Source organism: Lepidochelys kempii, chromosome 9 (genome assembly GCF_965140265.1).
Source record: "Lepidochelys kempii isolate rLepKem1 chromosome 9, rLepKem1.hap2, whole genome shotgun sequence".
Taxonomy (NCBI): domain Eukaryota; kingdom Metazoa; phylum Chordata; order Testudines; family Cheloniidae; genus Lepidochelys; species Lepidochelys kempii.
In genome coordinates this window covers 73,859,462-73,964,540 of record NC_133264.1, presented here as the reverse complement: position 1 = coordinate 73,964,540, position 105,079 = coordinate 73,859,462, and the positions used below count along the sequence as shown (strand labels likewise).

The following is a 105,079-nucleotide window of genomic DNA, read 5'->3' as shown; positions in this document are numbered from 1 at the left end:
CTTAAATGTATGACACCCTTGTACTATGGCTTGCACTTTACTTGCATATAAACTGTGAAGTAGGCTGTAGTAATAATGTCTTTGTATATTCAGGGGTTGAAATACCAAATCACTAGAGTATTATAATGCTGGTGTTCAACCTGTACTGTTAATCTAATCTGAACAAGCTCACAAAGTGTATTTTGAAAATCCTGCTAACTTATGATCATTAGCAAATAATGCTATGGAGTCTCCATGGTCTTTCTTTTGTAAATACGAACACTCTTACTATTTCTGTAGCAATAGGAGGTTATAAACCAAACTTTCACTAGGACTGTTTTCAACAACAAAAAATTCTATAGCGCCTTGTATAAAAATCATGGAGACTACATGATTTGTGGGCATTTTTGTTTACAGACAATGTATATATATGTATTAGAGGCAGAACTGTTATTTATCACAAAGCTATGTTGTGGTTGATTATTTCTAAAAGAAAATGTATGTTTTCTGTCATAAAGAGAAAAAAAGTATTTTATGGGAGCCATCCTGAAAAGAAGTTTGAAGATTCAAAGCTTCAAATACCAGTATGTCCACATTACAGATGTTTCAGCCCCACCTGCTGTATGTTTTCATAATTAGCTGTGAAATAAAACTGAGAGGTGATGATAAAATGTCTATCTGAGCCAGGGAAGAATCCTGGATTGTGTTACAGTTTATACATGGTTGGATATTTTGAGACTGCAATATAATAATTACCATCATATTTATATCTGAAGGTCCCTTTTATGAGTAGACACCATTTAGATTCTGTAGTAGATAAAGTCCTTCAGCTCATTGATGCTACAGAGATAGAAAGTGAATTACTCTGGACTCATACAGTTAAAACTAAATTTCAACCCCTGGATAATACAGTACTTTTCCCGTTTCCCAACAGTATACTTAATTTTATACTTGTCCTATGTTGGGAAGTGATCCACTAATTTATATAGGCTATGAATGTTAGTTTATTTTTCTTTTCTCTTTTCAGATTAGTTCTGTGTGAATTATTGTAATTGGCTGCATTTTTTCTATCACAGGTTATCTTTTTGTGTGTCTACAATGAGAATTTATGAATGGAAAATTTCACTGTGTGTTGCTCACTGGGCATATACCTCATGGTACATTGCACAGACGTGTAAGTTGTAAGTTGCACTGCAACATTAAAAAAGGAACATATTGCTCTTTTTTCAAAGATATTAACTTATTTAAAAGATATAGTCTGTACATTATGAAAAGGACATTTATTCCTCCTAAATTCAAAAGTAGCTTTTGTTTTGGGGGAAATAAGTTGTAAATTTCAGTTGTAAATTTGGACTTCAATAAACTGAATTCTCTGCACTTAATTTTGTGCTTCTCTCTTCTTTTATCTTTGTGTCCTATAATGTAATTTAAATGGGTTACTCAACCTAGGTCTCAGTCCTGCAAGAGGATTTGTGCAGGCATAAGGATCCTGTGTGGATTCAGGTGTAGCACTGAGCCTCATTTTGTTAGCTATTATCTGAAACTTTGTGTGGTTACTATTAGGCACCCCTGAGGCAGCTGTTTAAACAAGCTTTTTGGCCAAAGCTATTCTAATTTAATCAGCTTTTCCATTCCTTTCAAGTGAGAGATACTACCCACTTACTGAAATTAGTTCAGAAAAAAAGTCATCAAACGGTCTTATTGCATGCTCCAGAACAGAAGGGAAGAAATTGTATGTGAAAAATACACCTTAATGTTTAATTTGGTGTTATCTAAGGGCCTGATCCTGCAAACACTTATGCACAAGAGTAGTTCACTAAGTACAATGGAACTATTCTGGTGAGTAAAGTTACCCATGATTGTCAGTTGTTCGCAGAATCAAACCCTACAGCTGTTAAAGGAGAAAGAGAGAAGAATTTTTTTAAGTATGAGTGATGGTGGGAAGAGACCATAAAAGCATATTAGGTCTGCCACCTTAAAGGTCATTGGGGAATACTAAAGCATATTTTGGTTTGAGTATTGGCCTGCTAAACCCAGGGTTGTGAGTTCAATCCTTGAGGGGGCCATTTAGGGATCTGGGACAAAAATTGAGGGATTGGTCCTGCTTTGAGCAGGGGGTTGGACTAGATGACCTCCTGAGGTCCCTTCCAACCCTGAGATTCTATGATTATACTATGATTTTCAATTTTACACAAAATTGCATCTCACATTGTCATAAATATAAAGGGAAGGGTAAACCCCTTTGAAATCCCTCCTGGCCAGGGGAAAGCTCCTCTCACCTGTAAAGGGTTAAGAAGCTAAAGGTAACCTCGCTGGCACCTGACCAAAATGACCAATGAGGAGACAAGATACTTTCAAAAGCTGGGAGGAGGGAGAGAAACAAAGGGTCTGTGTGTCTGTCTATATGCTGGTTTCTGCTGGGGATAGACCAGGAATGGAGTCTTAGAACTTTTAGTAAGTAATCTAGCTAGGTATGTGTTAGATTATGATTTCTTTAAATGGCTGAGAAAAGAATTGTGCTGAATAGAATAACTATTTCTGTCTGTGTATCTTTTTTGTAACTTAAGGTTTTGCCTAGAGGGGTTCTCTATGTTTTTGAATCTAATTACCCTGTAAGATATCTACCATCCTGATTTTACAGGGGGGATTTCTTTATTTCTATTTACTTCTATTTTTATTAGTCTTCTTGTAAGAAACTGAATGCTTTTTCATTGTTCTCAGATCCAAGGGTTTGGGTCTGTGGTCACCTATGCAAATTGGTGAGGCTTTTTACCAAACCTTGCCCAGGAAGTGGGGTGCAAGGTTTTGGGAAGTATTTTGGGGGGAAAGACGCGTCCAAACAGCTCTTCCCCAGTAACCAGTATTAGTTTGGTGGTGGTAGCGGCCAATCCAAGGACGATGGGTGGAATATTTTGTACCTTGGGGAAGTTTTGACCTAAGCTGGTAAAGATAAGCTTAGGAGGTTTTTCATGCAGGTCCCCACATCTGTACCCTAGAGTTCAGAGTGGGGGAGGAACCTTGACACACATTAATCAGTTTCCAATTAACTTTGACACTGATTAGCATATGACACCAGATTCCTCTCGTAAACAAGGTGAGTTAGCACTTTATTATTTATTGTTATTTTCTATTTGCATTGCAGTAGCAGCTAGACACCCCAGTCAAGGTTGGAGTCACATTTGGCTATGCCCTGTTCAGAAAGAATGACAGACTCCCTAGATCAGGGATGGGCAAACTTTTTGGACCAAGGGCCACATCTGGATGGGGAAATTGTATGAAGGGCCAGGGCAGGGAGTTGGGGTGCGGGAGGGAGTGCAGGGTATAGGAGGGGGTGCAGTGTGCAGGAATGGGCTCAGGGCAAGGGATTGGGGCAGAGGAGCGGTGCGGGGTGTATGGGAGGCTCAGGGAAGGGGGTTGGGATGCAGGAGGGGTGCGGGGTGTGACAGGGGGCTCAGGGCAGGGAGTTGGGGTGCAGCAGGCGTGTGGGGTGCGGCAGGGGGCTCAGCGCAGGGGGTTGGGGTGCACAGGGGTGCGGCGGTGGCTCAGGGAAGGGGGCTTGGGTGCACGGGGTATGGGGTGGAGCAGGGGGCTCAGGGCAGGGGGTTGGGGTGCACGGGGGTGCAGCAGGGGGCTCAGGGAAGGGGGTTGGGATGCAGGAGGGGTGCGGGGTGTGACGGGGGCTCAGGGCAGGGAGTTGGGGTGCAGCAGGCGTGTGGGGTGCGGCAGGGGGCTCAGCGCAGGGGGTTGGGGTGCACAGGGGTGCGGCGGTGGCTCAGGGAAGGGGGCTTGGGTGCATGGGGTATGGGGTGCGGCAGGGGGCTCAGGGCAGGGGGTTGGGGTGCATGGGGGTGCAGCAGGGGGCTCAGGGAAGGGGGTTGGGATGCAGGAGGGGTGCGGGGTGTGACGGGGGCTCAGGGCAGGGAGTTGGGGTGCAGCAGGCGTGTGGGGTGTGGCGGGGGCTCAGCGCAGGGGGTTGGGGTGCACAGGGGTGCGGCGGTGGCTCAGGGAAGGGGGCTTGGGTGCACGGGGTATGGGGTGGAGCAGGGGGCTCAGGGCAGGGGGTTGGGATGCACGGGGGTGCAGCAGGGGGCTCAGGGAAGGGGGTTGGGATGCAGGAGGGGTGCGGGGTGTGACGGGGGCTCAGGGCAGGGAGTTGGGGTGCAGCAGGCGTGTGGGGTGCAGCAGGGGGCTCAGCGCAGGGGGTTGGGGTGCACAGGGGTGCGGCGGTGGCTCAGGGAAGGGGGCTTGGGTGCACGGGTATGGGGTGCGGCAGGGGGCTCAGGGCAGGGGGTTGGGGTGCATGGGGGTGCAGCAGGGGGCTCAGGGGGTTGGGGTGCAGGAGGGGTGCGGCAGGGGGCTCAGGGCAGAGGTTGGGGTGCAGGGGGGGTGCGAGGTGCAGGCAAGGAGTTGGGGGGCAGGATGCAGGAGGGGTTTGGGCTCCGGCCCAGTGCTGCTTACCTAAAGCGGCTCTGGGGTGGCAGCAGCGCACACCGAGGCCAGGGCAGGCTCCCTGCTGCCCTTGCCGCACCTCCAGGTACCTTCCCCGAAGCTCCTATTGGCCACAGTTCCCCGTTCCCAGCCAATGGGAGCTGCGGGGGGCGGTGCCTGGAGGGAAGAGCAATGCATGGGGCCCTCTGCCCTCCCCCCCACCCCAGGCCGCAGGGACGTGGTGCCAGCCGCTTCTGAGAGTGGCACGGGGCCTGCGGCATCAAGGGGGGCAATCCCACAGGCCGGATCCAATGCCCTGAGGGGCCGGATCTGGGCCGTAGTTTGCCCACCCCTGCCCTAGATACATTAATTCGAAACAAAATGATACACAACTTTTATCGGAGAGAAGGAAGCAATCTCCCAAAGCAGTGCCACCAAAAAACAATGGGAATTAGAACATCTCAAAGGCTAATGAAGCACAGAATACTGTCCTTAAAATGAAGAATGGTCAAAGAATCATAATCTGGGTGAATAATAACTTATAAATGTAGAATTATGAACAAAAAATAACTGCATTCAAAAATAAAACAGTGTACAACTTTAGAGCCTACAAGTCCACTCAGTCCTATTTCTTGTTCAGCCAATCACTCAGGCAAACAAGTTTGTTTACATTTACAGGAGATAATGCTGCCCGCTTCTTGTTTACAGTGTCATCTGAAAGTGAGAACAGGCTTTCACATGGCACTGTTGAAACCAGCTTCGCAAGATATTTATGTGCCAGATGTGCTAAAGATTAATATTTCCCTTCATGCTTCGAGCACCATTCCAAAAGGCATGCGTCCATGCTGAGGATGGGTTCTGCTCAATAATGATCCAAAGCACTGCAGACCGACACATGTTCATTTTCATCATCCGAATCAGATGCCACCAGCAGAAGGTTGATTTTCTTTTTTAGTGGTTCAGATTCTGTAGTTTCCGCATCGGAGTGTTGCTCTTTTAAGAGTTCTGAAAGAATGCTCCACACCTCATCCCTCGCAGATTTTGGAAGGCACTTCAGATTCTTAAACTTTGGATTGAGTGCTGTAGCTAGCTTTAGAAATCTCGCATTGGTACTTTCTTTGCATTTTGTCAAATCTGCAGTGAAAGTGTTCTTAAAATGAACAACATGTGTTGGATCATCATCCGAGATGGCTATAACATGAAATGTATGGCAGAATGCGGGTAAAACAGAACAGGGGACGTACAATTCTCCCCCAAGGAGTTCAGTCACAAATTTAATTAACACATTATTTTTTTACGAGTGTCATCAACATGGAAACATGTCTCTGGAATGGTGACCAAAGCATGATGGGGCATATGAATGTTTAGCATATCTGGCATGTAAATACCTTGCAATGCCGGTTACAAAAGTGCCATGTGAACGCCTGTTCTCACTTTCAGGTGACATTGTAAATAAGAAGTGGGCAGCATTATTTCTTGTAAATGTAAACAAAGTTGTTTGTCTTAGCTATTGGCTGAATTTCTTTTATCTATCATTTTTACAGTGCAAATATTTGTAATAAAAATAATATAAATAAAAAAGTGAACACTGTACATTTTGTATTCTATGTTGTAATTGAAATCAATATATATGAAAATGTAGAAAAACATCCAAAAATATTTAATAAATTTCAGTTGGTATTCTATTGTTTAACAGTACAATTAAAACTGCAATTAATCGTGATTAATTGTTTTGGGTTAATTATGTGAGTTAACTGCAATTAACAGCCCTATTATCAATATTTCAGTTTCAGTCAATACACATTATTGAGAAAAACTATACCAAGAATTGAAGCACATTTTTATAATTTCTAAGAATGCATAAGGGACCATATCTAAAATGTACTCAGTTACTTTTCAGCTGTGTGTGTACATGCAAGCTCACACACAGCTTCAAGTTCATGACCAGCCTCATCATCATTTCTCATTAGTTAATAAAACTCTATTATTCCAACATTCTCTCATTTATGTAAAACAGTTTTATTAGTTTTACTGCATGCTCTTTGGAATGGTATAGTATAAGGTTGCCAACTTGGCATATGCACAAGAAAGACTCCATAGCCTTGTGCTGACAGCACCCACCCAGCATGTGGGAGACCCAGGATCCCATCCCTTGGCTACAATGATTCTCCAATTATTTGTCCAAAGTGGAACAGATTTAACAGCAGAGACTGAGGGCATCATCTTCCCCCTTCAGAATATACCATACCCCAGTCATTAAGGTACTCTCCCGAGAGGCAGCATCTCCCTTCTCCCTCTCAGGCAGAGGAGGGAATTGAAGGGGGGGCGGGAGGGTCTTCCACATCCCAGGTAAATTCCTTAATCACTAAAAGTTATGAGGAAGGTCCTCCTCCCCCATAGCTTACTGCAAGAAACACCTTAGGCACCTGGCTTCGGGTTCACAGCTGCGAATCTTAACCAGAGACAGGCAACTGCTTCCAGCCTAGATTTAGAGACTGAACCCCGTGAGAGCGGTGGGGTTGATCACACACTCCTCCCTTTGGCATCTCATAGCTATTAAGGTCAGAAGGGACCATTATGATCACCTAGTCGGACCTCCTGCACAATGCAGGCCACAGAATCTCACCCACCCACTCCTGCAATAAACCTCTCCCCTATGTCTGAGCTATTGAAGTTTAGGCATGGTGCCCCCTAGCATTTTGGTTTTTATGAATCCCATTCATAGGTGCCTATCTCCGGACATTTATTTTGTAGGAAACCTAACTCAGGTTTTGTGAATAGTATTGATTTTAAAGGTGCCTATAAGTTCGGTATGACAACACTGAGCATTGTTATGGTAGAGGCTGGGAAGGGGAGTGGCATACAAACCAAGTCATTACAGCAATTTTACCCCATCTCAGGATTCCTACACAGATTAAGCTGGTTTCCTGGCTGTTTTGCTTCATTGGCTCAGCACAAAGCAGCCAGCTCAGACTGGAACACCCAGTTTCCTTTTTCTCTGACTAATTTCCTCCAGAAAATCGCCCCCTTTGAAATGATGCATGTCAGTAGCACATAACTTCTAAGAATCCTGAAACAGCTTTATCTACGTTATTCCTTCCCAGAAGCTTGAATTATATTTCCAGCTCTGTTGCTCCCCAGAAACATGAATGATTAAAGTTTCCTATTTCAGTGGGAGAAGACACGCTCATATTAATCAGTCCAGTCACTTTCAGAGCTTCTGCCACCATGTCTCAGGGTCGTGAGGGACTTGGTCGACTGTTCAAAAACGTATCCCTGCTCCGGGTTCCCTTTCACAGAGGACATACGTTTGGTAAATGGATGACCTTTTCTTTCCCACGCCTGGTTTTTTTTGGGCGGGGGGGAGGGGGAGGGGTCAGAAGCTGCCCTTCATTTTCCCGTTAGCTTCTTTACCTCCACTGGAAAATGTTGTAGCAAAACCCCGCTATTTTTAGGTGTCACGCTGAGCCCCTGCAGCTAGTGCATGAGCGTGTTGCGTTGCTACATAATCTTTTGAAGTGGAAACCTGGCGAACTCCAGGCTAGCAGATGGGGAACGGCCAAGCGATTAGAAACGATGATCAAAACCTGATTACAGCCTCTCGAGACGAAGCGCTCAGCTCGCTGCCTTGGGCGCGCTTCACACCCAAGTCTGAGAGGGCGACTCTGGCGAGCGGTGTCTCTAGCCCCGCCCCCGTCTCTCACGCTCAGGGGGAGGGGTGCCAGCCCCGCGGAAGACGAGCACTGGTTTGGCCTCCTCGCGTGCCGTACAAACTCGCTGCTGGGGGACAGGCCAGGAGGAGGAGGGGTCACTAAAATGGCGGCTAAGGTGAGCGTCCGTCCCCGCTCTAACTGCCGAGGGGCGGGGGCAGCTGTTCTTCCCCCGGGACACGTTAGAGGCGAGAGCGGATCGGGCGGGGACAGCAGTGCCCCCCGACTCCCTCCCACAGCCGTTGTCTGCCGCCAGCCCTCCCCTCAGAGCCCGGGGGCGCGGCCTCTCGCCAGGGATCCTAGCCGGCCTGCTGCGCCGACGCTTCCTCTCGGGGTTCCTGGCTGCGCGGGGAGCCGCACGCTCCTTCCTACGGTGCTGCGGAATGGGGCCCCCAGTCGACAGGGGCGTGCGGCTGGGAGAGGCATTGCCATTGCCCTGGCTGGTCTGCACGGCACCGGCCTGGGATGGTCTCTGAGCCTCCAGCACGGGCGGAAGAGGCCCATGGGGGCTAGTTCGTACCGATGGCCCAGGGCCTGTGGCTGGGTGGAGTACCCACCATGGGGACGGTGGGGCCCTGCACCCTAGGGCGCGCAGATGGCATGACGTGGGTCTGTGTAGTCATAGTCACTGCACTTTTTCATTGGCTCTCTCCACGCACCGATTGTGTCTCCGCCTTGGCCACTTGTAGCCCCTGCCTTATGGTGGTTAACGTTGTCTTGATGACAGATGTATGGGGTTCAGTGTTGTAGACTTGTCCTGCTCATTCATGATTAAGGCTACGATTTTGTCATGGATATTTTTAATAAAAGTCATGGGCAATAAATAAATTCTTGGAAGCAGTGACCTGTCCCTGACTTTTACAAAAATGTCCATGACAAAATGGGGAGGGAGGAGGGCCCAGCACCCTGCCCTGCTATGGCTGGGAGTTGCGACCTGTGTCCAGTGGCTGGGAGGGACCCCCTGCTGTGGCTGAGGACATGCCAGGGATCCCCCAGTGCCTGTGGGGACTGGGGAGCTGTGGGGGATTCCTTCCCCCCCCCCCGCAGGCAGCTGGGGACCCGCCACTCCGGGCAGCAGGGGTATCCTGCATCTCCCGACCAACATGGGTAGTGAGGATAACCTAAAGCTCCCAGTGGCTGCAGGCTGAAGTCATGGAGGTCTGCAGAAGACACGGATTCCTTACTCATGATTATCTGTGTATCTCTTAGGGTGTGCCAAAATTATCTGTTGGAGTCACTGAGTCACATTTTTTCTTAACATTTTAAAATGTAACTCTGCTTGTAGGTGTCTTGTATTGAGTTTATATCCGTAGGGAAATATTGGCTTTCCTCTTATGTTCTGTTTAATAATGCATTTAATGCAGCATTTGTGTACACACCAATTTTAAATATTAGTGATTAAAAATAACAGCTGATAGTCATTTCAGATAACCTCCCCCCATTGCCACAAGAAAATAAAAATGAAACTTCACATTTATATTGCATCATTCGACCAAAGCCCAATTAAAGGGCTAGTGGAAACCAATGTTATAGTTTTGTTCCCTATGAAAGCTTGTATACTAACTTTAAAATAAAAAAACCCACCTCTGATCTTGCACACCTCTCTGTTCTATGCTTAAATTGGTTTGTAAGATATTGGGTGCTAAAAGCATGTCACAGAGTGAAGTGTGGGAATTAAGATGGCCTTAAAAATGTTGTTTAAGGTCTAGTGTTTAACGGCTGGTCAGGTGTAAAAGCAATAGGTGTCAAATACAAATGTAAGCCCTAGATCCTGCAGTATATTGAATGGGGATGGACTGCTATGCCCACATGGAGCCCCTTTGACGACAGTGTGGGTTGAATGTGGATGCTGCAGACTCTTCTATTGTCTATGGCTCAGCTCCTAAGGACTAATACTGCTAGATAATTGTTTCTTTAAAAATGCCCTACCAATTGAAACTTCCCCCTTCACAAGTGGGTAAGGAACTGACTCTTGAGTGTGAAGTTTTAATCTACCACTACTGTGCCAAAAAAGCTTGAGGTACTGAGGAAGAATGTAAAACATATTAATTTTTTGATTAAATAGCAGAAAGACTCCTTCACTTTTCAAATTCTCCAAAAAATAATTCTACCGTCCTTTTTAAACATTCCAATTTGCATACTAATCAGTTACTTCTATCAAAACTTAGAGGGCAATGCAAAATAGAGCTTAGAACAATGTCTAAACCTAACCATTAAGTGGAGTTGAGACAGAAGCTTCCATAATGACATCATGGAGCATCACAACAACCTGTAAAGTAGATAAAATATTTCTAATGCTGTTTTTTTAAATTGAGGCATCAGAGACGTAAAGTGACACGACCAAGGTATCACAACAAGATAATGGCATCTCTGGGTATAGACACACGAGTCCTGATTTCTAAAAATTTAACTCAACCAGTATATACACATTCTAAATGGAGGGCAGGAATAAAGTTATCAGTTGATGCACTATTGTATATAATTAGTAATGCTGATGTTCTTGCATCATAGATGTTTAACAGAGTAATATTCCCGATACTCTGAATTTTTTTCTTTTACTAAATTACTTCATGTTTTCTCTGTCCTCAGTTATAGAGCATACGTTGCCTGTCATAATGTTCCCTTGTTACAAGTATACAAAAGATTCTCTTTTGAATTACAAAGGTAAAGTTGAAATAAAGGTTTTAAAAGAGTAATATCAAAGTGATTCTGAAAATTCTTGAGGTTTAGTGCTCATTTCTCTTTAAACACTTTGTATGTTTTAATGTGGAAGAGAACAGGAATTTTAAGAGAGCTTAGAAATACTATTTGCTATTTTGGAATCTGCTCCTTGATAATTTTGACGGGCAGGTTTCGTTTAATGGATTATTATTTTTAAAATTTTGTTGTTGAGAAAATTGAAAAGAAAAAATCCTCTATATTAAAAATATAATACCTACCTCTTGTCAGCCATGTTTCATATAATCGTATCTAGCCGTTAAATGATAATTATTCTTAATAAAACTTGAAGCAAAGTACACTTACTTATTGGAGGAACAGTGGGAGGAAATGAATTTACAATGTGTAGTCTTACTTAAAATGGGAATGTAATCTGACATCTGATTGTAACTGAGGCACTTGCTTCAATGGAGTTATTCCAGATTGACAGCAGTAAACTGTGATTACCCTTCCCCTCTCAAGGGTAGAGTTCCAGCTATTAGCTAGCCCCTCTTATCTGCTCAGTAACATTGGTTTCTGCACTTTGAGGGCTGCTAGCCTTGCTTCTTGACAAAAGTGAAGTGGTGTCTGATTAAAATATGAAAAAAGACTGCAGAGAAAATTAGCTTTGTTAATAATTATTCTTTTACAGTCCTTTTCACCTTAACAACATTTTGCAGATGTTGACTAAATTAATCCCCACAACACCCCTGTGAGATAGGTGAAATCAAAGCAGAGGTTAAGAACTTGATCATGCAAGATGCTGATACTTGCAGTCAAACCCAATATGCCTTGCCCAAAGCTACAGAAGAAATCATTCTAAGAGCCAGGTTTGGCACTCCAAAGTTCCTGGCTCCCACTCGTGTGTTGAAAGGGTGTGTTGCACCCTTTTTACTTTGAAATTAAAACACAGAGTACAGTGATGTATTAAGAAATAAAAACATTATTTTGATAAAATGCTTGATAAGTAAATAACAAATGGACTATCAGCAAATTTAAAACCTGTCCGTATGCAGTTGAGCAAGTATAATCACACACAATTTTACCAGTAAGATTGTCTGTTTCACACCCTGGCCATTCCCAACCTGTTATGCATGCCCTGTGCAGCTTGACTTTTACTTAATTTAAAGTACAGTACCATGGAATAACTACAGCATTTCACATAACATATTCACTTTGCATTCATAAAAGTATACAAACAAGATTAATATTTTTATGAACAGCCTATAAGTACAATAGAAATGGATTCCTTATAAATAGTTGAAGTAATGTTTGGAAGATGCAATTACACATAAGAAAACATGACATTAAAACATGCTATATTATAAGTAATTAAATTAATGTTTTAAATACATACAATATATTGTAGACAACAGATGTTAAATGCTGCATAATTTTACATGAGACATAAACTATACCTAAAGGCCTCAGCTAGGCTTCCATTCAGGTGTGCAAACAAATGTGTGAACACTTTTCAGTACAAGCATGAATCAAACTGTTGCATAGTTCTTGTACCTGCTCACATGCAAGGGTTGTTTGACCCTACAAAATCATTGAAGCAAATGTGTGCATGCATACGTGCACCCTTACTGTGCATATTCATACAGGTTTAGTCAATGGGATGAAAATCAGGTTTGTTACCTAAAATTCAGTTAAGATGCATTTTCTTAAAAAGGATCTGTGTACAGCTAGCCTGTGTACATGGGTCGTGTTGTCTCAACAGTATTTGGTATATGAATATGACTGAGGTGCAAAGTCTGCTTATGAGACTGACAGGTTAGTGGTGTAATGTGGATCCTTCCATAAAGCATCATAAGAATAGCTATAGTGGGTCAGATCAGTGGTCCATCTAGCGTAGTATCCTGTCGTCCTGCAGCGGCTAGTGCCAGATGCTTCAAAGGGAATGAAAAGTCAGGGCAATTATCAACTGATCCATCCCTTGCTAGTACAGTCCCAGCTTATGAGGTTTAGGGATACCCAGAGCATGGGGTTCCATCCCTGACTGTCTTGGCTAATAGCCATTGATGGACCTATCCTCCATAACGTTGGAGCATCAGTGCTCCAAAGTTTGCTCTACTTTCTGATTTGTTTCCATATGGAATTCAAGATGTTGGTTTGAATCACAGAACACTAAATCAGTGGTTCTCAACCAGGGGTCTGGGGCCCCTTGGGGGCCAGAAGCAGGTTTCAGGGGGTCCGCCAAGCAGGGCTAGTGGTTTAGACTTGCTGGGGCCCAGGACAGAAAGCCACAGCCCCACCACGTGGGGCTGAAGCCCAGGGCCGGGGCTGAAGCCTGAGCAATGTAGTTTTGCAGGAATCCCTCTGGCTTGGGGTCCCAAGCAACTGCCCTGCTTGCTACCCCATAACACCAGCCCTGGCTTTTATATGCAGAAAACCAGTTATTGTGACGTAAGTGGGCCATGGAGTTTTTATAGCGTGTGGGGGTGGGAGGGGGGAGCTCAGAAAGAAAATGGTTGAGATCCCCTGCCCTAAATGATCTGTCTGTCCGAGAACCGTGGAAGAGCACAAACTTTCAGTCCCTTGGTTTACCTGGCTAGGATTGTAACTGAAGGTCTTTTTATTTCCGCTTCTCCTGATCCTCTGACTTTCCTGTTATCCCAGGCTATTTAGAAGTGAAAAGGTTACCAGAATGTTTGGGAGTAGCATGTACTACTAATCTGGATGGGTTATTGTTCATGCTAAAGTCTTTCACTTTTTATTAATTTACTTTCTATAATATTTGTAGTAGTTATATTGTACAGACACACACAAAATGTGGATATGCATAGTTTGAGAATCCAAATATGTAAATAGTATGTTGGTGGATGAAAAGATTCATTATAAAGGAAAACGTTTGCTTTGAATTTTATTTGTCAAAGACCCATATAAGAATGATAACTTTTCAGTTTTTGTCAGTGGACGCTGTGCCTCTGACTTAATTTTTCCAACACCGCTTCCAATTTTGCAGGTGTGCTATGGTAATTATGGTAATTAGAATTATCTAACGGCTGTCATGTTCACCTGTAGTTAATTCCAGATGCAAAATTGGAGTCTTTCTGAATATAAAATCCTCTGAGCCAAATTCTGCCTTCATATGTGTGTGTGTGTGTGCGCAGTGCATCTTTCATAGAAGTCAGAGGGTGGTATGTTATTGTGTGTAAAGGCAGAATTTGGCCCAGAGTTCTGTTTTCTTTATTTAAAAGAAAAAGTTAATGTACAGGATGGATTGATTTAAATCAGTTATTTAAATCACTGATTTTAATCTTGTTTAGCATTAGTCAATTTTGCTATTTTTGTAAACAAACTGATTCATAACAATTAAAATACATTGATTTGCAGCTAAATATAGATTTTACACTAAATTTGCTTCTTTTTGCCAACCAGGAGGATACACTATGTGTATGCATATTTATTTAAGCCATTAGATTGCTTATGTTTATTTGGATTCTTAATTTTCACACTTTTATAATGTTTGAAAATGGTGAAGGATGCATTTCTTATTTACTAGCTGATTAATTGTTTTGCTAGTGTTTTGTGTCAAGCTCTGTTTGGATGGAAATTCAATTTAAATGCACAAAAACAGCATTTTAAAATACTTTTATTTTTTTAAAAAAACTCCTTAATACATTAAACAAAAATTATCAAAGCATGTTTTGAATTTAAAACTAACAGATTTATTAAACAAAGAAAGTATCATATGTTAGTGAACTAAACAGTTTGTGGTCACCATGCCCTTCAGGATTTTAGAATTAGCAGATCTCATCCTCTCACACCTTGTTTTTATTCAGAGATTAGAAAACAATCTTTTTTGCTTTTTTTCAACTCCCACTAGTTTCTTAACTTCAACGGAATGAAGAAAATATTCACTCTGCCCCTATAGAAGAGGCTATTGCTGTTAAAAGCTAGTTTAGCACTCCAGCAAATTCTGGTTCAGCTGCTCAGCCAGGGACTTCTACCAGATCAGTGGTTTGGCTTTCTTTAAAACTTGGTAGCAAATGTATTGCTTAATACTATTTGTTTTATTTATTTTATTACAGTATAGTAAGTTTAGGTCTTAAAACAGGTCATAATTTCAAATTTAATTTAAATGGCTTTATTTTTTAAAAGTTAAAAAATCCAATTTTTTTTTTAAAGAATTGATTTTTATCCACCCTGCTAATGTATTTTTGAAGAGCTTGCCACCATAGTTTTTATGCATGTCCTATCTATGGCTTACATGTGTCTGTGTATTTTGTTCATGTAAAGTGTTTGTGGAGCAGGTTGAATGCATAGACTGCAGACGCTCTTAGCACTTAGCTCTTATTTTACTGTCTTAACCAGAAGGCCTCAAGTAGTGTGGTGTGCAAGGACTACTTGAATGCATGGTAAATAAGCTGCCGAACTTTCTAGTTCATTGTTTGTTCTCCTGTCTCTACCACTCCCAATTCCTGTAAAATTTGCTTTCTTCCACATGTACGGCTTGTGTCCATATGCATTGTACGGAGATGGGAACATTCTGAATTGATTTGCCTTCAAAAACACAACTGCTGTTGGTAAAATAATAATAAATCGTATCATTTGTTTTTTTGCACTGTAGTTATTAAGAGAACCAAACAGACCTCATATGGGTGTGGAATAACATCTTCAGTCTGTTCCCTTGAGATACTTTCAAAAGGATAAGGGGTTTTGAAGTGTTAGTGAAAAAAAAAATCTAAGGCCACTACTTTGCAATTGATCAAATTGTATAATCCCTGTTTAAAGCAGTAAGATATCTGCACAGAGTTTGAAGGTAGGATATGGCTATATGTTAGATATAGAAAACTTAAGTGGTCATGGAAGGCATCCGTGCTTGATATAAAGATATGCCGCTTTAAGAAGAGTTCACCTATGTGAAATTACGACCCAAGCAACAGTTGCTAAAATTAGACCTATCTTGATCTGGTTGTTAAGTACTGGTTTTGTGAGAGAGAGCTGCTGAAGGCAACTTTATTAAAGACAGACACTTTTTTAAAAGTAACGTTTAGGATTTCAGTGTGTAACCTGCTTATTTGAGTCTTTTACCTTTTCTCACTTGAGATTTATCCCTACTTGCTGGGTATGTTTCCTTAGCTTTACACCACATTTTTGGAGGGAGAACACCAAGTTTGCAGAGTTTTAATGAGAAGAACGCTCTTCCAGGAGAGTCGCATAAATGTGGAACATAGATTAAAGCATAATGGAGTCCTAAGTCTTTGAGTAGTAAGGCACTGTATGCTTTGTAGTCCTGTAGCTCTTTAATTTTCATACTTTTTTGCAGAATCTGTATTTTTGATCTGATATTATTCCAGCACTTGGAAGTAGATTGTTTGAAATGCAGAGACTTAAAGCCCAAATGTTGTAGGTATATTTTGACAGCTTTATTATTATACTTTGATGTGTTTTACCCCAGGTCTTCTATTGTAGAAATTATGCTTTTAACAGTTTTTTCCCCTGGAAAATATAGCTATGCCAGAATTTTTCCACTTAAGCAAAATATCTGCTATTCATGGTTCTGTGACCAAAAATAACGTCAAGACTGTCAGTCTGTTCTGTTTTATAAAAATAGTTTAGTCCTTTGGAATGAGATGGCTGATCTGCTTTTTATCTATATAAGAGACATCTAGAGCCCCGTGATTTTTTGCAAATGCAAAATAACACAAAATGAAACAAAAACAACCTATAAAAAGGAAAAACTTAGCCTGCAGCAGTAGCTCCTGTCCCACAGGGCTGGGCCTAGTCCCCCATTCCAGGCTTTGTGACCCAGTGCACAGAGTCGCAGTACCACTCACTCAAATTTGGGCCATCTGAACCCTGCTTCATTGGTCATGAAGGAGAGGTGGCTGGGCCAAACTTGAGCAGCGCCGCAACCCTGTGCATCAGGTGGGGATGGTTTTCCTAGCCTATTTTTGCCGGAAGCTGGGAATGGGTGACAGGGAATGGATCACTTGATGATTGCCTGTTCTGTTCGTTCCCTCCTGGGCACCTGGCATTGGCCATTGTTGGAAGACAGGATACTGGCCTAGATGGACCTTTGCTCTGACCCAGTATGGCTGCTCTTATACAATACTCTATGTTCTTATGCAATACCTGGAGCAGGAGGCTAGGCCTAGCCCTGTGGGACAGGAGCCATTGCTACAGGTTGAGTACAAGCAGGCTCACTCTGCAAACCCCTCCTACCCCCTGGGCACAGGACCCAACCACCTCCTCTTCGTGTCCTCCCCCCAAGTCCCCTGGGAGCAGGACTTCATCCCCCAGGGATTCCCCCTATCTCTTCCTAGGGACGGGACCTGCCTCCCAACTCTCCCCCCTCCACACACACCACCACCACCAGGGGAAGGACCCGACCTGATACCTCCTCTGGGCCTCACACACACATCCCCATAGGCATGACCCTTTACCCTCCCCCAGGGTCACCCCTTCGACCCTGGGAGCAGGACCTGATCCCTCGTCCCTCGCACCCACCCGGGGGGTCACCCATTCTCCTTCCCATGGCCTCCCACAGGCCCCCACTCCTAGAGGCAGAACCTACTGCTGCCCCCAGCCCTCCCACAATAAAACAAAATTCCCTGCAAATTAAAAAATTTAAAGAATTTAATGCAGGCTAAGAAGAACACTGTGATGTACTACACAGTACTGAGATCTCCTTTTGCCAGCTTGCTGGATGGCATTGTAGGGAAACACTTTCTGATTGTTTTCAGTGACCAGCTTTCAGTCTAGAATGCCAAAGTCACTGAAAAACTCAGGAACCAAAAACAGTGGCTCTGAATACCCTATAATCCTAGTGAAGTTTGGATCAATACTCACCCCGTATTCATCTCTAGAAAATAGTGTTTGAATTCATTCCTTTTATAAAGTGTTGCTTTAGGAACTATTAGAAGTTGTTCACTGTGAGCAATTGTTCACTAGATGCTGCTTTTCATTTATGGCCTGATTCCATTGAAGCCCGTGGGAAGATTTCCACTGACTTTGTGTTGGATCAGACCCTTAGTAAAAATAAAAAAGAGCACACACAAAAATGCATTGCAAATGTGGAGTAACTGAATTCTTATTTTAGAATTTCATGCTTTTCCATGACAAGGGATATTTTTCAATATAAATGCATTTCTTGCAATTCTTGTGATTAGTTCTTTGAAATAGAACAAGACTGGCATAAAATCAGACACAGGCACTTTACTGCTTTTCTGAAGTCATTCTCCAGATTAACAATGAAATTCCAATTTGATTTTTATGGCCTTGACTTGTGTACAGAAGTTTCCCTCTCTACTGCTTTTAGCAAGTCTGCAAGAGCTGAAGAGACTTCATGATCATACTTTCTTTCTATTTTTAATAACTTATTATAGGAGAAGATGTAAAATCCTAAAGAAGCCAGAAATGTTTTGACTTTACCAGTGTAATATGAAAGTTCTAGGGCTCATTTGCATATCTTACTCCATTTCATCTTAATTGTGTTTTACTTTGTTTAATTATGCTTTGAAATTATCAATAATTTTTATTTTACTATATTTGACCTAATTATTAGGCTTCAAGAGGAGGACAAACTAATCAGTGGATATGGTGAAGTCTCTTAAATATAGCACAAGCATGATGTTTTTTTGCTGTTGTCATTTGATTCAATTATTCTTAATAATAATTATTGGACAGTAAAGTGATTATCAGTTACATTTTGTGAGTAATTATACAGTTGTCTTTAATAGGCATCCAAAGTAAAGCAGTTATTGCCATTCAAGAATTGGATTATTTTCACTATTCACTATATAACACTCTCCTTTTTAATTTACCACAGTAAACACAATGGTATACGTACTGAATTAAACAAAACTAGCTTTATTTAATGAACAGTATCCTCTCTACACCCTTCTCACTTACGTTAATATTTGACTGTGGTTCCCCTTTCCTCTGTATTGCAACCTACTATCACTAGTCCTGGAATAGAATGTCACAATTAAAACAAAAAGAAAAGGAGTACTTGTGGCACCTTAGAGACTAACCAATTTATTTGAGCATAAGTTTTTGTGAGCTACAGCTCACTTCATCGGATGCATCTGTAGCTCACGAAAGCTTATGCTCAAATAAATTGGTTAGTCTCTGAGGTGCAACAAGTACTCCTTTTCTTTTTGCGAATACAGACTAACACGGCTGTTACTCTGAAACAATTAAAACAAATTCTGAAAATGTTCCACTGGTAATAATAAATATAATAATAATTTAAAGAAAGTTTGTTTTAATGTAGCATATCTACAAATGGCTGAATAGAAATATGTATACACTTTTTAGAGGTTCACAACCTTTCATAAACTATCTTCTGTATCTCAGACCATGGCATTTTATTCCAGGACTTGTTATAACAAAGACAGTTATTCATGTGGTGTTTGTTTCATGTTTTGATTGCTGCCACTCTTTCTCTTGATAGTCTCCCTAAATCTTTACTCTCAAAACTTCACAAGGTTTCAGAAAGTGAGACCATATTATTTTCTCCTCCTCCACCACCACCACTGTCTGTCATTGGAACACAACTGAAAAAGGCTTACCTTTTTTTTTTTTTAAAATTTCCTTGAGCTTTTACCATCCTTTAGCTCTCTAGCCTTATATCCTCTTGCCCTCTCTGCTCACTATACACTTTTAACCTTTGCATTCTTCTCTTACATTTGTGCCTGCCTCATCTGCCTAGCAGCTCTTTACCTGTCTTCCAATACAGTGAGTCAGTTCATGTCTTTATCTGTTGGCTTATTACTTTGATTTTTGTTCTGGATATATTGACTCTTTCTAAAGTGGTGGGTGTAGCATACTATACAAAAATAGATTGTGCTGTATTGTAAGCACTGTGTTCTGTATTTGAATAAACAGTTGTCCAAATTAATTAAAATTATTGGCTTTGTGCTCACGATCAACGTGAATTCTTAAACTGTTTTTCCAATAGCAGTTCAAAAAAATGCTGTGGAACAAATCCATGCCATTGAAAATAATTATGTGTTGAATTATGCCATTTGGAATTCAAGACAACAGACGAGGAGTATGTACTATTAATTTATTTTAGGGAATTGAAATCAGACATTCTGCCACTACTCACGGCATCCAAGCATGTATCAAATGTCTTAGTTGCCCACTTCATTTAAGTGGTCTCCTACAGCATGTGTGAATCTCTTATGCTTAATGATCTGTCCCACCTTGTATTTATCTCAGACCCCTTGGTTACCGTCTGCAAACCTAAAGAAGAACTCTGTGTAACTCAAAAGCTTGTTCCTTCCACCAAGAGAAGTTGGTTCAGTAAAAGATATTACCTCACCTGCATTGTCTTTCAAATGTAGATGTCAGGAATACTGTATATTACATTATCATATTTTTCTTCATATTTATAAAGAATCAAATATGCTTTTGGTGAACCCTTTACAGAGTTGGGGAAAGTGACTGGTAGGAGAAAAGGAAATGGAGGAGAAGTAAAAAGATCAGACACAAACAAAAGTATAGTAAATATTATAGCAGACAGTTTACAGTTGGGTGACAATGAAAGGATGCAATAATGAAAAAGAAAGGGAAAGAAAAAATAAGTTAGATTTAGAGTTAAAATTGATTGAATAATGTGTGCTATTACAGTACCATCATGATCTAAAAATGTCAGTTTTAGAATCAGAGTTCTTGCTGTTCCTTATATTTCCTCAGCTATCTTATATTATAAACACCTTGAGACACAGACAGTGTCATTTCATGTTTGTGCAGTGCTTAACACAATGAATCCCGAGTTCTGATTGTATCCTTTACGTGCTATTGCAATACAAATGCTAAATAATAATACTCTTGATTATTAGAATATTCAGCTGTATTTGGACTTAAGCTGAATGCAATATATATTTTTCAGAACAAATTGTCTTGCCATTCTAATCATATCTATGAACAGTATCAATTATATGGTAAGTTTCATAATTTGGAGGGATGAGCATGAAGTTGGAAATCACACAATCCTAAATTCAAATCCTTGCTCTGTCACTCATTTGCTAATAAAAGGCAGCTTCTTTAAACCAACAGTATTGTAGTTCATTGCACAGTGGTGTGAGGAGAAGAAGAAATTTTGGCCAGTGACATGAGAGAAATCTCCTGTTCTTACAAATAATGCTGTGAAAACTTTATTGTTTAAACAGAATAGAGAGGACCTCATGCACTTGAAACATCCATACAATAAATTGCATAGGACATAATTTACCTCACTCAGAAGTCTAAAGGAGAAATCAACCTTGTTTTGATTTGATTATGATTATCTGAGAGCTCTAGATATTTCAACCTGAGCATATGGTTTTCACTGATGTCATTGAAAAGGATACTACAAGCTTTTCCTCTATCTGTGATTTCTAGAGAGATGCTTAGGTCAGAAATATGTATTTACTTGCAAATTATTGTAAAATCAGATTATGGGCTAACTAATCAAAGAACAGTGGAGTGTGAAAAGTTCTATTAAGGCACTAATGACTGTCCCACTTGTAGTATTTTGATGACTAATTGCAGTTTGTCATTGGCTTGTTATATATCAGAAATACATGCTAAATTTTAATTAATGTTAAATTCAGATCTACCTTATGATTAATCTCGTAGCCATGACATTGCTTTTATGTAGTTCAAAATATATGTTTTTCAGGACTATTTTTACAACGACTGTGAGATTTGGGAGTATGGAAGGAACATTTTTCTGATGGTTTTCAGTAGTGACAGCAAAACTCTTGGGCCTTTGGATTGCTCTGCTGGGTGAATGCTTTTAAGCAGAAAACCAGTGATAGGTAGACAGTGTGGAAGTGGTACTAGAAGGTTACAGGCTGCACTATTTTTCAAACTACTTTTTAATGAGTATAATATTGATGGTGCCTTTGGATAGGGTCATGCATTATACCCTCAATTCTGGAAGAAAATTGATACGATTATTAAAAGCAGGGACGGGGGAAGAAAATTAATTTATTTTAAAAAATCAGGAACAAAAAGATAGAGTATTTAATTCACTTCCATGCCAGATTTCTGTTAGGCGTGGGGGGATGGGCATTAAGGAGTTGGTTACAGCTTTCCAATCCTGTGTTGCATGGCCCTTGCCTAATTATACCACTAGCATAAGTGTATGCCTACACAGGGATAAAAGCCCCCAGAGCATGGCTATGGCTGACCGGGGTCAGCTGCAGGTATTTTATCTCCATGTAGACATACTCTAGTGACCTTAAGCCAGTGGAGGATAGGTGTGCTTTGCTATGCTAAGCCCCATTTGTCCGTCTACTCCAGAACTGTGGGAAAGGGTTGGCACAGGAGGTGGCTATGCCAGCAGAGTCTCTTAAATGGGGGAATTAGATTATGCCCCGGCTTCAGGAACCACGTCTTCTGCTATTGCTCCTTTTCAGTCAGCAGTGACACCAGGGCTGCCTGTACTTCCTCAGAAAAGCTCATATCTATGTTAAATTCAGTGTCTGCCTCGCCTTCCCCAGCTGAACATGGCAGGCATAAGAAGGTCAACTTCAAAAGCACCTATGGAACACCATGAGGCCTCACTCAGATCCAGGTTACAGAGATCCCCCCTGTACCTTGGCCTGAGCCCTAGAGGAGTACTCCTCCCAACTTGATGTTTGACTCAGGAATGTAATGACTAGAGTGAAGGACCCTTCATCTGGACTTTCTCATAGGAGTAAGAGACACTCATAAACAGAAGAGCAGATCCTCTGCTAAGAGAAGAGATCCCTCCCTGATCCTGTCCAGGTAAAGCAAGACTTCGTGCCTAGAGCACAAGGATTTAGGTTCTCCTAAGCTTCATGACTGTTGATTAGAAGGTGCACAGGAGGAAGGCTCTATCAGTGCCATTCCTTGCATCGCCACTGATGCTGACCATAGTACCAACTAAAACAAAGCATCGGAGCTGAGGGACCGGGCATGGTTGGTACAGACAAAGACCATGTAGTCAGACACTTCTTTACTGGAGGTACCATCACAGCCCTATAAGGATTACTAAGAGTCCCTTTACACTGACTCTGATGGCACAAGTTGATGTGATGCAGCTTTCAGACGTTCCAGTATCTTGCAGAACTCCAGAGGATATCTTCATCCTTCCAGACCTGCAATCTGCCTTGTTGTTGGGACCAATCGTAGCAGGGAGTTTGTATCAGTAGAGGACATGGATTTAGGGAGAAGCCCATCTCTCATCCCGTCCATGGTACCAGTGTTGATTCCATCCCCACCTAATTCCGAGATATGCTGTGGTGGACACCTAGTACAATTTCCCCATGACTGAAGGGCAATGACTGTGGACAGGTGGATGCTGGATATCATCCATTCCGGCTCTATCATCGAGTTTCCTTCCCCACCGCCTCCAAACCCACTTTCTTGTTCCTCTTCAGGGACCACTCTCATGAGGAGGTCCTCCTTCAGTAGGGAGACTCCTTTCTCCAGTCTCTGCAATGGTGTGAGTACATCTACAGCATCAACGAAAAAAGGATTTTATTCCAAACATGTTCTAGTCCCCAAAATGACCTCTATAGGGTGACCACAGATTCAGTCAGAACAACGGAGTATCTCCTTATGTATAGGTTCCTAGCCATGGGAAACCTGGTAGATCAGGTTATATACAACCTTTGGACATGGGTCTGGATCTACCTTACTGTACTGGGTCACATGGTGTCGTGTGCCTGTGTAATGCCATTTGCCACATTCCACCTGTGCTGCCTGCAGGCTTGGCTTCGAACAGTACACATACTGAGCAAACCCAGCATGAACATTATAGTGGCACTTCCCATCAAGATAAGGGATTCTCTGACTTGGTGGAAAGCTCCTGCACAAGTTCCTTTCCTGTGCTCCATGCCTGACAGCACAGTAATCATGGACTCTTCCTTGTTAGGTTGGGGCACTCATATGGACAGTCACACAGTACAGGGTGATTATATGCATTCTAGTTTCCTAGGGCATCCAAACATCCTGGAATTCAGAGCAGCCCAAGAAAGATTCAGAGCAGTCTTACCATTAATCCAGTCTCATCACATTCTCATAATGTCAGACAATATGACAGTCATATCTGATGTAAACAAACAGGAAGGAGTAAGATCCATTCCTCTGTGTACAGAAGTGGTCAATTTATGGAACTGGTGTATCAAGAACCATATCAGCATTGTACCTCCCAGGAACCCAGAATTTGTTGGTGGACAGCCTCAGCAGGCACTTTGTCACTGACTATGAGTGGAAGTTACACAGTTTAGTAATGAAGAACATCTTCACTCAGTGGAGAACATCTACGTGGGTCCTGTGGTCAGCTACTCACTCAGCTTTTCCCAGCCGCAGCCCTCTCCAGGGCTGCTTTTAACCCCTTCAGGGCCGGAGTGGGGTGACCACCCCGCTACAGTAAATTAAATGTCTGTTTTTCTGTTCTGGAATGCTTTATAACTTTTATGGACAATTTCAATAAAGAAATTGAAATCAAAAGCCTTTTCCTGTTCCTTATATTATGGTCAGTGTAGTGTTTCTTGTATAGAGTAGGTTTCTACTGGTAGAGCTGCACCCATATTTGAGTGTGTGTTTGTATAGTGACATCTGTATTTTTTTCAAACTGATTTTTCAAAGAAAGTACATAGGCTGACTGAACCAGACATCAACAGAGTCATGTGAAGATGAATATCAAATGAAACAAATGCTAAAATGAAAAGGATAGTTAATAAATTAAGCCAGTGGCACTGAGAGTGAACAGGTATTCAAGATGCTATATGCACATTCCTTTTTAAATTCTTTTTTTCTTATTGTAAAACAGTAAACAGACTATACTATTATCTCCCAAGAGTCAGTTGAAAATGTATTGTATTTGAACAGAATTATCTAATATTGTCAACAACATTTGCAAAAAGAAAAATGTTATCTGTTTGCTTATGCCACCTTCCATATTTTACTTAAGCATTAAACAAAACCAGGCCGGTAGGCTACTGGGAGTGGAGATTACAGCAACCCACTTTGAGTTACATAAGTCAGTGTTTAACATGTATCTAAAACATTAAGCAACCCAACACAACCGTGAGACAGGCAAGTATTAACCTTTTACTGTTAGAGATTTAAGGCCAAGATTTTCAAAGTGGCCAGTGACTTTTGGATATCTGTCTTGGATATACTGGGCCTAATTTTCTGAGGTGCCAACCACTTGCAGTTCCCATTGACTTACATTAGAGATGTGGGTGTTCAGCACCTCAGAAAATCAGGCCTAAACTATAAATTTTGGCACAAGTGATGTGCCCATGGTCACACAGCCAGTATATGGCAGAATCTGAAATAGAACTCAAAAAGAAAACGTACCTTCTCCATAAAATTCTTCTTAGTATTTACTTGTGTATGTATTGTAACACTGAGATTTTACTAGTAAAATCCAATATTTGAGAAGCAGAGTTTATTAATATACATGGTATGAGCTGTCTTTAAATAGAAAGCCTTTGCGGTGAGGGAAATATATATTCTTTAGCACTACCTCTTTCTTCTTTGTTTATACAGCGCGTAGCAAAATGAGGCTGAACCATGACTTGGTCTCCTACATGCTACTGCAATACATATTCTTTCTGATGTATTATTGATTTTGTTTGACAAAATCATTCTGTCAATGTTACTTTAAATAAGATGAGTATAGTCAGAAGTACCCAAACACAGCATTATGGTACTGTCCGTAATAATAGCTGTGGGAAACAGTATTGCTGCTTTCTGAAACTGAACTAGCTGATATAACAGTGCAATCTTAAACTGCATCTCAGAGGTAATTCTGATAAATAAAAAACTGCTAAAAAACTAGTAGTAGGGCCATACCGATACAGTGGACTGCACTTTTCAGGCTCTGGATCTCTTTCAAAGTGAATGCTCTTGTACTTTTGTTGTATCAAAAAGGTTTCTGATGTTTTTTGTGTGATAGAAGTGGATTTTAAGGGGTACTTTCTTCGTATGGTTTTTAATTTAAAATCATTTGACATGCTTGGTCTGTTATTAGATCAGTCACATCAGTGTTACTAGAATGACCTCTGGATTTTAGTGAAGAGGAGAAAAGAGTTTCCAAATAAGGATATATAGATATATATTTTAATCTTTGTCTCTCTCCCAGATGGCAAAGCTAGCAGCTATCCCTGCTGGTCTGGCATTTGTGTCTATTAATATATATGCTGCAACAGAAGAAGAATCAAAAGCCCAGTCAGTGAAGCCAAATCAGGTAAGATTCTTGCTATTGTCTCATGCATTTTTTAACAATAAGTGGATGTATACAAACACCAGTGAATCTTTATTGTACACTATATCCTAGAGAAAACATAATAATAATATTTAGAAGATGTTTTGGAATGCTATAGCACTGCTTTATATGCTACTACAAATGATCAAAATATAGCCAGAATTACAGAAAAAATAGTTTTAAAGTTTAATATAATAATAGATTTTACAGATGTAGGCCAAGCAGGCGGGAATACAGTTGTCACAGATCCTAGCAAGTAACCCCTCCTGGCCACTCACTAGGATTGCTATGAGGGGAATCCAAGCCTCTCTGTCCTTGGGTCCCCAAGTTGTGTTAAGCCCCTGGAGTCTGAACAGAGTCCAGCCACTGCCCCAATCTTGGGAACTTTAGTCGCACTGTCAGGGCACAGACCTTTTATGTGGCATCCCTTTCAGAGAACTGGAAGGCGTTGTCCATCTGCCTGGCCCCTTGGGCTAATACTGGCTCTTCCAAACTCCCTTGTACTTAAACACATCCTCTCCCAAAACTCCACCCAAAATGTGTGAAGCTTCTGGTTCGTGGTTAATTCTCAGGGGGATGCAGCAGTTGTGAAGCAGTTAATTTGCACGCACACTTTGCACAGAGTCTAACACATTTGTTTTTTTACTTAATCATATAAAACACAGACGAGTACAGCTCATACAGAACAATAAACATCTTAAACTGCAGTGTCCCTCACTTTCTAGCGGGTCATTGGGGATTCTATGATCACAGATGTTCAGAAAAGCAGGCAGGCAGGAAGTCTCCTGCTTCATAGAGGCGCTCTCCCTCTCGTGAAGTACCTTACTCAGTTTCTGTGACCTTGCTGTTTCCTGCCTCCCTGTTTCCTCTTCTCATTTGGCTCGTTATTAACCTTCCCCGCCCCACTGCCTTTGTTTTGTCTTTTGGGTAACTTTCCACTGCTCCTATCTTCCCTCCCTCCTTCCTCCCCCCCCACCCCCCACCTTCAGAGGAGTCCACTAAACTTGATTTCCAAGGATACAGCTGTGTTTCTCTATAACTTTTTGGTGTGGCTGTAATACTGTCATTAACCTCAAGTATATTCCATTGTCCGTATCTGGTGTGTATAAGCTACAGGACCTGTCAGCATTGATGGAACTACGTACATATAGGCCCCCATTTTTTCATAATACAGCTTCACAATATCAACCAGAAGTTATAAGTTGCACAGATGTAGCCTCAATTCATCACAACAGTATTTACTGAGACTTACATGTTACTATTGCTCTAAAGTTCAATTTTAAGTAATATCACACACTTAGATATATATGTATTAATATTAAAAAGACTGGTTTTCCAATTCTTGCCCCCTCATTTTCTAAAGTAGGGGTGTGTGTGTGTGAGAGAGAGAGACTATATCATACTCAGTAATAAGGCTACTAATTAACGCTTATATAATTCTTCTCATCTCCAAGAACTTTATAAGAATTAATCCGCACCACAGTTTTGTAGGTTTATAGATATAACATGATATGGAGGCTTTGTTGTATTATGGGAACAAAGAGCATTTGCTATTTTCTTTAAAGTTGTTTTTAAAATTTAGTATTTATATCTAATGACTTTTATATGTTTCTGAAACTAGCTCACTAGAATAGATTCTTTTTCCTTTCAGCTTCCCATTTATTGTGTGCCACCTCTGAAATCTAGATACGTTGAAGAAGACCCTGGTCGTTTGCAGGTGGGGTTTTCTACATTAAGAAAGACAACTAGTCATTATGTTGAGTGGTGCAAGGTAAGAAATATAGTTTGATTAATGCTTGAAGACAAAATCTTCTGGAATTCCTGATTTAACACTTGAGTTCAACATTAAAGTACAGCATATTCCATCCAATTTGTTGGGCACTTCATTCAATCAGAATTGCCATGGTATGTAGGGGAAAAGTATGAATGATATGCTTGGCCTAAGCTTAGCAGGGAGCCAAGAAAGGTGTGCAGAGAGTGAGATGACCTATTCAGTCTCCCTGCAGTCCAAACCAAACAGCAGTGACCCCGAACAGGTCCCTTTCCTTCTGCCCCTGGATTTCACAATTATGACAGCATCTAATGGCAGCATTCAGAATCACTACTTGGTTGAAACAAGAGTGGAATATGTTAATATATTGTTTTTCCAATGCTATTACATTTTACTTTTTGTCTCTTTAATCTAAATGACTTTTAAAAATAAAGTATTATGTCCACCGTCACTGAATAGGCATATTCACTGAGGCATAAGTCTTTGCTGGAATGGGGCCCAATTTTGAATTTACATTGTAACTTTACTTTTCCCCAACTGCATTGGTTGAAATGGATTTGTGGAAAAATGGAACGCCTGGGAATATGCAAGTTCTAGGACTTCCAATGGTTTGCTTGATTAAATCATTCAAATAGCGATATTTTACACAATGAACACAGTCATTAAATAGTAATACTAACTCCTAAGACCACATGGTCAGTTCCATATTTTTAAAAGTTCACATCTCAAACTACAGATGTCAGTGTTAAGAAATTTAGAGTAATAAGAGTTACTTCATAAATGATCTGGAGAAAAGGGTAAACGGTGATGTGGCAAAGTTTGCAGATGATACTAAACTGCTCAAGATATAGTCAAGACCAAAGCAGACTGTGAAGAACTTGAAAAAGATCTCACAAAACTAAGTGATGGGGCAACAAAATGCCGAACGAATTTTAATGTGGATAAATATAAAGTAATGCACATTGGAAAAAATAACCCCAACTATACATACAATATGATGGGGGGCTAATTTAGCTACAACTAATCAGGAGAAAGATCTTGGAATCGTTGTGGATAGTTCTCTGAAGACGTCCATGCAGTGTGCAGCGGCAGTCCAAAAAGCAGACGGGATGTTAGGAAAAAACATTTAAAAAAGGGATAGAGAATAAGACGGAGAATATCTTATTGCCCTTATATAAATCCATGGTACGCCCACATCTTGAATACTGCGTACAGATGTGGTCCCCTCGTCTCAAAAAAGATACTAGCATTAGAAAAGGTTCGGAAAAGGGCAACTAAAATGATTAGGGGTTTGGAATGGGTCCCATATGAGGAGAGACTAAAGAGGCTAGGACTTTTCAGCTTGGAAAAGACTAAGGGGAGATATAATGGAGGTATATAAAATCATGAGTGTTGTGGAGGAAGTGAATAAGGAAAAGTTATTTACTTGTTCCCATAATATAAGAAGTAGGGGGCCATCAAATGAAATTAATGGGCAGCAGGTTTAAAACAAATAAAAGGAAGTTCTTCTTCACTCAGCGCACAGTCAACCTGTGGAACTCCTTGCCTGAGGAGGTTGTGAAGGTTAGGATTATAACAGGGTTTAAATAAGAACTGGATAAATTCATGGAGATTAAGTCCATTAATGGCTATTAGCCAGGATGAGCAAGGAATGGTGTCCCTAGCCTCTATTTGTCAAAGAGTGGAGATGGATGGCAGGAGAGAGATCACTTGATCATTACCTGTTCGGTTTACTCCCTCTGTGGCACCTGGCATTGGCCACTGTCTGTAGACAGTTTACTGGGCTGGATGGACCTTTGGTCTGACCCAGTATGGCCGTTCTTATGTTCAGCATTGCAAATTGTTTTAGCTCAATAAAATAAAAGGAATAAAACATTTTCTCTTGTGTTTTTTTTTCATTAGAATAAAGCCTGTTTTACAGTTTAAGAAGCTAATAATTCAGATTTCTAATTGGATCCAAGGAACTATATTTAATACCATTGTTATTTCAGCTGCCATTGTTAGTACAGTTAAGCTGTATGATTTCTTATGATGTCTACCTTGGAGGTCTTGACATTTTAAAATAATTTTTCGTCCATTAACCTCATGACCTCACTATTTAAAGAATCTGTGTTATTACTGTGTCTTTGGTATGGTCCTCATCAAACTACGATATATTTTTTGCACATTCATACACTTTATGTAGAAGATTGCCTTGGCTTTCATTTTCATGCACATTCTAGCCCCATGCTAGATAAAAGTGCAATGTTAGCTAACGAGGAAAAAAAGATTTAAGAAGAGAAGGAAATTCAGTGATGCGGGGATTGGATGAGCTGAATGATCAGTGGGGTAGGTAAGAGTACAGTACAGTAAGACCAAGGGACACACTTGAGGGGTTACTCAGAGTTAGCTAAAATTTCATTACAAGATTTGTTAGTCTACATAATATGGAGTTCTAGCTTTACATTTCCTAAATAGTTTTGTCTTTGTATAGCATCACAGGAGGACTGGTGGTGCAAGTTATATATCTGAGTGCCCCGTTTTCCCACAGTCACTTTTGTTTGTGTGGCGTAGGGATGTTTCTTTGTCTTGTTCTTTTCTATATGTTAGTGTCCTTTGTATGTCTCTTCAAGGGACACTGACTTAAGATTTATACTCTGGCTAATTTTAACATCTCGCTTATAACAACTGAGAGTTAGCAAAGATGTATCTTTTTTGGACTCTGGGGTTGCCAACTTTCTAATCACACAAAACCGAACACCCTTGCCCTGCCCTTTTTCCTAGGCCCCGCCCCGCTCACGCCATCCCCCCTCCCTCCGTTGCTTGCTCTCCCCCACCCTCACGCACTCGCTCATTTTCACTGGACTGTGGAGGGTCCCTTTTTGGCTGGGTGTTCCGATTGAAAACCGAACACCTGGGGGTTGTTTACTTTATGGATTTGACAGCATTTTGTATATAGCCAACTTCACAACTTCCCCCTATATAGTCAATTTGTTTTCCTTTTTGATTGTGTGGACCTTTCATATAGCAAGAGGGAAGAGAAAATATTTACAAACAGGAAAACATGATTATAAAATACAAAAACTGGCAGATTTTAAGGATGAATGTTGTACGTGAAAATATTTCAAACACTTTTAAAATTGATTAGATTTCAAGCTGACTGTCCCTTTAAGAGGCGTGTCATCAGTCACCGTGTAGTGCTTTTTTGTATTAAAAATAAAACAAAAACTTCACCCTTTTGGAAGGAATCTGGAGAAGGCATGTTATTTCAACAGACGGTAACGGTGATACTCAGATTTGACTTGATCACCTTGTCATTTTCATCTTTAACACTTAAGAGCAACTGCATTTCACATACTACTCCTGAATAATTCTCTGTTGCTGCCAGTCAGTATTACACTGGTTTATGTAACTTAAGAAACAGTGACAGAAGGGGTTAAGTTGTTAGAATCCCTGAAACATGTAGTGATTTCCAAAACAAAGTAATAATTTGGTGATAAATACCAGATAGTTACCAGAGCTGCTTAATATTTTAAGTGTAGAGTAAAACTGTAGTATCTTAGCTATGATGGTCTCCCATTAACAAAAATAATAACTCTTAATGGTGAACACTGTTGTTTTGATGTTTGTTCTCATGTTTTACATTTTTTTTTACCTTAATAAGAGGGCTTTCGCTAGCCACTTTGAGATTTGCCTCTGCTGTTTAGAATCTAGATCAAAAAGGAACAGACACTTGTGCAGCAAGATATCATATATATATATATATATATATATATATAACTCTATCAGCTAAAGAATAGCCTGCAGGCATTTCAAGTGAGTGTAGTGCTCATAAAATACATCAGATTGATAGTCCTGGAAGTTAAAGTCCTCTCATCAATTAATCCATATAACAGTTATAGCATGGGAGGTACCTCAGTATGAGTTTCCCCCACGTCCTTGCAACCACTTCTAGAAATGAAGGTGTCAGTGAACCACAAAGGTGACAATTTTTATGGTAGTTTTTCTGAAGTGCACCCTGGTCCTTTAGCAGCTAGACTGAAACCACCAACTGATCTTGGATAAAGATACTGAACAACTATCAGAACTCTTAATATCTTTTCAATAACACTGACCTGAGTTGGATCTAAACTAGTGACCCAGGCCCAGGTGTATATTTAAGGTTTTGCTGCTATAGAAATGTTGCTTGGGTTATTTATTTTTTTTATGACACTTCTGGACTGGAAAAACTCTACTGTAGATGCAGTTATTCTGGCAAAATGTGAATTTGCTGGCATAGTTTATTTTGCTTGGGAAATCAGCATAAGCAATACCATCAGAAGCACTCGTTTGCTGGTATAAGCTGCATCTCCATTAGGAGGTTTGCCAGCATAAAAATGTAATAAAAATAATCACATCCCTAAGCAACATTACTATACTGGCAATAGTTCCTAGTGTACACCAGGTCTAACTCTCAGTGAATCCATGTAATCCTCCATAATTTGTAGTTTTCCCATAGATATAGCTTCAGGATGTTTTGCTGAGCACTTTGTGGAAACCACAGCACTCCTTGCTTTCAAGTTGTGTACAATGCATGCCAAAAGGTAAAAAGCTGCTAAAGCTTTAAATTGGTTCCCTCGTGCCATTTGATATGGGAGTGTGTACTGTGACGGGGTCCCTGGGTTGAAACCTGTATTGTGAGACTACTGAGCCCTGTGTCCCACCAACCTGGGTTGCTTCTCACACTGTGATGCTGATGTCAAGCTACAAGCCTCTGATTTGCACTGCACTTACACAGACATCATAGGCAGGGACACACCCAACTCTGTTACATGAATGATCTCCCAGTCACTCATGAACCATCAATAGAGAGGCTCCAGCCAATTTCTTCCTGTTCCCCAGTCTTGCACCCCAGAATTGTTTTGTCTTGCACTGGTCAGAAGCATGACCAGTGTAGGTTCATTACTTAGTTTGCCACTTCTTCATAGGAAAGTGGACATGCACCAGCCTTTGTAATTTTGAGCTGAAATTTCCCAAGCACTTTAGACAAACTCACTGGTAAGATAAAACTTTAAAATAAGTTTATTAACTGCGGAAAGGTAGATTTTGAATTATTATAAGTAGTAGGCATAAAGGTCAGAGATCATTAACTTAAGAAAATAAAAAGTAAACATGCATTCTAAATCCTAAACTTTCAGTCTAAGGGAGGTCTGAATCAAACAGCTTTTCTCACTCTGACAGATGGTACAAGTAGGTTACAGTTCCTCAATACACAGACTGGGACTCCCTTCCAGCCTAAGACCGAACTTTCCCAGTTCAAAGTCTTTGTCTTCCAGAAGTTGAGTTGGAGGGGGGAGGCCAAGTGATGTCACCGTGTCTCTTTTGTACTTCTAGCTTGCTGAAAAGATTCTTGCTCTGATGTGGGGGTCAGGCAATCCCCATTGGTCAAGCAGTCTCTATTATGTACATGCCGCCTCCAAGAAGCCTCTGGGATAGCAGATTGTGTACTGATGAGCCGTTAACAACTGTCTGGCTATTGATAACTATTCCTTTGTAATTTAAAGGCTGGTTTTGGGTGTTCCCAACCTCATAACAAGAGGAGGAGGACTTGTGGCACCTTAGAGACTAACCAATTTATTAGAGCATGCTCGGGGGTCGCATAACTAGTTATGCGACCCCCGAGCATGCTCTAATAAATTGGTTAGTCTCTAAGGTGCCACAAGTCCTCCTTTTCTTTTTGCGAATACAGACTAACACGGCTGTTACTCTGAAACCAACCTCATAACGTATTTCAATAACACACACAGAAATACTTCATAACTTCACATACAATGATAGTATGTACAATTCAACAGTTTATTATTATTCAACATCTCAAGACTTACAAAATGATACCATACAAGGCATACTTTGTTCAAAACATAGGATAATACTATTACAGCGGTGAATATGGGGGTTCCAGGGTGCTACTTTGAGGTTCAGAGTGTCACAGTGTCCCTTAACCAAATTAACGGTGGATGTTAACTTTGGCAATATGATATGATCTCGTGATCTTCTAGTGTAAATATACATTAAATGCCAATAAATATATTGCTTATTTTATAAAATATGTTCCATTTTCTCATCACCACAGGGCTGTTGTCATGAGGATTTTTAATTAATATTTATAAAGTAGTGCAAGATTATTTTATTTAAGGTATGTAAATTTTGTTTGCATTTATAGCACAACATGAACTACCTCTGATATGCTTTAAGTATGATTCTATTTTAAGACAAAGAAAGATTCCATAATAAGTAAATCAGCCAAAACAATCTTTGATACTAAATAATCAGGTTAAAGGAAGGGAAGTAAATAACCTGAAGAAACTGTGCAAAGTAGAGTTTTCTTACATTTCGTAAGCGTTGTTACTTTTAAGCCCCAGTTGTGTAAACACGTATACCTATGAGTACTACTGAGTATGGTTATTCATGTACGTAGGGATAATTCATAGATTCCAAGGCCAGATTGGACCATTCTAATCATCTAGTCTGACCGCCTGTATAATACATGCCTAGAATGGCCTCAAAAATCGTTCCTAGGGCAGAGATGGGCAAACTACAGCCCATGGGTCCATCGTGCCTGGCCCCTGAGCTCCCGGACTGGGAGGCTAGCTTCTGGCCCCTCCCCTGCTGTCCCCGCTCCCCCGCAGCCTCCACTTGCTGAGCTGCCAGTGCTCTGGCCCACCGCTCTTGCCGGACGACGTGGCTGGCTCTGGCCGGGTGGCAGGGCTGCGAGCTCCTGCCACTCTGAACGGCATGGTAAGGGGGTGGGGAGCGGTGGCATTGGATGGGGGCCAGACATGGGGTGGGGAACGGGGGGGTTGGACAGGCGTGGGAGTCCTGGGGAGGCGGTCAGGGGATGGGGAACAGGGGGGTTGGATATGTGTGGGAGTCCTGGGGGGGGGAGGGCTGTCAGGAGCCGGGGGTTTGGATAGGGGTCGGGACAGTTGGGAGGGGGAGTTGGATAGGCATGGGAGTCCTGGGGGGCCTGTCAGGGGGTGGGGGTGTGGATAGGATTTGGGGCAGTCAGGGGACAGGGAGTAGGGGGGGTTGAATGGGGGGTTGGATAGGGGGTGGGGTCCCAGGGGTGTGGTCAGGGGCAGGGGATCCCAGGAGTGGGTGGTCAGGTGACAAGGAGCAGAGGGGGTTGGATGGGTTGGGGGTTCTGAGGGGGGCAGTCAGGGGTGGGAAGGTGGAGGAGGAGGATAGGGGATGGGGGCCAGGCTGTTTGGGGAGGCACAGCTTTCCCTCCCCGGCGCTCAATACAGTTTTGCAATCGCAATGTGGCCCTCGGGCCAAAAAGTTTGCCCACCCTTGTGCTAGGGCATATCTTTCAGAAAAAAATCCAATCTTGATTTAAAATTTTGTCAGTGATGGATAATCTGCCAAAGCCCTTGGTAAATTGTTCCAGTGGTTAATTACCCTCACTGTTAAAAATGTACGTTTTATTTCCAGTATGAATTTGTTGATCTTCAGCTTCCAGCCACTGGAACATGTTGTACCTTGCTCAGCTAGATTGAAGAGTCCATTATTTAATATTTGTTCTCCATGTAGATATCTATAAACTGTAATCCAGGCACCTGTTAACCTTCTCTTTGTTAAGCTAAATATAATGAGCTCTTTGAGATGGTCTGTCAGGGTTCCTCCACACACACACTCTGAACTCTTGGGGTACAGATTTGGGGACCCCATGAAAGACCCCCTAAACTTATATTCTACCATCTTAGGTTAAAACTTCCCCAAGGCAGAAATTCCTTTCCTTGTCCTTGGACAGTATTGCTGCCACCACCAAGTGGTTCACACAACAATTCAGGGAAGGGTCACTTGGAATCCCTATCCACGCAAGTCCCTTCACCCCTTTTCCTGGGGAGGCTTGAGAATAATATACCAACCAGTTGCCTTAGCAGTGTGAGCACAGACCAGACCCTTTGTCTTCAGGACACTGAAATCAATCAGGTTCTTAAAAGAAGAACTTTATTTATAAAGAAAAAAGTAAAAGAATCACACCTGGAAAATCAGGATGGAAGGTAACTTTACAGAGTAATAAAAAGATTTAAAACACAGAGGATTCCCCTCTGGGCTCAGCTTCACAGTTCCAGAAACAGGAATGAAACTACCTCTGTAGCATAGGAAAATTCACAAGCCAAACAAAAGATAACCTAATGCATTTCCTTGCCCTACTCACAGTTTCTGTGGTTTTACATGGATTATTCCAGGTATATTTTTTCAGGAAACATTGTATCTGCTTGGCTTCTCCCTCTGCCCAGAGAGGGAACAACACACAGAACAAAAACAAATCCTTCCTCCTCAGGTTTGAAAGTGTCTTCTTTTCTCATTGGTCCTTCTGGTCAGGTGCCAGCTAGTTTCTTTGAACTGCTTAACCCTTTACAGGTAAGGCAATCCAGTAAAGCTGCCAAGGATGCATAAAGGTTGCTATCCTTCCCCCTATATCCATGACACTGTAACTGTAAAGCTGGTTTTCTAATCCTTTAATCGTTCTCATGGCTCTTCTCTCAACACTCTCCTATTTATCAACATCCTTCTGGAATTGTGGGTGCCAGACCTGGACTTAGTATTCCAGCAGCAATTGCCAGAGCCAAATAAAGAGGTAAAATAACCTCTCTACTCCTACCTGAGATTCCCCTGTGTATGTATCCCAGGATTGCATTAGCTTTTTTGGCCACAGATTAGCACTGGGAGCTCATGTTGAGCTGATTTTTCACCACAACTCCCAGATGTCGTTCAGAGTCATTGCTTCCCAGGATAGAGTCCCCCATCAAGTAAGTTTGACCTACATTCTTTGTTTAGATGTATACATTATATTTCACCATATTAAAACACAAATTGTTTGGTTGCACCCAGTTTACCAAGCGATCCACATTGCTCTGAGTCAGTGAGCTCTTCTCTTCATTATTTACCACTCTCACAATTTTTCTAATCAGATTTTTTGTGATGATTTTGTTTTCTTCCAGGTCCTTGTTAAAAATGTTTAATAATATAGGGCTAAAAGCCAATCCCCTGCAGGATCCACACTGGAAACAATCCTACTTGATGATGATTTCCTCATTTACAGTTACATTTTGAGACCTATTAGTTAGCCTGTTTTTAATCCATTTAATGTGTGCCATGTTAATTTTACATCATTCTAGTTTGTGAATCAAGATGGTGCATGGTACCAAGTCAAACCTGTAAAAGAAGTGTATTATGACAACACTATTAACTTTATCAACCAAACTTGTAATCTCGTTTAAAAAAAGATATTAAGTAAGTTTGGCAGGTTCTAGTTTTTTTAAACGCATAATGATTTACATTAATCACATTACTCTCCTTTAATTCTTCATTAATCGTGTCCCGTATCAGCCGCTCCGTTATCTTGCCAAAGATCAATGTTAAGCTGACTGTCCGGTAATTACCTGGATCATCCCATTTACTCTTTTTAAAAATGGGTACAACACTGGCTTTCTTCCAGTTTTCTGGAACAACTGTGGTGCTGCAAGACTTATTGAAAATTAGCGTTAATGGTCCAGTGAGCTGCTCAACTATCACTTTTAAAACTCTTGGATGTAAGTTATTTGGACCTGCTGATTTTAAAAAGTCTAACTTTAGTAGGTTCTGTTTAATGTTCTCCAGATATGCTGGTGGAATGGAAAGTATGTTATAACTATATGATGAAACTGTGTCATCTGTGTTTCCCCAAATGCAGAACAAATTTGTACTGAACACTTCTGCGTTTTCTGATTATTATTGATAATTCTACCATTCCCATCTAGTAATGGACTAATGTCATTGTCAGATTCTTTTTGTTCCTAATATATTTTAAAAACTCCTTATTGTCCCTAAGTCTACTGGTAATAAATTTCTTCTTGTGTCCCTTGACTTCCCTTATCAATTTTCTGCAATTCCTAACTTCTGATTTATATTCATTACTATCAACTCCCCCTTTCTTCCATTTGATATATATTATTTTTTTATTTAGATTCTTGGGGCAAAATTTTCAAAAGCATCTACATGACAAGTCCCATGTTCAAAAAGCCTCTAAATCATGTAGGCACTTGGGAAAATGTAACCATAATCGTTGTCTTGAGTACTTACTCAAGGTCAAATCCCCATTCCATTTAAATCAATGGGAGATTTCACTGAAACAAGGATTTGGTCCTAAAACATTCACAATTAAAATATCAAACTTTTTCTCTATATTAGATTAAAAGGTTTCTAAAATGGTTTTTAATATTTCAGCACTTGAATAGCAGTGACCCCCTGTGGTATAAATTCAAAAATTGATTGCAACAAAATTTCTCATAAAAGAAATAGAATTATACCTTACAATCTGAAGTTAATCGATGTTCTGAAGCATGTGCAGTATACTAATTCTTGCTATGCTTAGTAAGTATCACTATGATGATTCAAACTATAGGCTGTCGGACTATATTTTCCTTTATTACTTCAAGAAAAATCTTAAATATGACTTTTGACCAAGCTGAAATTTTGCTGTGGACTAGTACATTTGAATTGTTCTCTTGTTGGATGTCAACAGAATTAACTGGTAAATTACTTTCTGAGGCTAGGTTGCACATCTGACTAGGCTATATCACTGAACACAAATAACTCAATACGAATCACTATTGTACATCATATAATCTTTAAGTTTATAGAGGAGTTAAACATTAGGTATAACTGCACATAGAAAAGTTGGAATTTTTCCCTACCAGCATAATTTTACTATATGGGGAAAAATCAATTTTGAATACTATTATATTGAATAATATTACATATTTCAAATTCAATGAAGAATAACTTTTTACAGTTGGTGCTCTATTTTTTGCTCCCTAGATTTTTTTTTTTTTAATTACTGTACAATTTTTTTTTTTAAAGAATACCTTGGTTGTGGTGAAATTTGGAAAAACTTTCAGTATGTACAAGAGCTATTGTGTGTGTATGTGTGTGGGTATTTTAAAAGGTACTATCTTTCGTGGTTTCAGGGAAAGTGCCTGTGTATCCCCATCTGTGGTCCATTTCATGAGTGCCCAGTCAAGTCTCCTGTTACCTGTCTCTGGGCAGGGATCTTTGTCCCATTCCTTTCTGACTGTGAAGTTTTAAGCTGCACAGCTCCCTGCCTTACACTGCAATATCCCTAGCAAGGCAGTCAGCCTAAAGGCCAGCACTTGTGTGGTGTTTTCTCTCTCAGGGCTATGAACGGGGTATTGCCAGCTGTCACAAGCTACCACACCACTCTTTCTAAGCAAGCCCATTTATTCTTAAGGAGAAAGCATAAAAAACCCAATAAATATGTTTAGTGTGTGATTAAATCTACCAGTAGTCGCCCATCAGCATTTTGGGGCCTGCATCGGCCAAAGTCTTTCTAATCTTACTACAAGGATTAGGGCCCCTATAGGACAGTAGGTCCTATCTGTGGGACTCTGGAAAACCCAGTTGTAACCAGTATGTGGAAGCCTCCCAATGGGTGGTACCTCTCTGGAGGTGTTTATAAACTGTGTGATTCACCTTTAACCCCCCCCCCTCCCACACACACGCACTGTTCTTAGTTAAGAAAATAAGAACGGCCATACTGGGTCAGAGCAAAGGTCCATCTAGCCCAGTATCCTGTCTTCCAATAGTGGCCAATGCCAGGTGCTCTAGAGGGAATGAACAGAACAGGTAATCACCAAGTGTTGAATCCCCTGTCGTCCATTCCCAGCTTCTGGCAAACAGAGGGTAGGGACACCATTCCTGCCCATCCTGGCTAATAGCTGTTGACGGACCTATCCTCCAGGAACTTGTATAGTTCTTTTTTGAACCCAGTTATAGTCTTGGCCTTCACAACATCTTCTGGCAAAGAGTTCCACAGGTTGATTTCCTTTTCTTTGTTTTAGACCTGCTGCCTATTAATTTCATTTGGTGGCCCCTAGTTCTTGTGTTTATGAGAAGGAGTAAATAACACTTCTTTACTTACTTTCTCCACACCAGTCATGATTTTATAGACCTCTATCATATCACACCTTAGTTATCTCTTTTCCAAGCTCAAAAGTCCCAGTCTTATTAATCTCTCCTCATATGGCAGCCGTTCCATACCCCTAATCATTTATGTTACCCTTTTCTGAACTTTTCCAAGTCCAATATATTTTCTTTGAGATGTGACCACATCTGCACGCAGTATTCAAGATGTGGGCATACCATGGATTTATATAGAAGCAAGATGATATTTTCTGTTTTATTATCTATCCCTTTCCTAATAATTCCTAACATTCTGTTCACTTTTTTGACTGCCGCTGCACATTGAGTGGATGTTTTCAGAGAACTATCCACAATGACTCCACGATCTCTTTCTTGAATGGTAACAGCTACTTTAGACCCCATCATTTTATATTATAGGTGGGATTATGTTTTCCAATGTGCATTAATTTGCATTTATCAACATTGAATTTCATGTGCCATTTTATGGTGACAAGTATCAGAGGGTAGCTGTTTTAGTCTGTATCCACAAAAACAACAAGGAGTCCGGTGGCACCTTAAAGACTAACAGATTTATTTGAGCATAAGCTTTCATGGGCATCTGAAGAAGTGGATTTTTACCCACGAAAGCTTATGCTCAAATAAATCTGTTAGTCTTTAAGATGCCACTGGACTCCTTGTTGTTTATGTGCCATTTTGTTGCCCAGTTACCCAGTTTTGAGAGATCCTATTGTAGCTCTTCGCAGTCTGCCTGGGACTTAACTATCTTGAGTAGTTTTGTATCATCTGCAAATTTTGCCACCTCACTGTTTACCCCTTTTTCCAGATCATTTATGAATATGTTAAATAGGACTGGGGCCAGTACAGACCCCTGGGGGACACCACTATTTACCTTTCTCAATTCTGAAAACTGACCATTTATTCCTACCCTTTGTTTCCTAACTTTTAACCAGTTACCAGTCCATGAGAAAACCTTCCCTCTTATCCTATGACTGCTTAAGTGATGATTTGCTTAAGAGGCTTTGGTGAGGACCTTGTCAAAGGCTTTCTGAAAATCTAAATACACTATATCCACTGGATCCCCCTTGTTCACATGCTTGGACATGCTCTGGTCCTGACAGAGCTGTAGCAACCGTTTCCCCCTGGAGCTGAATTCAGTCCCTGGCCCACAGTGATATATATAAACCATTCATATGCTTAATACAATGTGGTCCTCAAAGATATTCCACATGGTTGCAATATCTGTCACACCATCCATATATAATTTAAACATACATTTCTACTTTGCTCCCAGTACAGACAATGTATCTCTGCGTTTTTTTGTTCTAAAAGCTTTTTGAGTGATCTGTTTCTTTTATGTGTTATGTAATTAATCAATTCTCTTTGGCCAGAGTGGAAAAGTATGTAGTCCAGTGTGTTAGTGTTGTATCAATGGCATTGAAGACTTTGACTCAAAAACAGAGTTCACTTTATCTAAATTTTCTTTTGTGTAGGATGCCTATGTCTTTGTTAAAAATGGGATAATGGATTCCATACAGTTTGGAAAAGGTAGGTGAGTCATATAGTCAAAATTTAAAACTAGTCTCTTCTTGCTCATTGTTTGGCTATGAAAGTTACAAAGCTGGTTTATACTGGAGAACAGCAAATTCTATCAAAAATATTGATATTGTACTAGAGCAAACACAAGAATCAATAAAACAGAAGGGGCACACATGCCTTCCCTAGAAGCTGGCTTCATGCTATTTACCATAGTCTCTTGTTTGAAAATGAAAAGGAAGTTCCGAATGTCATTTTGTAATTATGACTCAACCAACTTAGCTTGTCTGTAATTCCTTTGATTTTAATATTAGATGACATTTTGAGGCCAAATGCTACCCAATCCCTCAGTAGGTTCAGAAGCTTCTAAATATCATAGAACTTTCATGATTCTACTGCAGGGTTGGATAAAAGGGGAATGGAGCAAGAAGCTGATGATACAGTGTGTCTCTACGTCCCGAGTGTCTCTATATCCCCAGTGTGCTACATGCTGAAGAACTTTTCTTCTTAGTGCTTTCTCTTAGCAGCACAGAGCATGGTTTGGGGAGTGGCATCACATGTGTAAACCTCCACATAGGTGGTGTATAAGTAGTCCAATTCTTATTACAATCCATAGCTGTGATAGCAGCAGTAGGGTTGCCAACTTCCTAATTGCACAAAACTGAACACCCTTGCCCACTACTTCCCTGAGGTCCCGTCCCCCACTCACTACATTCCCCCTCCCTCAGAGGCTCGCTCTCCCCCACCCTCACTCACTTTCACTGGGCTGGGACAGAGGGTTGGGGTGTGGGAGGGAGTGAAGACTCTAACTGAGGGTGCGGGCTCTCGGGTAGGCCCAGGAATGAGGGGTTCAGGGTGCGGGAGGGGGGTCCAGGGTGGGGTAGGGAGTTGGAGTGTGGGATGGGGTGAGCACTCCGGCTGGGGGTGCAGGCTATGGAGTGGGGCTGGAGATGAGCGGTCTGTGGTGTGGAGGGGGGTGGCGGGCCTCCAGGCTGGGGCGTGGGGCCAAGGGATTTGCAATAGGAGAGGGGGCTGCGGGTTGAAGCAGGGGGTTGGGGTGTAAGAGGGGGTACGGACGGTGGGTGTGGGCTCTGGACTGGGGCCGGGGATGAGGGGGTTGGGGTGCAGGAGAGGGCTCCAGGGTTGGGGCTCAGGGTTGGGGTGCGGGCTTACCTTGGGTGGCTCCCAGTCAGTGGTGCAGTGGGGCTAAGGCAGGCTCCCTGTCTGTCCTGGCTCTATGTTGTGCCCCAGAAGCAGCTAGCAGGTCTGGCTCCTTGGCGGGCAGGCCAGGAGGCTCCCCGCACTGCTCTCGCCCGCAGACACTGCCCCACCAGCTCCTATTGGCCACAATTCCCAGCCAGTGGGATTGCAGAGCTGGTGCTCGGGGCAAGGGCAGCGCGTGGAGCCCCGTGGCCGCCCTGCCTAGGAGCTGGACCTGCTGGCCACTTCCGGGGTGCAGTGCGGTGCCAGGACAGGTACAGACTAGCCTGCCTTAGCCCTGCAGCACTGCCGACTGGACTTTTAATGGCCCAGTCGGTGGTGCTGACTAGACCTACCAGGGTCCCTTTTCGACCACGTGTTCCAGTCAAAAACCGGACACCTGGCAACCGTAAGCAGCAGGGAGGAGGCTACACAGTTGCTGTACACCAAACTGCTGTATAAGTGAGAAGAATTCCTTTCCCTTGCTTCCTTATTTTAGTTCTCATTTACACTTCACAGTTTGGTCCTAATTCTGGCATTGAAGATTAAAAAATACTCTTTGTATTAAAGATGCATTTCTGAAATTACCCGTGGAAAATAAGTTTCATTAAAAAGAAACAAAAGATGGTCCAGTGGTTAGGGCATTATTAGCATACGCGCCAACTTGTGCTGGCGCCGGTGGGTGCTTGACCTTCCCCCGACCCCGTTCCAACCCCTTCCCCAGCGTCCACGCCCCAACTCCGCTTACTCCCTGCCCATATTCCAACCCCTTCCCCAAATCCCCGCCCAGGCCCTGCCTCTTTCCCGCCTCCTCCCCTGAGCGTGCCACATTGCCACTCCTTCCCCCTCCCTCCCAGAGCTTGTTATGTTGTGGAACAGCTGTTTGCGGCGGCAAGCGCTCGGAGGAGAAGCAGGGACGTGGCACGCTCAGGGTAGGAGGCAGAGGCTGAGGTGAGCTGGGGTGGGGAGCTTGGCTGCCAGTGGGTTCAGAGCACCCACCAATTTTTCCCCGTGGGTGCTCTGGCCCCAGAGCACCCACAGAGTCGGCACCTATGGGCACTAGCTTAGGATTTGGACGAGCACAGTTCAGTTCCCTGCTCCACTGGAGACCTCCTGTGTGACCTTGGGCAAGTCTCTCTGGGCTTCAGTTCTGTAAAAATGGGGATAATGAAACTTCCCTATGTCAAAGGGGCATTGCAAGAATCCATACGTTCAAGATTGTGAAAGATTTTGAGATCTACTGATGAAAAGCGCTATATACAAGTAGTAGTATTATTTAAAAAATCAAGAAACACCAGCATAGTGGCATCTCCTTTCACCAATTTTTAAATACATTTTTAACATGCATTGAAAACTAAAAACTTTGTCACTTGCATTAGAAACAAGTGCTAACATTTTAGTAAATACAAAAAGGTATCTAAAGAGCATGACTGTGAACTTTGTAAAATGTATATTTTATGAATGACACATCGGTATCCTGATACTGCAGTGCTGACTCCCATGTGTGCACCTGCAAAATAAGTCAGTGGAGCTTGACACGGATGCACGTATCCGCAGTAGCAGATCCAGTTGTGAGATGGAGCTACCTCAGCATTCGGATTTTCATAGACATGACTTTACTGCTCTCTCTTAAAATGGGGGGGGGGGGGAGAGAACAAATTGACTAATCTTCAATTGTTATATCATAGCTGTTTTGATTCATTTTTTTTTTAAAGATACGTACGTTTATCTGAAGAATCCACCTCCAGAATTTCTTCCAAAAGTTGCTGTAATTACAATTTCAGGTTTAACTGGTTTAGTTCTGGCAAGAAAAGGTATGGTTTTTTGTTTTTTGTTTTTTCAAACACTGTCAGATTGGTAATTGTATGACACGTCTTTAATTTAACAGTACTTTATTTTGTGCTTTCTGAAATTTTCACTTAAGTTTTGGTAACAAACCTTTTGAACACTTGTGAACAGTTACGTAGTTTTAAAAACAAACAAGCCAAGATTTCAGATCTTTATATTATGTAGAGGGGATACCAACAGACTTTTTTTTTCATTTCTTTTTTCAGCTTTGTTTAATTTATTCATTTAAAATAACAATTTTATATTTAATTCTATCATTTAAGAATTATTTTATTGGAAATATAGGATCCTTTGGTGCCATCAGAAATGCCTTAATTTTCTTTGGTAATTTATTATTTGATAATTAATTTAAATCAGCACACAATGTAAATGATGATATTCACAGTTTCTACAGTCAGGGGAAAGGTATGCAAATCTAGAGCCACATGAAAAAGATTCAATACTCTCTGCATCACATAGTACCTCTCCCATTCCTTAAAAGGATCAGTATAAGTTGTAGGTGTCTTCCTGGAGGAAGGAGCACTTCAAACTTCTCAGTGAACCTCCTGGCCAATAGAGAAGTATTTCTAGTGAACACTGAAGAGTCTCTCTCAGTGCTCCTGAACCGGAGTGATGGTAGTTGTGATATGGAATGTTGAAATGGAGCTGTATAAGACAGTGGGGAATTGGGTGCTCTGACACAGGAACAGAGATGTGCTTGAGAAAAGTGATGTATTCCACAATCATTGGATTTAATTTTCATAAAATTATGAAATATATATTCAAAATCACCAGACTTAATTTTTGTAAAATTATGAAATAATATTGTAGGCTTTGTATTTCATTATAGTACTGTAGAATTTACAAATCTTTCCTTCTGAAATTTTCATAAGAATAATGTCAGGGAAAATAATTATGTAAATTGTAGAAATTTACAGCAACGTGATTTTTAGGTAAAGCCACCAACAAATTAAAAGAGAATACTGGGCATAACTGGAACATCACGTTTGCAAATGATCTTTATTTCCTTGGATTTTTAAATAGCCCCAAATCTAAATCATTCCCCACAGTTTGGATTATACAATGGTAGTATAATAAAAAAGAGGGATTTAAATGCATTAAGCACCACAAAATGAATTGGGGAAAGGACAGCCTAGACCTAAGGGTGGGATTTCAGAGGGGAATCAGATATGTAGAGGTTAAAAGCAAAACCGGTGAACCAAAATACTTGGCAATGGAAGGTGATCTTGGGGAAAAAAGGCATTTTTAAAACATAATAGAATGACAGGTAGTGGGTAATAAAAATGAGCCACTGTGAGTGTTTGAAGGGTCAAAAGAAAAAGTGCTAGAACAAACTGATAAATCAGACCGTGTTCCATGTGAAACAGCTGGCAGGATCGAGTCCTTAAAGGACAACAAATCACTGGGGTGGATAGTGTAGATCCAAGGGTGAACTGAAATTGTTAAGCTGCTAGCTAAAATATGCAGCCTCATTAATGTAATGTACTATGCACTGAAGGGTAGCGAGTACTTACTTTTAAAACAGGTGTTGGGGTGTGTTACTGACAAATTATTTTTACTTCAGTACCAGGTAAAATACTTGAAACAGTACTTACATAGAGTTATATGACATCTACAAGTAGGTGAATATGATACAGACAAAACAGTACAGTTCATTCAAGAAAATGTTGTCCTTCTGTTGTCTGCTAGATTTTAAGTGTGTCAACAAAATAGTGGGTAAAAGAGAACTAATAGATATAATTTATTTGGGCTTTCAAAGAAACTTAAAGTAAACTTAAGTAGTCCTGGTATGAAAGAACTGTCATAGATTAGAAATTGGCTAAGAGACTGTAAACAAAGAGTAGGGATTAGTGATCAGTGTTAACAATAGATTGCCTCAAAGATATGGAATAGGACAAATGTGTAATACATTCATTAGTGACCTGGAAAAGGTGGGGGGAACAGTGATGGTGGTAAAATTAACAGATAACACAAAATTATGTAGGATAGTGAGGAGCATAGAAGGGTATGAGTATTCACAGAAACCTGAGAGAGCCTGGCAGTTGGGTAGCATGATAGCAGAGGAAACTCTTTAATAAATGCAAGATAATACACATTGGAATTTGAACTAGTTATATAGAAGATTTTAATAATATTTCATAATTGAAGATATATCCTCATTTTTTTTAATTCAGTAAATTTTACTGAAACATCAGTTGACCCATTGGAATACAGACACAACTCTACGCCAATCAGACCTGCGATAGATTTTGATCTAGGTAGTTGCCAAGAGTCGGAGGTTAAAATTATATAGCTATAGCTATCCAATACTATGTTCCATTTGTATCTAGTACCTGTTTAAATTATTTGTGTTGTTTACACAGGTTCTAGAGTTAAGAAAACTGCTTACCCGCTGGGGCTTGCCACTTTAGCAGTATCCGTTTGTTACCCAGCTCAGTCAGTAGTACTTGCTAAGGTAAGTTTTGTTTTGTTCTTTCATAGGGTGAAAATATCAACATATTAATATTTAAACTGAGTGAGACTGAAATATTCAACACATCTGCAGTATTTAATTTCCAGGGTTTTGGAGTTGGCATCAGTTTATACGCTATGTGTGTGTGATGCATCACAGTTGTTAATTACATGTCCATCAGAAACGAATAATATGGCTGAATTTACTTGACCTATACAATATTACTTTCCATATTTAATTCTTAGTTGGAGAAAGGAGAGTTTCATTTTTAGATACAATACAATAACATTTTTAATTAACAGAAAATTGCATTTTTTTAACATCTGCTCATTTCAGTGCATTAAAATAATACTGTACAAGAAACTGCCCAATGGATACACAGGTGACATTTCTGAAGCTCTTTCTTTTAATGTACGTCCAGTGCTGGATCCATGTGAAACAGGGAATCCCCCTCACTCTTTTCTTGTGACTGTGATCTTGAAGTTAGCTTGTTTGCTAGCTACTTAAAATACTGATTTTTATAGGCTTAACTACGCTGCCCCGCAGTTCAGCTACAAGGGTGTGAATAGCAGTGTGCACCAAAGTGCTGCACTGTGATTCCCCTGCATGGATGCTGTAGGCGTGAACTAAAATGTTCCTAGTTTGCATAAATGTCCCCTTTAGACAAGACTATGTTAAAGCGAACGAGGAACCTTTTAGTTTGTGCACTCAGTGACCACATGGGGGAGTTTCAGCACAGCACTTTGGTGCACACTGCTGTTTACGCTCTTTTATAGTCCGAACGGCAGGATAGTGTATACATAGCCATAGTACCAAAACTTTGTGCATAGCTCTCTGTGAATGAGGAAATAGAATCCTCCCTGGCTGCAGCTTATCTACAGAGCCACTCCACAGATGTTGCTGCAACCTCACAGAGTTTGAATAATTACGGGCTGAATAAGAATTTAAATTCAGACCTTTGTGAAGCAAAACAGCAATGTTCGCGACTTTCAATCAGGTCCTTTTATTTCTTGGTTGTATCTTTCCTCACCATGGGATTTGTTTTAACGGGGCATAAATTTAGCTATGATTGTCTTTGCATGAATGAAAAAAATCTAGCTAAATGAGTCACGTTTTTGTTTCAAGTTTGTAGCATATGATATGTCTGACTTTTCTTGCTTTTCCAGCTTCTAGTGCATTCATTTATTCAAACCACTATTCCCTTGTTAAGTTTTAAATCCATTTTGTGTAAATGGATACACTGCAGCAGATTTACAATTTAAACATGATTTATAATATAAGATTGGGAGTGGGGGGAGATCTGAGATGCATCAAATTTGTGAAATGCAGATTTTCTGTCTTCCAGTATTGGAGCTAATATACAGTTTATTAAAGGAGAATATTTGCTTTACTTGAAATGTTCTGTGAACCCTACCATTTTTAAAGCTTCTTGTTAAAATAATACATTTTAACTAATTAAATTAGATAACAGGGAAAAAGGTATATGTCACAAGCCATCAAACCTATGAAGCAATAGGATCACTATGGACAAAAAACTCCTCTATGAAAGAAGTGCTACTCACACAGAAAGAAGATACCAAGGTAGGTTTTTCCCAGGAATGATCACTTAAGTCATTCAGTTCAATACCTTGGATTGATTTTTGAAATGCAAATTTAAGCAAAAAGATACAGGTGTGTTTGTTGATATTATTTAATATCACAATGAAGTGTGTTAGGAGGCACAAAGGTCCTCATATTTTATTGCCATTGTTATTTATTTGTATTATTGTAGAACCTAGGAGTCCCAGTCCTGGACCAGGACTCCATTATGCCCGGTGCTGTACAAACACAGAACAAAAAGACAGTCCCTGCCCCAAGAGCTTACAGTCAGAGTGATTTTTTTTAAAAAAATTTTGTTTGACTGTAGTGTTTGTGACAAATCTCAGATTTATAGACCTTGAGATCTGTTTACTCATACAACATATTCAGCATGCACAACAGCTAGGTGAGCTTCCCTCTACTGCCTTTTTAATACACCTCATTGATCTGGAGATGCAACCATAAGAAAATAGTTAATTTTCCTTATTTAGGCCATGGACCTGCAAACACTTAGACATGCTTATCTTTTCTATCTATAAGTGACCTCATTGATTTCAGTAGGACTACTCATGGTAATATAGTTAAGAACATGTGTAAATGTTTGCAGGATAAGTCCTTGGCACCTAGAGTGACCAGATGTCCCAATTTTATAGGGACTGTCCCTCTATTTGGGGCTTTGTCTTATATAGGCACCTATTACCCCCCACCTCCACCCTGTCCCGATTTTTCACACTTGCTGTCTGGTCACCCTATTGGCACCTCTGTTGATATTGTTAACATGATTGCCAGTTTATGAAAAATGTGATGCTTTTTAGCATGTGGATGGCAATCAAGTGGCAGCTGGCGAGAACACACCTATTTTATTGTGATTACAAAGTATAAATAAGACATTTCATTTTAGTGAATAAAAAGATACAGATTTTTCCATTGGTTCTGAAGATTCCAGGTATTCGTGAATTTGACTTACTCTAGTTTGGAAACATGCGTGTTCTGAATGCCAGTTTACAATTTAAAAAATCTTATGAGAATATTTCTGTATACCTTAATAATAATAATAATAATAAATAAAGAATTAGATGTGAGCAAAAATTGGAATTTCTATCCTGAGGGAAATGTTGATATTTCAACATTTAAAAAAAAAAAAAAGAAAAAATCCTGAATTAGGATGAAAAGTTGAAAGCAATATTTTTCACAAATGAAAAGTTCAAAACAAATTTTTGATTCAGAAATGGTGAAATATTTCATTTCAGCATTTTTGATAGAAACAAAACATTTTGAATCAGTTCAACATGAAACTGCATTTCCCTATGAGAACACAGACACAGGAAACTTATAGTTTTGGACATCTCGTGCTCCATTTTCTGCAGTGCACCCAGCTCACTGTCCAGACTATATTTCTGCTGGTGCACCACATGGCTCAGTCAAAGGAGGAGACCACACTGCATCATGGGAGATGTAGTCTGGTTAACAAGTATCAGGGGGGTAGCCGTGTTAGTCTGTGTATCCACAAAAACAACGAGAAGTCTGGTGGCACCTTAAAGACTAACAGATTTATTTGGGCATAAGCTTTCGTGGGTAAAAAACCCACTTCAGACGGTTAGAGAGTCAAGCCAGTAGGAGAAAGTGAGGGCACAAGATGCCCAAACTACAACTTCCGTGAGGCATCGAATTACTATATGGAAATACAGTTGAATGTTTAATTGATTAGAAATTAAACATTTCGGTTTACTCCAACAAACAAATATTTTGATATATCTATTAAAACACTGATATATTTTTGACATTTTTGTTAATCCTCAGTTTTATTTCCATTAAGAACCAAGAGCAGAATTCTGACTGAAGAGTATTTTATTTCAGTTGAATAATGAGAAACTGTTAGGGAAATAAGAACTGGGTGGTAAGAAGAATTATAAACTGTCAGAGTTTGCTAAATAAGATCAGTTGTTTCCTAGGCTATGTCTACACTACCGTGGTAAGTCGACCTATGCTACGCAACTCCAGCTACGTCAATAACGTAGCTGGAGTCAACATACCTTAAGTTGAGTTACCATGAGGTCTGCACTGTGGGCGGGGTCGATGGGAGAAAATCTCCTGTCAACTTACCTTACTCTTCTCATCTGGGGTAGAGTACAGAGGTCAACTGGAGAGCGATCTGCAGTCGATTTGGCGGGTCTTTACTAGCCCCGCTAAATCGACCACCAGTGGATCAATCTCAGAGCGTCGATCCCTCCCATAGTGTAGACCTGCCCCAAACTAAACAGTTGCTCATCACTAATCAAGAATAATCTGCAGGAGGTTTGTTAGTTATCTTGGTCAAAGTGGTTAGTGATAATTCAAACTCCAAGTCTCTTAATAACTTTGATAAGGCTGACAATTATCCTGTAAATCCACCTATTCCTTTAACCTTGTTCTGTGCTTCAGTTTTCCCTTCTGTAAAAGGAGATAATGACCTGTACCCTTCTTTGTAAAGTCTTTTGAATATCTTGGATAAAAAGAGGTATATCAAAACTTAGTAGTTGAATTCATTAACCATTAAACAAGCTTCTATACGTCCAAATTGAAGTTCCTTGTATCTTGATAGTATAAGGAAATGCATCTTCTGTCCCCTTATTGTGGTGCCTATTTTATGCAAACAATCTCAACATCATCAGGAAATATTGTCAATTATTTGAATCTAACATGAAGTGAATTGAGGCATATAGTACACTAATTTCTTCTGGCATATTTCTGTGTATCCACTATGAAACTTTGTACACACTGAATGAATATCTGGAAATCATTTATTAAAATGTGACAGCTCTTTTGTAGTTTCCTTTATCAACAATGTAATAAACATACACATAAATACTGTTCTATTTTGTTTGTTTGGTTCATTTGCAATTTAGCCTAGTTCACACCTGCAACAAGTTCCAGAACCAGCTGTAAGAGACGATAAAAGTGCAGAGATTCATAAAACAACCCCTGAATCTGAGGTTAAGTCAAAACCACTTGCTGTAACAGATTCTCCTGTAATGAAGATTCAGAGTTTGAAAGATCTGGTGCCTTTGCCAGCAGAAATAAAAGTGCCAAATGTCATCTCAGGTACGAAACTCAAATTAGCATCAACTGCAGTGAATTGTGAATTATTTAATATTATTTTTCATTATTCTTTTTTTAAAAAGCAACTCTAGCAGGCCTGTCAAATTTAGCTTTAGAAATCTAGCTGTCAAATTTAGCTTCCTAGAGTGGTAAACTTCATACAATTTAGTATGCTATATCAAGAGCCCAAAGAGGTGATAGGGGATCCCATACCGTAGACCACACCTCAATAAAAAATATGTATTGTGGACCACTTATCTTCCCATTCCCAATCACATGGATCCTTCTTGCTGTCAGTTGCACATCTTCTCTATGGAAACTGCAGCATTTGCTTTTGTTAAAAGATCATATTCCTTGAAGGTAACGTCTGTTTCCTCACATATAGCATCAGCTTACTTGTGAAGGCAACTAGTGTGGCTTCTCCTTGTTTCCAGTTGCTTTTACAGGCATCCTGGCTCTCCTGTAGTGTGAAATCTAGGTATCTGTAAAAGCAGCTGGAAACAAAGAGGAGATCCAGCACCAGGTGATTAGCCATCTGTCTAGGGGCCACAGGTTTGAGAGGTACTAGCCCAGGGCATTGACAAAGCACACACAATTTGTATGTGAAGCACTGTATTTTATTTTCACTAGTTCTTTACTGTGTTGCTTTTCATGCATCTTAAGTGATCAATAAGGGATCCATTGCATGGCATGCTGATAATGAAAAATCTTTGAATGTGCTCTTAATTAACAACTTAATCTATATAGTGACATTTAAGTGAAATTTTCATGTCCTTCTGTCAGTAACAATAGTTTCCCTAGTAATCACGAAAAGTGGTATTGGCCTTATCTAGTAAAACAGAGCTTCCCCTACCACTGATAACATTAATTTTAATTTGAAAATATTATATTAAGTTCTTCCAATATCCTCCAATCACCTTTTATGCATGCCCATCTGTCTTTATATAACCAAACATAACATGTTAGGGGCTTACTATTAAAGTGTATTTTTGTTGTTTGTTTTTATCCCCATTACATTCGCAGGGATACCCATGGTTTTGAGGCACGTTGCTATCAGCTGTCCTCAGTGTGAGGAAGCCTGGTCTGTGACTCCTGTGGTTCAGCCTCTCACACCACAAGCACTGCCTTCCAGGCCTCTGCATGACTCACTCTTTCTTTACAGGTTAACAGTAGGCACACTCCAACCTCTGAGTCCTCCGAGCATCTCCCTGGCGTGCCCATCCCCTGACCCAGTGGACACTTACAGAATTCCCAGACCCTCTGCTACCGAAAGGAACAGTACACTCAGCTTAACAGTTATACCCTATCACAGCTCCGCTTAACACACAGCACTTAGATATGTTTATGGTAAAAACAAGACAAAGAGCAAAGATTTAAGTGATAGCAAGATTTATTTAACAAAGAGCAAAGATTCAAGTGATAGCAAGTAGCATTATTGGAGAGAAATGGTTACATATAAAACAAAATCCTAACACGCATTCTAGAGCCTAGATTTAATTAACAAAACACACCCTTGTCAAATCAAGTTTAGGTCACCCTAAAGTCTTTTCAGCCAGACTTGGTTGTGATCCTTTTTTCATGAAGCAAATATACTGTCAGCCTAGGTGAAGCATAATAGGGTGTACCTCTGCACCCCTAGACATGTCCAGTGATCCATTGTCTTCACTTGTAAACAGGGTATCCCCTGCTGCTTATTTTTTCCTGTCTAGCATCTCCCCTGGAGACTTTTCTTCCCTTGATCAGACTGCAAATAGGCTTTCATTGTGAAGTATACAATACTCAATCCTATAAAGCCGGACAGGTAGATAAGCATCTCTGCCTGAAAGAAACTTATTTATTGCCTTCTGGTGACCAGCCCCAACTCGCATACCTAAGAGCATAACTTTGCTTGTGTATATATACATAAGTCTTTATATGTTATCTGTACGTACATTCCACAGTGATTACAGTGGTCAATGTGACATAAGCTTTCAGTTGAGATTTTACATGACTCTCTTTGATGAACTGTTTGGTAGAGATTTGGAACCATGGGATCTATGTACTCCTGTGCACCCCTGTGCCCTCTGTTAGTTGGCACCAGGATGTCCCTGGGTGACATCTCCTGCTATACAATCTTTAACATATGAATCCTTTTTTTAATCCCGTTGCTCCCTTATTTTTTCTTTTTTAGTTTGTGGAATTATTGGGTCTCTTTATACATAACTTTCTCAGTTTCTCAGTCCCTTCAGCCCCCACTTCTCCTTTCATATTAAACATAAATACTTATAGAAGGTAAAATAAAGTTTTTCCTATTTGTCACCATATTTCCAGGTGGAAGGCGTTCCGTGTCCCCAGTGGAGCCAACAGATTTCTATCTTTTTGGCTCAGAGGGGCTGGATGGGGTTCACTTCCCATAAACTCTACACATGGTTTGGGAGAGTCACTTCATACAAGGCATTCCCTTTGCCTCACCTCCCTGTACTGTGTGTGTTGCCTCCACATTTTAATAAACGTATGAAATCACCAATAAAGTCAAATGGTGTGAATTTATTTGCACTAATTTAGGCCCAGATAATCCATCTGTGATCTAGCTCATAGTATGGTGCAGTGAGTTCAGCTTGCCCCCTGGACCAGCTGTGAGGGAGATAGTGACTCAGTCACTATCTGCTTCTCTGTCTCCCCACTGCTCTGGAAAGGTACTAAACTGTGATCCTGTCACTGCATACTCTGCACAGTGTGCTGATCTAACTGTGCTGCTGGGGGGAGAGTCAAGGTTCTGCCTGCTTCCCAGTTTCTCATTTATTACTTCCCACCTGCAGGAGGGAGGGATGTAGCAGCTCTGCAGAGCCTGCTGACCCAGGAAGCAACAGTATGGTGTAAAGGAGAGCCTTACGCACTACCCCCTTCTCCCTTGTGCCAGTGCTCAGGGCATGCCATGATCAGGCTTTTAATAGATTACTTTTTAATTGTGAAAACAATTTAGTGATGAGTTTGTGAGAGGTTGTAGATCTTTCAAATGTTTTTCTTACTTGATGCGACTTTTCACTGCGCGGCAACAACTTCCCTGCACTATTCCCACCAATGTAATTTACAGTTAATTTATAACCGTAGAGTACTTTATTATAATGCTTGAATTTTCACACTATCAGTATGTATAACTTCTGAATAAGCATTAGCTTTTTTAAAAAAAAGCTTTTATGCCTTTATTATCATTTTATTTCATTTTAATATCTTTAACAGATGTAGCGAAGACAACAAAATTTAAGCTTGACCCCAGACTTATGGACCATGGTCAGTCCAACCCAGAGGATGTGGATATGTACAGTACTAGAAGCTAAGGCACCAATTTACAAATATTGGGAAGTACTAACAATAGCAAAGAAAAATGGATTATGCAATGTATGATTGTACCAAATGTGGTATAATTTAATCAGGTATTTTCTTAAATCCCAATATGTACAGTCAATCTACTTTGTCCTTGTTGTTTATTGTATATTGTTTCTTACTACCTATAAGCAATTAAATATTTTCATTTCTTTGAATAATAATTAGCTGTTTGACACTGAGAATTGTATTTCTCTCAATATGTGCTTGCAGTGGGGTGTATCAAGATTGTCAGTGTCAAGTTGTTAATAAACATAAATCACTTTTATAAGGGACTGTTTGAAAGTGTAAATGTATTTCTGTCCTTCAGGTCCTTAGTTGTTCAAAGACAGTAAAAGAGAAATCTGGTCATCTTTTGATTGTTGTCCCCCTTCTCACTCACTCCCAGCTCTGGAATGTTATGGGCAAATGATAGTATTTGGCATCTATGTTGGCTCAAATATCTTATTAGTCTGAGCGCTCATAAGATAAAAGAAACCAGCTGTGATAATTGTACTCTCTCAATTTCAGTTGCTTTAAGATTTATGTAAGCTAACTCTTTTTGTAAAAATCACTGCTGTTAACCTCTTCCACCAAGGTAACTAGAATAGAAAATAAATTTTGCTCTGTATGTGTGTAGCTTTCCTAATTTAAAAGTAACATTTAAAGTGAAAAGGAAAAATTGGAGCTAGTCTTCAAAGCATCCCTTGTAGACCACACATTAGTTTTCAGTCAACCTTTAATAACATAGTTTATTTAGTTTCTTTTCAGCTCCATCAGCTCTAACCCATGTTACTGGTACTGTTTGTGCTCATGTGGAATTTATTAGCAAATTATGGCAGGAAAGTTGGGCATTTTAGTGACACAGAGGTTAAAGGAGACAGTTATACTATTGGATGAAAGTGCTCTCATAGCTTAACTTAAAAAAAAGAATAAAAAGTTGTGGAGGTTAGTAGGGATAAAACCAAGGTCCAGAGTCTGTCTTGAAGCATGTATAACCAGAGCCCATTGCCTTCAATGGGATTTCTGTGAACATAAGAATGAGCAAATATTTAGAGTGAATTTTTCATTCTGATAAAATTTTGACATGACATAAAGTGATTTGAGACAAACTGGAAATCCTTTTTAAGGACTGTTTGTTTGACTTTTGAAGAATAGCATGTTCTGGCACAATACCGCTATTGCTATCATTTTTGGAGCAGAACATATACACAATTCTTTGCCTCTTGAACTAGTTATTAGTAGTTATGGCAACGTCACAGCAACTATATCAACATATAGTTTTAAAAAAATGTGAAAAGTAATTTGTGCCTGTGGATAGCAGCCTCTTTTTAAACAAACAACATGGCTGTTTCAGTAAAGAAAACAAAAATACCTAAAATACTGAGTTCCTGTTAAGTGACTAAGGTCTCAATCCTGCAAGCTGTTTTGTGTGCATAACTTACAAACCATGAGTATTCCCACTGAATCCAACATGAAAGTGTAGTGATTTCAATATCTGGCTAGGCAAGGATCAGATGAATTTATTGGGACTACTCAAAGTCATAAAGTTATTCATGTGTCTTTGCATTCTCAGGCCCTAAGAGTCTACATCAGTGGGATGATACAAGATATATATTATTCTTGTTCTTCTGAAATTGAATCTCACCTAACTGAGGGAAATAATAGATTAGAAGAGTGCAAGAAATGCAGTTCAATTTTCTATGTGAAACTTAGAGTTAAATTTTTAAAGAGATAGTGATTTAGCTGCAAGATATCCATTAGTGTCACTGGGAGTCATATGCTTATGTCCCCAGGTACCATGTAACACTCACAAAAAAGACACTTTGAAAGTTTACCCTGAATCAAATCAATGGCTTATGAGGAAAGAATCTGCATTTGGATCCTACACAATTCACCATCATTCATTCGCTTCTTAATCCTTTTGATTATGAAAAAGTGTGAAGCTAACACAAAGGATTACAGATTGCCTTTTCTCTACAAATCTTATTTTAAAATAAACTAAGTTGTCTTTCCTACTAAATTCAATGCATTATCCAATTGTAAAAGAATTATTTAAGTGTTTTGTAGAATTAGGTAAAAGGGGAAAAAGCAGAAAGAGATCAATGTCTTCCTGTTGTCATAGCCACGGAGTGGCTGAGATGGCTCCTCAAAGCTAGGGATTTCTGACTGGTTTTGTGTTGCCTCATCTATTCCTGAAAGAAGAGTGGTATGTCTGCTTATAGCTGTGTGGTCTATCTTTTTCCTAGTATTGCATATCCAATGGAAACTTGACCAGGAAATCCAATATCCCTTCCAATCAGGAATTATTTCAGAATGGGTTTGACAAAAGGTTCTCTACTCGCTGCCCTAGGGTCCAGGCCTCCTCCTGTAGTGTCCTCAGAAGTTCCATCAAAGGGTTCCCAGTGGGGTCCCACCCTGTGTTAGCCAGTTTCCTGAAAGCAGTCTCTTACTTTAAAGTCTGCAGTTCCCCTCCATAGATCATCTACTCTGACCTGTTGGAACATATCTTTACCATTCTGAATGGTCTTCCTGACAAGGAAAGTGGCCTTTATGGTTGTCATGCTCTCAGCCCAAAGAGTCAGGAAACTTGCAGCCGTAGCTTGCAATCCCTCATATGTAATCTTCTGCAGGGGGAAACGTTCTCTGGATGTACCCCAGTTTTCTCTTCAAGATGGCCTCTCAGCCTTCATCCTTAGCAATGAGATCTTGCTTCCCAACTTCTGCCATGACTCCAAGACTTGGTGTGGTGGCAGTACCTGGATCTCCCTAGAGTTTGAGATATGCATTACCTTATCTAAAATATTCCCCAAGTCCAGGTCTCCATTCATGCTGTTTGGAGGGGCTCATAAAGAGGAGAAGGTATGTAAATATATATTTTTCTGTAGGATCCAAACTTGCATGCAGCACTTCAGCTCCCTTCCATGCCTCACTTCTTACCCCAGAGGAGCTTTGAGTTCACTGTATCCTAACTGTGGCCATGTCCTGGGCAGAGTTGCGGGAGGCCTTAGTTGAGGAACTTTTTCATGCTGCTACTTGTTTGAGACAGTACTGGCTGGAGTTGCGTCTGCTGAAGAAGCCTTCGATCGTCAAGTTCCCATAGTGGTCCTTCCTCAGCAGTTTCTAAAAGGTTACCTTCAGGAGGTTTGCTCATCTTAATAGGCTCTTCATGATTATCTTCTCCTCTTGTCACTTTAGCCTAGTCTATCTTAACTTCTCCTTAGTTACTCCTTCCTCCTTGGTAACTGGATCCATTCATCATTCGTTAATGGTAGCACCAGCATCACAAGAAAAAATATGTCTCTCACCTTGCTCTCTGTGATGTAGCAGCACCAGTATGAAAACCAACCATGAATGCCACAGTGAATGACCAGTTTCAGACAAAGTGACTAGCTTAGATGGTGATCATGTTCTCCGGCTACATTGCTCATTAACAGGGGATGCCTACTTGCACCCCCCAGATGAGGAAGAACTGGGTGAAAAATTCTAATTCTGATTGGCTATTACCTGCCTGAAAGATGAGGACACAATCATTCATCAAACTGATAATGTCACATCATGGAAAAGGTTAGTAACATAAGACTTGTTTTTGTAGCAGGCAGGATCACTTTAACATATACATCTATTTGTTAAAGTGTTACTGTACTGTATGCATTGTATCACAGGCTTATTTATATTTAATGTGAGGTGGGGAGATGAAACATGGGGTCTCTTTGAATAGTGTCCAGCTATGTAACAAACCAATGAAAGAAACTTTAGTAAATCTAATAGTACCTAATAGTAATAAAGGCTTCTGGTCATAAAACAGAGAAGTTACATAAACTTGATTAATCTTGTTCAATGAATAACAAACTAGAACTTCAGGGTGTAAGCAGCAGATGTTGTATTGTGCCAAACCAAAAGCAGGACAAACTGATTGCAGATTAAAAATCTAATCTCTCACAAATCTTGGAATGGTGAATGGGAACTTCCTTCATTCTCCAGATGCCATTCTGAGAAGATTCTCTTTGTTAAATCTGAAGAGATGCCAGCCCTCTTCAGTGGAAAGGTCTAAAGCTCCACGTCTCATATAGTACTCTATAGATGGCTTGTTCCAAATGACTACAAGGAAATGCATGCAGCTACAGTTTGTTTTGATTGCTATCTGTTGAAAAGTAAACATTCTGTATTACTTGCAAGGTATTATTTTGGGATGCCTTCTCCAATACTAGTTCAGATACTCATCTACAAATAGAAAGAGCAATCTATGAAAAGGGCCAGTGGTACCATTGCAAAAGGCCACTGCACACACAGTAGATGCCAGAGCAGTTCATGTTCTCTAACAAGCTAGTGCCTTTTTGCACATGTTATAGTGATGAACTCAAGAAAATAGCAACAGTTTGAGCCAAAATTCTCCGCAGAGATGCCTTACCCTCTTTTGTCATCGTGACATTCACAGGACCAACAAGTGAGTAGTCTGCTAGATTAGATCACTCTTAGTTAAACTGAGGGAAAAAAGGCAGTGTAACTAGTCTATGGTCCAATTCCTGGAAACTCTGCAATACACTAGTATATGGGCTTGGCAGAGGGATTCTCAGGTGGCCAGGGATGGCAACTCCAAGGGTATGTCTACATGACAGCTTGGAGCAAGTCTCCCAGCCAGCATAGGCAGATTTGTATTAGAAGGGCTTGTGCTAGTGTGCTAAAAATAGCTGTGTGGATGTTGCAGCACTGGTGAAGGCTCAGGCTAGTCGCTTGAGCTCTCATGGCTAGCCCGTGCCTCCATTGGTGCTGTAACATTCACACACCTATTTTTAACATGGTATTGCAAGCCCCACTAGCACAAGCATGTCTACCCAAGCTGGGAGGCTTGCTCCTAGTTAGTGTAGGGACATATTCCAACATAAGCCTTGGAGCATATCCACATCTATTACTACAATGGGAAAGCTGCAGCTGCTCTTCTGATTTCCACAGGGGTGCTTAGTTTACCCATTAAACTCTGCCTGGTCTGCTCATTAGACACATATCTAAGACCCCTCTTGTTCTGCAGACCAGGTCATTGGAACACAATAAATGGAGACGCCTTGAAGGGCTTCTTGTATTCCAGCATAATCACACAAGCTCTGCTGCCTACTGGGACCTTTTTACACACTGAGCAGGGGGTAAGATTTTTCCCCTCATTATTTGAAAGTAAGTATGAAGGCCAGAGAAGAATTACTTAGTGTGCTCCTAAAGAGGTACAACAGGGTATATAACAGTGTGAAATTGAGCATAGGGAAACTTTAGCAAAATATCAGAAGGCTTGTCCTAACTGAACTGTGAGAGTCTATTTAGTTAAGGGAAAATCTCCCTGTGGAAGATGTAGAAGTCCTACTGCTTTAAGAGTCCATTTACCACTAGACCAAACAAAAAAATCACTTGATAAAATTTTGCTGAGAACAGACTTGCATTGGCAGGAAAAAAAATATATATGAAAACAAGTCTACATGTTTGTGTTACATTAATTGATGATATGTAGTAAGCATACTCTACAGTGACTTTGTGAATCAAAATCTTACACTGTCATAGGTCATAAAATGAGGGAGATGACCATTTAAATTATGTAGTGTTTGTAAGTCTTTGTTTTAAATGATACATACCTGGCTTAATCTCTTTAAGATTTCCGAGCCAATGCCCAAGCCTATTAAATAGTGCAAACATTAAAAATATCAGTACACACACACAGTTTCATAGCAAGATATATTTTTATGAAATTGTAGTTGGACATTTTAAAATACTTAACTGGAAATTCAAATTAATTTAACTTTTATATTGAAAATAGAATTACTTTTCTAATAAATGTCATTGGAAATGAGCAAATATACATTTTTGTATCATAATTTTATATTTAATATATATAATATAAATATATTGAACTAAGCTATGTGTGTTTTGACTGGATCATAAGGAAATGTTGATTTACAGTGAAGTAGTACTACTTTTAAACTATTGCATAAACTATTTTCATTTGATATTACTTGTACTTCTATGAAATTTTGGAATTTGTTTAAATTTGTTGATTTTTTTTATTTGTGAGTAATTGTGATATATTTTAGCACTTTCATAAGTACTTGAAATAAAGGGATAGCATGAGAAATTTTTTAAAAAGTTAATTATTTTATATTTTGTGTCAATATCACTTCTATTGCAGGTCAAGCTCTTAATCCTTTTATTACATTAAATTTAAAGGCATTAAAATTTACTTTTAAACATAAGAAATTAAAATATACTTTTTTCACTGACATTAGAAAACAATATTAGCTTCACCTTAAAAGTTTAAAAATTCTGCAACATAATTTCTTTGAAGAGTTCTCAGAATCATGCACAGAATGTATTAATAATAGTATTCAAGTATATTATGTTTCAGAAGACAAAGTCCTCTAACGGTTGGAAACACATTCATGCTTTGTTCCCTTATAAAACTTGCAGGATATTTATTTACAGAATTATATTGCCTAGAGGTATTGAAAGAGAAAGCTGGAAGCTAATTCATACTGAAAGAGTAAACGAGTAATTATTTGTTTTTTTTTTATCAAGAGTGAGGCTTGTTAACGAGCTTGTTTGTTACCTCTATACGGTTCCATGACATAGAAGTCTTCCAGGTAAAGTAACTTGCCGATCCAAGGGTCATATGTAAAGTAATACATAGCATAGCCTACAATGCAACTACCTGAAAAGAAAGAACATAAAAAGTGAAATAACTGGCTAGCTTAAAGAAAAAGAGTACTTGTGGCACCTTTAGAGACTAACAAATTTATTTGAGCATAAGTTTTCGTGAGCTACAGCTCACTTCATCGGATGCATTCAGTGGAAAATACAGTGGGGAGATTTATATACATAGAGAACATGAAACAGTGGGTGTTACCATACACACTGTAACAAGAGAGAGTGATCACTTAAGGTGAGCTATTACCAGCAGGAGAGGCGGGGCCGGGGGGTGGAAAAACCTTTTGTAGTGATAATCAAGATGGGCCATTTCCAGCAGTTGACAAGAACTTCTGAGGAACAGTGGGGAGGGAATAAACATGGGGAAATCGTTTTACTTTGTGTAATGACCCATTCACTCCCAGTCTCTATTCAAGCCTAAGTTAATTGTATCCAGTTTGCAAATTAATTCCAATTCAGCAGTCTCTAGTTGGAGTCTGTTTTTGAAGTTTTTTTTGTTGAAGAATTGCAACTTTTAGGTCTGTAATGGACTGACCAAAGAGATTGAAGTGTTCTCCAACTGGTTTTTGAATGTTTATAACTCTTGACGTCTGATTTGTGTCCATTTATTCTTTTACATAGAGACTATCCAGTTTGGCCAATGTACATGGCAGAGGGGCATTGCTGGCACATGATGGCATATATCACATTGGTAGATGTGCAGATGAACGAGCCTCTGATAGTGTGGCTGATGTGATCAGGCCCTATGATGGCATCCCCTGAATAGATATGTGGACACAGTTGGCAACGGGCTTTGTTGCAAAGATAGGTTCCTGGGTTAGTGGTTCTGTTGTGTGGTTGCTGGTGAGTATTTGCTTCAGGAACACACACTTTGCTTCTCTACAAAAGAAAAAGGACACTAAACTCTCTAAACTATTACATGCCACAAGGGGCCACAACAGTGGTTCCCTTAACCCACCCAGCAATATTGTTAATCTATCCAACTATACTCTTAGCCCAGCAGAAGAATCTGTCCCATCTCGGGGCCTCGCCTTCTGCCCCTCCACCCAAGTACATGATACAGTTCTGTGGTGACCTGGAATCCTATTTTCGACGCCTCCGACTCAAAGAATATTTCCAACTCACCTCTGAACAACATACTAACCCACAGAGAGCTTCCTACCAAGACTACAAAAAGGGGGATTCTGGGTGGTCTCCTCCCGAAGGTCGAAACAACAGACTGGACTTCTACATAGAGTGCTTCCGCTGACGTGCACAGGCTGAAATTGTGGAAAAGCAGCATCACTTTCCCCATAACTGCAGCCGTGCAGAACATAATGCCATCCACAGTCTCAGAAACAACTCTGACATCTTAATCAAAAAGGCTGACAAAGGAGGTGCTGTCATCATCATGAATAGGTCGGAATATGAACAAGAGGCTGCTAGGCAGCTCTCCAACACCACTTTCTACAAGCCATTACCCTCTGATCCCACTGAGGGTTACCAAAAGAAACTACACCATTTGCTCAGGAAACTCCCTGAAAAGCAGAAGAACAAATCCGCACAGACACACCCCTGGAACCCCGACCTGGGGTATTCTATCTGCTACCCAAGATCCATAAACCTGGAAATCCTGGACGCCCCATCATCTCAGGCATTGGCACCCTGATAGCAGGATTATCTGGCTATCTAGACTCCCTCCTCAGGCCCTACGCTACCAGCACTCCCAGCTACCTTCGAGACACCATTGACTTCCTGAGGAAAGTACAATCCATCAGTGATCTTCCTGAAAACACCATCCTGGCCACTATGGATGTAGAAGCCCTCTACACCAACACACAAAGATGGACTACAAGCCGTCAGGAACAGTATCCCCGATAATGTCACGGCAAACCTGGTGGCTGAACTTTGTGACTTTGTCCTCACCCATAACTTTTTCACATTTGGGGACAATGTATACCTTCAAATCAGCGGCACTGCTATTGGTACCCGCATGGCACCACAGTATGCCAACATTTTTATGGCTGACTTAGAACAACGCTTCCTCAGCTCTCGTCCCCTAAAGCCCCTACTCTACTTGCGCTACATTGATGACATCTTCATCATCTGGACCCATGGAAAAGAACCCTTTAAGGAATTCCACCATGATTTCAACAGTTTCCATCCCACCATCAACCTCAGCCTGGAGCAGTCCACACAAGAGATCCACTTCCTGCACACTACGGTGCTAACAAGCGATGGTCACATAAACACCACCCTATACCAGAAACCTACTGACCGCTATTCCTACCTACATGCCTCCAGCTTTCACCCTGACCACACCACATGATCCATTGTCTACAGCCAAGCTCTACGATACAACCGCATTTGCTCCAACCCTTCAGACAGAGACAAACACCTACAAGATCTCTATCAAGCATTCTTACAACTACAGTACCCACCTGCTGAAGTGAAGAAACAGATTGACAAAGCCAGAAGAGTACCCAGAAGTCACCTACTACAGGACAGGCCAACAAAGAAAATAACAGAATGCCACTAGCCATCACCTTCAGCCCCCAACTAAAACCTCTCCAACGCATCATCAAGGATCTACAACCTATCCTGAAGGATGACCCATCACTCTCACAGATCTTGGGAGACAGGCCAGTCCTTGCTTACAGACAGCTCCCCAACCTGAAGCAAATACTCACCAGCAACCACACAACAGAACCACTAACCCAGGAACCTATCTTTGCAACAAAGCCCGTTGCCAACTGTGTCCACATATCTATTCAGGGGACGCCATCATAGGGCCTAATCACATCAGCCACACTATCAGAGGCTCGTTCACCTGCACATCTACCAATATGATATATGCCATCATGTGCCAGCAATGCCCCTCTGCCATGTACATTGGTCAAACTGGACAGTCTTTACGTAAAAGAATAAATGGACACAAATCAGACGTTAAGAATTATAACATTCAAAAACCAGTTGGAGAACACTTCAATCTCTTTGGTCACTCCATTACAGACCTAAAAGTTGCAATTCTTCAACAAAAAAACTTCAAAAACAGACTCCAACTAGAGACTGCTGAATTGGAATTAATTTGCAAACTGGATACAATTAACTTAGGCTTGAATAGAGACTGGGAGCGGATGGGTCATTACACAAAGTAAAACAATTTTCCCATGTTTATTCCCTCCCCACTCCACTCCCCACTGTTCCTCAGAAGTTCTTGTCAACTGCTGGAAATGGCCCACCTTGATTATCACTACAAAAGTTTTTTTCCCCCCTGCTCTCCTGGTAATAGCTCACCTTAAGTGATCACTCTCTCTTGTTACAGTGTGTATGGTAACACCCACTGTTTCATGTTCTCTATGTATATAAATCTCCCCACTGTATTTTCCACTGAATGCATCCATTGAAGTGAGCTGTAGCTCATGAAATTTTTTGCTCCAATAAGTTTTAGTCTCTAAGGTGCCACAAGTACTCCTTTTCTTTTTGCGAATACAGACTAACATGGCTGCTGCTCTGAAACCTGGCTAGCTTATGTAAAGTATATCAATACAATTCTTTATAGCTATCCTTCAACCTTTTAAAGGAAACTTTTGATATAAACTCAGATAGCTCTCAGTGAAAATCCCTGCATACTGAATCATGTTAAAATGCAACAAACATAGATTTCAGACCAAACAAGCACCACAAAGCCATTATTTGTTTTAATAGTATCGAAAGGCATGCACTCCAAACTGCAGGATTTTTTAAAAGTCTTGGGTATTTTTCACGCAGAAGGCACTTCTAAAATCTGAGAAACTAGGAAGGAAACTTCAGATACTTACTGATACTAAGGTGTAATCAAGAAGGCAGAATGTATTATCAAAGGTAATGGAGGTACTGGGCGAAGGGGTTCTTCATAAGGAACAGGTTTCAGATTAAATTCATTTGCCTTACTAACAATACTCTAATCTCTATTACCATTTGATCACATCCACAGAATTAGTACCACTAACTGGCACTCTTGTCAATCTCTAAAGACCAACAAAGTGGAATGTGGATTGTGGATGAACATCACATCACCAGTGTGCCTCAGCTATGACAGGCAGGGAACACCTTTTAGATAGAGAAGATAATTCAGTCTCTGTTCATTCATCCATTGATGGCAGTGAACTTTTTATTAAAATATCTAGAAGAAAAATCCATGAAGTTCCCTTGCTGTGGTCAGCTAAGGGTCCATAGGCAGCCTCAGCTGTCTCAGTATTGTTATCCCTTATGTCACTCTTTGTGTAATCAGGGATTGCTAGAGGTAATCAATTGATAAATATTTAAAACATGTTTAGCTTACTTCCTGTTTTTCCCTCCTTTGGCACTTCTGCTATTAGACAGTGGTAGAAAGGATGTTCTCCAAAGCCATCTTCAAGCAAATCTAAAATTAAAATTAAAACCTGTAAGTTAATGGCAGGCTTACCACATTAAAAAAAAATAGTAAATAAGAATATTTGTAAAGTAGCTTTCCATCTGAGGGAGTACTTGGAAATAGTTACTGCTGGCTGTACAATTACAGTCCATCAGCCTTTTCCGGAAAAATGCATGGAGTGTTGAAAAGGGGTAGCTTGGAATAAGAGAAGAAAGAAATAGGTATGGTAGGGTGAGAATAGAAGCTATTTAGGAGCATGAGTCAAGATATTAATGCACTAGATTGTATTTGTAAAAATCTTTAATAAAAAAGCATAAAGCTAAAGAAAAATTTAAGGTTATGAAATGGAAAATGTTCAAACATCAATATTTGGGGTGGGAAGTACTAACATGTGTCTGCTCTTGGACTATCAAAACATACATATGAGAAACTATAATTTACAGCTGAACTGGCCCTTCCATGAGGCCTGATCCAAAACCTATTGAAGGCAATAGGATTCTTTCTGTTGACTTCAGTGAACTTTGGATCAGGCCCACGATGAGCAGTTCCAATTCTGCTGCAACAGTGCTTCAAAGAAACATTAAAGGGTCATGGTTTGGGGTAGTTTGTTTAGAGCAGTAAAGTGTTAAATATAAAAACTCAATTTTTGCACTTCACTTCTGACCTGGAACTGGAGCTTTAAAAGTAGTTTGACTATTTCACCTACTGTTTCAGTTAGCAACTAAGTTGGAAGATATTTTCCTAAACTAGTGTTAACAATCCTGCAACCCTTGCTCATATGAGTACTCCTGCTTACTTCAGTAGAACTCCTCACATGAGTAAAGGCTACAAGATCAGGACCCTAGTTTGCTGTCCTCTCCTTTAATCAAGGCCAGAAATAACTAGGCTGAGGCAGATGAAGAAATGCCATTTGTCACATAACATAAAACTTAAATTTCTGTGTTTTAAAAGTTAGCATTCAATTTTTATTTCCAGTTCTCTCGGTACAAATTCAGTATGGAACCAGACAGGGGAAACAAAGCCAATTGCAAAAAGAAAAGTACATGGAAGGGATAAAATACTTTACACTTATGCAGCACTTTTAAGAATCTTGCAGCTGAAGATCTTGCAGCTTTTAAATGAGGTAAGTGTTTTTCTCCATTAACAGATGAGGAGACAGACTGTGTGACTACGGCTGTGTCTACAGTAGAGAGCTTACAGTGGCACAGCTGTATCGATGCAGCTGCACTGCTGTAAGATTTCTCATGTAGCCGCTCTATGCCCACGGGAGACATAATTATGCCCCGTTGACAAAATTAACCCACCCCCAATGAGTGGCGGTAGCTATGTCAGCGGAAGAAACTCTCCTAGCAACGTAGCGCTGTGCACACTTGGGCTTATGTCAGCGTAACTTACGTCGCTCAAGTAGGGTGGAATATTAACACCCCTGTGTGACATAAGTTTTGCCAACATAGGTATTAGTGTAGACATAGCCTAAGTGTAACTGCAAGTAGCAGTAAGCTAATGGCAGAGATGGGAATAGAACTTAGTTTTTTCTGTCTGTCCTAACTACTATAACACTTTGCCTCCAACAGCAATATTCATCATAATCTTTCAGAAATATACAGTACATAGTTGTTTTATATACAGTCAAACTTCAGAATTACGTACACATTGGGAATGGAGGTTGTTTGTAACTCTGAAATGTTCATAACTCTGAACAAAATGTTATGGTGGTTCTTTCAAAAGTTCACAACTGAACTTTTGACTTACTACAGCTTTGAAACTTTACTATGGAGAAGAAAAAAATGCAGCTAAATCTTAATTTGAATTGAAACAAGCACAAAAACAGTTTCCTTACCCTGACAAATCTTTTTTTAAACTTTCCCTTTATTTTTTTTTTAGTAGTTTACGTTTAACCCAGTACTGTTGGGTTTTGTTGTTTGTTTTTTTTTGAGGGGGGGCATGTTTCTCTGCTGCTGCCTTATTGTGTACTTCTAATTCCAAATGAGGTCTGTGATTGACCGGTCAGTTCGTAACTCTAGTGTTCGTAACTCTGATGTTCTACTGTATAATGTATGGGTTTCCATAGGTGTTTTTATTTAGAGTATAATCTTACCTTTTTCTGTTAGTTTTACTGCATTTGGCATATTTTCATATGCGGCTAGTTCCTGTCAGATGAACAAATTGGAGTTTGAGGTTTCATCAATAGTTGCAGTCTTTACAGAATACTATGCAAAATATTAATGTTTAGGCTACACTTGGATTTCGATGCAAAATGCTACCTTAGGCCCCAATCCTGCCATGAGCTCTGCAAATGAGGTAGGCAGAAACTATTGTTCTATATCTGCTATGTTCTAATTCACTATGGAAATGAAAAAAACTGCAGCATATGTGTTATCCTGTAAACTGAGCACAATCTGACCATAATAATACTTTTACACTTACATAGCACCATTTTATCAGAATAGTAAAGCACTTTTTATTATTAAAGGATGTCAACTTGAAATCTAGTCAGCTTTAAAAAGAGAAGCAGTTTCATGGAGTACCCCATCCCAAATCCCCCTTCCAATTTTTGTGATTTTACAATTCCATTTTTATTTTTTTGTTAAACAAAATCTCCCTTGTTTGAAAGACATAAACAAACAGGAGAACTACATATAAGAAATAGTGATACTGACTATACACTACCTGGGAAAATAAAGAAAATATTTTTCTTTAGTTTGTTTTATAGTAACTTCAGGTGTCACTTTTACGGCATGTAGGTGGTAAAAACTTTGTGACTTTTTTTAACTTGATGATGTCCCTTTGACTAATGATGTTTCACAACACTTGTGAGACAGGTAAATGGAAGGAAAGAGTAGTTACATCCAAGACTTCAACGGTCTTGAAGTAAGTTGGATAGAAACACGATACAGGGGTCCCAGTTATCACTAGCAGTTGAGCAGATTAGTGGAACTTTTTGTTTGTTGTTAGAAAGAACATTCCTAAGTATTTTGTGAAGGATGTAGCATGCTGTCTTATCACATCAGCAGAACTCTATAGATGATGATGATGAAAAATTGCTGCTGTTAAGGCTGGCTCAGTATTTTCCGGAAACCTGCTGCCATATTAGTGAAAATTAACTCCAAAAGATGGCAGTATTTTAGCTACCCCTGCAGAAGACCTGAATTTCAGAACTGATTAGGAAACTCTCCTCTTGGACCATTGAGGAATGAACACTTTGTAAAGGTGGCAAACTTTTATCTGTGGGAAGGATTGCTGTATCACTTGCGCTGACTTCATAAGTCTGATTACAGTTCCAACAGGTGTAGAAGCATATTAGCTTAGCCTACAAGTATCTGGCCTTATTTCTTGCATAGAGGAATGTTATATCATTCCTTTGCATGTTAACCTTACTAGCCCTTCATTGTTTTGTGGGTACGTGATGTAATATCCTCCCTGGCTTGCAGGTGAGATGCAGTCAAAAACTAGAAAGGGAAGATAGGGAATAAATACAAAAAGTTAAAATGGCAACTGGAGGACTCAGTTGGGAACAAGATCAGGTTTTTTTTTCCCCGAGATGTAAGTCTTAGACACATCACCTCTGGAGAAGAGGATGTCTTTAAAGGCCTGATAGAAGAGAGAAATATGAATAGTAAGGGCCATATTGTGCCTGTAAGCCATTGGCCACATTGTGGGGATTGTACTTGGGCTATCGTGCAGTGGTTGTCACTGTGCGAATTCTACCTAACTCCTTCTGTGTCTAAGGGGTATCACACACTGAAGTTGAAGTTACTCTGGTCTTTGAAATGGGATAGTATATGCTTTTGCACTCACAGTGGGTCAACTCAACTGGCAGGAAGGGACAGGGACATGGTTGTGTCCCCACCTCAGCTCTTCCCACAGTGGCCAATTCTATCCACAATAACTGAGACTAGCCCTTCCAGAGGGGCACAAAGAGGGTGGGGATATTGCAGGCTCTCATTTCTTAATGCACCAGTCAGGACCTGCCACAATCTTAAAGTGAAACTCATCACTCCATGCCCAAAGCCAGAGTATTAGTACTACTAATTATTTATCAGCCAAAATGTGTTAGGAACTTTACATATGAGGAAGAAGACAAGGTCTGTCCCAAATAGTTTACAATCTAGTGAGAAAATGTGCAACTGAGGGATGGGAAATGGTATGAAACAAGAAGAAAGATGGTTGTGTTTGAAGCTAACCAGGACTCTTGTTAGTGCCCCTTTTGCCCTTCCTTTTCCCCCCCTTTTTTTTTTAATGTTTCTGTCAGAAGAACACCATAGCTTTCAACATGTTGAAAGGACTTTTAAAGAGGTCTGTGAAGAGAGTGCAGGCATTTCCGACCAGATATGGGAGGTAATTGCAGGTATCATGGAGTAAGGCACAGAGAAGGAAATGAAGGGCAGTTTGTTGTGCAGCATAGGTAGAATAACCATGTTCAGGAGTGATCAAAAAGAAAGGGGAACAGAGAAGTAGTCAGGGGAACATATTTTTTGTGGGCATTGGGTATTTTATTTGAGAAATATTTTTATGGCATTGGTAAACCTGTATAGATTTTATAAATATATATAAAGCACAGATCTTAGGAAGGGCAGTTAAAAAAAATCAAACTCTGAATTAAATTGAGTACATTGTGCAGTCTTGTAAAGAAGATCAATGCAGAAGGTGAATAAACAAGCTTTTTAGGGGGAGCTAGGTGTAGGATTGAGGACATGGAATCTATCATCACCTCCAGCACATGGGCAAGACTCAGAGCTGCAGTGCAATCTGTTGGCACCTGGTAATTGGTCCTATCTACTGGTCCACATAAGTGTGGATCCAAGAGACACACCCAAACCCCAGGCTGCTTCTCTATTCTGGTATGTTTAGAGTTGTCATGGAGCCCATCTGCATGGTATACAGCAGATAGAGAAGGACTCCTCTGAGTCACTTTGCCTTCACACACTCGGTTAACATGGGACATTGACAGCACAGAGGGGCTGGTATAGGCCATCCGCGAAGAAGTGAATTCCATCCTAAGGGCTTTATCCAGTCTGCATTTTAAAATGCCAAGTGATGAGGTTTCTATTACTCTCCTTGGGAGACTAACAACTAATGAATCTCACATATGTAACCTTTGATGTATGTGTTCATAATTAGTAATTTAAAAATAAAGAATAAAATCAAACTGAATTCTTTAAGGTTCAAGCCTCCAGGGTGGTTACAGAAAATATAATTTAAGGGCGGACTGTGAATGGCACAATGAGTGATAAAATTAAAAACTTTATTTAATATAAAATAGTTAAGCAAACAGGCATTACGTTATAACCCTGCAATGCATTTATACTCGTATTCTAAAATGAATTGATGCATTTAGGGTGATTAGTTCCTAAACGAGGCATAATCCTTTCTGTAACCTTGATGGAGGATGGTCACCTCTAATATAAAAATAGTGTGCTATCCTTTTCATAATCAACTATAATAATGGCACTTAATTAATTAACATTAAATCCACCTTTTACCATATCTGTATTTCCACTACTATAATTAAATATTTTCTACTTTCTCATTGGCTAGTTAACATGAAGCATTGTTTTAATTAATATTTGCGTAAATACCATACCCATAACTAACAATATAGATTGCATTGTTCAAAACATTAACAATTTATCTAAAATACTTGTAAAAACCAGTTGGAACCAAAATACATTTACAGCATGACCTAGGTTTAGGCCATAACTTATCTCTAGCTTGCTTTTCTAAATTGTCTCACTTTACTTCACGTTACTCGTATTTTACCAGGCCTTGCCGAGCTATCATCAAGTGTATTTTTAGGAAATAGATTTTTCGGCCAACTTACATTTCAGCAAATTTCTATATCAACATAAGCGAACATCATCTCTATAGTCTACCTGTCAGGGAAAACTGAATTTCTTCCCATTCTTTATCATAATTGATTACAGTATTTGTACAGAGCCAACAGTCTGCTAGGTGTTTAGAGATGAGGCCCCTATCTCAGAGTTTACAGTGTAAAGATATAGCATAGTAATCATTGTAAGGGGCCGGATGTAATGAAAAGCAGTATGAGTGAATGGGTGAAGTTTAGCATAGGGCTGTATGTCTTGGTAGCTCCATGATTATAGTTTGATTTTTTTTTCCCAGTCTCATTAACAGGTCACTTATCTTGTAGGGATTATGGTTTATGGTCTTTTGGAAGAAATGAAAGGAGCTGAAGGCAGAGAGGATTAAAGCATGGCAGACCAGGATCGGGAGGGTGCAGCTTGGAGGAAGGATGGGAAACAGGACCGAGAGAAAGACATGAAGGGGGCAGGTGGTCATGTGGTTTGGATGGAGTGAAAAGGGAAAATGGATTGGGGGAACAAAAAGACAGGGTATCAGAGAGGATAGGCAAGAGTTACGTCTACACCTCATGCTTCTACTTCTAACTGTCTGAGACATCTATCTAATTTATCTTATGTACCATTATCCACCAGCACATTAACACAAGTAGCTAATAAACATGCTCACTGGGGTTTACGCCTAGCACAGGAAATAGTAGTAAGCTTTAAAAAGGAAACTTGGAAAGACACTGACTGAGGGAAAGATGCCTGCACACTTCTGTCCCTCTCTTACTTTGATGAGGCGCAGGATTTCAGGACAGTCCCGGGGCTCTGCCGGGCGGATTCGGAAACAGCTCATGACGCCAGCGCCAAGGCGAGACCTGTGGAAAGCAGGAGGCAGAGAATTGATTACTTCCCAGGAGGGAGATGGAACACTGCTGGGCCGCTGTTTGGGAGATATTCCTCCTCATTCACCATTTCAAAAAGCACTTTGGGACAGGGAAGAAACAAAAATGTTTCTTCCTCCTCCTCTTTCTTTCCTTCACTAAAGTGGTAATTTAGCCTCCACTCCTTGCTCTGCCTTAGTTACATCCTACCCCTACTTATCCTTGTGACCTACTACTTTCGTTTAAACCAACAGCCCCTGAGCAGATGGGTAGTCACAATGGAAATCATCATCACAATACTCACATTTCCCCTGCCTCAGGTTCATGGCCATAGTAGGCTGTTGGGATCACTGAAATCAGTCATTGAAACTGGAAAAAGAAAGACACAGGGAAGCTAGACTCAGTTGATTTACGGGGAGCAGTTGCTTTCCGTCGTACCAGCTCTGTGTTCTCTGCCCAGAAGGGGATACCAGAGGCTGTCCCCAGTGTTGTCTCCTGTAATTTCTTTGGGGAGGGGATAGACTCTATCACAAAGATAAGTGAATTGGGAGACATGCCAGTATGTTGGGAGCATTAGGCATGAGGGGGAGAGCAGTGATGTCTTGGGTGTGCAAGATGATTCAGGGCTCGGAGAAGAGGAGATGTATGGAAAGGGAGAGTATGGCTGGCCAGGAGGTGTGGGAGGAAAAGGACAATAAGGGCAGTCCAACATCTGTCTTTCCTCCCTGCAGCCTGATCAGGCAATTAGCTTTTCTCGGTCTTAAAGTTCTCTGCTTGTTTTCCTCTCTTTTCTATTTCATACCGAGTATACATCTTTCCATGTGTCTTTGTGCAGATTTTTAGCTTCTGCTTCCTCTATTTGCTGCAGTATGCACATCTCTGCAACTTTTTTGAATTAAGAGAATTTGCCCTTCAAGAGATTTTTTTTCAGCCTGCCAAAGGGTCTCTGCCAAGTTGTGATCATTCTTTGCACACCACTTTCCTGGTTAGAGCAGCTTGTATCATCAGGCCAAAGTAAATGTATTTCTGAATAGTTGCTAAATTTTTTTCCCCATCAACTATATATTTTTTCTTCTTTTAGAGAGACTTTAATTCCTCAAATTTAGAAAACAAACTCAGTCTAGAGGACACCCAATCAATTCCCATTTGTGATGTGATCCCATCAGATCTCACATGTTAAACCACATTAAGCTGGCTCAGTTCTTGGATAAGAGGCCTAACAGGAATGCCAGGAAACTGCAGGAAGTAGTGTTGGTACAGTCCACACTGTAGCTGGCACATTTTCTCTTATTTGCTATTGAACCAATGTGCTGGGATGGAGGTTAGGAGGCATTGTGTAGCAAGAGGTTCTGTCTTGCAGATGGGATTTATGAAATCAAGTTCCTGACCACTTGTGACCATTAAAGATTCCATGGCATTTTTTTATCATGTAAGACTGTTAATCCCAGAGTCCAGACCAAATTTCACTTAAGGATGTTACATTGGGTCTGATCAGACTTCTTTAGTTATGTCTACTGTGCAATAAAACACCTGCGGTTGGCTGATTCAGCTGACTTGGTCTCACATGTCTCAGACTGTGGTGCTATCAAATTTCAATGGGGATGTTTGGGCTCAGGCTGGAGCCCAGGCTCTGGGCTGGACAGAGGGTTCCAGACCCCAGGTTTCAGCCTGAGCCCAAATGTCCCCACTACAATTTTATAGCGGCACAGTCTGTGTCCTGTGAGCCCAAGTTAGCTGACATAGGCCAACCGCAGGTGTTTTATTGCAGTATAGACATACCCTATGAGAACCCTTGCATCGACACCTTTCTCTTTCTTGGTACAACTCCCCTTGGCCCAACCCCTGCATTAACTTTTCCAAAAGAGAAACCCAGGAAAATCATGAGTGTGTCCTTCCAGTTTTCCTGCAGGTGTATCTGGTTCCATTCTGCCTTGGTCCATTCTGCCTCCCTGCATTCCCTCTGCACTTCAGGCTCAGTAGTGGCCTACTGTCACTCACTTTTATATAGTGTCTTTGTGTGCTGCTAAAATTGTGGCTGCTTTTCAGTGCAGGATAAATGATCCCTCTCTATAGTTTGCATGTCAGTTTAAGTGCTATGTGAACCTGTGAGATGAAAGGCATATTATAAGTGTAAGATCTTTGTTTATTCCATCTGAAGTCAATAGGGCTACAGTGTTGGGACAGTGACCTGAATAAAGCTAAAGTTCAGTCTGAAATAAATCTAAGTTTATTTCCTCATGTACAGAAAGAACAAAGTTCAGGGGAAATTCTTATGCAACAGAAATTATCAACTTCTCTTACTGGAAACTTCAGGGCAAAGAACATGGAATTGTAAATACCTCCCTTCAGAAATAGAATTGAAGATGTATAAACTTGGATGATAGTATGTGCATTAGAAAGTAAAGATGTAGGTGTTTCATTTTAAACTTTGGGAGAAGTGATGGTAAAATCGAAGTGCAAATATTGTCAGCCATAGAAATCGTAGCAAAAAATTGAACATGTCATGAACATGTTTTATAACCAAACTATGGTGTGTGAAGGGTTAAAATCCATTGCTGATGTAATAACCTGGTATATGGATTTGTGTACAGGCCCAAAGTCCAGAGTTTGGTCAAGAGGTCAGAGGCCTAGCAATAGCTAAGAGAAAGCAGAATAACTAAAGATAACCTTGCTTTTGCTAAGATATGCCTGGTCAGCAAAATGCCAGATGTTGGGGGCAATAATTGTGTCTTATTCAAAGTTGCAAATAGAACAAAGAAGCCCTGTTTCTGTTGTGTCAGTTTCTTCTGTAGGGAGATGTTCTTCCCACACATCCATCCTTGAGTTTATGAAAGGTTCAAGCATGTCAGTATAAGATATGGCCTCCTTCCACCTCCCTTTCACATGGCACCAATGCCTGCCTTAAAACACAAATAAGCAACTTGAAAGACAATCTTTATTGCCATATACTTTCACTTTTTCTTTGCTTTTACCCCTAGATATGTATCTTTTGGACAATCAAAGGAGCTACTTCGTTCCTATGGACCCCAAATTGAATCCAACATATGTAACCTTTTGACCATTGGTTACTGTGCTATCATGTCTTGCAGCTAAACCTATCCGGGGGTGTGGGACTGCATACCCTGTCACTTTCCCCACCCATGGAAAATCCATACATTCCATTGTAATCAATTGATTGATGGTGTCTCTGAGCCTAATAAGTGAGGTGACACTCCGTCAGCGCTGTACGTAATAAACTCCTATGTTTGACCTCTACACGGTGTGGATTTATGTCCTTCAGTATGGCCAGGGGAAGAAGATATGGATAGAGTGGTACTATACTCCAACAATGCTTGGCATCCAGAAAGGTCCTTTAAGGACCATTACAGTAAGGTACATATGAGAGCAACCTTGAGCTGCTCTAAGTTGTGCTCGGGGCCAAAATGAGCCCAGCCAACCCAAGATTGAAAGGAGTGTGCTTTAAAAGATAAAGTAAAGCCACCTTTATTTCCCCTGGGTACTGCATCAAGCAGAGCTCAATTGCACCTAAAGAGCTAGCCCACTTCCTTTAAATATAATTACATGAAAATTTCTCAGCATTTCTAAACTCCAAGTGGGAAAATGTTTGGAACCCATTATTGGCTTGACAGCAGTGCCATGTTAGTGCATTTATTCCTGCGTAAATGGCTTTTTGATCAATGACCTCCAGAATCACCTTAGCTCTATAGCTAACATCAAGATGTCTTGATAGGTGCAGGCCACGATATTCTTTCAGTGTTCTTCTTCTTCCAGTCCAATGAAATTAAATATTACAGACTTTTTGGGTGCCTTTGTGTCAGTGAAGTAAGATACATGAATCTTTGCCATACAAATATTAATCATAAAATGAAATATTATATACTAAAATGTGTTACTGAATGTTTTAGGTTTGACATAGTTTTTTTTCTTTTTCTCTTCTCTTATTTGATAACTGCTAAACAGAAGTTGTGCCAAATAGGAAGAAGATAGATTTTTTTTTTCCTACAGTCATTTTACATCTTTTTGTCAATTCTAAAAATGTTTACTAATGAAATGCTTTATATTCATGGTGTTAATAAGGCTTCAGTTTCATAGATTTCATAAAGTTTAAGGCCAGAAGGGACCATTAGATTATCTACTCTGACCTCCTGCATATCATAGGCCATTAAATTTCACCCATGGTATTTCAGTCCTCAAAAAACTAAATTGTTGTGAAAAGCTACATTAAAGAAAGAACAAAGCTAAACAAATAAATGTTCTTATTGAATCTCTTTAACCCTTTATGCCACTAACGTGATTTTATTTACATATGATTTCAAGAGTTCAGAAAGAAAGGGGTTAATAGTAAAGATTTTTATTGACCTATTTAGTAACCATAGAAGATGTATATGCTAGAAAAAATGCCAGTAAATTTATTAGAGAGAGGTTAATTAGTAATTATGTACAGGGAAGGATGCTGTAAAACAAGTTCAAAATCCATGATCTTTGATCTGCTATGATATAAACAAAAGTAACAGCTATTACCTTTAACAGCTGCTCAACAAATAGAGGAGAAGAATTTGAGTCATCTCTTACTGTAACAGCTTCACAATGCCCAATTTCAGCGACTTCTTACCTCTCATTGTCTTACTGTCGAGTGTTTTGCTGACGGAACAGGCTTCAGAACGTAAGAAATATTTGGGTTTCTTTGCACTATAGACAAATTATGTTTTCAAGCAAAGTCCTGCTTACTTATTCACACTTTGTCCTAGTGGACAACATTCTTCTCTTGTGCTAGGTGGAAATGAGGTTGAAATAAGAAAAAAGTAAAGATGTAAGGATGCTTTTTATGGTAACTAACAATGTGTATATGTTCTTATTAGACATTTTAGGCTTTTTGAATTCTGCAATGGCAAGGTCATGATAATCTATAGAAAAGTACGCACATGAGATATAAGAATACCTGGCATTTTTGTTGGTAAAACTTTTGTCAGTCAGGGGTGTGAAAAAGCACATGCCGGTGTGGACAGCACTATGTTGGAGGGAGACACTCTCCCGCCGACATAGCTACTGCCGCTTGTTCGTGGGGGGTTCATTATGCCAGCAGGAGAGCTCTCCCGCAGGCATAGAGTGGCCACAAGTACTCCTTTTCTTTTTACACAGGAGACGTTACATGGTCTCAGTCCTACAAGGTGCTCAAGACTATGATCCCTAATCCAGCAAAGTGCTTAAGCATATATTTGTTTTTAAAGGAAACCCATCCCACCTCTGTCTGCATGCTAATGGAACTGCAAATCAGTTTGTTTGTTTGTTTGTTTATTTAACTCCCTTAATATTTTCTCATGACATCTCTAAAACAAAGAAACAAAAAAACCAAATGTAGCTTCACCGTTCTTTTTTTGTTCTCTAGCAGTTGCTTCCATTTGTGCTCTGTCAACTGTAAGTTTGCTGTAGAAACAGTATTAGTCTTCTCTTTCATTCAAATGCTCCCAGATTACTTCCAACCCTTCTCAGAGATCTTTGATGAGAAATTTCTGGTCTGATCATGTACTTTGATGCGGGACCCTCTCTACCCTTTGCCTCCCCCCATATCTTATGTCCCTCTCTCTTAATTTCCTCCTTACTTTCCTTAAAGCAACAGAATAGATGTTCTTATTGCCTCTCTGGAGTCTAAGGGTATGTCTTCACTGCAGTTCACCTGGGTCTGAGCAGCAAGATATGAGAAGCCTGGATGTGGCGTGTCCATGCTGCTAAGCAACACTTGAATAATACCTACATATCTGTGTCCACATTGGCACTGCACTAACCCAGGCTAGATGCTAGTATTTCTGGGGGCATATCCCATGGTTCTTAGTGCTGCCCTAGTCTGCTCCGCTTTATGAATTTTTTCCCAGTGTATTGTGAGAGGACTTGTATCCTCCCTGGGCTCCTGTGCATAAGAATTCATAGCCACAAATGCAGTAACTAAAGTACTTCTACCACTGTATGATCCTCACTTCTGTCAGCAGCCACCATTCCAGCAGATGCCAAGTCATGGCTCCAGCTCAGGACCATGACCTATTCTAGCTGTTGGCATTAATGCAACATCTGTTTTTACAACTGGAGGCAGAGAGAAGGCATTTCTGCAGTGACTTGCAGTGACTTCTGCAGTTGCCTGAGAAGGAAGCAGCAAGTCTTGGTTAGGAGATCATGCGGGCTGCATGCAGACATGGTGGAGCAGAGACATCTAATGTGAGCTTAATAGCTATGGAATTCCCATGCTGACCAGTGGTTCTGGAGCAGAACCACAGGCATAGAGTGGTGGGAATACCTTGTAATGCATATGGGGATGACCAGTAGTGGCTCCAGAACTTCTGCATGAGGAAGGACACCTTCATGGAGCTACATGAGGAGCTTGGCCTGACCCTTCAGCACCAGGAGACACATGGGGGCACCCATACCAATCCAGAAGTGGTTGCCATTGGCATCTGGAAGCAGGCTGCCCCGAACTTCTACAAGTTGGTGGCTAACCAGTTGGATATTAAACCAACCATTGGTGGTGTGATGGATGGCTGTTTGTGAGGTGACGATTGCTGTGGTCTACCCATAGCTGGTGAAGATTGTTAATATCCCTGTGTCATGGGGTTTATATACCCCACGCTGGACCACCAAAGGGTTAATACAGGCACTGCTGGCCACTGCTGATTTGGAAGCCTCACTGTAGCTGGGAGGCTAAAAGGGCTGGGAAGCAGAGAGGCATGGTGGCTACCAGAGGAGTGAGCAGAATGGAGAAAGGAGCTCCTGCCAGCAAGCTACTCAAGAGCTGCCCAAAGACAACAGCCCAGGAGGGGACAGGCAGGAGAGCTTGCAGAGATTCAGGAGAACATAGGGAAAAAAGCTCAGGGCATTGTCAGAGTCAAAGAATCCTGATTCTGCTTACCTAGCTCGAGAGCCCTGAGTTGGAACCAGGAGTGCAAGTAGGGTTGTATGCTCCAGTACGCAGTACCAGCAAGAGATTTTTAGCAGGTACAGGGTACCAGAAAGATTTGGGGAAGCTAGCAGCCCCCCTCTGGGGGTGTGTGGAGCTGCATTCTGCTCCTTAAAGGAGCAGAACGGGGCTAGGGAGGGTATTCATTCTTTATATGGGTTTAACAGCACAATACATATACTAACAAACTTAAAGGCTTTGTTTAAGTTTGTTAGCAGATATATTGTGCTGTTAAGTTGGGCAGAAGTCCTCAAGAAGGGAGGGGTTGGGGGGACGGAAGGTGTTTAAATAGTGGTTTTGATTCCTGCTCCAGCCTCTAGACTATGAACATATACTGATGGAAGCATTCTAACCAAGGAACTGAGGACTTTAACGTAATCTGGAGCCTTCATATTTCCTTGATCCTTTGCAGATGGACTTATGAGTTGTATATGGTACAAAGACTGTTCTAGCCTCATTGATTTCTGATTTCTCCCTTGTAATGGACAAAGACCAGATCTCTGCTGACTTTCTGACATGAGTCAGCAGCCTTTGATGCCAGTGGTATACGCAATATAGCCCTTGCTTGAGTGGTTTTGTTCTTTCCTCTTCAAATGTCAAAGGCTGATCCCATTGAACTCAATAGAAAAACTTCTTTTGAATTCAGTGGGAACAGGATTTGGCCCCAAGAGATCAGAGAATGTGATTTTGATCAATTGCTTGTATGTCATGCTGAGGAAAAAAATAAAACAATTTGGGCTGTAGTTCTATCAAAATGCACATGGCACACACAGTTCTATGCCTCTTTTCCATCAAACCCAGATGGTGCAGCATATTTGCTTTCCTAGTGCCTGGTGGAGAGCAATACTTAGGCCTTGTCTACACTGCCACTTTACAGCCCTGAAACTTTCTTGCTCAGGGGTGTGAAAACACACACACACACCCGAGTGATGCAAGTTTCAGCGCTGTAAAGTGGCAGTGTAGACAGTGCACCAGCGCTGGTAGCTACTCTCCTCGTGGGGCTGGGTTTTTTTATAGCGCTAGGAGAGCTCTCTCCCAGCACTGGTGCCACGACTACACAGCCACGTTAAAGTGCTGCCACGGCAGCGGTTTAACATTGGTAGTGAACATACCCTTAGATAAAGGTAAGCTGGCAGAAGCTTAGTTTGGACATAAGCGGAGGCACTGATAGTGTGTTAAGTGAAAGTGGGGTGATTGTCCTTCCTATCCTTCTTTCATTTAAGAAGTTTTCAATTTGAGGTACTGCTGGATCCTCAGTGACACCTGGAAGTACAGGTGGCACCAGGGGCCAAAAGCATCATTTTGCAACTGCATCTGTTTAACAGATGCAGTTATAAAATATTAGACACGTAAGTGGGGTGTCGGAGGGGATGGGGAGAGCATGGGGGCCCCGGGCTGGGGGCGGGGTGGGGAGGAGTCACATGGAGGGTCACATGGGGAGGTCACGTGCCCCCCCTTGTGTCCTTCCCATGAGTGCAGTACCGGAAAGAAATGATTTCTACTTGCACCACTGGCTGGAACCTAGTGGAGTGGGCAGGCCTTGGTTCCCCTACTAACCACCTGATGGACTTGGGAGTATAGAAAGGGTTTTCAGACTCCTGGGGCACAGAAATAGACTGACAGCCCTGCTAGGCTCTGTGGGCCCAGGGGCTGTGCCACACTTGGCCAGAGGGGGTGCCGTTGCACTGACACACCACTCACTCACACCTTGAAATAATAGCTGGCTTTGAGAGAATAGGATTCTCAAACTGTGCTGGGACCATGTATCCATTGGTGCACATGAATATACCCACCACAAGTTGCACAAGGATACTAACTTGCTCATTATGCAGCCCTTGGTCAACCACAGAAGGAGATATATGAAAACCAACATGAGCCACACCAGCAAGATGCATGATGCCAGGGTGCTCAGGAGATATGGCATTTACCTACCTGGACAACAAAGGACATTATTCCCTCCTAAATATATATATATATATATGTGTGTGTGTGTATATATATATAGGGATGCATCCTATCCTCTTGCTCTGACTCATGAACCCATACCCTGATTTAAGGACACCTAGCAGAAGAAGGTTTAGTTACACACTGAGTAGTTGCAGGATGAGAGTAGAATGTGTATTTGCCAACTTGAAGGCAAGATGGTGCTGCCTACAAACCTGTTTGGGTGTTAGCATGCCCAGTGCTATTCATGTTGTTGGGTATTCTGTGCACTGCACAGTATATGTAAGGATAAGGAGGAGAACTTTTGCTACAAGTGGGTCAAAGACCAAGCTGGTTTGCAAGTCACCACAAGCAACCAGATAGTATGCCTCTGATAAGCAGGGTATAAACTTCCTTTTTTCTGTTTCCCAGGCACTCACACATTTTATTAAAAATAAACACAGGCAGCCTAGCAATTGTTAATAAAAGTGAAAAGTGCCAACAAAACAAATTGTAATGCCAATCAGTGTAGCGTCACTGGTAATGGACCAATATACCTGTTCTCATTCCCTCTTGGACATGTCCTTGTAGAGGTGCTAGGTTTGGATACATCTCCCCAAATCATGGACTCTACTAACCTTGCACGAGGTTTCCAAAGGGGGAAACACTGAAGGAAATCTGGATGGTGACACAGCCGGAGGGGTGAGTTGCAAAGAGGACACTGCAGTTCTGCGAGCTGAGAGAGGAGCCATAGGCTGGAACAAGAGACAAAGTGCCAGTGTGCAGACAATGGACCTGGGTGTTGGTCTCAAGTTAATCCTCAGCATGACCAAGAGGAGGCGCTAGTCCAGCGATGAGGGTGACACCCCATGACACCATTACTTCCGTAGTCAAGACATATCCTAAGTGGCCATTCTCATTGTGACATCACTTCCTGCCATTGATTCTATACTTAGATGTATTTAGTATGCTATTGCAGTGTCTTGATTTTGTCAGCTGTCAGCCAAAAATCGAATTAAAAATATTCTGTAATAAAGGTAAAAGTCTGATCCTCCAAAGGGTTTTGCAGGCCTTATGATTTCTGCTGTCTAGCAAGGTTTAAATGACATTGAGAGAAATTCAGATATGGCAACACACACATTAAATCATAATACCTACATATCATGAGTATGATTTACTAGCTAATGGAGGACAAATGAGAATGTAGGGTACGGATTCAGAATAAAATAACTTGTGTGGGGTAAGGCTTCTTGTTTAAAAGGAGGAAATAATGAGACTTCAAAGTGGTTCAGAACTATCAAACATCAATTCTTATTCACTGGGGGGTAAAACTTACAGTTTAAAGATTATTTCACATAAATCCTGAGTTTCTGATGCAGACAAATATACAGCATGCTCATCTGCATTACTTTACAGTTGAAGTGTTGGTTGTTGAAGTGTTGGTTTTAATTTACAGCCAATTGCAGTGGCACTGCCGACTTTGATAATTGCTTGGGTAATACAGAAGGCTTCTGTCCAAAGGATATTGTTTGCGGGTGTAAAGGCAACAAACCTTTCTGCAAGTAAGTATTTTGGATGTGCTATGTAAGTGAGGCATCAACAAGATATTATTGCTGATAAAGTAAATGAGGACCTTGCAATCTGATCCATGAAGGTGGACCCCTGTCGTCTTTTGGGCTCTGCACAGGAACAGATGGCTGTTCACAAGAATCAGATTCAGGATCAGGTCCTAACATTGCTATTTTTGTACAGCATATGTAAGCCATAAACTTTATAGTTAAAGTTACATAGACATATAACCCTCCATTTTCTCATGCTAATAATTGTCTCAAATATGTTCTATTTTATCTTAAGCTTGAGCAAAATCTGTTTAAATACAAGAATGTAAGATGCTTTTTTTGTGGGTGGGTATCTCAAAAACAGTAGAACTTGAAGGCAGAGGATTTAAAAAATAGGAGCCTACAGTTAGGTTTTTACATCAACATTTAGGTTCCCCCAAGTGGTCTGATTTTTCAAAAGTGCAGAGCAACTGTTGGAGTTGCTGAGTGGTCAGAACTTTTGAAAATTAGGCCACTTATTTGGGAGCTGAATGTACTTATAGAAGCCTAAGTTTAAGTTCATATTTTTAAAAATATTGACCCAAACTTCAAATGCCACATGTGTTTAGTCTTAATTTTCTTGGATATTGTAGTAAAAATAACAACTGAATCATGCACGGTACAAAATTTCTGCTCACTTAGGAGTGGTGTTACAATTCTGTCACTATGGAGTACTGTAAATGCATAGTCAGGAAGGCTCTTTGTGGGTGTAAGAGTTTGCCTGTATAGAGCCAGTTGTCGGACTGAAGCCTTAGCTTCCTTTTAATTCTGGTTTCTGCCTGCTTCCTCTAACCCCACCCTCAAAACCAAACCAACACAACAAGACACTACCTCTCCCCATCCCCACAAAAAGGCAAACGACATGCCAAAACATAGGTTAATGCAATATTAGTTACAATTTTAAATATCTAGGAAAAAAAGAAGAATGCTTCTCATACAGTAATAACATTAACTCACCTGTTTTGCATCATTTTATTTATGTTCTTAATTTATTTTGATTTATAATTACATCACACAAAAGTGTGTATCTAAGGTGCTAAATGCTTTTTACATCCATTAAAATGTACTCTTTAAATGAGAATAAAACTAGTGCCCTCTCCTCATCCTCAAAACCGTCTTTTCTTTTTAAAGAGATCTAGCAATTTGAGCTGAAAATATAAGTACCAAATTAATCTTTTGTATCCAGCATATTAGTCCTTTATGTGGCATATACTGTAGTCAGTCTCTGAAATGTTCTGCTACAGGAAATTATCAACTCAAATACCAGGGTAGGATAACTTTATGGCCATGAATCACATTTATAGCTATGCAGATTGAGTTACTAATAATGATAATCTAATGCCATGTATTGGGGCACAATCTGATCACCTATAGGATTTGGGAAAGAATTTCTCCCTTATACAGTTACAGGATTGCCCAGGTGATAAAGCAAATGAAGTGGGGCAATTCCTGAAGGTAAAATACCTCATTAGATGGATCAATATGGCAAATCGGTATGTGCCTACGTTTCAGCTCAATGCAATTTGAAGATGATAATATACTACATTAGAGAGACAGGATGGCTGAGGCTGCAGCTAAACACAGGCTACAGCTAAACACAAGGTGGAACAGATTGCTTAGCATAAATAGTTAACACATATTTTACATATTTAACTACTTATGCTAAACAATCTGTTCCACCTTGTGTTTAGCTGTGACACTGAGTACATTTGCTGGACCTGAAGAAGCTGTGTAAGCTCAAAAGCTTGTCTCTCTTACAAACAGCAGTTGGTCCTATAAAAGATATTACCTCACCCACCTTGTCTCTCTAATATCTTGGGACTACATGGCTACAACAAGACTGCATATAGTATACTACATTGTGAAAATTGATATTTATAATGAAAAATACAAATCCACTTTAATATAAATTAAAAAGTATGGCTGAGCAAAGTATTCTCAGTGAAGAGGATCCAACTATGGAACAAACTTCCAGAGAGCATTAGGCAAATCCAGAGTCTGACTCTCATTAGAAAATGCAAAATCTCCAAAAAGACCTTTCTATCACAAACATGATATTCATCACACTGACACACCTCCTACGGGGAAAAAATGTAAAGAGCAAACAAAACCCTGAAAGAAACCAGCTTTAAAAATAAAAGTAAATTAATTTTAAAAAAAAATTAAAAAACCCTACCCCAAGCAGAGTTTTTACCCCTAAAAGGCAGAAGAGCCAGAGACTCCATGAAGTTCACTACGGACTTTGCTATTGCTGTTGATTTTACATGGAAAGTGCACAGATACAACACTGGTGGAGAGCAGTATAAAACTTTAAGATAGATAATGCTTCATGAAAGTAATGGATCTCTGGACTCCTGACATACTTCACTCAATAACAGAACAAAATGTTTCCTTTTTTCTGAATTATTGGAGGGGTTTTTTTTAATTAGAATATTGTTCCTTTAAGAAACACACTTCTTTTTTTTTTTTTTTAATTGGCAGATGTCCTTACTACCGAGGCCTCTGGGGAGATTACTGGTACATGGGTCACAAATGTGAACAACTCTGGAATACTTTGGACTTGATTTTAGTAACTGTACTTCCTGCAGTAACACTGGCTTTCCTAGTTGGTGTAATAATACAGTGTGTCTACTACTGTAAAAACAAGTCAAATAAAAGTGTTAAAGGAGCTAGGTAAGTTATTTTTTTACATAATTAAGTTTTTTGCTGATCAAAGAAATGAATCTAGAAATAATTAACTCCTTTATTTTATGTGTATGTTGGACAACATCAATAGAGGATCGTAATTTTTTACAAATCAACTCAAAAGAATTGTGTGGAAGAGTTGGTCTCAATATAATAGAACAGATACCCAAACTTTGTGTGAAGTGTAAAGCAAAGAAAATCCTAGTATTTGAATGTATTTGCAGCCTCTGGTGATTTAAATTAACAGTGTTTACAGTCCAAAATCTCCACTCACTTTGTATCTGATATAGTTTAGGAATAAATCAAAACATCGTATCAAAACTAGGGTTGTCAAACTATTAAAAACAATTGTGATTAATCGCGAGATTTTAAAAAAATCTTGATTAATCGCAGTTTTAATTGCACTGTTAATAATAGAATACTATTTGTTTAAATATTTGTGGATGTTTTCTACATTTTCAAATATTGATTTCAGTTACAATACAGGAATACAAAATATACAGTGCTCACTTTATATTATTTTATTACAAATATTTGAACTGTAAAAAAAGTAAATGTAGTATTTTTCAATTCACCTCATACAAGTACTGTAATGCAATCTATATTGTGAAAGAGCAACGTACAAATGTAGATTTTTTTTTGTTACATAACTGCACTCAAAATTAAACAATGTAAAACTTTAGAGCTTACCAGTCCACTCAGTCCTACTTCCTGTTCAGCCAATTGCTAAGACAAACAAGTTTGTTTACATTTACAGGAGATAATGCTGCCTGCTTCTTATTTACAATGTCATCTGAAAGTGAGGAAAGGCATTCATATGGCACTGTTATAGCTGGCATTGCAAAGTATTTACATGCCAGACATGCAAAACATTTGTATGTCCCTTCATGCTTTGACCACCATTCCAGAGGACATGCTTCCATGCTGATGATGAGTTCTGCTCAATAACGATCTAAAGTAGTGTGGAATGATGCTCGTTCATTTTCTTCATCTGAGTTAGATGCCACCGACAGAAGTTTGATTTTCTTTTTTGGTGATTTGGGTTCTGTAGTTTCTGCATCGGAGTGTTGCTATTTTAGGACTTCTGACAACATGACATTGTCCCTCTGAGATTTTGGGAGGCACTTCATATTCTTAAATCTTGGGTTGAGTGCTGTAGGTATCTTTAGAAATCTCATATTGGTACCTTCTTTGTATTTTGTCAGATCTGCAGTGGAAAGTGTTCTTAAATCGAAAAACATGTGCTGGGTCATCATCTGAGACTGCCATAATACGAAATATATGGCAGAATGCGGGTAAAATCACAGAGCAGGAGGCATGCAATTCTCCCCAAAGGAGTTCAGTCGCAAATGTAATTAACACATTAGTTTTTTTTAAAGAGCATCATCAGCATGGAAACATGTCCTCTGGAATAGTAACCAAAGCATGAAGCGGCATACAAATGTTTAGCATATCTGGCATGTAAATACCTCGCAATGCCAGCTATAACAGTGCCATGTGAATGCCTGTCCTCACTTTCAGATGACATTGTAAATAAGAAGCAGGCAGCATTATCTCCTGTAAATGTAAACAAACTTGTTTGTCTTAGCAATTGGCTGAACAGGAAGTAGGACTGAGTGGACTTGTAGGCTCTAAAGTTTTACATTGTTTAATTTTGAGTGCAATTACGTAAAACAAATCTACATTTGTACATTGTACTTTCACTGTAAAGGGATTTCACTACAGTACTTGTACAAGGTGAATTGAAAAATACTATTTATTTTGTTTTTTACAGTTGTAAATATTTGTAATCAAAAATAATATAAAATGAGCACTGTACACTTTGTATTCTGTGCTGTAATTGAAATCAATATATTTGAAAATGTAGAAAAACATTCAAAAATATTTATAATTAATTTCAATTGGTATTATTTAACAGTGTGATTAAAACTGCAATTAATCAATTATTTTTATAATCGAGTTAATTTGTTTTGAGTTAATCCCTAGAGTTGACTGTGATTAATTGACTGCACTAATCAAAACACTTAAGTTATTAGGCATTTTACCTAATATAATCACATCCACCCAAACAAGACCTTTGTTTCCCTCCCTCAGGACTGACCATGCAAGCTCCTTTAATAAGTCCCCTTAACTGACTTGCTAGGGTGAGCTGAAGCTACGATATTTGTCCTGACTGATTTATGAGAGTATGCTTGGCTGCCTTTCCTCAACCTCAAACAGACTAAAGAGAGATCTGACCAGGATCCTGCCAATTAAGCACTATTTATCACAATCATTGGCATTTTGAGCAGATGCTTGTGCTCTGTACACATCCCAACATTTTGTGCGCTGTCTGTGAGAGCATCCCCAAGTATTTAAAGAATGAGGGGCATCTCTGCCCTAAGAAGCCATTTGGCTCACACCTTCTGTCACTAAGGCGTGTATGTGCATCCCAAAACATAGCAACTAAATCTCACAATACTATGCAAGAGCTAAAATTTTTATATGGCTGCCATGCTAAATTACAGAGCAACACAGCCCACTGTAGACTATCCTCAAAATATCTACAAATTCAGTACAAGAGCCATGATCTAAGGAGATGTGGGCAAAATCACACCAAAAAAGCATTACATATCCTGCACTGAAAAGAAAAACACTATGAATTGCTAAAGGAAAATTATAGCAAGTTAATGCTGCACTAAATAAAACCTGTTTTGGATGTCTTAAGCACACAGGGGCCAGCTGCAACCACAGGAGAAGGGGAAAGTGGGCTTCATTTCAGATTATAAGGGGCTTGGAAAAGTTAACTATACATTTTATATGATATGGCCCATTACTGCAGAGTCTCCATCTTATTTATTATTAATCATGTGTATAGTGCTGTTGATCTGTGCAGTGCTTTATAAACTGTATTATACATTATCTGCTGTAATGAGTTTCTAATGTAAGGTAGACAAGACAAATCAACAGCCGAGGGAAAGGAGGGAATACAGATATTACTTGGGAGAATGAGGAAGTTTTGAGGAGGAGCTGAAGCATATGTGAGCTTGAGATAGAAAACGGGCGACTGTTCTAGGTACTGAAAGTGGAAGAAGATGAAGGGGAGGAGGGTGAGAGGAGAGGACTGGGAGGAGACTTTCATTAATGCAACATTCTGTATCTCCACAATACAGCGGGCTCAATTTTGGGCTCAGTTAAGCCTCTTCAGCACAGTCCGTGAGGTTGCACAGGTGTAAATGAGGGGGAAATTTGGCCCAACATCTGCAATTTATTTCAATAATTGTTTTTAGTTAACATCCACGGCCACTGAATACACGTATATCATGATTAATTGGCATGGTACATACTAATCTATGCAGCTAAGGATTGTAATAAAGATTCAGTGTTCTTAGTCTATATTGTACCTGTATATAATGGAGAAGGAGGATCTAAGTTTTTCATAAAAGACATGTTCATGAATATACTCCACAGCATGGTTTGTTTTTAATTTCAGGAAACCGGCAAGACAAACGGAACTCGAGTCACAGCATAACCATGTGTTTGTTCCTGAGCTGGATGATAACTCAAGATATGTTTCTCAACAACAGTGGGCTAAGGTAAAAAGTGAAATATCTGCCATCTAGATTGTCACATGCTCCCACTTAAGTGGAAATCAGATGTGATTTGTAATGCTTCAGTGTATTGGTGAATAGTATTTGTAACAGTATACATTCTGTAGGCCAGTATGTTAAACAATCAGAGCTTAAAATCTCAGTTTGTCTTCATTCATCCAGTGCTGCCTTGCATCCAAGCAGTGCAGGTCAGAGGAGGAAACAAGCCAGCATTAAAAGTGCAATGAATACAGGCAATTATGTATGGTATGTGTGAATATAATGCTTGTGAAAAACAGATGTTGAATCTGACGTTCTCAGTTTATCTACAGAACAGGTACTGCGTGGACAGTCGTAGTGCAGGTTTCCACTGCTATGGTCTGTCAGTGTGTCTCAACACTGACCTCTAACAAAAGTCAACTCAGGTTGCTGAGGAAGTGGTTTGCTTTCCAATTCACTTAACTTATTGCTTTCCTAACAAACATGAATATACCTGTATGCAGTGTTGTTGTTGCCATGTTGGTCCCACAATATACCTGTCATGTGGCAGTATATGGCAATTTAATTACTGTAAATTAAGTAAAATTGTTCGCCTGCAAATTTTAAAAACATGTAAAGATTTTCATGTACAAAATGGATATGTTCACAGATTTGATGGGCACATTTAAGGAAGCCTAGCAAGGATTTGTTCCATACTATATCTATGGTCGTATTCTGTTGTAATGAAGATATATCAGGGAAGATTCTCAGCTGATGTACTAGCATAACTGCTTTGAAATTAATGAAGCTATACTAATTTATACTTGCTGGGGGCCTGGCCCATCATGAAAAAAAGATAATGTAATGCCTTAAAATTTGATACAATGAAATCTTGGACTAAAGCTGTATATAAGCTATGAATGTAATTAGGGTACATCTACACTACCTGCCGGATCAGCGGGTAGTGATTGATCTATCAGGGATCGATTTATCACGTCTAGTGTAGATGCGATAAATTGATCCCTGATTGCTCTGTCATCGACTCCTGTACTCCACCACAGCGAGAGGTGGAAGTGGAGTCGACAGGGGAACGGCAGCAGTCAACCCCGCGCCGTGAGGACGGGAGGTAAATCGACCTAAGATACGCCAACTTCAGCTACGAGAATAGCATAGCTAAAGTTGCGAATCTTAGGTCGATCCCCACCCCAGTGTAGACCAGGCCTAAGTATTTCTTCCAACTGTATTTAGTTTGCCTTTCAATTTATTGTAGGTGAAGGGCTAACCTCTGTGTAAAACTAATAGCATGGCCCTTCTTTCTTCTGCCATGTATGTTGTGAGACTTCTCATCTACAGACACTTCTGTGGGTGGATTAGTTGGTTTCGGCTGGCCAGCAGAGTATGCTTATGCATAATGTAATTTTCAGTTTCTCTGTTCTTCGTTCCCTAGATGAACAGTCAAGCTTGTGATAGGACATATGTACCTACATACTAAAAAGTTTTGCCATAATTCATAATATAAATTCAGTTAAAATACACAGTGTACCACTGAATTAGTACTGAGGCTGGAATACTTTAAACAACCGCTTCCTGTTTTATTATTTTATCTTTGGAACAAGGATGAGTCAAATCCTAAATTCACATTGAAGTGAATATGCAGCAATCTCTTTTACTAGCTGGCTAAACTGACCTGAAGCACAGAAGTTACATAAAACTGGCCCAAGGTCACACTGTGAGTCAATGACAGAGCCAGAAAAAGAGCCCTGCCTTCATTCTGGGATACATTCTTTAGGATAGTATCTAAACATTTATATGGCACTCATCACCAAAGCGCCTCACAATCATTTTAATGAATTTTATCTTCACAAACTCTCTGTCAAACAGGGTAGATTAAAAGAGTAGCCCAAGGCCATAAAGGAAATCTGTGACTGAGCTGGGACTTAAACTCCTGTGTGCTAGTCTATAGTGCCCTACTCACTAGACCATTCTTCCTATGCCAATTTCCCACTCCTGACTCTCAACTCTGTTCTCTGACCATAGACAACATATTTTCAGTAACAGGGATCACCACTTGTACTAGCCAGCAACGTAAAGAAGAAATGGCTATATAAACTTTAACTGTATGAGATAAGGGACACATAGGAACTCACTGTATGTCCATATTCTCCATTTCTTCCATTTGGACCGGTGCATGCAAGTCATCTCATTTACAAACAACAAATCTGGCTACCTGAGAAATGAAAGCAGATAGCTGCCATGATAAATATATTTATAAAATATTTTAATAGAAAATCATTGATCTTATCACTTAACAGAAATACATAAGGCACAGCTTTTCTTTCACCAGTAGATGGTGCTGTTTAATTTTTTTATAATTATTGCTGAATTTGGTACTACAGATGCTAGCTTTGTCTTTTCTTACTGAAGTAGTAAATAACCTACCTCTCAAATGAAAAGTAGAAGTGCTACAAACTAGGGGTCCACTTCTGCAGCCCTTACTCGTGTGAGCAGTCCCACTGGAGATGTAAGGGCTAATGCATTATGCCCTCATTCACCTCCATGTTATTCTCTTACAATGAAATATTTCTTCAAATTGTTAGTTTCTAAAAACTAAAAATATAACGCTAATGCGTTAAACTATTTTTAATTAAGTTATTATAGCAAAAGAAGGCCAGATCCTAATCTATGCTATGGCCTTGTTATGATACCAAAGCAGTGAAATGGCCCTAAAAAACTGCCATAAAGGAGAAGCTAGCTGGTGAGTTTCCCATTGGGGGGAATACGCAGGTGGTGTAAAGATGGGATGGGGGCATGGCCAATGTGCACTGTAGTCCTAAAAATCCCTGCTACCGTAATAGCCCTATTGCCCTGAGCAATTAGCCAACATTTTGGGCCTTGTTGTCTTGTTTACAATAGGAGGAGAGAGTGATGATATAAGTCTGGTGTTTCTTTGGTGCAATCCTGTTTATTTACAAAGAATGTACACAAAATCCTGTTTACCTGAACACAGTAGGAACAAACAACGGGCAGTTTTCTTGCTTATTATTTGCAAACCTGCCTTTTCAGCCAGCACTGTGCTTAAAAGAAGCTCTTTTGGCTTCTTCTCAGGGCCATGCTACTTGTGCTTCTCTGACTTTCCTGACTGCTTTCAGTTGGCTTTCTGCCTTTGAGAGAGACAGACACATACACACCCTTACCTACATATCTACCTGCAATCCAGTCAGTGCCCCAGCCCCTGCATTTGTAATCAGTCCAATGGAAATCCCACTTATTCTCCCTTAGTTCATTCGTGCTCAGGTTTTTCATGTGGCTGATGCTTTGGGCAGTGGTTTCTATCGTTTCAGCTATCTTATTTCATAAAGGAGCTTATTTGCTTTTTCCATTTACCCAGAATGAACGATGGTCAGCATGCCCATCAGCTGCAATGAGATATTTTATTGCCCACAGACCAGACTCGTTTTCTGGAAGCTACCAACACCCTCCAGCACAACAGCCCCATTGGCGTTACGAATTAGAATATCCCAAAGTAACTATGCCTCTGGGTGGTGATTCTGCTGCAGCTGCTAACACTCCAATAAAGATAATACTTACAGTCCTAAGAAATAGAGAAAACTAAAAGAATGGTGCCGCTGACATTAGTTGGATATTTGCCTAAATAAGGAAACCAGAACCAACCCTTTCATGTGTTAGACAAAATTGGGCTAGTCAAAACACTAGAAACTGTACACTTAGGGACACTGGCAGGGAGGTGGGCCATATAATTCTTCCCTCCAGATGCTAGTTTGTTAAGCTAACAACTTGCTGATGATCCTGACTTGTTGTAGCTTTAGAAGAGGAAACATAATTTGAGCTTGGTTGCCACTACAGAGTACATATTTTGATTCTTCAGATTGCTCCCTTTACTGCTGCATGAAAATGATGCTCTGGTGTTTCATCATTCTCTTTTTAAGAGAGGATCTTGCTGCAAAACAAAAAGATACTGCATTAAAAAACAGCACCTCTACAATTACTCACACATATCAGAAGACCTCCACTCTACATCCGCTTCCTTCTCTCTCTCTCCTCCATAATACAAATGATGGAAAAGAGAAACAAATGTTGTTGTTTTTTTAAAAAACCCAAACATTAAAATGACCTTCACTATCAGAGTCATTTTGTTGACTTTGTCTTTCATTTATACTGGGAGTGAATTAGGAGTAACTGATATCAGTGGAGTTGTATTGTTATAATACTGGTGGAAGAGGAGCATCAGGTCCATTGAGCCTTATTTGTTATGTGGAATTTACAACTATTATAATGTTAATGAATTGATAGTGACAAGGGTGATTTATACTATCTTCACAACAAAAGTGAAGAGTTTTATAATTGGTAAATCAATTGATACATATACAATTGATACATATACAAGTGTAAATACTAAATTTTTAAAATCAAAGTCAAATGCTAGCAATCTGCACCAGATGAGTTACTTTTGTAAACATACTGTTGTGTACTTGGTGTGTAAAGCCTTCACTTCTCATCTTTCTTATACAGGATGACTGGACCACAGAGAATATTAGAATGCCAAAAATTCAACTGCAAAGCCAAAGTTTTGTGCAATCACAGTCACCTGGTGAAGTAGAAAGTTTCAGGTATGCTATGCTTTTGTCAGGCCTTCTTTTCTCACTTTCTCTCCAGACTTGGTCCTTGGCTTAGAGGGTGAAAGAATCACTATATAACTTTCAGTGGTATAGGAATTGCCATACAGGATCAAATCATTAGTCCATCTAGTCCAGTACCCTACCTCTAACAGTTGCCAGTACCTGATATTTCAGAAGATGCAAGAAACCGATAGTGCACAATTTCAGAAAAACCTGTCCAAAGCGGAAGTTTCCTCCTTACTCCCATCCACCCAGGATTGGCATGTGCCTTGAAACCTGAAAGTTTCTCTCTCTTAATAGATTGGAATAATGTGACCCTTCTTTCTCTTGTCCAGTGTATAAATGTCCAGTGCTTTGTTGAATCCTTCTAAGCTTATGGCCTCAATGGCCTCTATAAGTGATAAGTTCCACTTATTTTTTTTATATAACACGTAATTAGCATTTCCTCTTATCAGTTTAGAACCTTTCAATTTCATTGAATTTTCCTTATTTTTGTATTACAATAGAGTAAACAGAAGCATATGATTTACCTCCTCTAAATCATGTATTATTTTGCATACCTCTTTTTATTCATCACTCCTCTAAATTAAATTGTCTCTCATCATACTAAAGTCCCTCCATGCCTCTCTAATCATTTTCAGTGCCCATTTTAGAACCCCTTCTAGTCAGCTATTTGATCAGATTAAACTTGTACTAAGAATTGATGTAAACTAAATACATTTTATTTCTAATCATAGTTGAATTCCATTTGCTCAAGTTAGGGCTTTGCACAAATATCTGAACAACTATTCTTCATTGTTATAGTCCTTCTTTTACATCCTCATTGCCTGGTCCAGTTGCTCTTTCCATCATTACTCTGCTACTTGCTTCTTCCTTCTACTCCCAGCCCGCTCTCTCCACCTCCCCTTTTTTTTAAGGCACAAAGCAGAATCTAACTGTTCTGTGACACTTTCTTTTAAGGATCATTGAAGTTCTAATATATCTAAGTGTATTCAGGGGTTGCTATTATACCTATTGCATTAGTATTCATTGTACTTTTGAATCTTTATATGCATATTATAATTTAGCAGCTACTCACTAGGTTGATCAGATACATTGTTTTAGAATTATGAGACTTTGGGAAAACTGGTGAGTTTTTCTCCTTTTGAACAATGTTCTTTGTCCTCTCACGACTCAAACACTGTTGTTGCAAATACTTCAGGATTGTTCTGTGCATTAATGTTCCATGAGAAATAGCACATAGGACTAAATTTACCAAGTTAGAGTCTAAATCTTCAATTACTAGGTGATCTTAGTGTTTTTCATAAATCTCTGAGGTTTGTCAAATGTTAGATTCATAGATATTTAGGTCAGAAGGGACCATTATGATCATCTAGTCTGACCTCCTGCACAACGCAGGCCACAGAATTTCACCCACCACTCCTGCAAAAAACCTCACACCTATACCTGTGCTATTGAAGTCCTCAAATCGTAGTTTAAAGACTTCAAGGAGCAGAGAATCCTCCAGCAAGTGACCCGTGCCCCATGCTACAGAGGAAGGCAAAAAACCTCCAGGGCCTCTTCTAATCTGCCCTTGAGGAAAATTCCTTCCCGACCCCAAATATGGCGATCAGCTAAACCCTGAGCATATGGGCAAGATTCATCAGCAGATACTACAGAAAATTCTTTCCTGGGTAACTCAGATCCCACCCCATGTAATATCCCATCACAGGCCATTGGGCCTATTTACCATGAATATTTAATTACCAAAACCATGTTATCCCATCATACCATCTCCTCCATAAACTTATCGAGTTTAATCTTAGGGTTAAATTCTGTTCCACCTAATCTTAGCTCTCATTAAAAACAAAAAGTTAAGTTTCTAGCCCTTTTCTTTCTGAAGCTAAATTTCAAAATAGGTGACTAGGCTTGTAAATTAATAATGGTGACTTTTCTCCAAAAATCATAGGTTTATTCATTTTGATTTTTAGGGAGGAAAAAACCACAATTCCCTCAGTTAGCTATGCTCTCTCCCCTTCTTATTCCTCCCCAACAACTGCCAGACACCAGAGCTCCTACCTCCAGGTTCTGCAGTAATAGAATCTTCACTCCCTTAACAGGAGGAAGGCAACTGGCAGCACAGTATTCTCCCCTTACAGGATTAACAGGTAGAGATATCCCTTTTCTTCCATCACTAATGGAGTGGAAAGACGAGGAAAGTCAAAAGAAAAGCATAGAAAATCCATGACACTTGTGAGCATGACGACAAATTTACTTCCTTATCTATCGCTTAAGATTAGGGTGTATCTGGATTTAGAATACAGCTGAATAGGATGAGATGATAGCAGTGCGTTACCAGAGCCATGCATAACTCCGACTTCCTTTAAGGAAGAGGAGCATAGCTATCGGCCTTTTGGCCCTTGGTACAGGCTTGCTCTCATATATAAATATACCAAAATAGTCAAGATATACTAATCAAAGATTTAACACCTAGCTAAAATAACCAGCTACATCAGCTCATTCTGTGCCCTGAGCAGATGTATGATATGTAAGAGAGTAAGAGGAGACAGAGAAGCTTCCAGTACAAACATTGTCAAACCACATAACCCAAATTTTTGGCGTATAAATTTTACGTGGCTAGACTTGCATTCATTTGAAAAATGTTGTGTGGTAAAGGCCTACAATATCTCTAGCTGTCCCCATTTCTTCTCAAAAATTTCATCTCTAGTCTCATTTTTGGCTAAATTACGTAAAACCTGTATCTTCCAGCAGAGAACCTCCTGTATAACTTTTAAACAACATTATCAAAATATTAAGAAGAATTATTCCTGAAGGAAATTTATTGTTGAAAGCTGGTTTTGTAACCAGAGAGACATTGCTTCGGAAATTGAATGTCACAAAAGGTTATTAGTTATTTGACTTGATAAAGTATAATCTGGCAATTTTAGATGAAATATCTTTCCATTCAATTGGCAAATGTGAGGAATACAGAAAGATTTGGTCAGTGTTTCTTGAGCCCTGTGGTTAGTATTCTTGCTTTCATTTATTCTAATATGGACTATATTTAATAAGTATTATCTTTGTAAAATTGTTATTGTGTTGATTTTTAAAATGTGATATTAATAAATCATTATATATATCAGGGGTGGCCAAACTTACTGACCCTCCAAGCTGCATATGACAATCTTCAGCTGAACCCCAAGACCACCCTCGCAGATAGGCAGAAGCCAGAGGCAATGTGTGGGAGAGCTCATCAGGTCATGTCCCGTCCCCACCCTGACCCACCCCAGATTTTTGCAGGGTTTGCTGGCCCTGCTAAGTCACATGGTGCCACAAGGCCCCTTCCCTGCACAGCAACGGTTGGAGCCAGCAAATTAGGAGCTGTAGCTGTGGGGAGAGGCAGCAGCAAACAGCTAAGAACTGCAGGGAAAGCTGTTGCTTTTGCTGCTGCCTCTCCCTGTGGAGCTAAAGCAGCGGCCCCTCCCTGCAGCTCACAGCAGTTTACCGCTGCCACTCCACATAGCGCTAACACCTGGGAGTTGCAGGGAAGGGCCACTGAGCGCCAAGGAAGGGGCATGCCTGGGGGGATGGAAACCTTTGAATTATGACACCCCCCTCCCCCGCTCCCGCACACTCTCAGCAGGCACCAGTCATCGCTGGCAGAAGCCCCTTCTCACCACCCCGCCAAGACCAGAAGCCCTGAGCTTCCCCCATCCTCCCACAGTCTGGTAGGTAGAGAATGGGGGGGGGGGGTCTGGGGGGCTTTGTGAGCCATACTTTAACGTAAAATAGCTGCATGCAACTTGTGAGCCATGGTTTGGCCACCCCGGTATGTATTATGGTAGTACCCACAGGCCAAAATTGGGATTTGGGCCTCATTGTGGTAAGTGCCAAATATAGAGGTAGATATGGTCTCTGCTCCAAAGAGCTTACAGTCAAAGGGAACTACTCACATCCATAAACATACTTATATGCTTAAGTGTTGCCAGGAATGGGGCCTAAGAGTGAAGTGAAATGTCAAAAATAAAGCTTTTGGTGATTGTTTTAACTCAACACACAAATACTGTGTCATCATTTACAATTATTTATATTTTTTTTAGACATTGCAAATATTTTTAAACCCTGTTTGTTTAATTCTGATAGCTATATACCACATCGGCCATCAGGAAGAGCAGTTCAAATAGCAGACAGTTCTTTCAGCCTCCAATCTCCTCAGCGTAACCAGTTTGGCTATCAGAACAGTCATATTCCTAATGCGGATTATGAAGAGGACATCCCCATTCCACCTATGTCTGGGAGGCAATTTCCTGTACGTATAAACTATCTCAAGCACACATGAAAGGTGTCCCTTATACAATCTTGTAACCTGACACTTGAGAATAAACTGTCATAATCCTGTATACATTTTATGTGGCTAGACTTGCATTCATTTGAAAAATGTTCTGTGTGCTAAAGGCTTACATCTCTAACTTCTGTGGTTTTTATCCCAGAAATCTCCTATTACTGTTCAGTCTAGGCTAGATTGTGAAAGCCCCATTTTGAGGGTTTTATCCTTGTGTGAGCCCTCTACATATGGGTAAATTTGACCTATTGTGGAGGTCAGTGGGACTACTCATATGAATAAGTGCTTAATAAAGTGAGTAACAGTTGCATAATCCAGGCTTCTAACAGAGAATCTAGAAGACCAAAAGTATATCCATCTGCTCTATGGAAACTATAAATCTATGTTGCTGATACAGTGAGGGGAATTTTTAAAATTTCTGTGAAACACAAATACCTAACAAGCTGATTCACCAATGTGTTACACTTGTTTTGTGCCAGCATAATTTATTTATTTGGTTGGAGTTACACCAGTATGAAACTAGAGTAATGTAGTGACAGTTTCTAGAGTCATGCTTAAATCTTCGGTGGGGGTGATGTACAAATCTAAAAGGAGTGCTGTAGATACAAAGCTCTTAGTATCTAACTATGGTATATTGAGCAATTTACAAATTGACTCATTATTTACTGTTTAACTAAATTTTCCCTGAAGTGTCAAATGTGTCAAACTTTCTCCATCACTTTCTGCCCTAAAATGTTGTGTTATTGCTAGCACTGTTAAACAGCAGATAATAGTAATAACAATAGTGCTGCTAATATTTAACTCTTACATAGCACCTTTCATCCAAGGATCTCCAAGTGCTTTACAGACATTAATACAAAAGCTTCATGGCATGTTTGTGAAGGTAGGTAGGTAGGTACACATACTATAAAAAAGTAAACTTAGGCACAGAGAAATTAAATCTCTTTTTCCAATACACAGAAAGCCATTTGTAGAACTGAATGTAAACCATGATTCACATTTCCTTGCTCTAGCCACTGAATCATTTGTAAATGATTATTTAAAACAATGTAAGGACTCCAATTGCTTCAGCAATTAATGTCAATAAAAAATTCTAAATAAATAACCTAACTAGACTCCCTTCCTGCCCCGTAGTTGTCTCTTTCAGTGGTGCAGTGTAATGATTTGCATGTACAAACAATTTGGGGTCTTTCCATATGGAAGGTCCTATGCAAGTAAAATAGGCACAGCTCTTCATAATAGTCAACCCCCACCCTCACCCCCCAAAAAAAAATCAGTAAGGGAAGGGTTTACTGTAAAGATTCTAAAAAAACTTGTTACAAAAAAATTAAGAAAAATAAAATAGTCAGAAAACCTCAAATATCTAATTGTTTTCCATTAGACACTCCACGTACTCGTCATTTATGTATATATTATGTATGGTTTCTCAGAGGTTCATTCTTAAATCTGACAGAAATCCCAACATGAATCAGGCCTTTAGAGTAGGTGCAAAGTAGAATTAATGACATTAAAGGGAGTTGGGTTGCCACCAACCAAAAGTTTCCCACCACTATTCTTAAGGACACAAGACATTTATTTTGCTGTATACATTTGTTGTCATCAATGCAAAAAATGAGGGTCTGAAAGCTATTTCAGCCAGTTTGAATTCTGGAAGAGTTTTTCTTTCACTTAGGCATAAGTTTCGTGTAATTCCCATATAAAAAGTTGCAGACATCCCATGAAGTCCATTTTTTTCAGAAGCCTGTATTCCTATTCAAGTATTGTCTTCAATTAGTTGTTCAAAGGTTGATTGCAAAAGGGGAAAATGGTAAGAGAATGAAAAATAAGATGCCTTTTCCTCTCAAGTTTAAACTATGTTTTAAAACAGTTCTTGCTAGCCGAGTGATGAACTAATTTACCTCACCCTGGCTGGGGAAGGTAGGATCTATTCTGTAGCATGATTTTGTGAAACTATGTTGCATATGTGATCACGAGTACCATGTGAAATTGTGGAACTTCGAAACAGACAGCATTTTCGTGGACTTTTGACCAGACTTACACACTGCTCAATAATCAGGGCCCGACCAAATTCATAGCTGTGAAGAATGCGACCTGGACCGTAAAATCTGGGCTTTTGTATTCTTTTACCCTATACTATACAGATTTCACAGGGGAAACCAGTGTTTCTCAAACTGGGGGCCCCAACACAAAAGCAAGTTATGGGGGGTTGCAAGTTTATTGTAGGGGGGTTGTGTTATTGCCACCCATACTTCTGCTCTGCCTTCAGAGTTGGGTGACCGGAAGGCGGTGGTTGCTGGCCAAGGGCCCAGCTCTGAAGACAGCACCACAGAAGTAAGGGTAGCACTACAATACCATGCCATCCTCACTTCTGTGCTGCTGCTGGTGATGGCGCTGCCTTCGGAGCTGGGCTCCCAGCCAGCAGCTGCCACGCTCCGGCCACCCAGCTCTGAAGGCAGCGCCATCACCAGCAGCAGCAGTGCAGAAGTAAGGGTGGCAATACTACGACCCCCCTACAATAATCTTGCGACCTCTTCACTACCCACTTTGGAGTCAGGACCCCTACAGTTACAACACTGTGAAATTTCAGATTTAAATAGCTGAAATCATGAAATTTATTATTTTTAAAATCCTATGATCATTAAATTGACCAAAATGGACAATGAATTTGGTAGGCCCATACCAATAATCTATCTTGGCAAGATATAGTGTAACATTCCAAGCTTTTGGAGAGCTTCAAAAAGACACACAAAAGGAGAAAAAAAACCACCACTGCCAGATAAATGTTTTCTTCTTTCCCAAGTGTAGAATTTCCTCCCTAAAATTACACCAGCCCAAAGTCAACAACAGACAACATTCAGTCCCAGACCAGTGACAGATTGAAGGTACAATATCGCAGAGCCTTGCAAGGACAGAAATGGGAGGCGTTGGAAAAGGTGATTTCTAGCTCTCCAGTGGGACACACCGCAGTTGCTTCAACTCCTGAAATTTTTGAGGATATCAAGATATTAGTAATTTAATTAGTTCTTAAATTCTTTATATATACTAGAGCAATTAAGTAATATTTTTATTCTAAAAAAAAAAATGTTTTTTTGTCCTCTCTCTCTGGTCTATCTGTAGAGCAGGACTCATGGTACTGAGGGAAACTTTTTTTTATTCTTTAAAACATTTCTAAAAATAGTTTTCTCTGTTAAGATGGTGACATAAGCATAATACACAATGATATGGTCTGCAGGTTTTATTGACCCTTTTTTTGGATAACCTACTTGTAGCCTCACCAATGATGAACAATACAGCTATCCCAAATTCATAGTGATAAAACCTTTACATCATACCATATCTCTATTAGCTCTTACTAACATGGTTTGGATCCTGTGTGCACTGGAAGTCAAATCATTTGTAATTTATATCAAAATGATCTCCAGATACTCCAGATGGCTAGTGTTCACAAATACAGAAACTAGTACTTAAAATGTACTTAACGAAACCTAATTTGACATATAAATATGAACAGCCACTTTTAAGAGGAAACAGTAGGAAATGTCTTGTTCAATTACCTTTATTTACATTTTAACTTCAATCTCTTTACAGAAATATGGCATACCGGAGTTTTCTAGGTCTGACAGGTTTCAGAGTGTTGCTCAACCAATGAACAATCCAAACACTGGAAGACCTTATGAACTAGGACGCTCACAAAAATATATGTAACTACAAGAAAGCTTTATAAAAAAGGAATCATCTATGGAATATTACTCATTATAAAACCAAATTCAGGTTGTTTCTGAAAATATCTTATTTTGTTTCCTATCTGATTGATATAGTCCTAACCTTCTTTCTGAAGACTTGATTATGCAGTTGGATATCTGTTTCTAAGTAGTGCCCTAACTGTTGCATATCTGTCAAGACAAAAAGATTTTTGTGTTCACTAAATTCATTTTGTGCATGTGTGGCAGGAAAGGCCACATAAGGCCACATGCTCCCCTCCTACAGAAATACTCATGAGAAGGAAAAAGGTGCTTTTAGTTTAACCTAAAAATCCATGGGAAATCCAACATTCTTTCCTTTGAGAGGAGAATCTAGAGTCACATGGAGGAGACGGGTCATGGCGACCAATCAGCCCATTGTTCCACAAGAAATCCTGTCACTAGCTAGGGGAGGTTGGAGCAGACTCTCAGTGGTCTGCATCTCAGTGCTGCTTTCCATCCCTCTCTTTCCTTTGTAGAGTTTGTTCCACAGCCATGGTGTCATAAGGTGCATTTCTACTCCCTTAAGGGGGACTGACGACATTGAGCAAAACCCATAAGGTTTTGTTTTCTGAAATTACACAGGTTCCTCAGGACAACATGGCATGTAGAATGGCTGCTCCCAGACTCCCTCCACATTCCTCATTTCCCTTAAAGCAAAAAACCTAATTACAGCTTGGGATTGTAAATTAAACCTTTAATTTTGTATATACTGACTACTTACAGAATTGGAGGGCCAAATTCTGTTCTTAGTTACCATGATGCAACCCCAATGACTTCAGTTAATTTTGCATGCGTGTTTGTGAGAGCAGATTCGGCTAGAGGTTCCAGTAAATGCAAGAGTGAAGTTCCAACAAAATTTTGTGTAAAATCCCCACTTTGTTCCATGTTTATGGATCCACTATTCCTTTCCTGGTCTGTCATAATGGGCACACGTTTCTATAATCCAACCACTGCTGTGATCTTAGGGCCATATTCTTCTCTCCACCAACATGAAGCTATTCATTTCAGAACCGCAAGCAGAGTTTCCCTCTACTCAAAATCAGCGAGGTCAGACCTCCATAGTAATTTGGGCATAGGACAAGAGAATAGAGTTGGGGAACATGTTATGCTATAGACTCTACAGCTGTCTATTTGGAAGTTAATACTATTTCAGAGTTGACATTACCTCTGTTTGGCTCCTCTCTATGATTGCTACTGCATAGCCGTGAAGGAGGCAAGTAATTATGGTCCAAATGCATGATGTCATGATGAAAGCATTGTGTTGAGATACTGAGCTTCCAGGTGTCCTAAGATACAGTCAAATCTTGGGACATCCACTAATTTAGAGAGCTGAACCTCTGCTGTTGCATTGTGCTGCCCAATCTCTCTTGTACTTGGTCTCCCTGACATCAAGTCAATTTCCCTGATCCTAAATGTTCAACTCAAAACTCTTTAGTTTCCCCTTTAAAATATGGTTTGATTTTATTTGTAACTTGTATGAAAGACATGAAAATATAGTAGTGTAATTTCAACCCTTTGTTTAACCCTTTATAATAAATCATGCTCTTCATTAACTTTATGAAATCAGTAAAACCATAAGGTAAATAAATAAACTGCAGATAAAAATGTTGACATTTCTTTTCTGTAGGTATAGTGCTTTTCTCTCAACAGCATACGCTTGTCTATATTCGGGCATCTTGCATGTTCTCTCTCAGCTTTCAGTTATGGCCCAGTTCTTGTGCATTTCCCTACAACTGCATAAGCAACAAAGCCAGAGGCATATTCAGAGCCCCTCACTTCATTTCCTGCTTGCTTGAAAGAGTTTAGCTGGATAGGCATAGCTTCCTGCGGGGGGGAAAGAAGAGTGACCATGAGGTTGGCAGCTTTTCCTGTCCCTGTGACGCCTCTCCCCTTTTAGCTGGCAATCTCCCCTGCTGCTATTGTTTTCTCCCTTCCCCCAACGCTCTTCTATGCTCCATGCGCCATCAGCTGGGGCAGTGTCAGTTTTGCTATTCCTGCTTCTGCTGGTAGAGCAGACAGGTGATAAAGGATATTTAAACAGCATCTTTTACGCATCACCTACCTCTGGGCAGCAGACTGGCTAGTGCAGTTGAATCAAGTCATCTCATGGCATCTTAGTAAAGCCAATACTTCTCCCAGGTGGCTGCAATCTCATGCTAGAGAATCTAAGATTCCATTAAAAAGAAACCAGTCTCTAGCCATTGTGGTTGTGAAGGAAACCTTCCAAATGTGAAATGAATGTAAACCAATGCTGCAATGTCTGTTTGAGATTACAGATAGCCTGAAATAATAGCTTTGCATGTCAGCATTAACAATTTCAATCACTGCTGTTCAAAGTACACAAGAACAAGAGAGGATCATATTGCTTAGATATGCATAGACTTTTGAGAGAGGTATTTTGTATTGGCATCCCTTAAGGGCAAAGCTTGGTTATGGAGAGAGCTTGAGAGAGTGTCGCTGCTTTTAGTTTTGTTTCCGCTCTTTGCTGGTCACCATGTATAACTAAAACATACTGATGTTAGTCACTTGCACTCCCAACTCCTCTTATAAATAAGAGAAAAATAGACATCTTTCAGAGCTATCAACATTATTCTTGGATGTGTACAAACAAGGCAAGGAGATTTGGTTTTGGTATATTTGTTGTCTGGAAAAAATAATTTAAAAAATAAGGCGATTTGTCAGTCCTCACCACATAGATCTAGGTCAAGCAATAGAAACACAAATTGTCATGACCCTAAAAAGTCAGGTCCTAATGTGTGGATGAGTTTCACATCTGTTTTACCCCTTTTTTCCCTTTTTTCATTTCTCTAAACCAGTGGCTTTCAACCTGTGGTCTGTGGACCCCTGTGGGTCCGCAGACCAAAATTTCCAAAGGGGTCCACACTTCCATTCTAAATTTTTTAGGGGTCTGAAAATGAAAAAAGGTTGAAAACCACAGGTCTAAACAGTAAGTGATCTGCCCATTAGCCTGCAAGCAGCCAATTACTATTCCTTAAAATCATAAACTCAGAATGCCTCCAACTAATGAGCTGTTATTGGCATTCAGATCCATCTACCTGTTGGTAACAGTTGGGAAACTCAGGCTTTTTCAGCCCCACCACTTAGTTGAGAGAGAGACTGACTGCGTGGGAGGAGGAGACACTGGTAATCCTGCCAAAGGAAGGGTAACAAGGAACAAA

The 105,079-nt window shown here is 40.1% G+C and overlaps 3 protein-coding genes across 5 annotated transcripts; 2 read left to right on the top strand and 1 right to left on the bottom strand.

The window, feature by feature from the left end:
* Positions 1 to 7,647: 7,647 nt before the first annotated feature.
* On the top strand, positions 7,648 to 66,834 carry APOOL (apolipoprotein O like). 3 transcript variants are annotated; one of them, XM_073360895.1, is made up of 10 exons: positions 7,648 to 7,720; positions 25,882 to 25,986; positions 27,656 to 27,775; positions 41,215 to 41,269; positions 44,173 to 44,271; positions 46,669 to 46,760; positions 48,222 to 48,338; positions 51,221 to 51,416; positions 54,633 to 61,375; positions 66,790 to 66,834. In XM_073360895.1, the coding sequence occupies exons 2-9, from the start codon at positions 25,882 to 25,884 to the stop codon at positions 54,728 to 54,730; spliced, it is 882 nt and encodes a 293-aa protein (XP_073216996.1). In that variant the 5' UTR covers positions 7,648 to 7,720; the 3' UTR covers positions 54,731 to 61,375; positions 66,790 to 66,834. The 3 variants fall into 3 exon arrangements, with proteins under 3 accessions (XP_073216996.1, XP_073216997.1, XP_073216999.1); XM_073360898.1 differs by lacking the exon at positions 7,648 to 7,720 and adding an exon at positions 8,074 to 8,235; XM_073360896.1 differs by lacking the exons at positions 7,648 to 7,720; positions 48,222 to 48,338 and adding an exon at positions 8,053 to 8,235.
* On the bottom strand, positions 58,729 to 72,474 carry SATL1 (spermidine/spermine N1-acetyl transferase like 1). The gene is made up of 6 exons (XM_073358706.1): positions 72,409 to 72,474; positions 67,913 to 67,964; positions 65,743 to 65,823; positions 61,342 to 61,443; positions 60,374 to 60,414; positions 58,729 to 58,899 (listed from the first exon to the last, which is right to left on the bottom strand). Exons 1-6 carry the CDS (start codon positions 72,472 to 72,474, stop codon positions 58,729 to 58,731), a joined length of 513 nt encoding a protein of 170 aa, XP_073214807.1.
* Positions 66,855 to 103,419, top strand: LOC140917642 (uncharacterized). Its single transcript, XM_073360899.1, has 9 exons — positions 66,855 to 66,937; positions 75,481 to 75,726; positions 77,033 to 77,165; positions 82,825 to 82,930; positions 85,448 to 85,639; positions 89,124 to 89,226; positions 93,730 to 93,827; positions 97,959 to 98,124; positions 101,746 to 103,419. The coding sequence occupies exons 3-9, from the start codon at positions 77,090 to 77,092 to the stop codon at positions 101,860 to 101,862; spliced, it is 858 nt and encodes a 285-aa protein (XP_073217000.1). The 5' UTR covers positions 66,855 to 66,937; positions 75,481 to 75,726; positions 77,033 to 77,089; the 3' UTR covers positions 101,863 to 103,419.
* The last annotated feature ends 1,660 nt before the right edge of the window (positions 103,420 to 105,079 follow it).

Bases quoted from the DNA above. Each gene is read 5' to 3' on its own strand.
- SATL1 (XM_073358706.1), bottom strand. From the start codon at position 72,474: ATGAGCTGTTTCCGAATCCGCCCGGCAGAGCCCCGGGACTGTCCTGAA. The intron at 65,824-67,912 runs GTAAGATTATAC...TTTTAATTTTAG, and splicing joins AGTAAAACTAACAGAAAAAG to ATTTGCTTGAAGATGGCTTT. The intron at 58,900-60,373 runs GTATGTATCATT...ACTTTTCAACAG, and splicing joins TCTTAAAGAGATTAAGCCAG to ATAGCAATCAAAACAAACTG.
- APOOL (XM_073360898.1), top strand. The intron at 44,272-46,668 runs GTATGGTTTTTT...TTGTTTACACAG, and splicing joins TTTAGTTCTGGCAAGAAAAG to GTTCTAGAGTTAAGAAAACT. The intron at 51,417-54,632 runs GTACGAAACTCA...TATCTTTAACAG, and splicing joins AGTGCCAAATGTCATCTCAG to ATGTAGCGAAGACAACAAAA.
- LOC140917642 (XM_073360899.1), top strand. From the start codon at position 77,090: ATGCCCAATTTCAGCGACTTCTTACCTCTCATTGTCTTACTGTCGAGT. The intron at 89,227-93,729 runs GTAAAAAGTGAA...TTTCTTATACAG, and splicing joins CTCAACAACAGTGGGCTAAG to GATGACTGGACCACAGAGAA. The intron at 98,125-101,745 runs GTACGTATAAAC...ATCTCTTTACAG, and splicing joins TGTCTGGGAGGCAATTTCCT to AAATATGGCATACCGGAGTT.